General features: G+C 39.6%; 6 protein-coding genes and 1 long non-coding RNA gene across 13 annotated transcripts; 3 read left to right on the top strand and 4 right to left on the bottom strand.

Moving 5' to 3' along the window:
• Positions 1-19,304: 19,304 nt before the first annotated feature.
• lrrc4cb (leucine rich repeat containing 4C, genome duplicate b) lies at positions 19,305-21,386 on the top strand. Its single transcript, XM_047042462.1, has one exon. It carries the CDS (start codon positions 19,305-19,307, stop codon positions 21,201-21,203), a length of 1,899 nt encoding a protein of 632 aa, XP_046898418.1. The 3' UTR covers positions 21,204-21,386.
• A 21,125-nt stretch (positions 21,387-42,511) lies between these two features.
• On the bottom strand, positions 42,512-53,328 carry hsd17b12b (hydroxysteroid (17-beta) dehydrogenase 12b). The gene is made up of 11 exons (XM_047042561.1): positions 52,988-53,328; positions 47,630-47,676; positions 47,240-47,315; positions 46,521-46,628; positions 46,265-46,329; positions 46,097-46,141; positions 45,814-45,848; positions 45,210-45,291; positions 44,741-44,806; positions 44,469-44,618; positions 42,512-44,272 (listed from the first exon to the last, which is right to left on the bottom strand). The coding sequence occupies exons 1-11, from the start codon at positions 53,163-53,165 to the stop codon at positions 44,165-44,167; spliced, it is 960 nt and encodes a 319-aa protein (XP_046898517.1). The 5' UTR covers positions 53,166-53,328; the 3' UTR covers positions 42,512-44,164.
• A 14,760-nt stretch (positions 53,329-68,088) lies between these two features.
• On the bottom strand, positions 68,089-78,726 carry ttc17 (tetratricopeptide repeat domain 17). 2 transcript variants are annotated; one of them, XM_047042443.1, is made up of 25 exons: positions 78,526-78,726; positions 77,768-77,857; positions 77,353-77,522; positions 76,987-77,098; positions 76,652-76,783; positions 76,212-76,321; positions 75,826-75,973; positions 75,454-75,593; positions 75,060-75,220; positions 74,803-74,915; positions 74,497-74,643; positions 74,149-74,264; positions 73,851-74,007; positions 73,639-73,710; positions 73,153-73,377; positions 72,750-72,939; positions 71,917-72,069; positions 71,515-71,783; positions 71,040-71,190; positions 70,737-70,857; positions 70,039-70,198; positions 69,693-69,776; positions 69,247-69,366; positions 68,774-68,917; positions 68,089-68,538 (listed from the first exon to the last, which is right to left on the bottom strand). In XM_047042443.1, the coding sequence occupies exons 1-25, from the start codon at positions 78,691-78,693 to the stop codon at positions 68,407-68,409; spliced, it is 3,585 nt and encodes a 1,194-aa protein (XP_046898399.1). In that variant the 5' UTR covers positions 78,694-78,726; the 3' UTR covers positions 68,089-68,406. The 2 variants fall into 2 exon arrangements, with proteins under 2 accessions (XP_046898399.1, XP_046898398.1); XM_047042442.1 differs by having other exon boundaries at positions 70,737-70,860.
• Positions 78,727-79,309: 583 nt separating this feature from the next.
• Positions 79,310-84,602, top strand: traf6 (TNF receptor-associated factor 6). 3 transcript variants are annotated; one of them, XM_047041707.1, is made up of 8 exons: positions 79,310-79,358; positions 80,017-80,336; positions 80,653-80,803; positions 81,086-81,244; positions 81,537-81,608; positions 81,869-81,946; positions 82,173-82,475; positions 82,868-84,602. In XM_047041707.1, the coding sequence occupies exons 2-8, from the start codon at positions 80,017-80,019 to the stop codon at positions 83,462-83,464; spliced, it is 1,680 nt and encodes a 559-aa protein (XP_046897663.1). In that variant the 5' UTR covers positions 79,310-79,358; the 3' UTR covers positions 83,465-84,602. The 3 variants fall into 3 exon arrangements, with proteins under 3 accessions (XP_046897663.1, XP_046897662.1, XP_046897665.1); XM_047041706.1 differs by having other exon boundaries at positions 79,313-79,401; XM_047041709.1 differs by having other exon boundaries at positions 79,313-79,401; positions 82,173-82,466.
• Positions 84,603-84,749: 147 nt separating this feature from the next.
• On the bottom strand, positions 84,750-96,836 carry trpm5 (transient receptor potential cation channel, subfamily M, member 5). Of its 3 annotated transcripts, none has more exons than XM_047041702.1 (26): positions 96,623-96,836; positions 94,497-94,555; positions 93,373-93,526; positions 92,927-93,107; positions 92,620-92,786; positions 92,212-92,389; positions 91,985-92,049; positions 91,571-91,756; positions 91,312-91,411; positions 91,024-91,142; positions 90,507-90,854; positions 90,192-90,335; positions 89,751-89,874; positions 89,478-89,623; positions 88,887-88,999; positions 88,586-88,684; positions 88,123-88,387; positions 87,822-87,940; positions 87,402-87,534; positions 87,136-87,310; positions 86,689-86,857; positions 86,261-86,439; positions 85,820-85,952; positions 85,621-85,693; positions 85,336-85,426; positions 84,750-85,098 (listed from the first exon to the last, which is right to left on the bottom strand). In XM_047041702.1, the coding sequence occupies exons 1-26, from the start codon at positions 96,647-96,649 to the stop codon at positions 84,962-84,964; spliced, it is 3,684 nt and encodes a 1,227-aa protein (XP_046897658.1). In that variant the 5' UTR covers positions 96,650-96,836; the 3' UTR covers positions 84,750-84,961. The 3 variants fall into 3 exon arrangements, with proteins under 3 accessions (XP_046897658.1, XP_046897659.1, XP_046897657.1); XM_047041703.1 differs by having other exon boundaries at positions 84,750-85,095; positions 96,623-96,835; XM_047041701.1 differs by having other exon boundaries at positions 84,750-85,107; positions 96,623-96,832.
• Positions 96,837-97,577: 741 nt separating this feature from the next.
• LOC124481607 lies at positions 97,578-98,809 on the top strand. The gene is made up of 2 exons (XR_006957673.1): positions 97,578-98,207; positions 98,326-98,809. It is a non-coding gene; the product is annotated as an uncharacterized LOC124481607 (long non-coding RNA).
• A 2,477-nt stretch (positions 98,810-101,286) lies between these two features.
• On the bottom strand, positions 101,287-115,122 carry kcnq1.1 (potassium voltage-gated channel, KQT-like subfamily, member 1.1). 2 transcript variants are annotated; one of them, XM_047041704.1, is made up of 18 exons: positions 114,506-115,122; positions 111,680-111,770; positions 108,801-108,927; positions 108,600-108,678; positions 108,072-108,168; positions 107,531-107,671; positions 106,976-107,086; positions 106,658-106,753; positions 106,419-106,535; positions 105,726-105,864; positions 105,069-105,089; positions 104,640-104,696; positions 104,287-104,419; positions 103,438-103,513; positions 102,828-102,922; positions 102,636-102,682; positions 102,364-102,425; positions 101,287-102,081 (listed from the first exon to the last, which is right to left on the bottom strand). In XM_047041704.1, exons 1-18 carry the CDS (start codon positions 114,877-114,879, stop codon positions 101,821-101,823), a joined length of 2,124 nt encoding a protein of 707 aa, XP_046897660.1. In that variant the 5' UTR covers positions 114,880-115,122; the 3' UTR covers positions 101,287-101,820. The 2 variants fall into 2 exon arrangements, with proteins under 2 accessions (XP_046897660.1, XP_046897661.1); XM_047041705.1 differs by lacking the exon at positions 105,069-105,089.
• Between the last annotated feature and the right edge of the window lie 8,761 nt (positions 115,123-123,883).

The following is a 123,883-nucleotide window of genomic DNA, read 5'->3' on the forward strand; positions in this document are numbered from 1 at the left end:
GTAGTATTAAAGTGCCTAGACTCCCTGTAACCTATTTACTATATAAAATGAAGAAAATTTAATGAACAGGTGCTCCTGCGCCACACCCACCCACTAGGGACCAACTGACTGCTTTTTTTTTGTTTTTACTCTACGGAGTTCAATGTCTGCACTATGCACTTCATATGCAAAATAACATTGTATCCATGTTGCTATTCAGCACTTTATTCCTATATGTTGTTCTTATTGTTTATGCTGTTTTTTGACCTGTTGATGTCTGTTTACACTATTATGTCAAATGTTAAAATGTTGTATTATGCACATTTGGAGTATGGGGAAACGCAATTTCGATTGTCTGCGCAAGTACTTGTTGCGTGATCTGATTGACAATAAAGTTCACTTTGACTACTATTAAGAGTCACATTAATTCATTGGCCTGACAAAACATGATTGATAACCATATGCCACTCTGAGACCTCATAGGCTTCTGGTTCATCTTCAAGCATTTGGCCTTTTTATGACTAAATACACTGCATCCTGGGGTTGCACTTGCATTCTGATTGTAAGGGATGGACAACAAGCACTGGATCAGACCAGTGTTATATTTGGCTCTTGTTTTATTAATTTGATGCTCATTGTTGTCATTCTTATCCATCAAGGAAAGCCCTGGCACACCTGTGAGTTTAGGTTGTACTGAAAGTGAATTTGGTAATGGATTATTTTTCAGTGCTAATCGATTCAGGAACATTTTCTATTACATTTGTGTTTTTTCTTGTACTTGGCAAATACTTAGCCGAATAACATATTGTCCATCATAATACAATTTGAAATGTATATAATTTTCATTTTCTATGCCAATATTATGTCAAAATAATGAAATGTTCCCATATCCACATATCTTCGTTACTGAATGTTTTATTCCGGATCACATTGTCGCCCTACTTTCCGCTGCAATAAACTGCCATGACAAACCACCCACTTCATGCTACCCCCCAGCGTCTAGCCACGTCTTGTGTCTAGCCCACAGCATCTTTCAGCATGCCTGCCAAGTACAAGTTACAAGCACGCCACAGGGACAGAACTATAGCTAGCAGGGCCTGACTGGTGAACAGCTCAAATGATCAGAAACACTGATCTCTGTCTTTGGACAGATAAGACAAGGCAGGACGACAGTGATAAATGTAAGAAATGCGTAATTTTACAACAACAGCCCGACATATTGAATGAAAACGTGTTTCAAAATTATACTTCAGCATGAATTCAGTGTTTCAGTGTAAACCACAAATGCAACTGTAGTTCATTGTCTGTGACATTTTTGTTTATTTATGCCTTATGATTATGGTGGGCAATGTCACCAATTCCACCCACCCAATTCCAACCATGTAGCCACTTTCATGTAATTAATTTCAAGACATCAAACATCTCATTGATCAACATCAAACCACAAAAGGCCTACAGAACCCAAGATTTATATCAAGCCTGTTGGCTTCAATACATTTTGGTGGCCAAGGTAATAATTCTGACCTACAGCCAGAAGACAGGTCTTACCAAGCTTGGAAAATCCATGACAGGTGTGCATTCATCATCTATCCAGTTCTTGAACCTGGCTCAGAATATTATTTTTTTGCTGATTTTTAAACCCATCCGAAATGGAGAAACTAACCCATGATTTCATGCTTACGTTCAAGACGGCATATACCTATCACAATGCCCGGAGCATGGCGAGCCACTGTACTACGCAAGACTTGACAAGCTAGATGTTCAACATGGTGCTGACTGTATCTTGGTTTTTCCAGCCGCGATAGACCACTGAACACTTTCCAAAGAAAAAAACGGGATGCCATCTTTAAAGAGCTTTGATGCTTGGTCTACTTAATAATAGGTCTACGGTGCCATTGAGTTCTAGAAATATTGGCCAATGACTCTAAAATGTATCATTGTGAAACCTACACAAATAATTCAACAGATCTAGAAATATTACGTTTTGACTTTGTACGCATATTTTCTTTTGTCTGCAAATAAGAGCAAAAAATGTACCATGTAGCATCATGAGTCACAGTGTACATTTATGCCTGGACATATCTAGATACAGATTGTAGCTTAGTTGTTTTTTTTGTGAGCGCTTCTGTTTTTTACTCTAGCCAAGTCTTTATTTGTGCTGATCCTCATATTGATTGACTAGCCTGTGAAGCAGCAGGCTTGTGGGCGTTTTATGATCTCTCCTCATCCTCTTTCCATCCAGCAAAGTGCTTAAAGACAATCAATCTTAACTCCTCTCTTAAGGAGATGGTGTCGGTCATGAGGATGATATTGATCTGTGTGGAGAGGTCTTTGAATGATCTTAAGTCAGTCCCCAAACCTCAAATTGTTGGCAGAGGAAAATGCTAATTTGAAAGCAGAAACCAACCACTGAAGGAAATCTAGTTGGAAGAATCTGTTGACAATGTATACAGTAGCCCATTTAGGTAATGTTTCACACAACATGTTTTAGATGCAGGGTGACAAATGAACAGACGGGTCATAAGACTGAGACCTTTTATAGTTACGGTTGTTATGGGAACTTCACAGGAAACACTAAGGTAAAACATGTTGTCTCATCTCTCTACTCTCATTGTTTTAGCTTAAGGCATTATTTCTCATAGCCAACATCTTCCTCAATTCTATGTGCGCAACATCAAAAGAAAATTCAAGACATGAGATATTCTACAAAATTACAAAAAGCACAAATAATTGTAGAATCCACTATGTTTTATCTACCGAGGCTCATTACCATGCTTTGCAGAAATCTGGGCCTGTACAGGGGGTCATATGACCACCACTCAGTACAGTTTTTGGAGGTCATTCAAATTCAATGAGGACCGAGAGTAATTAATCAAAATAATGTATTCAGGAGAAACAAGGCAGTCGGAGTTAAATATTGGTGAAAGGTATTTGACTCCAAGCCAATGTATCCATAATGGCATAGTAGGAGGGAACTGTATATCATTTGTATTTTATATTGTTTGGCTTCCTCTTCCAGTAATATGCTTTATCTGTACAATGTCCTGTTACCCAAAAGCAATACCACCAAATTATAGTCAGCCATTAGTTCTTCAAGAATGTTGTTTTTACAGTAAATGCATTTTATGCGGCGTAATACCATAGCATTCCAAATATGTTTCCCAAATAGTCTTTGGTAGTGTTAAATGAAGACTATTCTACTTGTTGGAGTGAAGAAGTAGGTTCATAATTGGTCTGACTTTACATATTTCATGGACATGTGTGATCATATAAAACATCATGTTAGACACTGAAGCACTTTTCATTTTCAGTTTTTTTCTCCCTCTCTTTGACTGTCATACAGACTTTTCTGGACTGTCCTAAAATCTGTCAAATTGATTACAGCAGTGCATTTGCACAGATGTAGATTTTAAACTCTTCAGAATCCTTTCAATGGTGTTATATAAATATAGAACAGGGATTTTTTCAAACAAAAAGGTTTTAGAACATCTCTTTCATGAAACCTTGATGTCTAGAAGGTCCATCACCTTGAACATGTTAAATAAGATCCCATCTCTCTCATCCTGTAAATAAATTTAGGCCATACGTGACTGACATACTCTTGCCTTAAAGTAACAGATACGAGTCACACTGAAAGTGTCAGACTGATACTCTGCTGGGGTTTGAGTGTGAGGAATAAAGCCAACTCACCCTTTACTCTCTGCATTGGCCTCTTCTTCTGCATATCCGTCTTTGGGGGCGACCATTTTAAATATTAAGCAAGCCAGAGAGAACAAGTGCTGTGGGACGTCAGCGATTTTAATAATTGAAGAACAGCCTTAGTAGCTTTGGAAAATCCTTCAGATTCTTTCCTCTCTAATACTCAACTTTTTGGGGGGGGGACTTGAACATGCCTGCAACATGCCAAGATAGTTGATCCAAAGTTTCCAATTGGCTGAAAAAATATGAGATGAAGAGCAAAAAAGCTGGGAATTAAAAAATGTGAAAATTAATTCAAGGCCAAGCATACATTTATTTTGATAATGCAAAGGCTGTGGGCATAACCGACAGAAAATTGCAAAAACATGCCATTTTCCCTTTGTGAGTTGTTGACACTTAAGTTGTCCTCCCAATGTGTAATTAGTTTGACAAGCATTTAATTCCCAGGGTGTTTAACATTATGATGGGACGTCTAAAACATTGTCTTTGACAATTGTTATGACATCATGTATTGTCATGCATACATTCTGCAGTAAAACTCAGAACTTACTAACATGTCCAACATCTCTAAGTAGCCTAGAGGTACATAATTGTTCAACACTGACCACTATCAAGAAGAAAACGTTCTATATGTTGGCGAATATTTTATCACAATGTATATTGTCAATCAGTGTAGATACTTTTTTGAATTCCACACAAGTTGTTGGGATGGGTTTGAGAAGAGAATAGAAAGCGAGAATACTTTTTTTCAACACTCCCGATGAAATTCGTACATAACAGGTGTCAGAAGACTACAATGGTCACTAATAGTATTTTAGACATTACTGTATTAGAAGCTTTTTTGACAGAACCATTAAAGTGGGTGTGTGTCAAACTGTACATGGATGTATTATGCTAGCTATTTATTATCTGAAGCTCTCAGTTGGAACGGAATGGCATACACCCCCCCTCCCCCCCTCCTTCCCTTTGTGCACCACACCGATATTTTTAGATGTATTTTCTGCTGGCAAACTCTGACATCTCTCAAAATTAAAATTCATATTTCATCAAAGCCTGCATAAAATGCTGATTATAGAAAACACATCAAAATGTATCCCCAGTGTCTGAAGATGAAAGTGTTCTAATCTTTCATAGTTATGTAACCATTACACCATTAATATTACTTTACTCATCATAAAGTACAGCAATGGAAAACAGCTGCTGTATTTTTACCTTTACATGGATGGGTATCCCAGGGGTCTACATGTAGTGATTGAACTTGTGGTGAATCAACAATTGCAAGATACACAACAATGTCAGGAGACACATGATGAATTAAGTATAAAACACCACCTGCCCAATACATTCAAAGACTGACTATTTTACAGATAAACATTTTGGTAGTGGTGTAGAGTGGTTACACACTTGGCTTGGTGTATTAACATCACGGACATGAATTATTTGGTACTTAATTTTGCTCTGCTAAATCTAAGGCTAACCTTCTAATAACTTAATTTATCATAACACAACCTTAGCCAAAGAAAAACCCAAGGACACACAAACTGGCCAATTGCTGAAGTATGACCAAATGTCAGTTAAGGAACAGCTTCCATTCTCTCTGCAATTCCAATGCTGCCATATGCATGCAATGTTTAGGGGAAAAGCAACCTAGATTCCTTTTCGAAGAGTGCAAATTGTGCCATAGAGATGATTCTGCACACAAACTGGACTACCTGCAGGTGGCAACCATGGTCTACCTCATCAAGAAGACAAACACGCACACACGCTACTCGTCCATCCATCCTTTCCGCCAAGCTTTATGTGTTTATGTTATATTGTTCACTGATAATTCACGAGTTCAGAGAGCTAAACATGCATTGATGTCCGGTACGATGGACAGGAAGGGGGCTTGAAAGTTAGAGTGCAATGCAGTCTGTGCCACAGAAGTATAGGCTTTCTAGATCAGTGCGCCACGGCCATGCAATTTAATGAATTCCATGTGCTTTCTATTCAAGTCATGGACTGCACCAAGTGTCTGCGCGACTGTGCCTCATTGACGTATTAGGAAGGAACAGATTATGAATGTGTTGCCTGTTGCCACTGCACGACGATCTCACACATTTTCCTGACAATGCAGAATTCATGATCATTATCATAGGTGCGCTTATGTTATAAACACACCGGACTGCGGCGCAAAGAAATGCACATTTTGGTGGCTTTTTGTGGATAGGTTCTTTCCTCGTGCGATTGGTTTCCTAAATGTTAGATGTTATCACTGTGAAACAAGTAGATGGAGATATGTTGAGATGCATGAAGGGACAACTGGATGAATCTAAAGCTAAATCTAGGAATTCTGGAAATGGTGAAGAGGATTCTGGTGACATGGATTCCATCCTTAATACATTTCCGTGGTTGTAAAGGGGTGGGCGTTATTTGGACACGAAACCCGACATCTATCATATTTGAATGGCTTACGTTTTCCCTGTGCGATCCTTACTTAAACAGCAAGTACCTTATCTGCAGTAGCGATCATAAACTAATATAGGCTATGCTTATATGGCGTTTGTCTTGTCGCCTGTTTCTTTGGTTGGTTATTGAAGAAGCCAAAGGACAATAATATGAACATATTTAAAGCTCCTTCACGCATTTCCTGGGTACATAGAGCCGTGTTACACTGGAAAACTGAAGACCTGTGTAGAACACTACGTTCTGTTTGAGAAGAAATGGCTTTATGAAAGGAAAAGCCCTTTGGCGAGATCTCCGAGAAACTCTGCAGGATTTTCCCCCTTTGGAATACCAAGTCATAAGCTACCGACACCCCATGTTTTTTAATACCCGATCCACGGAAATTGTGGACACATCGATATTCCACGCAACTCTTTTAATTCAATTTTAATTTTTTAACCGCGTTCAAAAGTCTTTTTTAAATTATATTTCAAGGGATATCCAACGCACTTGAACGTTCTCCGCGCTCTAAACCTTTGCATGGGTGAGATTTGGGGCTCTGCTATACAGCATGTCTCAACAACAGGCACCGGGCCCCTAGATATTTTTTCTCCTTTTATCTCAATCAACATCTTTCGAGAAAATGCGTAAGTATTTATTTATTTGTTTTCATTTCATATTAGGCTTTGGGATTTGGGAACAATTGGGCACTGTCATACATTCAGTAATCATCTTGATTCATGGTACAAAGTGGAATGATTCACAAGACTAGTTTGTTTCATTGCTTACATCCTGTTAGCGCTGCGTGTTTGTTAGACCATTAAGGCTACATTTTCATGAAAATTGTTTCGGCGCAGTCGTTTTCTTTGCGTGTGTGTGTGTGTGTGTGTGTGTGTGTGTGTGTGTGTGTGTGTGAGAGAGAGCGAGAGAGAGAGAGAGAGAGAGAGAGAGAGAGAGAGAGAGAGAGAGAGAGAGAGAGAGAGAGAGAGAGAGAGAGAGAAAGAGAGAGAGAGAGAAAGAAAGACAGACAGACAGACAGACACAGACAGACACAGAGCGAGAGAAATTTAGCGAAAGATGAGATAACGAGAAAGAGAGAGAGAGATGTAGGCTGGTGTGAAACGGGGAATAGTTTTTGCAGTGCTGCGACACACCGCGTTTGGGTATTTTTGTTTCTTCTAAGCTGTAGCCCCCTGAAGCGATTAGGTTTTAATGTCTGAATACGTCATGTGGTCATTCATTTATATTCAGCTCAGCTGTGATTCCTGATGCTGCTTAGTAATGATACGTTTGCAGTAAAGAGGCCAGCGTCTTGCTATTTCATTAACGTGGCAGGTTCGAATGTAGCCTACTTAAGCTATCTGAGAGTTGTGGCTACTGTAGGTGAGATTTCAAAACTATCCCATATCCTGTCTAACGGCATGCTATACATTCTACACAATTCCATGATGCTTAATTTAATTGCCCGAGGACCCATTTACATTTTAAACCTAACATTTCTCTGATCAAATATTATGGATGCAACTTGACCAAAGCCAAAATCAGCGAAATGGTATACAGGTTATATAATTTAGTGGTGATTCAGATTAGTGGGTGGTTGTTGCTGTTGCACCACCGCAACCCACCTTGCTTGGGTGGGTACAAATAAGTTAAACAGAAAATGTCCATCTGAAATTCTACTGTTCCTCTGAGTTATTGGGTGGGGTCTACCAACTATGGGTCGTCCAATATTGTAGTTCATGTGAACAAGTAACATCACCCCATGTAGCAGCCATACAGCTCAACCAAAACGTGTTGCTTAATGATCAGTCAAACAAAAAGAGGTGCCAAGCCCCTTGGCGGCTAGATGAAGCTCATGCAGTGACTGAGCATTCAAGTGCAGATCAAGAGGTCATAGGTTCAAATACACAACTATATGGAACTTTGGATAAAAGCGTCTGATAGACATTATAAATTAGTAAGTCGGCTTTCAGTACCTTCTTCGATGGACAGCTCCTTTCATTCAATTGACCAACTCTGCAATCTCAAAGATCATGTGGGCTACCTGTACAGTGTCCTTTCTTGAATATCACTGTACATTTTAAAGAATTCCATTTGTACCTAAATATTGACAATATTAGCCAAAGGTAGAACAATGTAGTACTATGTAGAATGATTTGATTTGGAAAAACCTTCTGAAGTCTTAGCAACCTGCTGTATTCACGTACAACTTTTAATGGATTTTATGGCACCTTCTAAAGGGGCAAATGTAAGGAGAGATTATGCTATACATTTCATTTTCTGGAGTTTACTGTGTTCAGTGAATTTTTGTTTATTTGTATAAGCCCTCAATACTGTCCATCTTCTAAGGTAATTAACTGTAAAAATCTCTCTTCCCAGGTTGACATGGTGATGAGTGTTCAAATACTATAGTTTACGTACTCTCTCAATGCAGGTTTGATAAACATCAATATTTTTAATCGTAAACTTGTTTTGGGTTTGCCATTATTGCTTTCCCTCTCACCTGCCCTTTCCTGGGTACAATCTTGGGGTCACTGACTTGTGAACAGAAATGACCACATCTAAAACAGTAAACATCACTTTAACTAGCAAGGGGATATTTATAATGAGTAGGACGTTTGTCCAATTTAACATGGTTAAACGTCACTTAACGGCAGTTAGCTAATCAGTTAAATCGATTGTGTTTATATAGAAAATGTATTTACTTTTAATATAACGTTTTTAATGTTAAGGAAAGAACTATGATTTAAAATGTATTCCTTTAAATATTGTGGTTGATGGTGCTGGTCATCATCAGTCCATTGGACTAATTATGTTTTTGTGTGTGCATCAGTGGCTGGCTTGTTGTGTGTTGATGTTTAATTTAGGAAAAAACATGTTTAATTCAGGAAAAAACTAATACCCATGGACTTTTTTTCTAGTTCAGGCAACAACTGTGTCTCTCCCGTAATTCATGGGTTTTATTTAGCAGTAGGGTATTTTTCCAGTTCATAGAAGCACACAAATGGATTAAGCCTAGTCCAAAAGTAAGAGAACAATTTGATGAAGATCCTTTGTTGTTGTCTAGGTTGACCCACATTTAGCCTTTAACTTTCAACACCTGACTCCCATTTTTGATTGCTGGGGTGTTGTAACTTCCTGCTCCTCAACACAACATGTTTGTGTCTGGATCTGGGGTTTACTGCTTGAATGTCACTGCTTCACATTGTACTTCCCATTTCCAACCTGACAGTAGCTGTTTTTTTATGCCTTTTAGAGGTTCTGCCTACAGTAAGTCAAACATCCTTTAACATTTATCTGTCTCAACTCTCTCCTCTTGTGATGGAGTCACCAAAGCTGATCTAATGACTGAGTCATGGCAGAGAATAACAATGCATTGTATCATGCACTAGATGTACATTATATACCACCCACCAATGAGTCCTGTTTGGCACCTAGCAGCTTCCCAAATCACACTCCTACACATGACAGAATTCAGCTCTGTTCCAGAAAAAACGGTATTCCAGAATAAGATTTAGGCTATCTTGCTTTAAAAACTGCAAATATAAACATATCAAACAGCTTAGACACAAACCCTACAGTATAGGTACATTTTCGTTATGAAACAGATTTGTCTCTAGAAATTAATTTTGAAATTCCAGGTTAAGATAGCTGGTCACGATGCTGGGAAGAATTTTTTCTCTTATCTCACCTCTCTTTCCATCTTACTTGTTAGGTGGCTCGATTAGGTTTAATCTCTTTAGCATAATCTCTATTACTGAACTGAGCCAGTTATCTTCTCTGTAATTTGGATTGAGCTGTTATGTGAGATTGATCTGAAATCCTTTAACATTCTGCTTCATGGTCAGTCTTTGCTAGATACCCTCTGTGTTTTTGTTAGAATTATTAATGAGTAAAGTGAAGCATTGACTGAAAAGGAAATCTAAGTAAAAATATGGTTCTCATCAAAAAATAAGGCTTTACACATCCACTGCTCTTGTGATGGTAATTCAACAACAAGGATCGCTTTGTGGAGGAATTAGTGTACGCCAAGCTATATATTGCAGTAATAGTAATGTTATCACCCTATATTTGTTGTTTTGTGGGTCTAGTCTCATTTACACAATATTCTTGTTTACTAGATTCACGTGAAGGTGCATGGACTTGTTTGAGGTGTTAGACAGCTTTAGGCACTGAATAGAGAGAGGCAAAGACACTGCTAAAATCTTCTTTTAACTCTTGAAAGACATTTACTGTACATTTTATTAATTTAGCAGACGCTCTACACAGAAGTATAAAACCTCAGTGTGAAGTATGTAATTCTTATGGCAATGACACAATATTTTGGTTCTGTATTGGCATATTGAATTTGAAATGAAAACAATGACTGCAAGGTTGAAGCTCAACTATCAACTTTAATTGGACGGTATTTACATCCATGAGCCAAATAGGAACCTTTTGCTTTACTGTACATAAACATACATTTACACCTGATGCATCTATGCAGGACTTTGATGGCCTTTAAATGGCTCCATCAAGTTTGATGGCACAAAGTGAAATGGCACATAAGATGATGTGTATAAAAAAAACATGTTAACAGCATCTGTGATCATACAAATACACAAGAGAAAAGCTTGCCTCATAACTGGAAAACCCTCAATTGTTGATTATGGGGAGTCCAAGTCTCTTCCATATCATATTCATGAGCCAAATGGTGCATGCTGTAATATTCATGAGAATATTAGAAGTTTGAAACACCAGAAAGACCCTATCCCAAACGTACCAGGATTCATAAACATCTCTTTGTTTCTGGTTTTCCTTCCCCAATGCCATAAGACAGAAATGCAAATGTGGTTCCTTGTATTATTGATCCTGTTCCTATGTCCCCAGCGGAGAAAGCCATAGTGTTTCTCAGCATAGACTGTTTATCAATAAGGAAAGTGAGGCAGAGTGGAGAGTGGCTTTGTGATGCCTTGGTAATCTGTTGGCTTTGACTCTAGGCTGAGGAACCGAAGTGTGCCCAATCAAACAGAGCCATGTTTTAAAAGGCCCGGTGGTCCTCTGGATGAGGCTGTGTTTATGAACCAAGATCAAGGAGACAGTTTCCACATGATAGAGCTTCTGTGCTCTGGCAGTGCATGATCAGGGCACATCACTGCGAATGGGCCCATGAGGTACTGTACTTGAGTACTTGTACTGAGTACAGTACAAGTACAAGTTGTGTGCAGGTCAAAAGAGAAAAACTGCACATGCTTTTTCGATGTTTTATGTGAGAGGCCTGCTGTGTCACCAGAATATGAGTGGGTGGAGCATTGTTTGTGTATATGTGACCGTAAGGGGTGTAGTTCTTCACATGGCCCCATTCTGAAGCCTGAGGACTGATTTGGGAGATTAAGTGCAAAATACATTTTCAAGGCTTGATAACAAAGTGCATCACAAACCCCTTGTATTGGCTATTGGCTACTCAATCTCAATTATTATAATGGTATTCCTCAACACCTTTTATTGTCACTACACAACTGTACAACAAAATGCAGTGCCTCTCAGTGGGACATACATACAACAAACAAAACCAAAACAAAATGTATTTGTTGTTGTTTATGATTATTTCAATTACCATTTTGGACACATAATCATTCTGACATTATGTTCAGAATCAGAATCAGAATTTGGTTTTATTCGCCATGTAGGTTTAGACAAACACGTAATTTACTGTGGCCGGAGGGTGCAAACAATAAACATATACGGATCTTTAATCAAAGTATAAAAGTACAGAAGTGTAACTTGTTTTATAATGGAATAAGATTATAAAGATCCTGTAACACCTTTGTACCTCCAGGAGCTCAAAACAAATTACTGTCTACATGACTGAACTCTTCAGCCAATATGGGATGCCACACTGGTTATATTGGGCCTACATTTCCGTAAAAATTCTAACAACAAGATTAACAATAGATCAAAGAGCGTATCAGTTATTCAAACATTTAAAGTGGGCTCCTGAAAATCAAATGGTATAAGAACCATGGAGAACCACATGGACCCTTGGCTGTGAGCTTGTTGTGCGTTTGGCAATTATTGTTGGAGCCGGACGCTGACCGTTCCAGCCACCAGCCTGTTAGTGTGTCTCAGCTCATTAGAGGAATGGTTGTGTAATGCCATCTGTATTCCAAGGATGAACACCAACATTTGCGCCTGAACGTATATTGAGGCTCTCTCTCTCTCTGTCTCTTTCTCCTATTTTCCACCCTTTTCTCTTCTTCTCCTTTTTTGCGAATATTAAACCACACACAGCACATTGATTGTTTTTTTGTTTTATGAAGAGACAGCAAATCAATCGATGATTCTCATAATTCTCCAATCAAATCATTGTTATCATTTTTCTGTCTATAAAGTTAGTGTTTTATTGACATTTTATCTGCCAGTGTTTACAGTCAGATCAATATGGACATATGTAACGTGTGCCATATTAATTAGAAATGTGAAAGCTTGTACACTCTACAAAACAGAACTTTTTTCAAAATCTTGTGTGAAAATCAGTTATTGCCTATAATAGCTCTTTCCGTTTTGGACTGAGCCCTGTTTTTAATTACTATACATGGTGAATTAGCTGATGAATAATGAATGGGGTTCCTCAATCTAAGTGCAGTGACTGCTAATGCACACCACCTCTCTGTCGTGCTCCTTTTCTTTCTCTCACCATGTGTCTCTTAATCTGTGCATTTTTACTTTCTCTATCAGCCTCCTATCAACCTTATTTTCTCTTTGATTAACCTAATTAGGTGAGAGTTGGAGAACAGGATACTTATGCGAGACACAGTACATGAGCCAAGAACCATTCTGGATGAAGTCCAGTCAATGTTGAGAGCCTCTGGTTCTTGTCAGAATAAAATTGAAATTTCACTGCTACAGTTGTTAGTGTCGCTACGGGTGACTTAAACAAGGCATTGTTTTCATGAATGAAAAAGCTATACTGTAGGTGTGGCAGCCACTTGACCAAACACTTACCTACAGTATGAGAATATACTCAATGGTTTTTGTAAACTGTTAGTAAACTTAGCATCTGCCAATCATAAAATTACATAACATTACACACAGTATATTATAACATGGGTAACAATGCAAAAACATATGTATAGGTTGAAGAGGGTCCAAGGTTTTGAGGTTTAAGATCAATGAATATCAAGTTATACTAAGGTTCTGCTTTCACAAAAAGCATTTGTGTTTCAATGCCGTAACGGGTGCTGTATGATGAGAGGTGTTTTTGATGGATAGTTAAAAATCTTGTCTATGTAATAGTTTGTAAAGACCAGTTGCATCAACTACTCAACTATGGTAATCTATAGAGATATTAAATAATCTAACACACACAATTCTCCTCTAATGAGTCTCATGCACACGTGAGAGTGAATATCTTTAATGAATATCCTTCATTGCTAAATATTAAATTTGTGAATTAAATATCTGTGCTGAAAAGCAAAGTGGCCTTTGCCTCAGATGATTGATACTAATACATAATATACATTGTAAATGTTATTAGAGACAGACAAACCAGATTCAAAACAACAAGACAACTCTTAAAACTTTATTGTCATCCCTAAATAACGGATTCTACTGGCATTCAATCCATCTGAATGAATATGGTCTTACAAGATCCAGTGTCCTGGTAAGCCTATGAGGCACAGCGGTAGCAACCTCAAGCCAAACAAGATTCTAAAATCCCACAATACATAACATCTGTTATCATTATCCAACATATCCCACAGCCATTTAACGCTCATTCATATCAACACAGAGAGATTTTCTCCCTTTTCCTCTTCCTTCCTCTGCACACAGAAATTGTGCTAATGCATAGCCACACAGCTGGGATAGAACAGAAGACAGCCTAGTGAATAATACTATTTAGAAAAGGTGCATTTGACAAGGACTTAGCTGCCAGCAGAGATACTGGAATTAATGAAGCACAGTTCTGTATAGCATTGTGCAGTAGCTTCTTTTAAACACTCTACACATTCTAGGAACATGCTACTCAGGCCCAGGGATGTGGGTTTCTTGTGGTGTGGTTGTTGTATAAAAACAGTTTGATGTTTGATGGCATAATTTGATTATTGTATTAGAATGTAACCATTTGCAATTTATTTGCATAAGTGACTATAACACTCCACAAAAGATAAGTGATGGAGAACATAATGTACTTCATTCAACTTGCCAACACATTTTGTTTTAAAATAAGAACACCGTTAATAGTATGTTCTTCAGAATATTCATCCACCTTTAAGTCATTTTGCTAAATCTTCATGTGGACTAAATATCCTCCCACCTTTGGCGCTAGGTAGATATAGGTGGATTTCTTTAGGGTCTGTTATTTCTTTGGAGTAGATCAGTATTACACAAGCTAGTGACCAGAATACTAACACTGCTCTTGAATTCAGCCCACTAGCAGTGACTCTGCCACCCATGGCGCGGTGTCTAATCCTTCCATAGAGACCAGACAGCCTTGGCAGAGCACATCTGAACACGGAGATCCCTGCAGATTATTTAGCCCTGCAATTATCATAATGGAGGCAGCATAAGGTAAAACGTGAACAGAAAATGTTATTATTGCCAGGAGAGTGTGAATTTGTTGCTCGAAAGGGATGCAAGCCGGAAAGGCCTTTCAGCATTGCATTGGCCCACAACAACTACAGACAACATTATGTACATGTGGATGCATTCAACTTAACACTACATGCTGCTGAGTGTACTGAGCTAAGCTTTAAATACAACTAAATGGAAACATACTCTTAATGAGCGCTGAATACTATGCTGACAGAATGTATTGTACTGATCAGTGCATTCATTCACGCCAACCATAATTCACAAAGTCAATCTCCTAAATAAAGCAGGCTGATGTCTGGAAACATTTGCACTGTATGACAGTTTGTGTAATTACCTTTTCCAAACCCAAAACTCTGACCAACGACTGTTAAAAGTAAAAATGGCTGAGGATAAAAATAAGATAAACACAAAGCAGCTGGCAAAGTGACCTTTTCAATACTTGTAGCATTCTATCTACGACTTATTAGGAAAAATGTGTTGTTGTATTTTGTCCTCACAATCCACTATTTGACCATAATTAGATGCCAGTTTAATTGCTCTCATTTTTTACTCAATATAATCTACTCAGTCTAGAGAAAATTAACATGGTCATCCAAAATATTGTAATAATTATAATTATAATGCGCAATGCCATCTGGAATGCCTGGTCCAGACAGAATGAATTGACTTCTTGTGACCTTCTTGTGAACTCTGAATGGTCAGAAGGAGAGATTTTTCTAACATTGCTGAGGGGACAAGCTTTGGACCTTTTTAGTACAATTTACAAAATAAATACAGAATAAATTCTAAATCTAGCAATAAAGTGACAAGGTAAAGTGTTACATTATTTTAATTGAAATAAGTTTAAAAAGAGTGTCAACATATGAGCTACAGTACGTACTGGAATGCCATGAAAAGTGTTTAAAACTCCCTAATGTGGTTTCACATTTCAACCTGATCATGGAGAGCAGCCAACCAAATAGTCGATTATGCAAGTTTGGCAAAATATGGAAATGTGTTTTCCATGTTCAGTAAGTATGTATATTGAGTGTGTAGATTAAGTTTAGACATGAAGTAGGAATATGATTTTGTTATTTTTGAGGACAAGGGAATAAAACAGGTAAAGGTCACTTTGCGAGTTGCAATCTGGGTAAGTAACTGTTGTAGCTGGCTCCAAGGCACATGGTCTGTAACCTCACATCCAGTTCCTCCTCACCCTTCAAACTTCCCCTTTACGGCTTACAGCATGTCACTTTTCTCTGCCAATTTAGCAATGATGTTTGGCACTATGTTCTCCCAACATGAAGTCCAGGGTCCTGGCCTCAGCAGACCTGCTCTAACCTAACACAGTATCCACTGGAACAAATTAGAGACAAAACTTTGCCATTAATTTCCAATCTTCTGGTACGCAATGATGTACACACAAAATACTTATATTTATTTAACGCTTTTTGATTGCCTAGCCTATCACAAGCCACCACTCGTGCTTAGGCTCTGAAGACCATAATTATGTGGAGTGATTTGGAATGACGTGCTTCAGTCCACCACTCTCCAATCCCCACCTACTTACTGTTCCAATTACATTCTACACATCCATTCCTAAGTCCACTCAAAATAACTCATTAATTCCATGATTGTGGAATGAACTGAATAACCCAATTGATTTGGAGCAAAACAGTTGTAGTAGACAAGGAGAGGGAAGTATGTAGAAGTATGTAGTAGTATGTAGTATGTAAGATAAGGGTTGTAACTTTTGTTGGTGAAAATCCTGTCCCATTCTGATCAAAAGAGTAATGCAAGGACATGAAAACCTTACGTAAACCAAAGCACAGTTCATATAGGTATGTGAGAGAGCAAACATTTAATGTTAGCCTGACCCAGCCCACCCCTCTTTCTAGGGATTGGGTCATATTGGCAGAGCTTTCATTTTTGCCTGACCTGCTGTCATCTCTCCTCTTCTCTCCTTCTTGTGACCTCAGAGAATCAGCTCCCCTCCCTGTGCACCTACCCCCTGTCGCCATCTCCCTTTTTCACTTTATATGACCCTTTGCACCAGGACACCCTTGGTTACAGCCCTGCCTTCTACCCCTAGTACTGCAACCGCAGCATAGACATGATTTCCTTGTTTGCAGTATTGTACTTTAGATGTTACCACATATACATATGGCCTGTATTATGACACTCAGGAAAGATCAATCTGGCATTATTCAATGATAAAGTCTTCATACTCTTAGAGCCATCACCTTGAACTCATACTGTATGTGAGCAGAATTAGCGGCAGTCTATAATTTGAACGACGTAATGCCTATCCTAAATCCTCAACAGAATGACTAGCTAATTATAAAAATGGAAGATAATCTGCATGGGTACTTTTGTCATCGGTCATGTTACTCTTATATCTGGCAAATGCAGAGTGGTTGTATTTGGTCATGACAAAAACGAGCTCCCTGCTAGGCAGTGGCCTGATTCCGTCTGACAACCCAGCAGAAACTTCTCTCCATGGGCTTCTCACACCATTACTGGAGTGGTGACCCGTCTGGTGCTAAAAACCACGTTGACTGGGGCCTATTTAGATTCATCTCCTCTGATTAAATCAGCCACCCGGCCCCACTGGAGAACTCATTTCCACATCGCTTCACAATTTTCACAGTTTAGAAAACACCTGTCATAACAGAGTTGCTTCATCGCCTCCGGGTCTGCTGAAAGAGACGATTACAGATATGACTTGTTAGAGAAGCAGAGGAGAGATGAAGAGAACACTTAGAAGCTCAGAAAGAGTGTTCACTTTTAGATTTTACGCTAGACTACAATGACTTGCCTCTTGCTGACTGTTAGCAAAGGTACTCTGACATGACACAGATTGAAATGAAACTTGCCCGCTTCAACCAATCCTGTCATTCCCTGTACTCACTATTAGTTTTTTTCACAATATGATCTTCTCAGTCAAGGACTTCCTAGCAAGATTCTATACTACAATAAATAAATTCTCACATTAAGAGAAGTATTTGCTATTGGATTGTTTGCTAAAAGCATGCCGTCTGTTAAATACATACGTTTAAGCATGCAAACAGTAAAAGTTAGGATTTGGCCAACCACCTTACCTTACATTTTATAGTACTTTTTACTTTATTTTTATTCACAATATCACTTCAAACATGACAATAATAATACAGTTGGGGTACAAGACCAATTGGGTAGAGTGAAAGGGTCCCCCAAAGAAGCTAGGAAAGGTTATAGGTGGGGGCCGATGATTCATGAAAGGGTAGTGGTACAGACTATAGGATACACAATACCACAGATGATGCACAAGTACATACATAACATTACATACATTCAATCATACACATACATCCCAGTAGTCCATGAAAAAATATTTTTTATATTAGGTATAGGTTAATAAGAAAATATTTTTTAGTTGTCTTTTGAAGTTGGAAATAGAGGTCAGCACCTTGAGGCCTTCATCAATCCCGTTCCAGATCTGCGGCCCCCTACAGACAACACTCATATTGGCACGCACATGTCGACGACAATTCCTGATATGAGTGGTTTGATTTTCGTTTTTTATGTATGCTGGGGGCTGGAAATGAAATGCTACAATACAATAGCATTTATATTACTACTGCCACATCAAGTGTTCATAGTCAGTTTACTAACAAGAATAAGGTCCATTTGTGAAACCTTAAGCATTAAAGTTGTTTCCATCATGAGGTCTCCCTGGACTGTTATTGTGTGTGTACAGTTATGAAACTGGTAAAGTTATGTCAACCTGATGGCATTTATTTGAATAGGTATCAAGCAAGTCATGTAAACTTCAGACATTTCATAATAAAAACTCTTAATTCCTTAATTACTGTTTTTTTCTGACTCTGCCTTTTTTTCGCATGTGAAAGATTGCTTAGTGTGTTAGACCTGATATTTTTGCATACTTTCCGTTTGCCCAAGGCAGCATATAGGTCATCCACTATGTCATCCACTATGCTTAAACTAGCCTCTCATCCATGACCTCTCAGGAGTTTATTGATGTTTCAATGCAATTCCATGTATAGCAGTCCAGGAGAAGCTGGACTGCCATTGACCTAGCATTTATTTTGAGAGGGCATACTGTTTATGTCAAGATGATTGATTTCACTGCACAACGTTTTATTTTAAACATCTGTATATGAGAATTACACTACCATTTTGTCATTCAAACTGTCATTTGGAATGCTTGAACTATATTGCACTGATAATATAATAATAAATGGTTAACAATGATCACTAGTTTTACTGTAACTGTCAAAGAGATGTGGCAAGACAGACATAAGGAAAAATATTGACTTTGTTGTTGTTTTTCCTCAGTCTTTGGTCCCTTTTGAAATCTAGGGCAGTGCTGGGTTAGGGAGCTCACTGAAGGCTTCCATATTTCCAAATAGGCAGGATTAAAAAATACATCTACAGAACTACAAACCACAAATGATACAGTTATTATTATATTTACATTTTTAGATATTTTAAATGTTAATGTATATTTGTTTTATATGTTGTATTTTCAGAATTGTTATACTGTATATGGACTTTCTCCTTCAGGAGCATAGTCTGATATCTGTCACCTTTCTAATATTATTCTCTATTCTCTTTTACAGCGAGGACCAGCAGCCATTGAACTATGAATGCCGAACACGATGATCTCTTCCCTCCAGCGCCTGACAATGAGAGGTCCTAGGCTTAAGGGGGCCCTGTCCAACCCCTTCTTTGTGCTACTGTTGACCCTCCAAATTCTGGTGGTAGCTGGGCTAGTCCGTGCCCAGACATGCCCTTCTGTCTGTTCTTGCAGCAATCAGTTCAGCAAGGTAATCTGCACACGCCGGAGCTTGCGTGATGTCCCTGATGGCATCTCCACCAACACACGTTACCTGAACCTTCAGGACAACCTCATTCAGGTAATTAAGGTGGACAGCTTCAAGCACCTGCGCCATCTAGAGATCCTCCAACTGAGCAAGAACCATATACGCAACATAGAGATTGGTGCCTTTAATGGGTTGGCCAGTCTCAACACTCTGGAACTCTTTGACAACCGGCTCACTACCATCCCCAACGGAGCATTTGAGTACTTGTCCAAGCTGAAGGAGCTTTGGTTACGGAATAATCCCATTGAAAGCATCCCGTCTTATGCCTTCAACCGCGTACCCTCATTGCGAAGGTTAGACCTGGGTGAGCTTAAGCGATTGTCCTACATCTCAGATGGAGCTTTCAAAGACCTGAGCAACTTGCGCTACTTAAACCTTGGCATGTGTAACCTTAAAGAGATCCCTAACATCTTACCTTTGGTGCGGCTTGAAGAGCTGGAAATGTCAGGAAACCAGCTCACAGTCATTCAGCCAAGCTCCTTTACCGGGTTAGCAAACCTTCAGAAGTTGTGGATGATGCATTCCCAGATCCAAATAATTGAGCGAAACTCTTTTGACGACCTCCAGTCTTTAGTAGAGCTCAACCTGGCACACAACAACCTCACCTTGCTTCCACATGACCTCTTCACCCCATTGCATCGTCTAGAGCGTGTCCATCTTCACCACAATCCTTGGAATTGCAACTGTGACATCTTGTGGCTCAGCTGGTGGCTAAAGGAGACAGTCCCTGCTAACACCAGTTGCTGTGCCCGATGCCATACCCCGACCAGCTACAAGGGCCGCTATATTGGGGAGCTGGAGCACAGCTACTTCCAGTGCGATGTCCCCGTAATCCTGGAGCCACCTGCTGACCTCAATGTTACAGAAGGTATGGGCGCAGAGCTCAAGTGTAGGACAAGCTCGTTGACATCCATCAGCTGGTTGACACCTAACGGTTCATTGGTGACACACGGAGCATATAAGGTGCGCTTGGCAGTCCTAAACGATGGGACACTGAACTTCACCAGTGTGACCATGCAGGACACTGGGACTTATACCTGCATGGTTAGCAACACAGCAGGCAACATATCTGCCTCTGCAGTGCTAAATGTGACTTCCGTAGAAAATAGTGGGGTCACTTATTTTACCACAGTCACAGTGGAAACTACTGAGTCATTTGCAGATGAGAGCCAGACACAGGCACTTCCACCTTATGGCTGGGTGTCATCTTCAACCACCAGGGGGCCCCTGGTTTCAACAAGGACCACAGAACTGACATACACTATCCCTGTTCTGGACCTGGATGGAGAGGGTGCCCTCAATGGCCTTGATGAAGTAATGAAGACTACAAAGATCATCATTGGTTGCTTTGTCGCTATTACACTCATGGCTGCCGTTTTACTGGTCATTTTCTACAAGATGAGGAAGCAACATCATCAGCAGGATCCTGATGGCCCTGCCTCCTCCATGGAGGTCATCACTGTGGAGGAAGAGTTGGCAGGGGTTGCCGCCATGGAAACTCACTTATCTCTGCCCCCATTGGATCACTACAACCACTATAACACTTACAAGAGTGCTTATCACCATCCCCCCATGATGAGCTCCTTGCACAGCTCGGCCACACAAGAACCTTTACTTATTCAAGCCAGCTCAAAAGACAATGTGCAAGAGACCCAAATTTGATTTAGCATCATTCTAGTCAAATTCTGTATTTCACATCTGATACAGGGAGTACGAGGGGCCAAATGAGGAGGAATAACTTGACATACTGTGACACATGTGAAATGTGTCATCAACTGAAAATGGAGGATGCGCTGTTTCAAAAAGTGTCTTTACAAAACAACGATTATTTATTAAAAGTATGTCTAGTGGCTAAAGGAAGAAAATGTAATATGTATTAGCATTTTAGCCCCTGTTCTTATTTTTTCTGTCTTATATGCTTTAAGAGAAAGAATGGTTTACTGCTAGCAAATATTTAAAATAAGATTGATCAACCATACCCAGCCAATCCTAAATGAATGCACTTGCCAAATGTAACAACCCATATTAGATTTGATGACATTATTTGATTACAGTTGAATATAGAATAGTGTCCCCCTGAAAGAAATACTTCATTTGCACATCCCATGTTGTTATACAATGAATGTTATTATTCTTGGTGTCCTACAGATACTGTAGACCTATACACATAATAGAAAAGATGCAGTGGATGGATTCTTTCATATAATATCATATTCCACCTGTCACTCAAAGAAGATGAGATACATTTGTTCTTTTTCTGGGCTGTTAATGAAATGAGCAATGAGGCCAACACGCCTGGGGAGCGAGGCAGCCAAATTACTGAACTTGCATTTCCCTAGTGGCTCTTAAACAACAACTATACATCTTTCACTTTAATTAAGATGAAGGTCTCACACACCCTGTCTCTTCCCTTTCTCCTCCCTTTCCATTGCTTACTTCTACTTAACAACCTTCTCTCTCCTTATCAACCCTCCTTCCATTTTGCTATCTATTCTTTCATCTATTCTCTCTTCTCTCCCTTTACCCGCTCCCCCCATATCCCTCCAAATCTTCCCAACCCTAGCTCACAAACACTCCTCTGTTTCTCCTAGGCACATTTTCGTTAACCATGCCATATCTCGTTTGTCTCGCTTTATCCTTCGGCATGTGTCAATCCACAGAATATGTGGAAAATAAAGGGGAGCATAAGGCTCCGCTCAGTGGCACCCCCATTAGCACTGCAATGATCTATGTCCAAGCAGTGTCGCGTTACGTTGGTATCACCCTGAGGTCATGCAAGCGCGGGTGCTGATAGTCCATCTGTTAACACAGATAAGGAAGCAAATGAACTAGCCAAGTAATTCTGTGTGACCCTGGTAGCTAACAAGAAGGCTAACACACTTACTCAACAGCTACCTACATTTACTCACTAAGCAGACGCTTTTATCCAAAGCGACCAAGAAAGAGCTTTACAAAAAGTGCATAGGTCAGTGATCATAAACAACGAGATGTCCCCAAAAACATTGCGGGTAGCCAAACATGACAATACATTGTGACTATAAATATCTAATTAATCAGTATCTGGAGTCCATTGCTAGGCTTTCAGGACATTGAAGAGGTGATGGCAAAACATAGACGTGTCAACATTACCTCTAATGGGAGGTAGTGGCCTTTAATCAAAAAGACCCCTAGTCTATTTGGCCAAACCATCTTTGATGTTAAATCATTTGTCATCCTTCCATCACAACACTCTCTCCTCATTTTCTGTTTACTCGTCTTTGCTTTTCAATATTTCAGTAGAAATAAAGATGTAAAGGTGATGATAAAGAAAAAAGTGCAGGAGGTAGAGCAAAGAAGATCTACAAATGGATATATTGTGGATATGAAGAAAGAACAGTGAAAAATAGATAAGGCCTAAGGAGGTAGAATAGCTGTCAGACAGTCACCATGGAAACACTGACCTTACGTAGAGCTCAGAAAGTAGATATCCCTTTCACTTTGGTCTGGATGCAGCAGTACACACACAATTTAACTGTTGTGCTATTTTACAAATCTAGCACTAGATTTTACTATAACTGTCTTTAAAAATAACTGACACATTTCAATTACATTAAGATGAATCAAGTATGAAATCCGTATGTTCTACTTAATAAAAATGAATACAAATGGACTTAGATTTGAACAATTAGCAAATGCTTGAGCACATGATTAAGTCAATTGATAGATCTTGACCACTGTGGGTAATGACTCATTACGCTTCACCTAATGACACAAGACTGCAATATCATGAGTGTTGTACATGCTTGTTTGGGTATTCATATTTGGCTGTACAATACTAATACAAACCATTGTTCTACAGTAATTCATGAACTCATGCCCATGGTAATCAGGTACTACTTGGAATACTGGAATGGAATATTCTAGCCACAGGTTTTACCAGGCTTCTACGTCTGGTACAATCTTGAAACGATTAAGAAGATAATGATTCTGTATATCAGCGATCAAATGTGAACCATTCTTTCACTTGTAGAGGACTTCTTTTTGAATACTCTTATTTCATTTATACTTTTGGTGGCTGAATGATTCAGTTTTCATGATTTGCGAAATGTAGGCTTTAATGTATGATTTATTTATTTATTTTACTTGGTTAGCTAAAGTAGAGTTACCTACCCAGTTGGTTTTATTTGGAGTCTCATAGAATGTATGTATGCCTCTATTTGAGCAGTAAACTATTTCAGTATAGTACAGCAAGCATACATGGTAGAAGAAGGTGAATGACTAAAATGTAAAAAGTAGTTCAAGGATTTTTATGTTTTACTATAATGAGTTTGATTTGAATCAGCAACCCAATTATGAAATTATTCAGTTTAGTTCGACTGTTGATGTGAGGGGGTGAAAATTGGTATGTGTTTCCTTCTCTTAATTTTGGAGAGAATTACAGTATCCTCAAATGTTACATTTATACAAGACGTATTTTCAAAAATAACATGCAAAAAACTTTATGATCGTAATTTTACATGGGCTTACATGTTGAAATGCAAAGAAGGCTCACAGGACAATATTCAGATTTCTCTATCAATGACCTTTCCCAAGGATGGTGTACATTTATTCATACCAGAGATTGTAGTTCATACAGAAATACAAATAAAACATTGCATTTTTTTCCAGGATGTGCTGTACAAACTTTGATGACATGTTTTCAGGGATATGTGGTTTCTTTCTCCCTCCTTCTTGCATGCACACAAAACACATTCATGTTTTAACTCCTATGGTAAATCTATAACTGTGTGTGGTGATACTAACATATACAAAATGTATGTTTTTAAGACATGAGGTACTCTTCAAAGGAATTTAGTTTATTTTATGGTCACATAAGGATGCAGATCTCATTAATAAAATGAGGAAGTGCTCTTTTAGCTGTGCTGCCAAATACAGACGATGAATGTCTTATTTGCTATTTTCCTATTGATTGGGTTGGTATTGACTGAAAAGGTAAGCACCGCTTAATTTTTTATATGATATACCATAGAACATGCCATTGCACCAGTTGGATTTAAGAGTGGAATGTATGCACATACATGGTACCAGACAAAAATAGATTTACTGTGTTCAGTACTTTTCTAAACGTACATACAGTCCTAGCTTTTTCCAATTCTAGGCCACATAGACAAAATGATTGTCTCTAGGATACTAGGTCAGTGTTTAATTAATTCATAGGAATCTGAGTGAATTGAATCATCTCTAAAAAAACATATTTGTCAACACTTTATTTAAGGTTACATTAACTTACATGTAACTACATAGCAATACCTGTAGAAAATAATTGTATTTTCATAGGAATTGCCATGTAAGTGTTAGTATTCTCTGACACCTAATGGTTGGATTAAATACAAAATACTAAGCAAAATGACATCAGCAGATATGTGGAACAGCAGACTTGATCCAATAATTAGTGAATCTCATGTCCTTCAGGCCCCACATATAGCAGATGATAGAGTATTGTAGAGTTGGGTGCAAAGTGTCTCATTGTAGGGTGTGGTCAGTAAATATGGATAGGTGCTGCTATGTGCTCACCATGGTTGTCTTAACTTTTAGTTGAGTTCACATCATGAACATAAATTACACACAGAGCTCCTTGCTTCAGTACTATTGCTTTAGTACTATGTACTATCGAAAAATCCAAACCAGTACAATGTGCCAAGCCTTTTCTGTGGTTATTTTTCAACAAAGTTGTATTGCATTCATTATTGTTTCAAAGTTATCAGGGCAAAATGGTCTCCCATACCTATTTGGACCTCATTCCTCTGATCCACATTGTTATGTATAAAATGTGGCAGTCTAAAGTGAACTTTGTCTTGATTTCCATATTGCTATTACCAAACCCTTCTTTTTAGACCCAAAGGAAGGGCTAAATAAGGACCCAATATGTGTCGAGTGAAGAGGAATTCATTTGGAATTGGGCCCATAAGAGAGGAAGGTTTGCAACTATGCGTTTCCTTTAGAACTTGTGTAAGCACTTTTCTTGTGTTAGGATCCTGGAAGGAAGCCAAACTTTAAGAAATAACCTCAATCACCTTTTGAAAGGATTACATACATTGACATTTTGACATTTGTAAACACAAATTAGATCTTACTTTTTGGATGTATGTGCCAGCTACCTGGCACACGACTGGCTTTAAAGGGTCCACTCAATGCAGTGTGTTAGCTGTGATTCACTTCTACAATTAGTTGCAAGGGGACAGTCCACAATCAAATAGCACAATGCATTTCTTCTTTACCAACACATAGCATTAAACATTTGATTACATCTTTATCAACAACCCACAATATGTCCTGTAAGGCTCTTTGAGTCTGATGGAAATTAAATTTCATTTAGGTGTATCTGTAGAATTTGAAACATTTTGGTCACCTTCAATAGCTATTGTGGATAACTTTTAATAGTTTATAATTTGGTGTTATGTTCCCTCATAATTTCAGCGTTAATTTAATGTTACATGGCTGTCACATTTTCACATTCAGGTATTCAAAAAAAGGTTTTGGGTTCGGCCTCCCTTGACTCTCTCCTTCAAAAATAAGAGAACATAATATGTTTAAACAAATAGATTGATAAATAATTTACTAAATAACACCTTAGCTAGACCATGCAATTAATGAATTTAGCATGAATTCTGGATTTCATGTGCTTTCTGGCAGCGGCAGTGGAGTTTGGCCTGTAGTATGAAATGTGAGAAAGAGGTCCTTCGTTTCCACATTGATCATGTAATTATAGTGAGGGCAAACGGCCATGTGACTGACCTCCAGATATTTTGATATCTTGCCACAGAGACAGAGTTGATTTTCAGCACATCATGATGAGTTATGAATGGGGAGAAGCTATTGCTCTAAGCTTCAGTCCATCGCCCCCTGTGGTCCCCGACACTGGTGCAGAGTAATTTATTGGACCCTTACAATATGTGTGTGTGGGTGTGTGTTTGTGTGTTCCTTAGTGATGGATAGACCTGGGACCATGACGAATCACTGGAAGTGCATCAGTTAATTAATTTGGCCTCTGCCGCTCAACCGTCATGAGAGGGCAAAGAACTCAGTGTGTGTAATCCCCTGGCTTAGAGGAAATATCTACACTGTAAAATGGTGGATAATTGTCACCCCTTATGGGGCTAAAAAAAGAAGAAGCCATATGGAAAAATAGATGGTTATAAACTCATTAGACACTGATGAGTCTCCAATTTATGTTGTTATTTTTGTTTTGTATTTGCTCTACAGTTTGTAGTTTCTTTTATTTGATAAAGGATGATCACAACATTATAGATTGTTTTAGTCAAACTTGTTCAGAAAAAAACTCATGTGGTTTTTATATCTTACAATATAGTACTGTGGTTAAGATCCCTTGATAATGAAAGTGTGTTTCTTTCATAATTTTTTGTTAGTTATTGCGCACAGTTATACAGTAATAATTATGTTTATGGCAAATGAAGAGTATCAAATGTGTAGTACCTCTAGTGGTGAAAATGTTTTTTTTTTAAATACCCTTCAAGACACCTACCTATGAATGATTTGGTAATAATCTAATATCAAAATTGTTAATCAATAATGGTATTTTGACTAATTAGAGGCACAAGTCTCAAGGCGTCTTTCAACCTGGAATGTGAATTTCAATTTCTTCACTTCCACTTCTACAGCTTGAGAAAAATCCTTAGATTCCTTCTCTCTTATCTAGAAGTCTCCTCGTCTCCATGTAAGAGTAATTAAGCACTAACATGAGATGTCTGTCTGCAGCTAAACTGTAATTACCATCCACATTACGCCAAAAGGGCGTTTGTAGTAATTAGCATTCCCCCACTGCAGTCTTGAAAATGAACACCAGAGAAGGAGCATTTAGTCTCCCTTTCAATGCAAGTAGGAGAACTGAGCATTGGTAAGTATGGATGCTTAATAGTATAAAACCTATCTCACTGTACACACTAGCAATACCTCTGTGGCTTTAGCATTTTAATCCCTCTAATGTAAATTGTGATGTTTTGTATTGACAGGGACACACATGCACAATGTGTAGATCACAGAATGATATACATTTGTCATGTAAAATATATGAAACTAGATTTTATCAAAAGGCCTTCAAGGACTTGCAGGATAAGGGTACTGTGCTGCAGCTTAGTCACAATGCACACCTACAGCACTAGGTAGACTTTTGGCAGCCTTTTATAGGATGCAGACTTGAAACCAATTAGATCATATCATGGGTAGGGAAGCTAGGCCAAAATACAGTACAGCAACAAAGTTGTTTTTAAACTGAAATCAGTTGCCAGACAATCTGTCCTGACTTGCTCAGAGACTGAAACCTAATCGGGCCAAAATCAAGTGTCAAAAGCTATAGTCTGACCTGCTCTGTTGATGCTGTGGGGTTCTGGACAGCACAGCACTGTCTCCTGCCCTTCTCCATTGAGTCTGACTATGCACTGAAGTGAGAACATGAAAAGGAGTGGCACTTGTCCAGAAATGAGCTGCTTCCTGTTACAAGATTAATTGGTAAAACAGAGAAAGGATTGTTCAACAAGATAGTAGGCTGGGATAGGATACATATAAATGGCGGGTTGTAGAGACACACTTCAAGTCAATGACAGGATATTGCCATGCAGTTAAATCATAAACTTACTGTAACTATTTAAATTTTCAATTAAACTGGTTTCATCTTGTGTGATCCCCATGTACAGTAAGTCTTTAAATGGCTGGGTAGTGCACCCTAGAGCCCCATGTTTCATTTTAGTGTTCAAACTAATGACACAAGCGTGGTTCCTACTGAATCAACTGCTCCCCTGGTAGCCTTGTAATCTCCAGTACAAAACAACACACTTCGTGTTTCGATTTCCTTCCCAGGGTTCAGATCCAGCTGTGTGACTTCATAGTAACACTTTGTTAGAACCACAGGCAAAGTTTGCACTGCCTTTTTAATACTATTATAGATGCATTCATGATTATGCCACAATAAAGATTTATAATGAAACAAATGATGAAGCCATAAGACACTTTAGATACAGTGATCTAAAGTGTACTGCCAGACCCCCTAGCAATATTTGCTTAATTTTAAAGCACTGTAACAATCTTCAATACACTGTAATATACTGACTTCCTATCACACAGCAGCATTATTGTTATTAAACAATGCAATAACATCTTATAAGATACTACCTAGTGCTACTACTATTAGTTAAGACACACGCAGGACAGTAATAGTAGGAATATTCTCATTGATAATAGGTGCCAAATGGGACAGATCTGGGCTATGTATTAATGTATTGCTTTTGTCAAATAAGAATGACACTGACTCCTTGTTGGATGTTGGTGCTCAATCCAACAATATGCTGCATGTTGCTTGAATCAATACTCAATTGCATTGAAAGTACATGCTCTCCCAATGCAGAAGGCTTATTTATTAATTTTAAACCCTGGGCAGTATTTTAATGGGTTCAAGTGAACAGGCAATGCTTGCATTGTAGATCAAAAAATAATCTAAAGATTCCTCCTCCAAAGATCTAAAGATCTTCCTCACTCCTTACTACAGTCATATAATATACAACTTCCTTGGTCCTCAGCATACTATACCAGTACCGTATGCAGAAAACCAAAGGATACTGACCCAATAATCCCAAGAAGGTTGCTCAATGGTGTTTCTATGTGGTCTCAAATGGTTTGTTAAATGTTGTAATAATGCTTGTGTAGAGGGAAGGGAGAATGTTCAGATTTGATGTCCATATGTTGATACTGGCTTGATAAAAGATTGCTGTTGTGGAAGGTTTATGCCTGTTCAAGAAGGATAATTGGAAAGTTAAAGGTTGATTCAAAAATATATTGTTATGTCATAGTCCAGTTCTTCAGATCGAAATAGATCTTTTTAATAGCCATTTATTTTGTATGTTACAACACCTATGTTGCTCCACCTCTTTGATAACCCTAGGTCTCAAATTTGGAATGGACTGCACTGATATCTAAGTGACATTCCCAAAAATGTAAATGGACAGCAAAGGAGATCTTACTTTGAGTAAAACATAATGATGGATCATTTTTCTCATAGCTATTAAGTATAAAACTGAAGGGAACAATACACAGCAAAACAATTTCAACCTTGTTTTTGAGATGGACTTGCCAAATGTAAACTACAAACTTTTAATCCAAGGTGATATCTGTTTGGATGAATTTCCAATATTTGGGATGGTTGTGCTGGACATATTTCAATGTCCAAAAATACCTAGGTCTGATTTGGGATTCAGTTATTTCGTTATTGCACAACTCAGTCTAACAGTTAGAAAAAAACGTGTATGATCAAATGCTGACTTTTAATTCATCATAAATTATGTATTTCACTATCAGTTCAGAGGTTTAAATATGTTGTGTAGTATGGAGTGTATAATATATTTGATTTAATTGTGGGGCTAACTCAATTATTCACAGTCCTCTTCTTCCCAAAATAGCTTTCCTGAGCTGACCTGTACATAAGGGTGGAATGTTGTGTATGGCTGAATTCTAGAAGGTACAAATATAGTAAGCTCCAAATTATGTGATTTTAGGGTTGAATGTTAAAATGAGAAGGAATGACTCAGTGTTGTTGCTTCTGAGATTTGATGCATCAACCAAACACACCACATGGCACACAAAAGAATGTTCTTATTTTCATTTCACTGAAGTGTGATATTATAAGGAAGTTTCTCATTGCCTTACACAGTCCTTTGCATTTTTGTTAAACCCTGCAAGGTATTTTGAGCTGCAAGTGTTGGGTAGTAGAGGAGGGCAGACAAGGCAGTGCTCCATAGTCTGGTGTGTTTCTTTGCATTCACAGCTGGTTGGGTCTTGAATCCCCATCTGACCAGATATCTTTGGATCGTCCTGTTCTCGTTCTGAGGCGATTGAGCGTTTTCCATTGAGCCCATGATGTTTCTGAGCCAGGGGGTAGGTTTTCAGTAGGGGTAATGTTAAAACATTCTTTCAAATCATGCTCTCGGGTTGTGCATGACATCTGTTGTGCAGCAATTACTTTGACAGCACCTCAGTGAAAAGTAACATTCTGAATCACTATATGCTACAGTACAGCCTCCAGGGTGAAGCACAGTTCACAAAGTGCTTTGGAAGATAAAGAAAACATTGCTGTGTTCTTGCTGATAATACACCACAGCTTTTAGGGAGCACAGGACCAGCAGGGTCAAATGATATCCTGTGCAGCATGCTCGGAGGAACTGCACTGTGAAGTGTACTGTATCTAAACAATTCTCAGACATACCACTAACCTCTAAATATTATTTTCCAGAATAAGCTTGATTATATAAGTCTATTAATACTACATCTGTTGGTGAGAACAGACTCACAGTTCTTCCCAGTCAGCAGTAAGAAGTAGGTCACATCTCGTTCAATACCTTTTTAATTCAGTATGTTGACAGTTGTTTAACAAACATATTCCACTATATGGAGACACCAAGCTAAATTGTACAATACTATATTAAAGTATATTTTAGAACAATCAAGTTTTTGGGGATTCTGGCATTTTCCGTTGGATTGCCATGGAATGGCTGTGGCAAAATATGACATAGCGACAATAAGTGGGTCAACAAAAAAAGTTACAGAAGGCAGTTTTTAAGAGCTTAAACAGAGTACAGAGGCAGCAGAGGAAGGCAAACAGATTACTTTTCACCCTCTCCCACATTGGATTAAAGGGAGATAGCAAGAATGGGAATGGAACAATTTATTTAAGGCAGCTCACACCCTCAAGAGTCAAAGATGGGGACGTTGAAAACACTGATGGTATTCTGTGAATACTCTTCAGTCTTTTCAGCATGGAGAAAGATTTCTTTCTGGAGGGAGAGTCCACAGATATGTATGATAAATATGTATAGTTTGGAGAGTTAAAAAAAGAGAATTGCAATACACATCACTGTGGAGCGATATTTGGTTTTATCATAATTTTTTTGCTGATGTGGATCTGCATTGCATACTTGTCATCATTACTTTGTTGGCGTCTTGTATAATAGTTTCTTTTTTTGGCAGAAATATAAGAAAGGCTTATGAACATAAAAGCTCACATTCATGGAGCTCTTTCATGGCTATAATCAAGTACTCCTAACATAAAGGCCTACAAATATAGCAAACTATTTCCTCCAGGATTGTAGTCACTACCATAAGCCTTGTCTAAAACTATAACCCAATCTTGGTGCATTTGGAGATAAAATAATATTTTGACAGGATCATACAGAACACAATGTTCATCACAACAAGCATCACACAAAGAAAACTGGTTTTAAAGATGTATGGTGATTCATGGTGCATGCAGGAGACTCCAAGCGCTGTCAGTCAGCATCTCGTCATATCACTCTGCACCACTTTAGCAGGCGGTCAGCGCTTTACTTCTGTACCCTCCAGGTTGTGGGAAATCCACATCCATACACACATTTCTTTTTTTGGGGGGGGGGTCTATTACCAGTAATGCTCACAGTTACAGGATGAGGCTCATTCATGGGAAAACATGTTCAAATTCACATGCACAGTTTTGTTAGAATTGTAAGATGACAAAAAATGTGTTAATTATTTCAATATACAAAATTAAAAGTGCTTATCGTTACACACTTTCCAACTCAGCCTCTGTGTGTGTAATATGAATATCTACCTGCATTATTTCTTTCCAATTATTAGGGCTATGGATAGGTCATTGTGCAAGTAAATTACCTGCTTTGCATTAAATAATCACATCCCCTTGGTTTGAGAGTATAAACTGCATTTAATGAACAATGAGATGGAGGGACAACTCACTCAGATTTTTGTATTCCTTGCTGGGATCTTTTTAGGTGAAGTTAGGTAAGGCTGTACACTATTACGCAAATCAGTTGTCTTTCAACCAAAATTTAAGTTATCTTTCAGGTAACTTATCTCCCCACCCTCACACCCACAGCACATGTTCTAGCAATGCCCTACCCAGAGCACTACTCAGATGGCTGGGCTTTCTTCAATAGTCAGGTTAATTACTAAAGAGTTTCCTCGATATATATTGGAATCAACATATTTGGATATGGGTAGATACCGTTTTAAAGCTGCAGTTCACTGCATAAAAACATAGGTGTCTGTGAGGTCTATCACAATATCACTCTCTGATTGAAGGAATCTGAGCATTGCTGAAGAGCCCAGTATCATATTTTAAGTATTTGATGCAGTGAATACTTTTTTAATCTGTTGCATAAGCAAAGAGGTTGGGGATGTAGAATGGAGTAACTCTGGTCTTCTAGTCAATCAACCCTAACTTTAACAAGTTGAAATATTAAATGCTGAATATTAGTATATTTGAAGTTGATCCAGTGTTTCTGTTCTTTCATTGTATGTATTACAGCTCTGGGAAAAATTACGAAACCACTGCACCGTTTTGCAGTGGCCTCTTAAATGTTACCCTTCTGTTCCTCACTCAAAATTATCCTCAACTTTTTTTTTTAAGGAAATAAAAAGGTGCTTAATTTTTTCCAGAGCTGTATATTGTAAGCACTGCCCAGTGTTGCATTGACTTGTTAACCAAATTGTAAAGTACATTTTCTTGTTTAACCCTGAATTAATCATTGCTATCTGCAGAGACAAATACGTTATATAATTATAAAATTTAATTCTAAAAGTATTTCTAGACAATAACAGTATATTCAGTTAATAGTCTATAACAAAATCAAATTCCTTAACTTCACACTGTAGATGTCTTGTTAACCAACAATGTAACTAAACATTTTCATGCCACCATTGTCTGGATCCATCAACCAAATCTGTAGGGTTCATGTTTTAGTTAGTTAAAGATACAATTACAATCACTCTCATTACATTCATCCCTATGGGGTGCATACATTCCCATTTGGGAAATGGCGTCCATCTCGTGTCCATGCTTAATAAATGGATTTAAGATCCATTAGCTGATGAGATTGGAAATGACATTGTGTCCTTCAATGTGAACTAAATTGCATCAATTTTCTAAGATATTATGTGTGAGTAACACCCCTTGTACATGTCAATCAATCCTCTTATCTGCTTCTCCTGGGAAGTTTGTCATCAGTCTGTTATTGTGGCTCAATGGGTGAATGGAAACTCAGCATCTGAAAAAGGCTAAATATGTTAGTTTGTAAATAACTATATCTACTCAAGAATGATAATTACTATAGTTTAACCGAAATTCACTTTGGCTGATTAAGGACAATGAAAATATGTTTGTTTTACAAGGCAAAGATACTGTATGTTGAGGTAAGGAAGATTTATGAAAGGATTAAATAGAAAATTACAAATTAAATGTGGTTCAATTCTGGTGTGGTTCAAATTCTTCTACAATTGGTAGCAGTGTTATTGTGCCAATTTAAATGTCTTTTTTATCAATAAAACCGCAGCTTGTACTCCCCAGTTGGTGCTAAAATGCTTTCTTTTGCTAAGTTGATACAACTCCTGTGCAATTGTAGCTATAGTAGTGTCATTGTGATCAGTCAAACAACAAGTATATCAGAACAAGGCTTCTTTTTGGCCTTATATCATATTCAAGACAATTGGGGAAACATTATATACTGCTGATTCCAAATGCAATCTATTTTAGTTTGACAGTCCTTTCTCAATGATGAAGGTATAATGTTCCAAAGAAGTCAAAACTTCGATTGAAGAAATTATTAGGTTTCACGCTTGGTGTTTCAGCTTGAAGGGTTGTTCAAGTAATAATTCATATTACTACAGTATTATGAGTATTAAAAAGTACAGTATTATTATATTAAAAATATGTAGATTACTTGGATTTTACTAACAGAGGACACCATCCACAGAAGTCAGCAAAGACTTACATAACAATATGAATTATATTATGAGAAGTGTGTCAGGGAAGTGACAAACATAGTCGTATATAGCCGCCACAGTCACAAACACAGTTGCCATTGTCACAAACATAGTCACCACAAAGGAAGTATTTATTGCAATATCTCGGCAGGACAAGATTAGTTGCATGGTCACATACTATGTATCTTGATTTGACCAATAAACCAAAGCTTTGTTCAAGTTATCTATCTTTGCCCAAAGCTCTGACAGCAGAACTGGAAATATCTTCAGTATAAGAGGCAGAATAGCATGCAGTCCTCATCCACCTCTATTCACCCCGAAATCTGTGTGCTATACCCATTTAATATCTCTCTGCCTTTCTTTGTTATCACTGCTCCTTTTATTATGTCTGCTCCAAGGCCAATTAGGAGGGGACAAAAAGACAGTGTGAACAAGACCAACTGATGAAAATCAAATGAGGCTGGGAAAAGAGAAAAAAGAACAAAGCATACTCCTAATGAATGCACTTAGGACCCTGTAACTAAACTACTTTATAACACTGAATATGTGAAAAGCCGAGAGCTGAAGACTTTTCAGATATAGGTTTACTCTTACAACAATGAAAATAAGTTCAAAAAGTGTGTAGGTAAGGAAGTACAAACGGTGCGTATGTAAGACAAATATGAGAAATCAGATAGATTTACTGGATGTATTTAACTTGTATGCATACACACACAGCTTCAGTCAGCTAGACTTGATATTGTATACTTTCTGTCAAATGAAGCTGCCAAGAACATTCCAATTCCCTCTTTCCAATTCTGCACTTCAAAGTGCAGATCCAGCTTCCTTCCTTTTGAAATTACTTTTGTGACTTCAGCCCTTGAAGTTCAATGCATTATCTCAACAAAAGAGAAGCCGTATGGTATATTATAGGGTTTCTCACCCCAAAAATGCAGTTTTTCTGCAGTTGCCTTGAGCTCATGCATGCAGGGCTTTCACCCTCAGTGACAAGTGACCTTGCAAAAAATGTGTCCTTGGCTATCTCATCTCAATAGATGACAGAATATCTCAGATATCAGACAATTTCCTTGGCTACTGTACATGTTTGTGCTGAAACAATCCTATTTTCTTGTGGCTATTTTAAAGTGGGAAGGATTTTCCTGAACTAGGAAGTGACATAAATCAAAGGCCCATTCAGGATTCTAGTACACAGATTTGTTCTACAGTCAAATCTAGGCAGATGTGTTTAAGTACTGTAAGCAGTGAAAGTAATTCAAACAGGTCATGATTTCCACTGCTTATTTGCGATTACATTTTCATGTAGGTGAACACACAATCTCTTTTCTCATTCATATTTCCCAGATGTGATAAAAACCTAATCAAGCCAAAAACCTGGCAAGTCCATTTTGAAATCTCTGCACAGTTGGCGCCTACTCGATAATTAAGGGGGAAGAGCAGGAGCTTTGAGTGAGTGTCCCCCTGTGTCCAGGCCATATCTTGACAGACAAGAGAAAATGGTTGTGCACAATGTTGATTTGAGAGGGAACATTTTTCACATTTCCATTTCCTACAGAAGTGGTGGACAATCAAAAGGGGGGATTATGATAGACAAGAGACAGAGAGAAGGGAGGGATGGTACTCACCAATGGGAGGGTTTCCTGCCCTTCATCAAATGTTTCCCCTCTTCATACTGGGAGAGTGATAAGAAAAGAGGATTTGAATTGATTTTGAGTTTATTGGTTTATTGTAATCAAGTTCTTCCATTCACTACTGAAAGACAAAGGTACTGTAGTATGTATTAAGTGAGCAGATATCATTCTGTGCCTATACAGATAGTCATCATACTGTGCCTATACCGAGAGTCATCATTCTGTGCCTATACAGAGAGTAATTTCCTGCCAAGTGTAGGGCTAGGAAATGCAAAATGATTCAGAACCTTTTAGCCACTGATCTTTTACACCCCTAAGCAACACAATCCATATAGTCACAAACACATAAACTAACACACTTGTTAGTTATTGCACTGTAAGACAATGATACAATTCAGAACATTCTAATGATTCAATCAATACAATAACATTTACCTTAATCAGTCCCACTGAAGGTATTGCAGCCTATTTGATTCCAAATATTAATTCAATACATATTATTTACTGTGTGTTGCAATTCCATGTATCCGAAGGTGTTTTACACTAACCTTCCATTAGTTCAAGTAGATTTTTTTTGCATTCCTCTACCCAACAAACAGTTCAGATACAGAGATATACTGCATGAGGATATTGTCGATTAGGAACAAACTCCAAAGTGAGCTTGCCACACTCGAGTAGGCGACTCAACGTTTTAGCAAGGGCTGAGAAGGAGAGGTACCTAGGGATCTCTGTTTGTATTAGGAATTGCCTGTCTCTCTTCTCATTCAACTAAAAAGAATGGCTGATTGCTTGGAGGCAGATGAATTCCCAGAGAGTAGCTCAATTATTGACTTTGTTAAGTCAACCTTTAATGTACAAATCACCATACAGCTTGTCTTTGCGATAGCCTTGGCTGATGACAGCACATTCAGCTCACAGTCCAACAGACATTAATTTCTTGCAATCTTCACACTCAATTTGGTCTTGAATGTTGGCAACATGGCTGAACCGAGTTAGGTAGGGTAAATTACACAAATAACCCATTTGTAGTGCACCATACTTACATTTAGTGACTCCAGGAAGAGAACATTTGAATTGAAAGGCATAGCATGTACAGCCCAAATTTACAAGACCCGGTAGCTAGCATGTTTTACACTGCTAGCCAAGACGAGTGAGTTTATAGGCACTGTAGATAATATAACACAATGCTAAATGTATTGCTGTGTTCAGTTGTCAGTGACCACTATTGGGATGAAAATAGTTATAGTTTAGTTATACCCAGACCTAAAGCTGCTATTAGGGTCTTGGTGTTTAGAGTCCTGGGAATTCTTTTTACACAAGAATATAAGAATTGTGAAAGAAATTACCAACCCCCTTACAGTCCATGAGCTCATGTTTTGTTTGCTCTGGTATATGGGTCTGGCACACCCTCCTATTCAAACAGATTTCCCTTCAACCAAAATCTGGTCGGGCCAATCACAACCGTTTATCTGATATGGAGTGGGCTTAATACAATGACTGTACAGAGGAGTGCTGTTGAGGTATTTCTGTAAACATCCAAGATGACATTCCGTTCTGACCTTTCTACCATTTCTTTCACAAAAAAATATTTTTTAACAGTCATTGTGACCAACCAAGACCTGAATATGTGACAATAAATGCCAAGGTATCTCCATGTGTGTTTGTGGGTCAAAGACCGGCCACTTCATGAAGTTGAAATGCGGCAAGTGTATGCTCAGGGTCCTCCAATCCTGGTCCTTGAGGGCCAGGGGTCGTTATCAACAGAAGCCTGATAACGTCGACCCATTTATTTGAATCAGGTGTGATGGAGCAGGGAAATATCTAAAACATGCATGCTAGGAGGACATAAGGACCAGGATTGAGAACCACTAACTACTGCATCCAAAACGAACTTCACATGAAACAAACTGGCAGATCCCACATTGTCACTGAACATTTTAACAACCTGGTATTTAAGGAAATGAAAGTAAAACTTAAAAAGAAAGAAAAAAGAACATTTGTAAAAAAATATAGATTTTTTTTATTATTATTATAAACATTTCTGTATTCTGATGGGCCGATATCAACCTGTCCTCTGACTTAGCCGACATCAGAGGAAAGTCTTACATTGTAGCCTACTGTCCAAAGTAATCCTTGAGGATGAATTATGTAAAAGAGAATTCTCTTTTTTTATTTGCTAAAATTAACATATAACTGACAAGGCAATCTGGGTTACAAAGCATGTTATAAAAGCACAAATTACATACACTGGACATGCAGTTAAAAACTTGCCAACAGTGCCACCATATGGAGATCCCTAGTTCCAACCATTGACATTTCCAGTGTCTAGAACAACTCATGGCACTGCATCAGATGCCATAAAATAGTGTAATAGAGTACATGGTCAAAGAAACTACCCTTCCCAGCAATTTAAAGAAGACAGTCAATAATCAACAGAAGACCACTACCCTGACCTGTCATAATCGGTGTCACCTTAAAATAAGGAAACTAGTAAGTACGTCTATAGTTTATAAACTCGAAAAGTGAGATTAAATATGGTTTTGTCAGTGTGAATAAATTATGAAGGTAATCTATCACAGAATCAATTACTTTCATAACATGAGTTTACACTTCAAACCCAAATGACATTAATTAGTAAGTGTAGTGTGTGTACTACCAATTGTTGTTGACTGATCTAACTTTGAGCAAGTGGTTGAAAAAAATGAAAGCAAATATTCTTAATTCTTAATATCTCTTAACAAATGTCAAAAATAACAGTAACAATAATGGTATCAAAAGTCCATGATGCACTTACAGTAAAGCCTGTTTTACTGTTCACAAGCATAACCTCAATGCATACAATTCATCTTCATACTTGTTGAGATGTGCATCTATTCTTCAAATCAAACTTTGAATCCATTCTGAGGAGAATTCAATAATTAAACTAACTCTTGCAGGAAGAGCTCAGGGCCTGTTTACGTTTTCCTCTCAGCTCTTCAGCCTTTGTTATTGAGTTCACAAGAAGTCCTTGTCAAAAATGTTATGCGGACTTCCCATGTCCGGAGTCCAGTCTATGAGTGGAGCCTCTGCAGGCGTCACAGAGCCGTCCCTGAGTGCTCCTCCTCAAACCCTCCAGGGTCTGCAGGTAGGAGCGCTGGGCCAGATCTTCTTCCAGGGAGGATCCTCCTTCTTCCTCTTCTTCTGTGATGTTAGAGAAGAGACATGGCTGCATCCGTAGGAAGTGGGGCTCTCGGTAGATTCCTCGGCAGACCCGCTGTGGCGCCAGAAAATGGGGGTACTCCTCCATTGCCAAAGGCAGCAAATGTGCTGGCAGTGTGTCCAGACAAGTGGCCATAACTCTCCAGATCTGTGTTCAGGGGTAGGTGGAAAGTTTGTCTCAGAGGTTAACCTGAATTTTACCAATCAAACTAATTGACAGTGTTACGGTATAAGACTTTCTCAAATTTCTCTGATAAATGTTGATTTGAAAGTCCTTGGCCCAGTTCTTACATGCTTCGTCTCTGCGACTGGCTTCGGTAGCGGTGGGATGAGGTTGTGGGTTCCACTTGCACTTACTCGGTTTCCACTCACTTAATGCTCTTCAAATTCTGTGGCATGCCTTTGTGAGATACTGATACTCCAAGCAGCAAGTGCTTATATAGATCTCACCACCCACACCCTCTCTCTTCCTCTGGGTATCCCCCCCTCCCTTACACCATGACGAAACACTTCCGGCTTCCATACCGATCCAACGGAATCAGCCCCCAGGAATAGCTGGCAAGCAGATGATGGATACAGAATGAAGTGACAGCAGGCAAAACGGGTTGTGTGAGTGTGAAAATAAAGAATAAGAGACAGTGAGAGGGATTTTAGAGTGCACAACGATGCAGAATAACAATCGGCCAAGAAACATATCAAAGCAGAATAATAAAATAAATGAAAATAATCACCTCAATCTGAGCATGGCAAATGAACATATGTATGGGTGGGCTTTTGCTCTACTTGGTAAGGGCTTGGGGCCCATATAGTCATAGGTATTACCAGCATGTGTTTATGTTTTCCAACAGACAACGTCATAACTGGCATATGGACATGGGGAGTCTTACAGACAGCATCTATAATTATGCCATTACCCTTCTACAGCATATGTAGCTTCCTGTTATGTGCCTGTTACGGATATGACACATTGCAAATAGCATATTAGGATACTCATGAAGAGATATAGCCTATTACACCTCATGTGTGAATTGCAAAAGTGACACATGTAATAAACAGAAAATAACAAATTCTCAGGGACTTAGGGATGAGTATTGATAAGATGTTAACAATTCCGATTCCTTATCAATTCCTGCTTATCGATTTGATTCCTTATTGATTTTCTTATCGATTCTCCCCTCTACAGCCAACTAGGTCTCTGCGTCCTGCCCCCTCCACACTCTCAAACTGGCTTTGACTGGCTCTGAAATGAGTTAATACCTACCACCTCTAGGCCTCTCAAAAAAATCTAGTCGTAGCTAGAAACTTTCAGTTTCCGTGTGTTCAAGCTTTTATTCCTCAACATCAGTAGGACTTACAGGGGTCCTAACAACAGGGGAACTAACTTCAGAGTGTCACCTTTCAAAAGAAACCATTTATATGCATGTAGCCTACTCCAAATGGTTCAACACCAGCTTTCAATGTACTTTGGGTATGTTGTTCAGACGTTTTCAGGCACATTTAACAAGACTATTAAAAGGTTAAACAATTAAAATGCCAAGTTTAATAATGAATTAAAAGTCGATATGCTCAGTTTAATAATGGGACACGCGAACATTTGCTGATAACACACGCCCCCCGATAACATGACGTGAAGTGATCAATAAGATCATATACTAATGGGAGACGAATGCCGGTGTTGTATCACCCGATGCATGACTCTCTGGATTGGCACCCCCTCGCGGGAGCGCGCGCGATTCAAAGAGTGAAGGATTTCGTCTTGATATTGCATCCAAAAGAAGGGGAGAAAGAAGTCTCACATTATACCGTATTTGTTGTTGAATTCAAGAGAACGATGTCTGTTATTTGTGTAAATATCAGATGCTGTTTTCAACACAAAATCCTTAAAATTCGTCATTCAAACGGTATAGTAATGAACGCGAACCAACATTCTTGCTCCACGACATCGCATTCTGAGGAAATATACCCCAGTATGATCATGATTATTGCTACACAAAATGTATTTATGTAGGGGGGGTGCATCTCACGACAGGCTTGTTGTATTCCTTCTTGTCAAGAAATGCACCCCCGCTAACCCTGACTAGGAAAGTGTCACATGCCTGAAACTTACTGTGGTTACTCATAATAGTGCCCTTTTTTGTGTTATTTTCTTTGTTACTAATGTTAATTGAGGTACATCTTCACAAAATACTTATTTATGTCAAGGCAGTTCTGTATATCCCAGCATCAAATGATTCTTACTGTATACTGAGGGCACTCGTATGAGTAAGCACAGTAAGTTTCAGGCATGTGACACTTTCCTAGTCAGGGTTAGCAGGGGGTGCATTAAGCCTGTCGTGAGATGCACCCCCCCTCTATTGTCTGTTCTGTATATCCCAGCATCAAATGATGCTTACTGTACATTGAGGGCACTAGTATGAGTAAGCACAGTAAGTTTCAGGCATGTGACACTTTCCTAGTCAGGGTTAGCAGGGGGTGCATTTCGTGACAAGAAGGAATACAACAAGCCTGTCGTGAGATGCACCCCCCCTCTATTGTCGGTTCTGTATATCCCAGCATCAAATGATTCTTACTGTACACTGAGGGCACTAGTATGAGTAAGCACAGTAAGTTTCAGGCATGTGACACTTTCCTAGTCAGGGTTAGCGGGGGGTGCATTTTGTGACAAGTAGGAATACAACAAGCCTGTCGTGAGATGCACCCCCCCTCTATTGTCTGTTCTGTCTATCCCAGCATCAAATGATTCTTACCGTACACTGAGGGCACTAGTATAAGTAACCACAGTAAGTTTCAGGCATGTCACACTGTCCTAGTCAGAGTTAGCAGGGGGTGCATTGCACTTACATCTAATGGAAAACCTGCCATGAAATGCTCTCCCCCCGCATACGTTTCTATCCTTCTACGCCAGCATTATGTACATTTAATAGCATAAATTGTATACCAATACATGTGTAGGGTGGACAGGTCTGAAAACAGAATAGTCCATGGGAGGTGAGGGATTTTTATGTTTTATTTTTTCAAAAAATGTGTTTCTGGAAACCGACTTCAGAGCCTAGCTCCCAGACCTAGTACAGAGGCAAAATCCAAATTGAGCGGAAGTACGTAGGAGGGCAGAGCCAGGCTAGGGCTGGCTACCCGCCATTTGCTGTTGTCATGACAGGGAGCTACATGAGAGTATGGTTTGTAAATCAAGACCAAAGCAACACAGAGTAGCACCATGTGATACTGTAAGAGTATGACTAAACAGAAACATGGATCTCTTGATGTAAATACTTTTTCAGAAGGAACTTATCATTTGAACAGGAGTCAACTCCACAAGTGCTTCTAAAGAATGTATGCATCAACACTGAAAAGTTTAATTGACAAGTATGTTTATTGATGGAATGTGTATAGACAACAAATGTAACTAGGCCAGGGATTTAAACACACTGAACTAAATACTCCACTCAAAACACTCAAGAGCATCTTGTTTAAACTGAACAAAAGCGAAATCTAATTAAAAGCAGAATCTATTCATATGACGTAGAGAAATAATATATAGTTATGCCGCATGTCAAACAATAATACTTTAATTGACCTCAAAAGAAATCTCCACAGGTCAAATGTTTCATTCCAAAAAGCGATATCCATCCTAACAAAATGACACTTGATTGTTAATTGGAATCAGTCCTCACAAACACGACCAACTTTTTATAAAACATTTTGAATAACAATGTGCCATCTTAGACTGTTTGGTGAGGTTATGCCAATGTTCCAGAAGATGGAGGTTTTTCTCAACTCAGACCTACAAGACAGAAACCTTTTGATCTACAGATTTAGTCTCCATAGTGAGAAGTGATTGTTTGGTCATTCACATGTAGCAAAACAGCATCAGCATTAGTATGACTACAACACACTCACTTAGTAATGCATCAGCCAGTGTTGTCATTCAAGTAAAACAATAGCATATTGTAATTAGTTAGATTTTTGGGGCAATGTATGATCTAGAATTATTGATGGTTTTTCGGAGACAACCTCTGATGTGTGACAACAAAACTTTAAATGTTTGAAAATGCTGAACTTATTCAAGTGTGACATAGTTAGTACACTGCCTCCTTCGCCAGGATAAATAGTAAATTACAAAGCCAGGTGTACTTGTCTGTGCATTCAAGTTTACATCTCTCACACTTTAAATCACACTGATCTGCCAAGAATCACTTACCTTTATTGTGCAACTTCCTTCAAACCTAACTTACCACTGGAAACTGAGATCAACTTTTCATAGTCTTACTAGAAAGAGTAATTGTTTCTCCTATCAATCTAGGTCTCCTCTCGCACCAGAGATCACAACTGTTAAAAAACCATTTTGCACATTTTGTAAATATTGGACAATTAGAGTCAAGTCAGGTGTTGATTCCATAACGGGCTCTCTGCTTTGTTATAGCACCTGGCTAGTTAAGATCAACACCTGCTTTAGATAATAAAGACCTGGAAAACCATACACTATTTCTGTACATGGTTTTCTACAGAAAAAACTTAATTCAAAATACAACTGAATCCCTTCAAAACCAAACAAGCTTCTCAGAAATCTTAAGGAAAAATATAATTTGGGAATGAACTATCTTATAACAAAAGGATGTAAGAAAAAGTATGTCAATGCCTTGTATTTGGGGTATTATCTGAAGCAACTAAGAACAAGCAATTAAGAATATGCCTTTTAGAAGAGATTAGACAGATAATGAACTGTTTTTTTTTTTCATTTTGTGTCAAATAAGAGTTAGTGTTTTTGTTGAAGAGCTTGTTCAAAGTTTCAATTTTCAACTAGAGAACACACAGGTAAACTTTCACCAAGAACTATACCAAAGCTTCCCTAAAGCTAAGGTGTAATTTGCAACCTTTCATACTAGAGGACCACACACACACTTCCATGTTCTTAGTGGTCAATTCCACGATGTTATGAAGGAAAATCAAGCAGATGGTCCCATATTTTCATTGTTGGTCAAATTTAGCGAGAGCTCTTGACCGCCTTTAACCCTGCTTCTGTTTCTTCAAGTAGCGAGAGCGCTGAGACAAGCTCATTCCCATCACATAACTGTTCAGGAGCCTTGCGGGAAGCAGGGCTGTGGTCAACCACCCCTGAGGAAAAGGAGCACACATTACAGAGCAATATTCTTTGGCGCATGCATTTCAGGATTTAAGTTGTAACTTGTCTAAGTCCTGGTAAATACTGACAATTCTCCATGTTCTAATTGGGATTCAATACACAAGTTGCATTTCAACACACGCATCCAAGACCCAGACGCATGCGCCCACATAATTCACATGCCCTTACCAAGATAGAATGGGGAAGGTAGCCGTTGGTCTGACTCTCCAGTCCCACAGTATTGAGTTCTGCAGCCACGTAGCGCTGTGGGCTGGGCTTGTCAAGCGTGGCCCGGCGGATCTTGCTCAGCTTGGTGGCCACGTAAAATGGCAGGACACTCTGAAGAAACGATGGGGTTTGGTTACTGACAGGAGAAGTAAAACTGAAAAGAGTAAACACTAGAAAAACACTGACATTCTAAGAACTGATCATAACTGAAGATGTATGTACATCCGTTTTACCTGAATGATGATGCCTTTGCTCTTGTACTCAGCATCTAGCCCCCGGGAGAAGAAGTCCACAAATGCCTAGGGGAGCAGGGAACGAGGGGGTGGGTTACAGAACCAAAGCTTCCTAAAAAACCTACGGTACTTGGAAACATCTGTGCGTGCAAGTTTTTATAATGTTCTTACAATACATTATGCATTTGTATGTGTATAAGGAAGAGATATCATTGTTCATGTAAGTCGTAACGACTCTACAAAAGGCTAATGGTTGGTGCTAGTCACTTCCGGGAAAAAGACAGGGTACACACAGGACAATCGCATTTTCAGGCCTGAAATGTAAGATTTACACTGAGCATTGCGGACAATAAAGTCAACAAAATGAACAACATGGAGGGTGCTTACCATGGTCCAGACTCAGCTGGTAACCAATTTTCAAAAGCTTCCACATTAAGTATAATAAAATGGAAAAATATCAGGCTACTACCTTGGAGGCGGAGTAGATAGTGAGGAGGGGAACAGGATACATTCCACTGGCTGAGGAGATGTTAAGGATGGCACCCTTCTTTCTGAGAAATGAGAGGGAAATAAAAATGGTACCAATATGTAGTAATGTAATGCTATACAAATGGGCACAATGTGTGGAAAATAGAATCAATCTTGACCACTTGCCTCCTTGAGTGTCTGTTTCAGTGTACATTATGATTAGAGGAAACAGTTTGTAGTGTCCAACTATTGCCTATGCACACACTGTCAAGAAACCACAAAGCTAGCTTGATTAATCCCTAAAAAAATGTACTGCCGAGTTTGTTGATGGTCATTTTCTATAGAACAGAAACTGAGGACCTTTCAAAAGGAGAAAATTGATTCAAGCCCAATGCAAATTTTATTGAGCCATGGTTAACTGAGTTTTTTGCTGTTATGTTACTGTAGTTTGATAAGAGTTGCGCAAAGGAGACTGGCATTATTATTCACATCAAGTCTCTTAAATTTTATTGCATGGTGAAGTTCTTGTTAAGGTAAACAACTGTTAATATTGCAGTTGTAAGCAGCCGTAAAACCTCCCTCTCTCTCCCCCCCTTTTTCCTCACCTCTCCACCATCCGGGGTAGCACCAAACGTGTCATCTGCAGACAGAGCCATAGAGATGAGTAGAAAGCATGGAGAGGTGAGAAGAACATGAGGGAGAGATGGATAAAACAGAGACATATTGACTGTGGGCGTTAAGGGAAGCGGAAGGCGTGGGTATAGATTCACAGTTGCTTTGGGAACAGTCGTACAGGGATGAAAGGGGGCGGGACCATCCACCCTTGCATATAGAGTTGTATTTGTGTGTGGGTGTGCGAGTGTAGGACTGACTAAAGTGAGCACTGACCTGACAGACAGATGTGATGTTGATGTTGATCATAGTGTCTATGAACTGAAAGGGGAAAAAAAACGAACATATTACTAACGAGATAATAAAATGTTAGGTTTGTGTCTGTATTGCATGTAACTTAATATCTTGATAATAAAAAGCAAGAACAGGATCACTGGGACTCACACTGTCCAGATTGGGAACATTGAGGAAGAATTCTGGGTAAGAGTAGGAGATTCCAACATTATTCACTATAAAAGAGAACAGGAGGGAAAACAAATAATAGTGTGAGTGATGAAGACTCCAACTTTGGTTGAAATGAATTAAGAACTCAATATAATTTCAAACAAAAAATAGGGTGGAGAATTTAGACCTGGATTGCACAAAACTGCATTAGGGGCAACATTTAAATGATTGAAATATGTTTCGATCTCATCCTTACCTAATACACCAATCTCAAGTCCAGCAAGACCAGCTTCAATCTTATGATAAATGTCTAGAGCACTGAAGTCTGCTGCGATGGTTTTGGTCTCAACACCACATGTACTTTCTAAAGGGGAAAGAAGTGAGTTATTTAACATTTGAGAGAAAACTGTAGTGGCTACATCAACCAGCAGATGGCGTTGTCCCATAAGAAACTGGGGATTGGCTGGCTCATTGATGTCTTGAGTGGCACTGGTTTACATTATATGATGGGTTCTTCAGATTTATTTGGGGTTTGATACAGACACTACAGTGGTAACGGTTTCATCAACAGGAAGGCCAGACTAACCTAGTGATGTGCATGTATGATGGCCACAGTGATGACCACTACTCGGTTAACTGAAAATAATGTTTGAACATTTATGGTTTTGGGCACATCAATTTCAGCAGAGGTGATATAGGGGGCTATTTGGCTTAAATTTTGTGAGCAATGAGAAACAAGAACACAGTTTATGGGTAGGTGATTCCCCAAAGGTAACAATGAATAGTCAGCTTTCTGATCTCTGTCTTACAGGTGTCTGTTCTCAGATACAAAATAAGAGCACAGGGTTGAAAAAGTCAGAATAAAAGCCTACTTACATTAGGCCTACAGGGTACACACACTTATCCAGTGAGCCTGGATATTCAGTATCCTGGACACTATTTTACCCAGGACACACACTTTCTCTATATGCTCACCAATTGACTTGGAGACTTCATCCAGCTTCTCCTGAGTACGGCTGATGAGTACAATAGAAAAGCCCCGACGAGCGAGCTATATAGAAACATATCAACAATCAGGGCATGTGTTACTGTACTGTAGGTGAGGAGCCAGAGACAGTCTAAACTGTCGTCTCTTCAAATTTGCTCTGGGCATTAGCATCCCAAAATACTTATTTATAATAAATACACACCTTAGAGAGCTGAATTTTAGATACAGCTCTTATACAGTGTACGCATGTGCATGTGAGGAATCCCCTTTCACCACCCCACCTCTATTCTCTGATCTCCTGGTGCAAACCTCTCTCCTGATGACTCATTGTGATTGCTGTCGAGGGCCTGACATGTGTGAAACACAGGGAATCTTACCTCCTCCGCGTAGGCTTTCCCGATTCCATCCGTAGCTCCCGTCACAACTGGAGTGCAGAAGAAAACAAGGCAAAATCGCATTAGGAAAAAGAGACGCATGCAAAATACTTTTTATAAAAAAACGACACCCAATGAGGATTTGATAGTCCACAATGAATTCCACAATTAAATATTGTGAACATGAAGGATATTTTACCAAATATGATATTAGAACAATATTGTACTACATAAGACATTATTAGAAAACATTTGATACAAACTAGGGATAAGCTTTTGTTAAAGCCATCTCTAGCCATTTTCCCCCACATCCATTGCCTTTCCCAACCATCCGTCACTACACCCAAGCCCCTTCCCTCTGCAACCTTGATGAGGACGAGATGCAAAGCATCCACTGGGGCTGCCCAAGAGCAGAGAGGAGAGGAGGAAAAGGACAGAGGGAGGGCAGATGACAAACATGAAGATAGAGAAGGACGGGGGGTGAGGAAGGATTCTGGGGCCAGCTAAAAATAGAACAAGCAGATTGAACAGAAGAGAGGAGAACAGGGGAGAGAAGAGAGAGGGGGAGTGTGTATGGGCAACAACATGGGAAACATTTGGCAAGGTTATTTTTAGCCATTTTAAGAATGAGTTACTCTGCATGAGGGGAAACAATTGGGTTTACTACTCAAGTTGTTCCCTTCACTCAAAAAAACAAGGGCTATATTAATAATCAAATAATATGAATAAAAACCATCATTACACATGTAGCATGGGTGGAAAGATGTCCACGTACCCACATAGGGCAGAAGCTAGCCTTGTTGTAGTACATATGGTGAGTTATTTATTTATGACATTTAAGTAGTCAGACTATTAACAGACTGGACATTGACTGTAGCTGGTTGGAGCTTAACTTAAAACCACTACAGAGTCCACTAATGTAGGCTATTTTAAACAATGCAAAAAACTTGACATTTTTCAAAATCCAACTAGTAATTCCAAGACCTATTTCAATTACTTTACCTATAGTGCACGTGATTGATCAACCCAATCTGCTACACTGCCAATTTTAGCCACACAGATCTAATCATGCAAGTGGAAATCTTATAGGCCATTATTTCTTAATGCAGTTTCTCCTTTAGATAATGAGTGTGCTGGATAACTGTTACATAACACTGAGAAGTATAAGGATCATTCTTTTGGTGAGAAGAGGCACACATTGGCACTCTGGTGATGAATCCACACCAATTATTTCCAAAACACACAAAAGATAAACTTGACAAAAGAACTAATCACTAAAGGCATGAGGAAAATGATGGTGGTTGTAAAAAAAACCAACATGCATAATTGTGAAAATCAAGCTAATTTTAGAATCAAACTGAATTTCAAACTGAATTTCTCTGCAGACCTGGACTGGTTATAGCTGTATGTATACACACACTTGAATATTCCAGAGCTAAAAAAAGATCTAGAGATTTAAAATAGCACTGCAGCCTTGTCTTCCATCATCACTGCACAGAATACCAACGAGCGCATGCTCCCAGCAGTCCCCTATACCCTCAGTTACACACAACCGGACACATGCCGATCCCAAAAAAACGCACTCACAAACACTTCTGTTGACACAGGCAACACCCCCCCCCCCACACACACACACACCCCCCTCACCCCACCCCCAAAAAACACACAAGTCAAAACAGCAGTATTCAATATGCTACTACTATAATGGCAAATTGAATGTGCTTGGAAGGCACGCACTGTACTGTGTTCTTTTACTGCAAACCCATTCATGGTTGAGTGCCAGCTTTGAACATAAATTCTGGCCTTGGATGCACCAGTGTTACACAATCTTCCCCAGTCTTTCTCTCTACCCTGTGAGGACATCGTCTCTGTGATTTGTTGAAATATGATGGAACCACCCGCTCCACTAGGAGGCACGCCTCCTTAGACAGCATGGGCTTCAATGGGACTTTACAGATAGGAAGATCATTTTGAAATATTGCGGTCATAAGCCCTGTATAGATTTGTCTATACCTCCTTGAGATAACATCTGATCTAACATGATGTTATAGGTGAAAGTGTGTTTCTCTAAAAATGTGTTTGTGTTGGCCTAGTTATTTATCAATGGAGGAAGAAAGGTTTTATGTGGAAAAACACAAGCAGAAAAAATGGTTCAGTTTAGTATTTTTCAATTGAATAACAGTTCTTGTGTAGTTGTAGTGGGTGTGTCTGAAATTAGGCTATTCCTGAATCAAATCATTTTCAGTTTTTTTATATATCTAAACTGCAGTCTGAGGACCCTGTTGTGTGTGCCTATCCAAACTAGGTCCCAACTCAAGTTTGTTCTCCATATTTCCTAACATGACTTTTATTTACCAGTGGGTCAATGGACAAGCTTCTACTGGGCCTCGAACAAGTGCTTTCTGATTTCCAATCACGTTTATTTTTATTGATGTGCAAAAAAAGTTTAATCGCAGTGCTGCAGCATGACCTTTTTAGCAGTTTACAGTTGCACAAGAAGTTGCACCTGGCCATTCCGATCAAGGGTCTCTTTCAATGTAGGCTGCCTCCAACACCTTGATAACATGGTTATATTTTGATCAATAACCCTGTTATGAAAGCCATATGAAAATATAGGATTTGGGGTATATAGAGCTAATTTAATTACCTGAACTAAAGTTTACAGCATATAGACGACAAAGTAAACATTCAGACTTGGTTAGCATACTATGACCAGCAGATGAGAAACGATTCCATACAAGCATTTCATTTTCAACAAAAGGATTTCAGTCATCCATGACAGCATGTAAAGAACAGTCACAGTAAAGTATTCTATATTATCCTAACAAAACAAGAGGCGTTTTGGTGGGGAGCACACAATGAAATGATGGGGGAGAGGCGGAGTAGAGGTTGAGAATACATGCTTACTGGAAAGACAAAAGTGTTCATGAACAGAAGAATAGTCAAGGTATTTAAAGCAGCGTCAAGTGGGAGAGTGTACACATTTTATTAGTTTATTTGAAACTAAACTAGTTTAGTTTATTACACACACACACACACAGAGGAGACACACTTTTAATAAGCAGAGAGAAAATGAATCAAATCCCCTGAGTACTCGGTCTCATTTATGAATGGCTCTAGTCTCTTTTTATAAATCAGGACAGTTTCTTAATCAAGTCAGATATATATATATATATACACACACACAACTTTCATTCACTCTACACTAACTCAGAAGTAATTTTTATGCTAATTTTCTATCAAATGAACACATTGGATATAGCCTCGGACTGTTATGGGGTGGGTAATAACCAAAAGGTTACTCCCTACAGTAGTGGTGAATTGATAAGCTGGGTAACTCAGAAAAAAATAGTTTTAAAGGTCACGTTACATTGCCAAGTTTACCTTTAGAAAGGAAGACTAGAACCAGGAAAAAATGACAAAACAGCTGTGCAATTTGTTATGGGTCAGGTCCGAGCAGAACTCAATGTCTGCCACTTTGCTGTCCTTGATAGCTGTGTCCAACAACAAGCTACACATTTACGTTTTGCTACAATGGTAGATATCAGTTGAATCCTTTTGTCTAAAACCAGGTAGCACACAATTCATACAATATTACGCAACATGTAGTTATTGTGGATAATATAGTTCTGTCTGTCTCATTTAGTAGCCTAGGCTACTCCACTGTCTGCTGAAATGTGGAGCATTTGTTTCAGCAAAGACATGGCACTTGACATTCAGAGGTTCACCTAATCTGAAAAATGTCCTTGTTCATTTCACACAAATCGCAATTTGCATGACATATCGAAGTTTCAAAGTTTAGGAGTAGCTATTGAACTATTGTCGCCACGGTTTATACCCCCTTCAGATTTTCAGTGGGTTGTGGTTCAGAATATAATGTGACGCAATAGCTGGCTTGCATAGAAAATCATAGGTACTAAGTAACATAGTACAAGTTTACCTTTGCCTGAAATACTATAGCCTACAGAAGCAGACAGAATGACACTTGGTACTAAGGGATATCTCCTGATTGGTTAATCCTTCAAACAGTTAAAGCCAGGGACACACTAGAGGATTGTTGTAAAGATCCCATGACATGCTGTTTTTGGATGCTTTTATATAGGCCTTAGTGGTCCTCTAATACTGTATCTGAAGTCTATTTCCCGAAATTCAGCCTTGTTGCTGAATTACAGGTACTACGAGCAGTCCCACAATGAGCTTTACTCAGGACGCGCTGTTTCTGTGTCTGTAGCTTTAAATGCTGTGAGGAAGAAAGAGGCGAGGCTAACTGCCATGTTTCGGTAGTATGCAAGCCATGATGTCTCGAGGAAAAACCAATGTCGCGCTCGCACGGTCGTAGCTCGCTTTTTCATTGGTGGGCCAAATTATCTGTGTGGCAAAGCAGAGAAAGCGGAGGTAACATTCCCTATTGTGAGGTCACAATGGTGGATTTTCTAAACTGAGCGTTTGAGCTCTCATTTTCTCAATGGCGGAGAAGAATACGCAGGGCTTGGTTTACACCTATTGAAATGTCTAGCCACTGGGGGACCGCTAGGGGAACTCATATTAATGTTAAATTACCTCCTAAAGTGAAGTTTTCATGTCATGGGACCTTTAATCTTAACGCATTCATATCCCATAGTGTCCACCTATTAAAATACAATGCATATTCATAGTTGCACAATTTGCACACATACTTGGATAAGAATTTGTATGACAAACATTGATCTAAATAAGATTATACTATCAGCAAAGTCCCGAATGTATTCACATCCATTATGTTTAAGGGGGAGAAAACCCAGTCCATCACATTTTTCAATGTAGTGAGGCACAGAGACAGCGCCATTGTACTACAATAGTGTTACATTGTGTTTAAACAACGAGATCTCAGTACCATAAGTCAGCAACAGAGTTAGGTCTAGGGCGCTCGATTCGAGAAAGGCTAGCCAATCTTTAAAAGTTGGGAAGAAATTTGAAATAAAAAACGGACTTTATTACACATGGATATTTTATTGTTTGAATATGTAGCCTAGTTAGTTAGGCACAATGTTAGGCAATAGATAAAAACCGAGTAATAGGAAAAAGTTATTTCTACAGTAGCCTAGATAGTCTTGAGACGTTCATTCAATCTATCAAATAGCAACCTAAAACACATTTGCACTTTCTTTTATAAGCAACGTATACCACTTCTAAATGGTTTTTCATCATGAACACGCATTCCTATTTGCAGGGCAGTCGGTTTAGACTCTAGGAACATACGTTTACAGATCACAGATGCAGCAGATAACCTTTTGCCTATAAGCCTAATAGCCTCAAGTCTATGTCATCATGACATCGGATTACTCCCGTGATATAGCTCGACTTGTTACTTATGACACTCACCTGCCCATTTTCCGAGGTTAGTTGGTGATACCAACCGGCCGTTCCCCAGTACCCATACCCTAATCCCGGAGAGCAATCGATAAATGGAGCACACTGACACCCAGGCCGTAGTCAATGCACCAATCCAAAAAAGTGGCGTTTCCACCGCGCGCAGAATAAGCTCTCCGTTCGACGACATAATAATACAATGCTCTCAACTCAATATGCACGTATCTAAAATGTGTTTGTGTAAACTGGTCTAGTTGTTGACCACGGGCTGTTGACCAAAGGTTGTCACTATCCTGCTCATCGAAATCACTATTTTATCCGCAAACTCGTGCTTCCGCGTCTGACACTTCCGGGTCACCACACATTTGCACCAATGATTGGTGTAGATATGAGTGCATCAAAATGTATGCCATGTGATTGGTTTATTGTGATTGTCAATTATTCTCGTATAGTTTTACGACAGATGGAAGGTAGCATTCTCTGATTGGTTAGAAACATTGTTCGATGTCCAGAGATCTGGAACGCACGACCAATAGATCAATACGAGAAAGACAAACGCTGTTAGCCCTTTTGATTTGCTGTCCATATTAACAAAAAACTAAATAGTTAAATATTGTATTACTTCAGCACAACACCAATGTCGACAGCTCCTTGCCATTCTGTCTTTCCCTCAATGAGGTTGGGAAGTTGGTCTGCTGAAATATATGTATTGTTTCATTCAAAACCCACAATCCTTGAAAGGATAAGGATACAATAATTGCAGAATAAAAAAAAATAAAACACAACCAGCATTTTACCTTATGGACTTTGCCAAAAGTAACTTTTATTTCTTTTTTTGTTTTTACCTTTTTTGTATACCTTTTTTTTAAACGTTTTGTATACCTTCTTTAGATTGTGTCAATTTCACAACAAAAAACAGATATTATGTGCACTTACAGGGCATACAGTGTCCAAAAGTGAGCAAAAATACAAACATTCACAAAACCTCACACAGTACATCCTTGAAAATGAAGCATTTAGATGAGTTATTGACTTGATATAATGTCTCTGTCATTCTCACAGTCCAAAACTATTATTTTGTCATTGTGTACTGTATGCCTATAGTGCATGGACCCTTTTCGATGGATTTCATTCATGGGACACCTTAAAATCTATGAAACATACATTCTGTTTCTTATTGATGTTCTACTTTCACTTAATTGACTGATACAGCTCAGACACATTTTTTTTCCCCTGGTTGCATATATGTGTTGTATGTTGTTTAAACTCAGTGGAGCAGACTTGCAGTGGTCTATAACATGAGACTGTTATGTAATAGGGTAAAAAAAAAAAAAGCTTTGATAGCATTAGAATAGAGAAGTGAATGAACAATATTGTTGTTGTCCATGAGATTCAACAATAACCAATATTTTCTGTGATTTTTTGAAGCAAGGCCTGTTGATGAAAAATAAAGTGTACATAGAGATGTTATTCTTATGTGCCACACATGTTAACCACTGTGTAGTTATGATGCAGGTCTAAACACAACTGTTGTTTTACATGAACTGTCTCAATCGTTAGATATGAATGTGTTAAAAATGTGTTTGTTTAAAATGTTACTGACAATGCTGTTCATCTCACTATGCATCTCACACAGATCCTCAACACTACCAAGACTTTGAGGTAAATCATATTGTAAACCATGTTTTACTGAAATAGATTCAATTGAAATGTTCATACTCCTTTATTGCTGTTCCATCTCAAATGCAATTAAGATAAATAACAGTAGAAATTGTTCTATCAAATAAAGTGTGTGGTAGAAGTTATGAGTATCAATCGTTGTCCATGGTTAAATGTCTTTCAATTATGAATTTATTAAACAACACAACGTGCATGGATTCTAATGCTTCCAAAATGATGATGATATTTTTGGGAGATACTGTAGAATGACAGTACGGTACAAAGAGAGGTTCAACGATCTCTCTAAAGTGCTCTAGGATGGGTCTAAGGTGGGCTCCCTCCTGCACCACGAAAGGTGACGTTTTGACTTCTGACCCCTTGTTGGCATGGTTCATCCCCATACAACGCATATTCACATGCATGCTTATTCATGTTGTTACTCACCACAGTTGATCTGCAAACAGATTTTGAGTGTATTGTAGAGCTGTTATTGGTTATGCATCTAACTCATCAAAATGTTCCTTGCCAAAAAATAATATATAATCAATCTTTAACTCATTTCATCAAACACTTTGAGGTAGTATACATTTTTTGTCTAATTGTAGTTGTTGTCATAGCTAGCAGGTGAAAAGCTTACATTTACATGTATTCATTTAGCAGATGCTTTTATCCAAAATGACTTCCAAGAGAGAGCTTTGCAAAAGTGCATAGGTCACTGATCATGACAACGAGCCCCAAAACATCGCGGGTAGCCAAAACATGAAGCATACATTGTGAAAAGCAAATAAGTACCAATGGGAAAAACCATAAGAGCATGAAGTTAAACAAGTTACACAAGTAAACAACATGAACCTCAAAAGGTGCAAGAGTGTACCTGTAGAAAAAGCAAGCAACAATAATATAATTCACAGCGAGTACAAGAAGTTAAATCAGTTACAACTAACCATCAAGAGCAACATGTCCCTCAAAAGCTTGTTTTTTTGCCCAGAAAAATTCCATATGAAGATTTTATTCTCCATGTTTGTTTAAACAAAATACAAAAATTATCCATGTTTTCTCATTCATTTATTGGCAATTTATTTTAACAATATTTACATTGTAGATGACTAATGTACAACAATGCACATGATGAACTAATGTCTAACAAAAATCTACAATTTACAAAACTATAATTTTCCTATGGTAAAATGTTGTGGCTAGTGAACATTAAAGAAATGACACATTACAGAAACATATTACATACTTTTTCCCTGTTTAAAACATACATAATATGTGTGGCATATTATACCCATACTGTAAACAGCATATTAAACCGCATCACTGAGAGAAACATATAGCAAGAGATCTTTTGTGTGAGAGTGGTTGACCATGTTTATGGTTCATTAAAACAATGTACAATGAATTGACTTGTCTGGAACAAAAAAGTGATGTAATCTATGTTTTGTGTTAACATTTAGAGTGCATGCAAAAAATAAACTACTCAATATGAAAAAAAAGGAATGGCGACTGCAGGAGGATGTCTGCATTTGATGCCAGACATGACAGTTATTATATTTTTATTTCATCAGCTGTTACTCATATATTAAATAACAATGTAAAATTTAAGTAGATATTATTCCAGCTGATTTTTTGTGTGAGTGGTTGACCATTTTTATGGTTCATTAAAACAATGTACAATGAATTGACTTGTCTGGAACAAAAAAGTGATGTAATCTGTTTTGTTTTCAAATTTAGAGTGCATCCAATAACTAAACCAAACTACTCAATATGAAAAAAAAAGCAATGGCGACTGCGGGAATATGTCTGCATTTGATGCCAGACATGACAGACAATCTTTATTATCTCATCAGCTGTTGCTCATGTATTAAATAGCAATGTAAAATTTAAGTAGATATCATTCTAGCAATTTAATTGTCTAGACAGATTTCAAAGCACAGTTTGAAGAACATTGTTTTTACCTAGTTCAGGTTGGTTCAGGCAACCTCAATCTGGCTTGCGATATCTGATCATACCTCTATAAACCTGGGATTTACAGTAAAATATGTTTATGGAGGCAGGCAAAACATTTAAGTTTATAGCATCATTTCATTTTGTTTGGTTTTGAATCTCATTTTGAAACTGTCACATAGGATTCTTTGAACGTGGTCTGATTCCAAGACCAGACTATCTTTTATGTTTGAAAAGATGGAAATATCTATTTTTATAAAGGCCTACAACAGGATATGATTACACAAACTATCAACTTTGGATTCGTTGATATTAAGTTATGTTGAACATTACAATGGGAAAACATGTCAGCATAGGTACAGTGCAAGAAACCATACAGTAATCTGTAAATATATACGTTGTTGTTGGGACATGAGAAAAGTGAGGGGAAAAAAACACATAACCACAAGATATTTAAACATGCCAATTCCCATTAAGTAAAAGGATAGTTCATGCACAATAAAAGGGAAAATCTAACTGTGTGTGCGTTTGTGTGTGTGAGTGTGTGTGAGCGTATGGACAGGCGTGTGTGTGTGTATGAGTGTGTGTGTGTGCGTGCGTGCATTCATATGATGCAAAGCCACAACACACACAACCCCAAACACCTTTCTACAGTATCCTGAAGGGGTTTTTTAATTATGAAATTAAAATACCAATTTTGAATGCTACAGACAATGCAATAAACCTAATACTGCAGATAATTTGGCAGTATCCAATCTAGACACAAGTGCATCAGGAAATTCAAAAGGTCTTAAAAGTCTGAGTGTGAATTTAACTTAAAAACACGTCCATTAGCATTCTTACGCACCTCTCACCAGTCCCTCATGCCTCTGCATTTGTCTGAAAGTCAGTGTCATCCTAGACGCTTATCATCAGACAAGGAGCACCAGTGCATTGAAACAAACACAGCAACTAACACCCAATGGTATAGTCATTGAATCACAATAACCTTTGTTGATTAATGTCAAACAGTGTTTCAAGAAGTGTCAGAGCAGTGTAAAGTAAATAAGATTGAATGTTTTCCAAAACTTTTAAACTGCAACACTGTAATGATGAATCAATCCATAAGAAATACACTATAAAACATTGCTTCGGAAATTGCAATTATTAAGAAAAACAATGTGCAACGTATTTTTTCACTTGGTTCTTATTTCAGCTAGCTCTTAATTCGCAAAAAAAGCAATCAAACTAATAAATATCCAAGTCATTTTTGACAACTTTTTACTTTTAAAATGATTATACTTCACTTGTACACATGCACACACGTACACCCACACACAAACTGAATGAGGAGACAATGTTATTTCTATCCTGCCTGTTTATACGACTGAAAACATCAATATGTTAACAATAACCAGCAGAAAGAAGCATCAAGAGAAAAACACGTTACTTTAAATTTATAGATTAAAATGTGTATTGTACTTGAATATACAGTATAGACTCTGTACTATGGGACATCAGGAGCACTCAAGGTAAAAGCACCAAAAAAACAATGACAATTTCTTCAGTTTAAACATGCATGTGTTTTTGCATTCATTCCTTCCTGTTGAATGATCAGAGCTCAATTTAAAACCATGAAAACAGCAACATTGCACTCTCTTCAATCAGATCCACATGAAGACTGTGATAACTATTTAATATGAACTACATCCAAACAGGATGCCATGCTGTAAAACTTCTCCCTACCTCAGTCCTTCTGTCCTGGAGTACATGGTATAGACACCTTGGTCAGTAATACCTTGGTCAAAATGAATTACCATACATGACAGTTTCAGAACATTCCATGTCTAGCCTTTACCAAACTAAAACAAGGAAAGCTATGTGTTTTGGGTTTAACGACGTCCAACAAATTATCACTTAAACTACACTGACTAAGATTAACTTTATTTTACCGTATTATGCATATGGGTCAGATTGGCCTTCATTAAGGCCTTCAAAATAAAGAGCTGCCCAAGCATCATGTGGTTATACTGTCTACCTTGACTGGGGTTATATGCCTTGACAGTGCTCAGTCAGCTTGTTCTTTACTCACCTATGAATTAATATAAAATGCTTTTGTCTTTTTTTCTCCCAAATATTTGTTAGATTGTCATTTAACCACGTTGTGTTGTTTTACAAAAGCTCAGGGTAGAATGACACTATGAAACGCAAGCATCGCTAGGTGCTGACATCTCTACACACTCCAGTATTCAGTAGTTAAGAATTGTTAATAGTGTAATATTGTATTACTACTGCAGTGTACACCAAAATACGTGATAGTTTAAAGGCTTTATTTAATTGTTTTAGACTGGTATACCAAAAACAATGTGAACTTACAATTCAAACTGTCACTTGCAAGAACTGTATTTTAAACAAATGCAACCCCCCTGAGTTGTATGTTTTACAAAGTGACAGAGTTATTTGAAGTTTATTGACCAAAATAATGAGACATCTGAGGATTTTGTGCAAATTCCTGTGAAACTGCGTAGCACAACACATGACCAGTGAAATACATACATGTGCAACTATTGAATCTGTCTGGATTTTAGATCATTGATAACACTGTAAAGTTTAGCTTAATGGATCATTGTTAAATCTGTGTGTAAGTTTTGAGTGCATGTCTGAGTGTGTGAGAGACGGAGAGGGAATGTGTGTGTGTGTCCAGTAGAGGGATTAACAGGTGTAGCCTATACTTGCAATTTTTTGCAGACATTCATTTGCCTACATAAGACTTTATATGCACATATTATCTTTGGATGTGATCAAACAAAACTGCAAATATGCTTATATCGCGTGATAATTTATTAAATCTTCTTTTCAAATTAGTTTGATTCGGCGTTTGAGTCCACCGCAAATGCTTTTTGGGGTAAGGGCTTCCCAGACTGATATCTTGCACAGCAAGCCCAGACCGCAAAAAGATTCGTGACGGACAATAACATTTCGGTCCAAAATCCACTTCACTCCACGAACCACTGCTGTTGTTGAAATCCTTCTTATCCACGCTCTGTACAAGGATCCAGATCGTTAAACCAACACTCAAGATCTATCTTTACGCGCAAGGTTTGCATAGTCTTTTGGGAATGGTACAGTATCCGACATTGCATCCTTATTCTTCTGAATCGGACCACAAAAATAGATCCATTGACATGACAAGGCACACTTCTTTTAGTTCGTCCAGTATATTTGGAATCGGTGTACATCTCCATTACACATCAGACAACGTGGGATGTTGCCAAATGGAGATGCAATCTCCCGCTGTCGATAAAAGGAGCTACATCGTTTCAACGCACAGTAAATAGGGAACAGCGACGAATTTCATTGGTGAGGACACAATTCGTCATCTACCAATCGCTGCCTATCTCATACAGGGACCCCCTCACAGAAAAAAAAGAAAACCAACCAGTTCTGTTGTGCAAAAGTAGCAGGAAAAAAGAAGCAACAGCCAAATGTTACTTTCCAAGTTACTGTAATACCAATCGTTCCGAGTAGCAAATTAGATGATTAAAATACTGGCTTTGAACATTTAGTGAGATCATGGCTAATATTAGATTTAAACATTTATAAAGTAATTCTAGCTTTGCCAGGTTGTGGAAAGTTAGGAGACTTGCGCCCAGCCTACTACAGTATACATATTGTTATTATTTTATCTTGCATCTATTTATTGTTATGTGCTACTGCTCCTTCTTCAAGGCCTTATCGCACAAACGGACATGGGCCACGGGCAACATGCACTCCTAGTTTTCCATTGCACCCCTTCGAATTTCAAACGGGGCGTGCTGACTACATTTACAGCTTTGAATGAGTGACACGAGAAAGAATTGTCTAAGGAATCAGTACTAAACCCGAAGTTCCCATACTCGACGGCCTCACCCTCACGCGGCTCTGATTGGCTGATACTTTCATTTGTGGCGGTCTCCAGTCAGTCACGATTCCCTCCATCTGTCTGGAAAGCACGGAGCCAGCCGCCACTGACGCAGCACGCGCGTTTTACCTTCTTTGGCAGTCACGACACAAAATAGCAGAGCTCTTTCCCTGTAAAACCGTGCTTTAGAATTCATTTTAGCTTTTGAAGGCGGTTTGCCTGCAATTCCGCCCATCTTTGACCATTCAAATTGTTTGCGAAGGTGACACCATTAGCATTGACTTTCACAGAGCACACTCATTGTCGTTCATGAATAGGCCCATCAAGATGTTTATAATAATAATAAAAATAGAACGAAACTGTACGTAACACATGAATTGCACTGAGACTCATCTTGTAAAAATAAAACATCAAGCTTTTGTCTCACAAGAATGCAGGATCGTTTTTATCATAACTTTGAAGTCAAGTAGCCTTGGCTTTGTTTCTTCAACAGAAGTTAACGTCCTATGTAAAAAAAAAAAAATGCTCGCACACTTTAAGGCTGGATAAAACTAGGATCTCAAAAAAGAAGTGAGCAGAGCAGTTCTACCTCTTGAGATGTGCCGATTGCACTGTCCATGCGGGTGCCATAGGCAGAAATCCAAAGGCGATAAAATAATACACAATGCATGAATGCAATTTGATTTCCTCTTTCAAATTCAATCGAATGTCCACAAATGACAATGTGAACATCTACAGCGAAAGCTTTTACAAAGGATTTACACCCATTTCAGCACCACTTGTGGTGGACAGCTCCACTGAGTTCTTCAATCTGCAGCTTTCCTCCCGATTCGTGATCAACTCTGCTTCTTCAGTTGTGTCTCATTCTAAACGTATAGGCTATGGGAATAACATGAACAAATTCCACGTCTCAGGTCAGGAACAGGTTTCCATTCGTAAATCTTCACGGAGAGGCAAATATGACTAGCCTATAGGATATGTGAAAGAGCTCAACAGCGCCGACCTCAACGCCACAGTTATTGATTCACGGTTGAGGTGATTCCCCAAATGCACAGACTGGTATGACTTTTAGCATGCATCAAGCTTCACGATTTATTTCCCCAAATTAGTACAATGAGAACATCACTGCAATGTGCTGTATAGGCTAAGGCTGCCATAACGGCTTAAAGGGAAAATTCTAATCTTAGTCTTAATAAACAGACTCTCCTTTCCATTACTCACCTCTAGAGGACCTCTCGTGAAAAGGGAAAGCTAAACTACAATTTTTCGAGAATATAGTAACACACAATATCAAGCTTACTGCTCTGAATCCGTGCGCACACTCTACTCTTGAATGGCATGCCTTTTATACGAGTGATGCCCCCTATCTATTTCAGGATCACGATCCAACCCCGTTGCTATTTTTAGCTCGCGCAGTGATAAAAAAAGAAAACCTACAGAGGTTCCTCGCGGAATTTCGAGCCCAGGGAACATGCGCGTTCACTGTGCACGCATAAATGCGCGTCCATATATCCATGAAGTGGCACGGCAAGGTTTCAATGAAGTAATTGACGAACGGTACATTAAGCAACACCAAGCTGGCTTTCCTTTCATATTGTAGATTGTGAAAGTACTAGTGTCAGCCCTGTCTGTTCAAACGTTTTGTTTTCTCTCTCCCCTTTCCTTTCTCCCACTTTCTGTCTGTTCTTATGAAAATGAAGGGTCATGGTGCTAGACTATTCTTATTTTGTATTGTTTATCCTTGTAATGGCATAGAGTTGGTTTAGAGATCAACAATGAACTCTTGTATGCAAGAAAAACGACATTTTTAAAATGTAGGCTATTTATTTTCCTCCTGAGGACTGCGTCAGTTGCTAGGCATTGACGTCACGTTAAGATTCTCCAAATTTGAAGCCCATGGCTACTGTCATTGAATTCATTGAATTTTCTATTGCTCCACTTTCCCTTTTCCAACGGAAAGGGTAGCCCACGCCTACTATTACTAAAATTAAAAGATGTACCAAATTGTGTACGTAAAATTATGTCACACTAAAAAGCCAATCGTCTCCTACTCTCATCCTCTTTCGTTTACTTTTCATATGGAAACCACAGCCCACGCAATAGTTTGACACGCGTGTACAACCGCACGCACGCATGCATGTAAAACTAGCTATGTGTACATCCATGAGCGAAACACACACATATGTCAACAATAACAAAAGGTAAAGCAAATATAATTCACAATAACGGCTAAAGGGCGGTCTTAATATAGCCTGACGGATGTTTCCCTGCAACGGGCAGAATGCTGAAACGCGTGGTAACGGAGTAGCGCGTGGCAGACCAATGATACTATTTTTAGCTCCCATACTCAATATGCTTAGCGCTGCGGGTTTCTCTTTCCAATGTACAGTAACAACATAAATAGGGATTTGTTTCCTGTCGACCATATGCTACTGATATAGTCAACGGTTTCAGAATCGCAGTTTACACGTTAATTGCGGTGTTGCATACTGTCGTTTAGCCCAACCCCACGATTTGAATTGAATTGGACCAGACTATGATCAACTGAGTTGCTTGATAAATAGTTAATACCGTGTTTGGACTGAAAGCGCACAGGGCATTACCCTTTATTGTTTAATTTTCTAATATAACAGCACTGGATTGGTTTCCACACATGTATGCAAACAAAGGATGAGTAAACTCAGGGGTTCCAAACCATAGCCAGACCTAACAGTACTTGTAAACATTTTCAGACAGTACTTAATGAACGTTAACTTTTAATGAAAACCCCTTTGTAATAGTACAACCCCCTTCTGATATTATAGATGAGATATAAACGTTCTGCTGCACATAGGAACCCTAAATAGATGTTTCTGACAAAACAGTACCTAAATGTCATCTTACTATCTGAAAGGGCAGACACATCTTCTTTGTTACATTTTCATGTAGAGTATTATTTTTTTTTTTTTGTGTATGCCTGGTCAATGTCGCCTGTCACATCAGATGCTCTCAAGACAGATAAAAGCTTGGAAAACCTTTTTCAACCACAATCTAAGTTTCTTAAAAACAGTCTAAACTACAAAGACCATAATGATTACTTTATTTGCTTGAGCCTACCAGATTTGTCTCAATGATGAGCTCTGTAGGAACGGTGCCAGGAAGGCTACGTCCCTCAACAGATACGAGCGTCTCCTCTCATGCTGCATAAGCATGAATTGCATGCCACTCTGGCACAGCACCAACGACGGCTATGAGCGTTCTCAGATGTTTCAGTGCCATGGACAGCGGTAAATCAGAAGTTCAAGTAGACAACCTGCTTGATCTCATTGAAACACTATTTGTCCACTTCTAACTGCAATCATTGCACATGAATGTCATGGTAAATGTTTACTTACAAAGTTTGAAAGCAATGACTGGTGTAGGCTATGGGCAAATATCTAATCAAATTTCTGTCTGCTGCTTGATCACTTAAAATTCTTTAAAATCTCAAACACATTTTCATGCAAAATTTGTCCTTGTCTGCTGGTTTTAAAATGGCCTTATCAGCGCTCACTGAAATCTTTTGAATCTAAATGCTGATACAACAAAGGAACAGTTGCCTGGATGTTGTGGTTTGAATGGGTTCAAAGACATAACCATAACATAGGCTATATGTTAATGTTGTTAGTCTTTAATAAAGCAAGTGTTTCAGTCAACATGCTTAGACATGTATTTAAAGGAGGATGCTATTGAAATGGAATACAAATCGCCGCTCCTTCATGTCCTTCACCAGGCAACCAGTTGCTCCATACTCTATTGTATGCCACATCAGCAGAGATGGCTAGACTACCCAGTGTGTGTGTTTGGTCACCTCCTGATCAGAAGTAGATTTTTCTCAGAGAAGTTTTCCAAGTACCTTTTTTGTATGTGTGTGTGTGTGTAAAGCAGGTTCTGTGTGAGTCTGTGTGTGAATGAAAGAGAGGCGGCAGAGAGAATTATTGGACCAGCTACCCTAAGAAAGTGATAGAATTTCATGTGAAACTGTTACACGCCATGTGAAAACTTAGATGTTTTACATGTAGTTCAATTTGTTGTACGTTTAACCATTGAAACAACATCATTTTCTTTTCTCTTTTTTGTTTTACAGAAAACTTGACTTCAGCCTACCAGTGTGCCATTGACCCACATTGACGTCATGGCATCATTAGGTATCCCTTAGAAACACAGACGTTCAAAAATAGTATCAAATGAATTCACATTGTGCAAAAAAAAGAGTTATGGAGCAGTAGAGTGGGAGATAATATAGTATAAGGACCGCAATATGGTGTGCAAATGCAGCTCTTTAACATAACATACCCGTGATATAATAAATACCCAATGCATTGGATTAAGATCCAGGATTTGGCAAATGGGATTTTGACCTGGATATTTACCTGTTTCTGTTGCACTGTAGCATGCCTAATTTCATTGAAGCAAAACCTCAAAACAGTATATTCCACAATAATCTATAGCAGTACTTTCTAGATGACAAATGCAGAGCTTTGCATACTACTCTTGCTGCCACTGTTCTAAGAGGAACAGCTTTCAAGAATTAAGCATTGCTCAGAATGGTGCATACAGTATACATACTGTACAGTGGCTGTGGATAACATCATGAAACTATTTGTCCAATGTTTCTTTGCTTTTCTTTGAGGCACAGGTACTCTTAAAACATTCAATGGGTGCAGAATATTGCTTGGCCCCATTCAGTGCAGTCTCTGTGGCGTGCTCACTCACATGCCTATTACATAACACAACTCCCACTCCCAGTTCAAGCGCTCCTAACAAATCCATGCACACTTTGCTGCACACGGTCTATTTATATACTGTACCCAAGACATGACTGGTTCAAAAATACCATCACAGTCAATTATTCATTGAGAAACATTGCAAAACTGAGAGGGTTCAGGGGACAGAAATAGACTCATGCAGGGGTAACAATGATCACAACCACTCGAAATCCAATGAGATGTTCGCTCTCCAAGGTACTGAACCCAAAGAAAGGGGGGAAAAAACGCTCAAATGTGCATTTTGCCTTCTCATGTGTTGTGATGGTATTTCTATCAGTGAGTGCATGTGTGATGGGCCTCTCTACAACTGACATGTTTCGGTACAGGTTTCTAAAAATATCAGGCTACACTATGCTTGTGTCTAAAGTGTTGGCAGATAAAAAATTGCATTGTCTATGCAGATCTGCACATATTGCATATGGAAACAATGGAACACTGCTCTTCCACAAATAATTTGATATCTTTAGAAAATCTGCAATGAAACCTATGAAGTCATTTATTTGAGGTTTTATCTCAAAATGACAGTTCCGTCCCATCAATAAACAAGATCCAATAATTAAAATCAGACTCACATCATAAGCAACGTGCTTGATGAACAATGTAATGAAAACTATCTTCTATAATTAGGTCTTCCTTAAGTTAAGTAGCATGTGTAAAATAGCTGCGGTTACACTTGATTTTGTGATTGATTGATTTGGTTGTTTGTGAAGTAAGATCCCAGATCAAGATGTTTATGAGGTCTTGGATGACTCAATATCAAGATTGCAAAAGAAGACCTCTGCTAGTACAACCTTACTATTTTGTCATTTATTTTATTCACTCATTAGGAACAGAAGCTCTTATAGTACCAGCACCAGTCAGGCTACTGAATATTTCATTTCAAGGAACCTCAGGAACATACTGCCTCTTGCTGTTAGATAGACATCCACCCTGATGTAGCCTCAAGAGGCAGGCCAAGGCCTGGTTAACGAATAGACTAAGATCAATTCTTTATAATTATTTTTGGTAGAAACCAAATCATATCTATTTGTTTTTTGTTTCTATGTTTTCAATGTTTGCCTTTTTGATGTCAAATGTTTTCAGCTTCTCCTTTGAAAAAAGACTGATTAAGTTCCATCCACAAGTGGCAACATACAAAAACATGTTTTTGAAGCATTGCCCCGACCCCAGAACTCCAACAACAAAACCTTGTTGAGGTATGGAAGAACCTGATCATTGAGTAAACCAAGAAGTAGAGGCTAAACTCATTATATGACTGTTCCAGAGAAGCTCTTTCTCCAAAGGGCCTTAAACGACTGACCAGTAAAGTTCAGGCCTTCCTAAAGGGCTTTTCATATGGGGGCCAGGCTGCAACACTCGTTTATACAAACTAGATTTTTTATATATTTATATACGTTTATATATTTCTGGTTGTGGCTCGTACTGTAGATGTCTAATATGAAAGGTCCTTGCTGTCATGGCATCTATTTTAGTAGTCATAGAAATAGTAAGTGTATTCACAATTTAATGTCAGGGTGTAGAATGATTCCTGAATTGGGATTACGTCAAATAATTCTGTGTCTGAAACCATGGAAACCACATTTGCTTCCTTGGAAGTTTCAAGAATGAAACACTGCCATCCTCAGGCAGAGATTTTTTTGTTTCTCTCTGAGAGATTTTTTTTGTTGAACAACACCATCAATTGCACTTGTGCAACAATGGTTGAGTTGAAGTGAATACAGTTGTCCAGTTGGAGAATTGTTTGTAACCACGTTCAATTTAATCTTCATAGCAATGAAATGTCTCAATTTTTTTAATTTAATTATAATAGAACATTGATTTTGGTTGAGTGAAAATACAAATTAACTTGACAAAAATGCCATATCAAGTTCTGTTCATTGTAAGCCTCAAGTCAACAGATCAGCTCACTTTTATAAATAAAATAAAAAAGAGGTTGGGACTTTTACAAAGACAATGAATGGATACATCAAAATGAGAAGATGAGAGCATTTCATCCACTGTTTTAAACACTATACACTGAACACTTAAAATCTCGGTTCAGTTTCAAAGATGGTCATAAATTAACCAATTCTAGTTTTTTGATGTTCATAAATAAAGGAGCAAAATTAATAACATATTTCATTTGTATTTTTCTTGTTTTTGCAATCCATCCACTTTGCTTACAGCAAAATGCTAGGTCCCATATAAATAGGAATGATTAAGAAAGACACTTAAAAGTGCAAAACAAGATGAAAAAAGTGTTGAAACAGGTCATTCTACAGCTTCAGTACACTTGCTCCAGAAAAGAACAGCAGCAATTTCCATTTTCTAAGCACATAACGTTCTTATTCATAAAAAATATATAGTTGGATGACAACTCTCAATTAAAACCACAAATGTATTTTAATTAAAACATGGCACCACCTATGGACCATGTTGCTTTTAGTATTATTCTAGAGTGCATTGGAGCAACACAAGATATTCCCTTTGGTGTGGTTTTTACCTCCCTGTAGCAGTATTTAAACTCTCAACCGTTCTAAAGAAAGAAATCATCTGAGATTTAATATTATTAAAATGGGTCATCTTATTTTCTATTTTCATATCTGTCATTGACTTCCAGAAACATGGCTTCCTGTCTGTGGTTCACTGCAAATCTGATTGCCTTAGAGCAGGGGTGTCGAACTCCGGTCCTCGAGGGCCGCTGTCCTGCATGTTTTAGATGTTTCCCTGCTCCAACACACCTGATTCAATTAAAAGGGTTGTTATAACGACCATTCATTCGAATTAGGTGAGCTGGATCAGGGAAACATCTAAAACATGCAGGACAGCGGCCCTCGAGGACCGGAGCTCGACACCCCTGCCTTAGAGAGAAGAACCATAAATAATTATAAATAACATGGGGATTGGTTCATAGATCATGCTTTACCCCACACAGCTCAGAACGTCTGACATGTTTCAAAGTTCTTTTTCCAACTGTCTGAAGCTAATTTTATATTTGTTTACTATGCAGTTTACAGAAATGAATCCCAACAAAAAGGAATCCCAAAATTCTGTTTAAGATTGGTAATAGACAACCAACTTCAAACACTACGTTTTGACAAATGTCCTGCTAGTTGTGTGTAACTTGTTGGTTCTGTTGAGTGTGTGCCGCTATTACTCCTTGGCGTGGGTCAGTTATCTTAGGGCTGGCGACGCTCTTTCTTGGTAAGCAGGTAGCACTGAATGGTTCTTAGACGGTCTTTGGCTGGAGCAAACTCTGGCTGCAGCTTGAGAGTGGACTCATACCAGTGCATGGCCTTCTCAAACTCCTCCTGAAAATGGGAATCCACAAACAATGTTAGCTTTCATACAACATAAATATGATCAATAATAGATCATATAATTTAGCTTTAATAACAAATGAAAAATCTTTACAATGTAACCTATTGCTCCTGTCAAAATCCTGCGAAACCATTTTAAACAATCTATATTGACTATCAAAAAATACAACAGAGCCCTTCCACCAGAATAATCGGTATGATGTTCTAAATGTTATTGGCATCTCACCATGGCAATGTAGACATTGGCAAGAGTGAAATGGTTCACGACAAAGTGCGGGGCGATCTCAACTGCCATGCGGGCCACGGTCAGGGCATCCTCCCACAGCCTTGCATTTTGGAAAATGTTGGCCAGACTGATCAGAGGCACGTCCTAGAAGAGGGAGGGAAAGAAAAAGAGACAGAGGGAAAGTTAGGTACGTAGAGAAATGGGGTGTTACAGTAAGAGAAACAAAAGATGGGTTTGGCTATTGTTGATTAAGAACTGCAAGTACATGTAAAGAAGAGACTGGATACAGTACCCTTGTTAGACTCCCGATGAAACTTAACAATTCACCATCATTTTTTTTAAACAATATTGACATATTGTGTACATATATGTACCGTTTATATCAATTATATTTAAGTTTAACCATGGCTGTGATCTATGATGCTTTCATGCAATATGGCATGTTTTGATAATTCAAATGAAGTGCATGTTACCTTCATATGGTGGGGGGCATAGTTAAGGGCCTGGCGCAGACAGTCGATGGCCCTTTTCCCCTGACCCTTCACCCTCCAGTAAAGAGCTGCCATGCTGGATAGCACCCAAGAGGTCTGGTTCTGTGTGAGAACGAGTTGTAGAGAGACAGATATAAAGACAGGGGAAGTGATTGAGAAGAGTGTGTGCATGTGAACATGGGTGATATACTGCATGGTTAGATAACACAACCACATGTTGTGGCTTCCTGTTGCCTTTACTTTGTAAATGAACTTTTAACAAACACAATCGAGGCTGTACAGTCAAATGTCCTGTAGATTTGAACTGCAACCTGAATCAGTAAAAAAGCGACAGAATCCAACATGTTACAAATTGAGGTTGATCATCTTTCTATGGAGCAACATTATATTTGACCCTCATAACTGTGTGAGCATCAATGGTACTGTACCTTCTCCAAGACCTTGGCGATGCGCGTGCCCACCTGCTCAAAGGACTGGGGGGGAAACTTGTCTTTTCCCAGATTCTGCAGCACCTAAAGCACCGGGGGGTAGAAGATGAGGAAGAAGGGGTGCCGATAAGGTGGGTGCAATTTGCAGATGGACACGGCAAAACAAACATTTGTGGCTGGGAGGTCATTTGGAATATCCATGTATTTTCATCCCTTTTCTGAACACTGGACTGGGTAGCTGCGAGTTGTTCACTTCACTGCTGCATTACTGGGTAGGTTATTTCTGGTGACACTAAAAGCTCAGTTAAACTAACATAGCCTTAGAGTGAATCACTGCTGCAGCAACCTCTTTGAGCTGGCTCTCGCCGGTGTAGTGGATGGCAGCACGGTTAGCCACTCCGGCCAGGTGGTCTAGGGTGTGCATGCTGGTGGCCAGGTTGGCATTACACAGAGGCTCTGCTGCTGGCTCCTGGAGAGGGGTGGCAAAGTCGATGTGCTCCGTGATGCTGTGGGGGAGTGGGTGTAAGGAGATGGAAAAGGGGTCATGTCATTTGAGGTACTTTCAAGTGTGGAATAAATGACAGATAGTGTTTCCCACAGATTGATATAGTTGATATAGCTGTCTGTCTTACTAGAACGACATATGTATACATCGTTGCTAACGTGTGTTGACGTTGTGACTGTGTGTGTGTATGTGAAAAAGACGCGTGAAAGACAGAGAGACGGAGGGAGAGCAGGGAAAAGAAATGCAGCTGAACGAATATGCTGCGTGTTTTAACTTAAATAGTGTTAACACATTTTCTTTACAAAATGTGGCGGCCGGTGTTGATTCTGTGGCACACCGCCACAAATTAGTCTATGTGTGGGAAACACTGGATATCCACAGTGTTGTTATTCTAAACGGTCATTTTCCTTTCTCAGCGAGATCTTAGTCGGTTTGCAAATAAATGACTGCAATGGTGTTTCCGGTGTTACAAAATGCCATATGGTAACCCATTCCATAACAGCCAGAGCACCACAGAGAAGACAGAGGTAGGTACTGACTCAATGTTCTTGGCAGACACAGCCAGCCAGGTGCTGGCTACGGTGGTGAGGTCCACCCTGCGTGTCCGCTGGCATTCCTCAGGCCCGGGCCAGCCCAGACTGGTGTAGTCCCTCCAGCGCCCTGCTGGCCACACACACACACACACAGAAACACACACACATATGAGTATGAGTTAGTCAGTGACAGTAGCACCACCTCCTGGGGGCTTCTCTGTCCTGTATGGATGTTATTCTTAAATGAAGTGAAGAAAATACATCAAATGTGAGCAGATGCGTCTAATGTGTTTGTTTGTGCGTTTGTACCTGAAGGGCCAGGAGAGGGGATAGTGGGCCCGCTGATCTCCAGGACAGAGTGCCCAGGCAGCAGCTCCCCCTTCTGGCCATTGTCAGTGCTGCTCCAGACCTCAAGGCTCTCAGCCTTAGGCTTCCTCACTCGCTTCACTTGAAATGTTATCTGAACAGGGAAGACATTTGTGAGGACCTTGATTGTTTATGTTGCCATAGTAGTTATAATCAGCTCAGCACTACAGATTTTCACCACTTCACTAGTTTTAGTGAGACTATTAGAACAAATCTGACAAAGGCTTTGGTTCACGTTTAGTCATTTAACACACATACTTACATACAAAATCATTTCATTCATGTTTTTATATTACTTCAGATTAAGTTAGAAAAACAACCAGTACCCTAAATCAACGTTTAAAATGGAAAATCGGCAAACAGGGTTTGACTGCAATATTTGGATGATTAAACACAAAACAAATAAATAAACACCTACCCACTCGGCCCCCTCGTCATCCTCACAGTTCCCAAGGCAGGGCCCTCCAGGGCGGGCACCCATGACACGGTCGTTTTTCAGCACCCGGATCCCCCGGAGATCCCCCCTCTTGCCCCCCACGTCCAGAGCCCCCATCAGTTCCTCCTTCAGCCGCCACTCCTCCTCCTCACCCCCCTCTCTTCCTCCTGCTTTCCCCGCTCCGCTGGCCGAGGGGGAAGCCCGCTGCTGTCCTGCTGCCTCGCCTGACCCGTTACTGTCCAGGACCACCTCTGACGGACACGGAGAGAAGGAGGGAGGAATAGTGGAAAGAAACATGGAATTATCCTTCTACCCAATCTAATGCCTCTTGTATTTTGTAGGTTTTGCGTACAAATTGTAGACCCAGCTTTGGTTGCCCCTTACTCTCAAAGAGAAGAGCCTCCTCCAGAGCAGCCCCAGGCAGAGACCCAGGCAGAGACCCAGACTGGGCTGTGGGGTCCTGCTTCTCCATGCTATCAGGCTCCCACTTATCCAACTGCATTCCTAGGTCCTCCTCCCCAACACACAAGGCACCTTCTGCATGGACAAATACACACATACGAAATTAACATGCCGTACACGCACACACAAAATTTGCAATCTTATGGACTTATGGAGTAATGGGAGCCAAACTTGGGCTCTGTGAAGAAAATATACAGCATTCTAAATTAGGTAGCTGTTATTTTTGGCCAGCTTGAATTATTGAGTGGCAGATTTCTCCACTTCAAAGCCCTTTCCCCTTCACTCACCATACCAGAGGAAAACAGTGGTAGAGCAAGTGAGAGGGGGAGAAGTATGAGCAGAGGAGGGTGAGAGAGCATGAAATGCGAAACCGAAAACATACAGGAGAGACAGGGAGGAACAGAGGGAGAAGACCCCATGGAGGGAGGAGACCCGATGGAGGGAGGAGACCCCATGGAGGGAGGAAACCAGGACAAATATGGCAAAAGGAGATATACAGCAAGGACAAAAAAGCTCAAATATTCAGACAAATGTGCTGTTGATTACTATCTTGATAGATCTGATTTTACAGGTGGCTATTGCTGTGAGTGTGTATGTGCACCAAATACCCTGGAGTAGATTGTAGACCAGGGAATGGTACTGTATGGCCTGTTGTGTACATTATTTGTGCAGTGCATTTGTGTTTCAGTCTACACACTTGTGTGGCCTTGCAAGAGTGTGTTTGAGTGGATGTATGTTTGGGTGTGTGGACTCACGCTGGCATGGTAGCCTCTGCGGCAGGTTGTAGAGGAAGGGGTAGAACTGCAGGCAGCGCAGCAGGGGCAGGCTTGCCCGGCACTGAGGGCAGATGGATGAGAGGGCCAGGGCGTGGCGGAACAGGCCCAGGGCGCCCGTCACGTTGCCCTGGGCCAGGCGCACGCTTGCTAGGCTGAGCAGGGTGTGAGGCTACCAGGGACAACCACAGCGGGAGGGTGAGAGGTCGAGAGGAAAAATAAGTGAGATTCCCGAAATATACATTGTAGAAAAGGACCAGAGCAAAAAAAACAATATACTGAGTGTATACCGTGTGCATTTCTGGGTTCACATGCTCCGGGACCCAAGCAGGGGGCTGCTAGTTCATGCACCTAAACTCGTACAGTCTGAGTGCGTGTTAAGTACCTCGGAGGCGTTGAGCGCCAGCGCCTCCACCAGCAGTGGGCACGCGTGGGCGGTGAGGCTGTGGTGGAGGAGGAGGTTAGCAGCGTTGGTGAGGGGAAGGTGGCGGTACGGAGGCGGGGCAGACACTAAAGCGTGGCGTAAGCACTGCAGGGCTCTAGTGCCATTGCCTTTAGCTCTCCAGAATAACGCAGCCTCGTTCTGGAGCAGCCAGTGGGGGGCGCTAGACTAAAAGAAAGAGAAGAAGAAAAAAAAAGTGAAAAGGGGTGTTGATATGGCAACATGGTTTGTCTTTGGTATGGCAAAGCTCAACTAGATTTGTCAAGAGTGAAGTCCTAATAGTTACAGTATGTGAGATTTGAGGCCCAGAAAAGGGCAAAAATATATATTTTACTTAAAAAATGTGCCTCTAGTGATGTTCTGGGGCTTGTATTTCCAAGATCCTTGGTTGCACTGGCTGTTTGGAGAATTCATCGGGAAGTGCTTCACCTGTTTCATTGCTTGCACTATACTTGCACCAATCTGGTCCAAACTCCAGCCTCCACTACGAGAGAGCAGCACCTGAACCATACACACACACACAATTCAGCCAGGGAGAACACTTGTCTATGGATATCCCAAAGCATGCAGCAAGACACAGGCGTGTGCACGCACTCGTGCTCTCACACACACACATGAGGACTCCTAGTACCGATAGCTACCTGAAATGAATAGGGGTCTGGTAGCTCCTTGCCCTCCATTGGCCAGCCCACCGAGACAGGCAGGTCAGCTGGGGCAGGCTGGGGGCCGGGGCCGCAGTCTGGCACGGCCACCGTCTTAGGAGGGTCACCACTCTCATAGAGCAGAGTCTGAACTGGGCTGTATGAGCGAACACACACACACACAATGCTGTTATCTATAGCCAGCACAACCAGAGGTCTCAACTCCAAGGTTGCAATACTTAGCACAGGTTAAGATCTTCTAGGCTCTGAGTTACTCACACAGCCCGGACACACTCACCTAAGGCCCTGCGTCTCGGGAGGGAGGTAGAAAGTGGGAAGTAAATGTGCCAAAGGAACTGCAGGGAACTCGCGGGCGCAGTCGGCTCTCTGTGGCCAGAGCATCCTTTGGACATCCTGCAGAAAAAATACATGGACCCACTTAGCTTTCTAGGTCAGCCCATACATTACACACACTGCTTGTACAGTTAATTGTACTACTTCGGCTTGTGGTACTGGCACATTATGCAAACATTTAGGATATACAGTACAGCATCGCAACAGTAATCAATTAATTGGTGACACTCTGGGTCGACTCATTAATCAATGATGGTCTAGCCAACACTCACACAAGCTTACAAGCACCCACCTCAGTAGGGTAGGCGTCCTGGCTCCACAGGGCTGCGGGATGCTGCTCTCCAGATACGGAGGGCTGGAGCTGGGGGTTGGCCGTCTCGTTAGCGCCGTGCTCGGAGACCAGAGCCACGCTGCCCGCCACAGACATCTCCTCTCCGAACTAAGGAGACGAGGAGAGGGAGGGGACATGAGGAAACGCTCATAAAATGGTCGTTTTGGTACTTGCACTTACGTCACACAAAATAAGCACAATTATCTTATTTCATTGTTGAAAGTGACTTGTTTTGAAAGTTGAACATGTCTGGTGGTTGCAGTATACCTGGATGTAGTGGACATATTCATACAGGTCTCCGCGGTGATAACGTACAGGTAGGTCGAAGGGGCAAAAGAGACTGCGTTGTTGTGGGCCCAGACGACACATCTGGTGGTTCCCTGTACACACACACACACACGTATTACTGACAGACAATGTATTGCGGTTAAGTATTGAGTGTAAAAGCAGCCACATGTATTAGCAGCATTAGTCTAGCACCCCCATTGTCATCGATGGAACTGCCATTCTATCTATATCCTCACCCAGCTGTGCCTCCTTCGCCATCTGAGTCTCGTGAATAATGTTGCGTAATATCTGCTCCTCCTGCAGCAGCTTGTGCTTGTCTAGCGCCTCCTGCTGGCGGAGGTAGTGGTCATGCTGCCTCTGGTACTCCTTCAGCTCATTCAGGGTGCGCTGCAGAGACCTGGGGAGCGGGGAAGAGGGGAAGGAAGTGATGGGTCCGCGAATCACCGCCACGTCTAGGACCTCGGATCCCTCTTTCCAAGAATGCGCATGGGTAAACGTGCATAACGTGACAGCAGCAACTGTCTGGCAAATTTGACTAAATTGGTTGCACTTAGGAGCCTTGCTATGCTTTGTGCTCGTGGTTGGAAGTGCTGGCGTGTGTGTAGACACTGTGAGGGGTCCTGTCCTTACCTGTGCTGAGCCTCCAGACGCTGCTCCAGCTTCTGCTGACAGAGCACAGCATGCTTCCTCCTCAGGGCCTGCTCAAAGCCAGGCTGGGCCTGCAGGGCCTGCTCATAGCACAGCACCGAGTGGTTGTACTCCCCTAGCATCTAAGGACAGAGAATCAGATGTCAGGGAAAATGTTATCTTGTCTGTTTTAGAGAAAGGAAGAGGGTGAAGAATAGAGAAGTCCAAGACAATGACATGTGGGGTATAAATGTCTATTAATGTAAAAACACTTGCATTTTGAATTACATTAACTGTCATCTTTTTGTCATTCCTACACAGGAAATATAATTTACATTATGCAGATTGGTTGGCATGGCCTTAGGAATCACTTACAGCATAGATGTTGCCCAGGGTGTAGTGGCTGGTGAGGAGGTCAGAGGTCAGGTCAAGGGCTGCATGTGCCAAGATGGCAGCGTCGGCAGAGAAGTGGGCCCGGTGTAGGATGTTCGCCATGTTAACCAGGGCAATGTCCTTGTGTTGCCTGCATGTGTGCGGGGAACCAAACACATCTAGGTTGACACAACAAATGTTGAAGTATCTAAAGTATGCCTGTTTTGCCAAAGCAAAAAGCCATTTTGCTTTGATTGATCAACAACAACCACAACAACAAAATATACAAATCAAAAAGAAGCTTTGCTTTTGGAAAGCTGAGAGATGTTATCATTGTTAATCCCATTGCTAATCCCTTTAATAAACCAGCAGTGTTGAACAGGGCATACCTTGGAGAGAAGTGCAGGGCTCGAACCACACAGTCCACTGCCCTTTTTGGCTCGTTCTTCATGCGCCAGTAGAACGATGCTAGGTTGTACAAAACCCACGATGAAGAGTTCTGAAACAAACATTAACACACATGGTATGTCAGGGTGGAAATGGGAAAGGGGGGGGCTACAAATTCATGGTTTACATTTACATTTAGTCGTTTAGAGGACGCTCTTATCGTATATAGATCTCACAATTTAATAACGGCTTTGTCATCCTTTGAAGTTATGCTTAATTAAATTGCATTCATTCAAAAGCATAATTAAAGAAAAAAATTAATTTGATGTAAACAAATTCACCCAGAGTTTGATTAATATTCATATCAGTGCATCCCTCATTGTTTTAGTAATTTACAAGAAAATTCACTGATATGGATGTCTCAAGTGGGGAAAAGGCTCACCCTTAGAAGCCCTTGGTGGATTCTGTGTCCCACCTCATCCATGCTGTGGCCCAGCTTGTGAGAAACAGAGCCAAAGATAGGGTCTTCCTTGGAGAGGAGAGGGGAGGTCAGGTTCACCCTCTCTTGCACGCCCTTTAGGACAGAAAGAAAATACGTAAACAAAATGTACAAAATGCTGTGGCAAGAGTGAGACGTGTGTCAATATACACTCCATTTGTGACACCCCGTGAGAATATTTCAATAAAAACCATCAATAGACTATAAAAAAAACATTCACATAGATACTTGTCCATATATCTTATTGAATTGAAGTGTCCTATATGTGCAAGTCTCACCCTTAGGTGCTGGAAGGCATGGATACTATACGGCAGGTCAAAGACTTTGGCACAGTCTGGTATTTCCAGGTCTGGGGGCAGAGGGGACCTGGAATCCACAAAATCTTCAGGGCTGCAAAGGAAGAACACATGATTAGTTCACATTTCTAATGTGACCAAAAGAATAACTCAATTTGAAGTTCCCGATCTTCACGGCTATTCCAAGGACTGATGATTTTTTTTTGCTAGAGCATGACACAGTGGACTCACAATTCAATGTCATGCTGCTGCTATTGGCAGTTTGTTGTAACTAATTGCTTATTGACGCTCACATACCTTTTCTATTAAAACTAGCATAATAAAGACGTTTTAACCATTTGAGCTTACCAGATATCTTTGCTCTCCAATGAGATGTAGGTCCCATCGTACAGGTCCAGATCTCCCAGGGGCACTTTAGCCGTGACACAGTCTGCATCCTCTTTGTAGTGCCTCTGCTCCAGCCCTGTGTCCCTGTCCTCGTTCTCCTCTATATGAATCTTCTGAGCAACTAGCTGCTTCTGCGTGACAAGAGGGTTTTTAAATTATTTTTAATGACCACCTTTTTTGCTAATGCAAATGTAATCATCATGAAGTAAATAGTGTAAGAGCAGTTTTGAAATTATATCAAAACTCAGGTATACTTTAAAAGCATGCATGAACCGGTCTCTAGGCCCAATAGACCTACCACCATAATTGTCCTAGTGTAAGTGATTTCCCATTAAGTGATTCCATGTTTATTAATGCCATAAAAGGGTGACAGCACCTCTAATTTTTTGAGGTAGTTGACGCGGGTCTCCTGTCGCATGAAGATGACAAGGTCATGTGGGTGTTTGAGATTTAAAGGTGAGTCGACCTGTAACAAATAAAGTGTCTGCTTCAAAACAGGCTGATGGCATTACACATCCAAAGCAGCTCCTTCAGTTTGCATGGAACACAGTATACATGCAACAGGGGCTCAATTATATTTATCTAAGCATGGTTGTGTTGTTAAAAAAATTATATGTCATCCCTGGACATATCAGTTTGTAAAATAGTTTCGTTTGCCATAGCCTATAAGCCACTGTCTTGTCTTTGGTCCTAATGTCGCATGATGAAATGGCTTGGCTGGTCAAGCAATTCTTGCAACATCATTCAGTTGACATGCACTGTGCAACGCAGCTGGCAACTGATATGTTTGGTATAATGCGCTAACGTTGTTGAGTATTCCTGAAAAGACGGCAGTAAACGGCCAATATGACATGCGGTTAACCATAATTGCAGTAGCTAGAAGAGCTTTACAATGTCTCGCTGTAAATGTGTAGACTGCATGTTAACTGTTGCACTATCAACCCAACGTTAAAAAAACACTTTCTTGTACCACTCAAACTCCCAAGGGTTTATTAGTCTGTGTTAAAAGTACCTAGCTGGCCAGCTCATGACAGCTAATGCTAGCTCGACTGTAATGCAACGCTCCGCTTTAGGTAGCTAGCTAAATGTAATGTAGCTAGCATTGGTCTTGAATAAACACGGCCGATTTCGTACTTGTTGTTGAATTTTTCCATCTTCTGTGACGACCCAGTGGGTAGTAGCGCCCCCGGACTCGACCAAAAGTATACACAGAAAGATGAAAATCTTAACTTGTGCAAAGGATTTTCGTGAGACGTTGACATCGGGCAGATACCCAGGACTGATTTTCCAGAAGTCCGCCATTTTTCTGTCTCCTTTCCACTCTTGTGGCAGAAAACGCTCCCAACGTAAAAGCAGCTGACGATGGAATTCCCAAACTTCCTGTCCATCAACATAAAGTACTGTAGCTATGTTGTCTGTATATTCTAATGTGTATTTGTAATAAATACATGTAATATATACACATACATATAAACTCCCTAACACACATGGATTAATTTAAATATATATCGTTCCCAATTTGTTGTAATAAACTATTGGAATACATGCCTGACCTTATAGTTGACATGCCGGTACCTAGATGCGTTTGGAAATTCCCAAAACGGAAAGGTACGGGCACCTAGGTTCAATAAGCAATTTAATGCAGATATAATCATATGTATACTGTCATATATTGAACCTAGCTCATACAATTGAATTGGTTGAACAGTGTACTGTAGAACTTGTAAACATCGGAAACAGTTTTTGGTACTGAATTTGACACAACGCTTCCTTTGACAATTTTTTGAATCGTATACAGTAATCCCATCAACAACCATTCCAAATCTGGACAGAATAAAAACATGCACACACGTGTGGTTGGTAATATGACCAAAAGATGGCGCTCTATTTAATATAGCTTAATTTGACTTTGGAGCAAGAAGAAGAACCTTGTGTTGTGACGTTTGGAAAATGCAGGAAGAAAACTAGTGAGTCAACTAAAAAAACTTCGAGGCATTATTAAACGTAAAGGTAATATTTGAAATGGTATAACATTTAAAGGAGTATACAATGAAAAGTAAAACGTTATCTATAGACTGCAATTTGCTAACATTCTATATATTTATATTGACGTGTAGTTTGACGTGTTTGCTGAAATTTTGGGGAAGTGTACCACTGCAACAGAGGTGCTTTTCCGTATCGCACAAATCGACGTGATTCATTTTTTGGATTGCAAATTAGCTCACTGATACGGGATTCATAAAATAGCTGCTATTTTCTTTTCTTCTCATTTTACTTGAAAACGTTTACGGGGAGAAGCTTGTCATAACTTGTTTTAGCTATGCTAGGCTACTAGGGGATTTAAGGAATTGACAGCCCCGCCCAGTTCAAACGTTGGATTCAAGCAGATAGTATTCAGACTACATGTTTTGAGAGATCATTATTGATTTGACTTGCGATCGTTGCCTCAATGATAAGTTGCCATCTACTAATTCTTGACAAGCAAAGAGCTCTGTTACTTTAGGCCTCTCTGGCCAATTACACCAGCAGCGTCTAACTTTTTTTGAGATTCTATCAATTGGTCTAACTAGGTTCAGCCTTTTTATGTCTCTCATACACACTCTTTCGCTCTTTCCATCTCTTTAGATGTCCTGCTTAGAGGGTGAGAAGAGCAGCTTGGAGGACGATGGGTGTTGTGGGGCAAGTGACTTTCCAGCGGAGCTCTCAAACTGTGCCTTAGCTATGATGGAAAAAGAGGGTGACTTCAGTCCATCAGAAAGCCCCGGCTTGTTTAGTGGAGGAACAGACATTCTGAGGGACACTCCTGCACAGGGGTATGACGTGGAGTTCGACCCTCCTCTGGAGAGCAAGTACGAGTGCCCGATTTGCCTCATGGCTCTACGAGCAGCAGTGCAAACTCCATGTGGACATCGTTTCTGTCGGAGTTGTATTGAGAAGTCCATCCGGTAAGCTAACCAACCACCCACGCACCCCCTCTCACTCTAAGGCTGTTTTTGCTTTCCCTTTCAATTAGGTATTCCCTACCTTTCACTTCCACTTTCACTTTCCGTTCATACCTAGTTCTACCAATTGAGGATGCTACTGGAAGTGTCTAGCTGTTGTTTTCCATATTCTTATCCTTATCATTACAAACTTGTCAGTTTTTTTGGTTTGTTACAGGTGCTGTTATCCCTTGAGTGGTGCAGTGCTTTTTACTGCGCAAAATGATGTGCAGCACTTTGTTATTGTGATTAAGGACCATGACTATCCCTTTCTCCCCAGTGATACAGGGCAGAGGTGTCCAGTGGACAATGAGATACTGCTGGAGAACCAGCTTTTTCCAGATAATTTTGCTAAACGAGAGATTCTGTCCCTCACTGTGCGCTGTCCCAACAAAGACTGCATAGAGAAAATGGAGCTTCGCCATCTAGAAGTAAGCAACCAAGCATGTCAGCTGGTTAGACCCTATAGGTTAAATGTTCAATGTAGTGCGTGCACTGTATGGGAGGAACCATGGATATTGGGAGGTTTTGATTTGTCTCGGAGGCAAGAGCATTTCATTAAGAGCTATCAACTGTGTGATATTCTTGCTTTGCTAATGAAAATTGATTTTCAAAGGCTTTCTTTGACTAAAAGGCCCAATCACTTGAAATCCTATTAAGACATCTCACCCACATAATCTGTTGTTAACTGATTTTCAACTTTTCTTTGCCAGAGTCATGTGAACCAGTGCCAGTATGCCACTGTGCCATGCCCACTGTGCCAGGAATCTGTGTGGAAGAGCCAGCTAGAGGAACACACAAGCCTACAATGCCAGCGAAGACCAGTTTCTTGCCCTGACTGTGTGGCGAGTTTTGTCTATGAAGACAGTGAAGTATGGCTCACTTATATGGTCCTGATATTACATGAATAAATCCCCTGTTTTTCAATATTTGTATTTGAATGGGCTGATTTGAAGAATAACACTGCAGGATTCAATTGTAAAGCTATTTCACTACAAGTCAGTTCCTATGTGTAACATTGACCTCACAAAAATGATGCCTAGCCGCTCATCCATTCTCAAGCTCTAGTTAGAATCCCTTGGGTGGCATGGGTATTCAAGTTATTTAAAATGTATTTATTTGTAATTTAATCAAATAATGCATTTGTTCCGGTTTCATATGCAGCTCCATAAGCAAAGGTGTCCCTTTGCCAATGTGTCATGTCAATACTGTGAAATGGAGCTCATTAGAGACCAGGTGAGTCAATATTATTTTCTTGTGTCAGTTTATAAAATAGCTGTGTACTGAGCTGTTTGTCACATCAAGTTGGGCTATTTCTTAAAGAGCATACTCAGAATCGCAACAGATTGTCGTATTCAACAATTCACATATTCCAGTTGATGTGTGCCCCTCAGAACTATGTGTTTCTTGATTTGGAATTGAACATTTTACAAAGCAGAAACAGTTACTTCTCAATCATTATCAGGCCAGGAAAAATATGCATATTTTTCTTTCAGTTGGAATCTCACTGTGATATGGATTGTCAGAAAGCGCCTATAGCCTGCCCATTTAGCAAGTTTGGATGTCGAGAACGGGTAAGCTACAAATGTAGTTTTTCATTTTACACCCACTTCAAATCCTTTCAAGTGAAAGTTATTTTTTCATGTCATGGGCCACCGTCAAAGTACCATTTTCATTTTAGCAACACCTGACCAATGTCACATTTATTTAGCTTGACCTTGTTGAAGGTCAAGGTTGTCAAGGTTCAACCCTGGTCGCCACCTAGTTGTCCTACAACCTTTTGAGATGCATATATTCCAGATGCTGCGGCACGACCTGGCTCAGCACATGCAGGAGTTCACACAGATGCACATGCACTACATGGCAGAGTTCCTCAGCGGCCTCAGCATCAACGGAATCAAGCCACCGCCGTTAGGGGCCGCTTCGCCTGACACCCGTGGCGAGGCCAGGGGAGCAGGACCTAGCTGCAGTGCTGCCCCCTGCCAGTGCAGCAGGGAACGACAGGCACTTAAGGAGACCACACAGCACCTGGATGGGCGGCTGGTGCGGCAGGACCACCAGCTCCGCGAGCTTAGCATTCACAAGGACAACCAGGTACAGCAAGTGTGTGATACCCATCATTCTTGCTATTGGTGTACTATGATGAGTTGTAAATGAAAATGGTATCATACATTTCGTTGATTCTTTCAAAACAAAAGGTTTTGGACACTGATGGATATTTTTTATTTGATTGAAATGTTGAGGCTTGGGGGGCAAATTTGGTTTGATCGTTGCAGTTTGTCAACTTTATTTAAAGTAATCGTACTTTACACTGTGTGACAATTTGTCCGACTGTGACCATTTGTCCGACAAAAAAATTTGCAACCTCATTGACAAACCCTGCATTATGTGTGAACTGTAAAATAAACTGCATTCAGCATTTTGTGAACTAACTTTTAACAAGCATGTCATACAGTAACTACTTGAAAACCATTTTATGTCTGCCATGGTTGCAGTCTACTCAGTTGATGGAGCTGAGACGCAAGGTGGCATCTCTGGAGGAGAAGGTGAGCGAGCTGGAAGCCCAGCAGTGCCAGGGCATCTTCGTGTGGCGCCTGGATGGCTTCTCTGCTCACCTGCGTACCCAGGAGGGGGGGCATTCCGTAGTGGTGCACAGCCCTGGCTTCTACACCGGCCGCCCAGGCTACAAGCTATGCTTGCGCCTCCACCTTCAGACGCCCACCGCTCCGCGCTGTTCCAACTACATATCGCTCTTTGTGCACACAATGCAAGGTTACTTCGACAGCCAGTTGTCATGGCCCTTGCAGGGCAGCATCCGCCTGGCAGTGCTGGACCAGAATCCCGAAGGGAATCATCACGTGGAGGTGATGGAGACAAAGCCAGATCTTCAGGCCTTTCAGAAGCCCACCCTCCATCGCAACCCCAAGGGCTTCGGCTACGTCACATTCCTGCACCTGCAGCAGCTGCAGCAGAAGGGCTTCATAAAGGACGACACCCTACTAGTGCGCTGCGAGGTAACACCCCGCTTTGACTGCGCCCTCAGGAGGGAGGGGGCGGGGGTCCAACCAAGAGGCCCCGAGGCCTCACTTTGAGGACTTAAAGATTCAGAGAGAAAAGGAGAGACAAAAATGGCAAGTGTTGTTCATACTTAGCTGACGTGTGGCTGTTTGCAAGCCAGGACTGAATGTACATCCCCTTGTCACAGAATTATTTGTGAAAATCCACAAGGCTTGCAACAACAGATAACAGGGAGCTAAGAACCCCTTGCTAAGACTTCATTATTTCCTGTTCAGGTGTGGACACTATCAGTGGCATACAAATGTGCTTTATACATCTATGAAAGTGCCTTTGCCAGTCAAAATAATACATGCTTTTTTACATTGTAGGTTGAATGGATCATTTATAATATCTATAAATTAATGTAATTAAAGCATAAAATAAGTATTCCATATTACATTCCAATTAGGCTGGTGGCATGGTCAGGGTGAATCTGGTAAGAGACACAAATCATTTCTGAAACTCTTACATTAAGTTAGAAACATTTTACATTCCTGTCACCCTAGTGAGTTGTTGTGGGGGAAAGCTGATATTTGAATCTCTTTTTATGGACTGAGCTTCCCAAAAACGGATATTTGTGACTTCCTTAAAGTTTTTGTGCTGTCACAATTACTGTTGTAAAGACGCAAAGAATCACAGACTGCTGTATCCACCCACAGTGATTAGGGTGATTAAGGGTGTGCATCTTGTATTTATTTTACCTGAATGTTTTTCCTGAATATTCTGTATACAATATGCTTAAGTGGTTGTAGTAGGAATTGTCAAGTGTCTCTTTCAGTGCTTTAATGTACACGTTTAATGAAAGTGACATTTCTACAGTAACAGAACTTCTATAATCTAATATCCTACAATATGCTGCCAAGCTTAATGGACCTCAACATGGGGTGACACTGGATTGTGTGAAGACTGAATGAAATAACAATAATAACTTTTACATTTGCTATGGTAACAAAATCAACTATTAAATACTACTATATTTATGGTCAGTACATTTAGAAGCCCCTTTGCTGATACATTCAGCTGTTTGACAGCTCAGTTCTCATTTAAGATAAATTGTACCATATTATCATCCAGTTGTGTCTTGATGTCTGTTGCGTGCAGTAGAAGGATTGAAAGAATGCATGGTACTCCAAAGCAAATACGAATAAAATAATTGTTTGCCTTTTCATAAAATCTGACATCTTTCATATCAGGGACATGATGTTTACTTAAGATGACCAAATACCTTATCTACATACTGTAACATGTACAGAATTATCAAGACAGTACATTATGATACCAGTAACTTCATTAGTACAGACATTTGCATTTTGACACATTTATATCTGTTGAAAATCTCTTGACCGTCTCTTGGCTGTTAGGCCCAAAAGCATAATGAAGTGAAGAAATCCCACACTGTACTATATTGTACATATTTTATTGTGCTTGTATTGTGCTATTCATGACAGTTTTCATAATAGTTCTTTATAGTAACCAATTAGTAATGTCACTTTCATATATCTCAGAAAACTACACTGTAGATGCTGTTTGTTTTACTCATCAATATAAGGGAACCTTTTGGTGGCTCCATATCCTGGGGTGCCAGGTTTGGTTTCTCTCCTCTCTGATTTGGCTTCCTTGTCTGATGTGCTTTGAGGGCACTCGGAAAGGGTGCTGGCTTGGACACCTGCTAAAAAGGCTAACATTGGACATGATTGTAATAAATAAAATAGTATTGTTATTATGAAACAAATACCGTATCATATACTGCTACCATCATCATAATACCATATCTGAGAAACACACACATTCATTGAGGCCTTGAATCATTTAAAAACATAGTATATTATACAATACTACATTTTACAACTATAATTTGAATCATTTGATCTTTGCACCAACTTTTATAGGAATTACTTTTACTTACATGGAGCTCTGGGAGCCTCTCGCTCACACTTGAGTGTACTCAGAGTAAAACATTCAGCCATCCAGGACAGCACCTCCCCACAGTACTTCACCTAAGGTAGGAAAGGTAAGAGGAATACAGTAGACCTTGTGCTAATAGTCATTGTTGTGTCCATTTCACAGAGATATGTTTACAGCGTGCGATCATATTATGAGTAAGATGTAGACTAGTTGGAGCAATTGCAGTACATCAACCTGCCGAATAAAGGTGAGAGTGAATTAAAAATATTTTTAACTGTTAAATTACCTGAGCCTCCATGGATGACAATCTTTTCTCCTGTTCCTTGAACCCCCCAATGTTTCTCAACAAGCTCTGAACCCTTTACATCACAAAACATTGTCAATTTTTGAATATCCAAGTACATACACTGAGCTGTTGAATTAAAATGACAGTAAATTGATGAGAATATAATGAACGGGATTGTTTAAATTAAAATGCTTGTTACTTTAAAGAGGTGCTCCTGAGTCTTTCTTCACTGCTCTCCAAGTGCTGCCACTCCAGTTTAGCCAGATAGTTTTCCTTCTGCACAGTTTCCCATGTCATCAGTCTCTGGTCCAACCCTACAGGAAGCTCCCTCTCTGGCACATACAGACACATGCAACATGCAGGCAAAGAGCATAAACAGGTAGACAAAATATAGTCAGATGTATTTGAAACAAAGAGCTAGTATTTGAAGGTGTAAATATTTGCTAATATTGAGTTTGTAAGTACGGTCATACATTGGATAAGAACCATTTATGGCTGTACACTTCTGTGATTGCTTTGTATGGCTGTGCTATATGTCCAGTAATTTATGTATTGTATGTCTAACTTGTATTAAGCACTGTGGCATCACAAACATGTATATTAATGGACAAAACATTATTGTATCATAAAGCTGTTATACCCAGGTGCTCTATCTTGGATTCAGGCCTTTTGACAAGACTGAGGAGAAGCTGGGAACAGTGGCTTATGATGATGAAGGGTGGTGCCAGGGCTGGTCGGCTGTGGTACTCCACTATGAGATTGTACCTCTGGAACTTCCAGAAGATGTCTGTGTTACCCTGAACCACTTGGAAGGTGTAGCTACAGGAAAAGGAGGATGAGATTTCAGTTAGATTTTGGACCAGAATTTAGTAAGTATACCATGCTTATTAATTTCTCAAATTAATTAATAAGAAACTACAAATTATGATAACATTATTGTTTATGTTATTGTATAACGTGTTGTGAAACAAACATAATTGTATTTAGACAAAGCAAGCCATTTATGTTTTTTTAAGGTGTTTCATAGTGAAACCATCCTTGCCCTGACATGACCAGAAAATGACTGACCTGAACATGGCAATAAGGAGGTTGAGCAGGAGAACATTGGTGACCAGGAGGAAGATCACCAGCAGTAGAATGACCAACCAGTTGGCATAGATGTTGGGACAAGGTGGCAAGGTGCCCATGATGATCTCCTCGATCACTGTGGTGCAGTTGGTCTCGGGCATTCTCGCAACTGAGAACCAAAAATAATAAAGAGTGAGGGGTTCAAGGAGAAGGAGTTGTACTTAACAAAAAAACTATGTGATGATTTGTCCCCACTGAAAAGTAGTTTGTGTCTGGTGTGTAGTAAAAATAGTAACAAAATGTTCAAATTATTTACTAAGCCCACACAACCCCTGTAAATATTACAGCTACTGATAAGAAAATAATATGCAGTATACTTGTTTAATCATAATCAAATATATATCACATGCATCAATTCATGTATTTGTCAATACAAGAGTTTCTTACCATCTATCTCCTCCAATGGGATCTGGCCAAAGATATGCAAGTAGGGACGGTACAGAACTCTGCGGAACACCCAATCCAGACGTGGGTCGTTGGGGTGGAGCAAGGCTTGGGTGGCCACACCATATGCTATGAGCCAAACACTCAGGAAGAAGAGGAAAAAGAACACATCCTTTATCTGTGGATGGAGAAAACAAAATATTCGTTTATTACTTTTTTTCAGCGCAATGAAGTACAGTGTAAGACCAAAGAATGTAAGTGAGGTTCACCATTCGCTCCACAATGATAATCTTTGGTCCTAGTTGCTTATGGATGGCAAAAATGTGGATCAGCCTGAGTGTGAACACCATGAAGTCCAGGGCCAGAACTGTTCTTCCAGCCTCATATGTGCTATCGGCCATCCTGAGAGAATATTGGTAAAAACAATTTTACCACACTTCATTTAACAATGACATTCAGTCAAAGTCAGTGCTAATTCAGAAATGTAAAATTGATTTTATTGTAATTATTTCATGTACCAATCTAGTTTTATGTAATATTGTTTATATTAGTATATTGCAGTAAATGTATCTAAGCTTTTCATAATCAACCTGTACTATAAGTGTTAAGTGCTAAGACAATCACAGGATACAAATGGTAATTAGTTAGAACAGGTGAAATTTGAAGGAAATAGGAATCGTGTAGGTGACCTGCAGGATACTCCGATGACAAAAAGCAAGATGGCCACCATGTCACACTTGTTCCAGTTGTCCTCCACGTATAGTTTGAACTTCTTCAAGATATTTGTGTCCTCATCCGTAAAGAAGCTCTGCATCAGTAAAAGGTCAACTTAAAACACGTCATGTAAAAGTGCAAATTTCTGATATTTTAGGTAACTAGATATTTAAACAAGATATGTCTGGTAACATAAGGCTGGGAAGGAAGGTCTTCCGACTTTCCTCCAAGGCATCGAGAAATAAAAGTTTTTCCCTGTAAAGAATCACTTTGTACCTGTCTCAACTCTTCCAGCACCAGTGTGAAGACCCAGAAATAGAGCATGATCTCCGGGGCTCCAGGGCCTTTGGGGGGGGGCGGACGAAAGTCCAAAAGAAGAACATAGGTAAAGAGGAAAAGAAAGGCGAAATACATGATGACGTTGCCCAGAAATACAGTGACGGGGGCACTCCAAAAACGTCTCCAGCGGCGCAGTAGAAAACGCCACCATGTTGCGGCATTGCTCTGGGTTGCTGTAGCACCTGGGGGTGCCCTAGAGTCCCTGTATGAAAACATTACAACTATTTGTTACATCAAATAAATGTAATGAAACACTATATGCCTTGATTTAGGAAATATAGGAATAGCAACAAAAAAATCTGACGGTTCTTCAAAAAAAAAAAGAATATCCACCAACACAATGTTCATTTTAATATTCAAACCATTAAAAATTGAGTCAGAAACTAGTGATTGGACTCACAAAGGGTCTTCATCTGTTAGTTGTAGAGCCTTCTCTGTGTCTAAACTATCCAGTTCTACAAACTGTTTTCCCCCACTGGGACTGTCCATGTCCTCATCACTAGAACACAGGAAAAGAAAAAGCATGACCCCATGCATAAACACACACAACTCACAACATTAACATATAGTAATGATATAGGATAGGATATGGTACATGATAATATTACATGATATAGTAATGTCCAAGTGCATAACTCAAAACTGAATGAGACACTCAGCAGAACATTGCTGTCCCAGCTAGCGTATACGTTTTTACTCACCTGAATTTGATAAGGTTTGTCCAAATGAGAGGAGGGCAAAAGAAGGAAACTACCAGTTTAGATATGGCTGTGTCTGTTGTCATTGCTCCCCACCACATCTTAGTGAGCATTGCCTAAAGTAACAACAGTGTCAGTTTCTGTTCAACATTTTATTAGCACAAAAATGATGTCAGGATCCAATAGAGAAGTCCACACAGACATGCGGCCATTTCTGTTGTCGGGCTTTGACTATTCATTGAGATAAGTCCAAATCTACTTTGCTCAACATAATTAGGTTGAATTTTCTATGTATCTTCTAAAATAGGCATTTGCAGTCAAGTTCCTGTGCCACATACAGTACCAATCAAAAGTTTGGGTGTCCAAACTTTCGATTGATACTGTAATTGAAACTACACCACAAGAAAATGGTCCACGTTTGTCAAAAAAAATCTAATTGGTATCAGCCAGTTTGCCCACCAAAAAAAGCAATAACCTGTTGGCTTTTTGTGTGCATTGATACAGGGCTTGTTATGATGGGTGTGTATCTTCAAAATATGTCATGTACATGTCCTTTGTAACAGTCTATCAGGTTATGTTTGTCATATATCTCACCTGTACCCCATCATGTGCAAAGAAGCTTTTGGCATCCGCTTCGGTTGCCAGGTCGAGAACTGTGGTTTTGCTCCAGCAGCGAGTTCTCCTAACTAGCAGTGCATAGGCACGGTCCTCACTGTTAGAGTAACACTCTCCAAACAGATCTGCAACAGCACAGCACCAAGATTTCAGACCAAACACTTTAGGTTTCACCCTGCAAATCCTGATCATATTTGAATAATGTTTAGACTGTCTGGGCTTGGTGCAGACTTGTACTTGTGTTATTCTCACCAAGGGCAAACTGCTCATACTTGGCCTCCTTCATGCTGCGAGCAGATTCGGCTTCTGACTCCAGGCGAGCCAGCTCCTTCAGGATCTTACAGCCTGCCAGTGCAGCAGCCACAGCTTCAGGGCCCTGCCTCACAAAGAGAACAAGATTATATTTATGTGTGTGTGAAAGTGTATTTGAGTGAAATGGTAAACGTGTGCATGTTAATGTGTTTGTTCATGTTTCGCTTTTTTATTTTAGAACTATTACACTATCTTTGTGTAGTGACAACATATATATGTATACATGCTCCCCCTCATACTTATCTCCCTGTGTGTTTGCTTATAAACTGCCACTAACACCCACTTCATAAAGTAGACAGTACCTACTTGACCTAAATTTGAATAATATACTTTGTGGTCAGATTGTTTGCTCTGTGAACGTATATGAAAAGAATGACAGACCATAGCCCAGAAGTAATTGGCCATCTGTTGTCGATTCTGGAGAACAGCCCAAAGAAAAAGGTCTCTCCAAGGGTGCTCACATCGTTCTTCCAACTCTGCAGGATTCTTCTGGGTGTGAAAGAGTCTGCCCTTGCTGGCTCTCTCCTAGATGGTTCACACAAACACACTCACAATCAGCTTGTCCCCAATAGAGTTCAATTTTCCATTTCTACGGCAGTGAAAGTCTTAAGCATTTCATTTAGTGTTTTGGTATTTTAAAAAACTTTTATATTTCCTTGATTTGTTTCTATAGCCTCAGGCATACATTTCACTCACCGTAGGCAACTTCTGGTAGAAACCTTTGGAGGAGTCATGCAGGAAGTCCTTCAACACTTTGGACACCTCTTGCAGGGTGAAGCGTGCACGTCGGTCCCCCTGCTCTGCTTGGTGATGCCCAGAGAGCCCAGGGGGCCTGTTCGAGCCCACCAGAAGCTGCTTCTCCTGGTTCTTCTTGAGAAGTAGGTCATGAAGGAGACTCTTCTCTGACACAGAGCAGTAGAGCTCTTGCAGACGCCCATAAGTCAGGAATTCCACCAGGTTCACCCCGTTATCCACGAAGAGGCGCACAAAGTCTGGTTTGTCATTGATCAGTGCATCCATCATCACTTCCTCCAGGTCACATGCCTACAGAGATCATTCATCAACATTATTCTGGTGTTAAGTGGAACTGGCTCTTCAATGACTCCTGGATTAATGTATTCTTGCTATAATATAATTAGGTTGGTGGCTATGTTCCAAAAAAAGAATGATCCACATTTATACCAGAAGCCTTTATTTTTTATTTTTCTCTCACCCTCCACTCAACGTCACCATTGAAGATTTCACTCTTGGCAATGTCTGCCCTGTTCCAGGCTACCGCCAACTTTAGCTCATCCAAGAAATCTTGGGCTTCTTGACTTTGACTTTTACAGGCTGGAGTACAGAAATCCCAAAGTATTTTATCATTACGATTAATGCTATTTCAGATCTCTAAATTAACAACTCCCAAACTGCAGAATGAGAAATGTAATTACCTATTAAACTCGTATAGATACTCATGGACCCAATAGACATTAACGAAAAGTAGATATAGTGCTCATACCTTTGACCAGAGCTTTGAGGATGACCGTATCCAGCTCAGCACTCTCCTGTTCAGGGTCATGGACGGTAAGAAGATGGCCATTGTCCATTATCTTCTGAATCTAGAGTAAAAACCGATACCAAACATCTTGAATTAGCTTATATATTCAGGTATTAGGACCATTTACTATCAGCACTGACCTGTACTTCAACAAGATAAACATACAAAAAAATACAAAAACTTTCATTTCAAGCTGGTAAACAGTCTCTCAGTTCCTCACCAGTTTGGCCCAATTGGGGATATCAGTGCTGTGGTGTACATGGGGAAAAGTGTCCAGTAGTAGTTCCTGGACAGTGTCAGTATCCCAACTGCCCCTGTTCATCAAAGTGACCAAGATATCTGCGACACCCCCTGACCCGGCCAGTATCAGCCAGGGTGTGGCATTTCCAATTCCTTTATACATCCTCTGTGGAAAAAGACTTGGTTTAACAGATATTAGCACATTACTACTGTATTTGTCTTTGTGGCTAAATTAGCCAGCAGAGACATTTTGATTAGACAAATACTGTTGCCTCCCCAAAAAATGTCATTTTTTACTAAACTATTCCTTTGAATGTCAGAATTAGTAATGATCAAAAACTGAAATCACACACTTTGCGTGAACCTAAAGAGTGCATGCTGGTAAGTTCGGTACCTGCAAGATCTTAGGTTCTCCATGCACTAGCAAACATAGCACTGGGATCTCAAAACTTCCCGCGCCTGTGAGAATCAATACATTAAACATCAATATTCTACTCACAAAGATTACAATATATATTACAAGGATTCTGTCAATCTCACTTTTACATGAAAATAATAACAATTTTAGAATACCAATGTAGGAATTTACTATGAAATGAATGTTGACCATTAACAGCTTACCGCCATAGCCAGTGCGTTGCAGGGAGATGTGTTTGAGGAGTTTGACCCTCATCTCACTGGTGGACCCTGGTCTATTGGGGTCTTCCTCTACCAGGACAAAATGTGAATGGTTACAGTCCAGTGAATAGACCGTCCCGTGAGGCAAATCCTGTGGCACGTATACGGCAGGTTCATCCCGCTAATTACACACACACATATACAGGTATGAGTTACTTTGAGGGCAAACACACACATTTTTGGCCTTGATTCTAATGATATTAAAAGAAAAACGTATTATATGTTAGACCACGTATGCTTTCTGAACAACAGTACTCAAATGTATACAAATATTTGTCCTTACAACTGAATTTTTAAACAAATGGACTAAATAAGTCATATTCATCTACTGCACTGTATCCCTGTTGTGACCTTGGAGGTGAGTAGTGCTTCCCGATTATGGATCATGTTCCAGGGGGCAATGCCAATGGCCACCACTCTGACTTTGGAAGAGGTGCTGGCCAGAGAGTGGTCCCGGACTGCCTGGCCAAGCTGCTTGGTGATACCAAATCGAAGGCCATTGGTCAGGATCCATGCTCCTGTAAAATAAGTAATCCAGTGAATGATGCTGAATGTCCTTTCCTTGATGCTGTTTGTTGAGAAACTGTCCTAAAAACGGAATGACTGTGTGTCTGTGGGTTCTTGTGTGTGTGATAATTAATGAATGCGTGTGGCACACCTGTGCTCTGTGCAGCCTTCACCAACCCTTTCCTCACAGTGTCCCTGAGCCAGGGTTTCATCTGAGCCAATTCATCTCCTCCCACTAGCGCCACCACCAGGTGTGGAGGTGACAGGCCCCACTGCTCCGTTAGCATTTGATAAATTAGCACAGGGTCTGTGGAGCTGTGAACCCTCACAAACTGGAGGATAAAAGAACATAAATACAAAACATCGATATGTTGTTTGTATTATTTGAGTGTATTTTTCTCCAACTAGTCTGTCGTTCATGGGCAAATACTAACATACTGTACCAGGACATAAAGGGTCTGGTTGTCTTTTGATGCCATAGTACATTTTTGGTTAACTTTTTGCGTAAGAGGAAAACAACTCAACAAAGAATTTCTCAAAGGCAGTGGTACATTGCCCTGCAGGTGTGACATATAATCCCATCTGGGTTTGTTTTACCTTCGCTCTTGTCCTGCTTGGACCAGTGAAGTCTATGTCCCCCACTCGGCCAGCTGCCCAGTGGGCCTTCTTTTCAGCCTGGACACCCAGGCCTCGGCCCCCACTCCCTAGAACCTCGTCCAGTGGAGAACAGCAACGGCAGCCTAATAGAACACTGTAAGTACAGTACACAGAGTCAATATTTATACCTATATCATGACATCAATGTTACATACAGGCTATGTGGTCATTTACATTGGGGCCCTAGGTCATGTTTAGGTTAGTTTTGACTTCCTCAAACTGTTTTACCGATGAGAATAATTCCCCTCTGAATCCCGTACATGGAGGAGTTAGCGAATTATTCAAAATTGGATTTATATTGGCCCATAAAACAATAAGGATTTGCTTCATTTAATTTTTCAAACCATGGTTCACACTACACGTGGAACAATACTACAATGTCTAAAAAACATGTTTGCGTTTTTCAGGAGCACCTCCCAATTTCATGAAGCATCTGCACGTGATAACTCTGAATGCAAACCTTGACCTTTTTATCTTTTGTATTACCTTCAATGAAATATGCACATGTTTAAGACAACAATAGACTCTAAAATGAAAAGCCAACTTCTAGGAAAATAGCTTCTCTCAGGTTTGCCTCCACAAAAGACTTGGGTAGTGTGCACATCAATAACCACATGATGGGCATCAGTAAACACCATCCTTTGTCATATCAGGAGGTAATACTTGTCAGACTACATTAGTCACTAAATCAACAATGTGGTAATGTACGGATATTTAGGCATTAAGCCTAATGGTTGCATTGCAACCATTCATAATATGTGGAGTTGACTCTTAACTGCTGGTCAAATTCATATATAAAACATTTAGTAAACACCTGAAATCTGGTTTTGACAAGGGAACCAATATACAATGTACAGCACCTCAGTCTAGTCCGATGTATTGTCTGTGTGCGTGTTTAGCATTAGAAGATTTTCAGTTTTGATGTGTGGAAGGCTGGCAAATACTAAATACAAGTGATTCTGTTTGTGAGACAGATTTGGAAACATTATGGGAAACTACTGTTCACCCACACACATACAGTAACCACACACAAACAAACACAAACACACACACACTGTAATCACCTATGTTCCATTTCCAGAATATCTCCACATCGTGGGCATCTCCTCGGCTGATGCACCCCCTGTTGGCAAAACACATCGTATTCAGTTACTGTTACAGCAATCATCACTGGCTTCACCTACAAGTGTGAGGCCTGTAGGGGTTTGGTCTATGTAAAGCATTTTCATGTTTTGCTTCAAATGCAAAAAGTCTCCACTCTGACCCTTGGCTCACATTGAACCACAGCACATTCTAAAGATAAAAACCACGAATAAAAGTGTACTGTTGTCTAACAATCCCTTGTAGATCGCATTATGGGTTGTCGTGAGCATGACGCAATGTATAATTAAATGGTCATATGAATGCCAATGAAATCTCAATTGTTACTGTTTAGGGTCATCATCATGAAAAGGAAAGTGACAATATAGGTGTATTATGATTCACCCATCACACACTATTGGTAGTGAAGACAATTAACAACTGCCAAATAATGGACTGGTCGCTGACATTGGGTCCTGATGTGTCATCAACCAGGTTCTAGGAAGAAAAAGGAACTTTTCTCTAAAAGGTAGCTACAGTTTGAAAGGCCACACACCTCAACCCTATTGATATTTCAGCACATAACATCCTTGTTGTCATGGTAAAATTGTAACTCAATATATACTCAGGAGGGCAAGTATTTCACATTAATAAAAAGTTTAGTATGACAGGTGAAAGGTATGGGCCTCTTCTTTTCTTTCTTTACAGGAAAGCTGACAAAATGAGGGCTTCCGAATAAAATACACTTTAAAGCATAGAGTGAAGTATCCATTCAACCTTCTATGGTTTCTGGTAAATGTGTCTGAATGTGCCAACTCTCTGGAGTATCATGACTGCTCAATAGCTCAAATGTAATCACTCAAAATATTGTTTTCATTATTGACAGCAGTTGACAATTTGCATGAGCCAACCTTAGATTTGCTCAGCAGTGGTCATTTGCCTGTGTGGGGACACACCCTTTAAAATATGATAGGACAGGATCATAATTTGATAAAGACAACACGGCTTATTACTTCACAGTGCAGAATATTTGTTGTATGGTAGACAATATTCACAGGTTAAAGTTGTATACATTTATTTTGAAATGATGTTGCTGTGTGACTCATTATGAAATATTGATGTAAAAGTGTCCTATGAATTAGGGAGTGCTTCATTTGACTACAGGGCATGTGTGCAAAAGGCCTTGCAAATATAAGCATTTAAATACAGGATTACACAGAGATGTGGTTTGTCAGTAAGGCTGGTGTGTGTGTGTGTGTGTGTGTGTGTGTGTGTGTGTGTGTGTGTGTGTGTGTGTGTGTGTGTGTGTGTGTGTGTGTGCCTTGGCATGTGGATTTCTATGCACTTGTGTTGTTAGATATGACAGCAGTGTTTTGAATGTCATAAACGTGTAAGCCGGGGTGTGACCAGGAGTGTCTTGTGTGCACCAAAAGAATTAGGAATGACAAGTAGAGGGAGAATGGGGGGGGGGAAGGGGGGGGTATCTTCATGTTTTGTGTCTGGGTTTCTATTCTTCATACGGGCATGCAGGCTCTTGTCTATCTATTTACATGTCCGATGGATCAAGTGGGTCCTCACGTGATGACAAACCAAGAGTAAATATTTCAACACTAAATACATTTGTTTTGTTTTGGTCTTACCACCTGGTAGGCTGTGGCATCAGTTGACACTTAAGATGACAAACTTTGTAAAGGAACAAAGCTCCTAACACAAATGAATGAAGATGTATGACTATACAAGTGCCTTTGGTAATGTCTGCATTATTCTGGCCAAGCATCTTACTGTATGTATGTTGCTTAAGTGTCAAAGCATTTTTAGGATGGTCATTCTGTTTAATTATTTATAAACCATAATAGTCCTATGCATTTCCCAAACCACTATTGTCTATTATTTTGACATACAACTTTAAGTCTAATCACTTTTTGACACAAATACACATTTTGATTATAGTAACAAACACAAACTACATGCGCACCATGGTGGGATGTTGGAAGCTTTAAGTACATAGGCTATTCTATGATAAATCTGTTAATTGCATTAATTTGATCCAGACGCAACCATGTTCTGTGAGGCACATCCATTAATTATTGTAACAAATTATTTTTCTTACCAGTGAGGTTTCTTGTCGTTCTGGCATGGCTTTTCTGTTTCAGGCAGCTCTGCTTTCATCTCTGTCCATGCCTTGGGGCTAAGTGCTTTCAGGTAAATCCATCAGGAGGTGGCCAGCAGGTGAGCCACACCCAAACGTTCTCCCTTTTCCTGACATAAACTAAAGTGAGTTGAGTTTCCTTCTCTTTGCATATTTATCAGCCCATACACAGGTGTATGCTCATCAGAGTCGGGTCCTGTACAGTAGGTACTTTGTTATCTCTGAAATGGGGGATAAGTAAGGCATAGAGAGCTGTGTTGAATCAGATCATGGGAATGAAAGGAAGGGTATTGGTAAGACATTATTAATCGTAATTTGTAGAGATTCCAAAACAACGACAACATTTCTAGCTAGGTCGGGGACTGTAAATTGTTATATGCTAAAATGTGAACTTACTCCTCATGTCCAAAATTACGTAAAGACATACAGACACATTTCACAGTACTGTAAAATGCACAAACCTTTGGTCTCAGAACGCTGATCATGTCTGTTTTTGCCAGCAGGGGGGGGTATATCATAGCAAAAGAATCAATGAATATGAGTGAACGTTACCAAACTGTCGGTTGGAAGGGGTAGAATTTTGTCCACATAAAGTTCCATGCACTCCTACTGTCTATCAGTGACCTATGCACTTTTGTAAAGCTCTCTCCTGGAAGTCGCTTTGGATAAAAGCGTCTGCTAAATGAATACATGTAAATGTAAATTTAGGCATAGGCCCACATGCAAACAACCATAATTGTGTTCTCAAATGTGTTACATTTATCTCATAAATCTTTTTAGTATGTGTAATAGCTTTAGCAAATTTAGTAGGCCTTTAGGTTTGGGGTCCCAGCACACACACACACGTACACACACACATACAATATTGGCGCCATTCCAAATAATCTAACCCCCACGAACCTGCACGAACCACGAAGCTGAAGGGGCGAGCCAAAAGACAGACAGCCAATAAGGACGACAGGCTATTGTTTGCATTCCCCTTAAATGTGACTTGGTTCGCCCATGATTGCACTTACTCGCATTTAATTACTCTGGTGGTGCTCTCAAGTAAGGATTGCATTTGAGATTTTCTGAGATTTAGTGTCAGTCATGGAAAGTGTTCAAAGAAAACATGTTTTGGAGAGCTCGGTGGTGCACGGGGTAATTCCAGTCCATCAATCTGGCGTTTGTCGGAATTTATTTGGACCAATCGATAATGACCAGTTGAGCCGCGAATTGAAAGCAAAATTGAAAGACATTCACGAACAGGACAAATGTAGGTGGAATTTCAATTTCGAGACTAATATGCCCCTGGTTGGAAGATATCAGTGGGAAGAACTGAACTCATCCTCTGGACTATATCAGGAGTTGACACATGTCGAAGAAAAGGATGTTGGAGGGAACGTCGATTATAGGGACACTTGTGTTATTGAAGAAACTGTAGGCCTACCTTTTTTAATTGAGGTAAACCAAGAGAATTGCTTTAATATCTCTAATACAGCGGAACATAGTCCTGTCACCCGACAGACAAAGAAACCCCACCCCAACAACAATACACAAATAACAGGTAGGCCTATGTGCATTTTACTCACTTTTCCACATATTCTGACAATGTTTGTTGTCACTTCTGATAAAAACGGCCACACGAGCGAATAATAACTTACAACCTGTTTCTCTTTTTTCAGATTTCTTTGTAAAGAGGAAAAGAACTTCGGAGACGAAGGGCACCATTTTTCTCTCGCATTTGCCACTGAGGAAACTCCACGCCAAAGAATACGATAGAGAAGGAAATAACGTCATCCGATTCAGATAAACTACGTCCAAATTAATACAACACATTGATTTGCACAATTTCCAATTAAGATTAGGCTACCCTATAACCCCAGGAGTCAGCAAAACGTAGCCATATGAGGCCTATCGGACTTAAATGCACTATTGTCACCGGGTTCAAAATGTTTGTGTACATCTTTTGTATCAACCCATTTTTTGTAGGTATTTATAATTTATTTCGTTGTATGTTTATTTTATTTATATATCATATTTAATTTCTTTTTGTAGCTGTAGGCCTACACCTTTTGTTTCTGTGTGTCTGAGACGGTAATTTATTTGTGTCCAATTGTATCACGTGAAAAAACGCATTAAAAACATCTTCTATACCTTTTCATATTATATCATTCTTATTTTTTTGTTTTAAGGTCAGTTAAATAATTTAGAAAACATGAAGGCCAAGATACCCTAACGGGTAAATGGTTAATTGGTCATGCTCCACGATCTATGCGTGCGCCACTGCGGCCGTCAAACCACTATATAGCCTATATTTAGTTGAACATGTCATAAATTACAAAAGCCAAAACTTCGTATGGCAGTTGAACTCATTGATACTTTTCGACTCCGTGAACCATGGGTTATGCGAAGGCATAATAATTTTACACACATGAATGCAGTTAAGATTACCATGCCTCTGAAATACGTTTACATTCGGCAGTTAAACGCAATGGATCATCACAGCTGTTGGTGTGCTTCAGAAAAACAAACAACTACACATAAATACATCCTCTTTCCACCAATTCACCAGGTGACAAACTGAAAATATCGCTTTCAAGTCCAGAAACAAATAGAAAGGTTTTTATTTACATAGCCTATTAGATAGCTGCATGAAAGAAATCATTACACGTGGTAAAATGTATATGAAATAGCTTATAGACAATGCTGTCAATTAGCCTGCTGAGACACAAATATAAAAAACACAGGGCATATTTTATTAATGAAGTAAGTATAATGTTTCCTTCAACAGCGTGAGGTTTACCATACTTTAACGCATGTATTTCCATGATTTATGAAAGTAAAGCAACACACGTGATCCAAACACAACTCCAAACAAAAGTGGCCATCTGGCATCAGCCATGCGACAGGCAACAATGGTGAAAAGGGAAGAGTGTGCCATCTATTTCACCTGCAAATTAGGCTTTGTGGCTAATTTAAGTCTCTTTCTCCTCCCCCTCCACCCCTTCCTCCCCATCATCCCCCCCCCCTCCCCTTCCTCCCCCTCCTCAACCCATTTCTGTTTATTCCTTGCACACTTTTCATAGTCAAATTAGCAACATGGTCCTGAGAAGTATATCTTTAAAATATATTCATACTATTGTCTGTATTCTTCAGACTGTATTATTTTGCCGACATTTTAAGAAAAGCAATGTGAGTATATATTCTTGTAATTCTTCTACCTAGTCTATTTTATCTCGATACAAAACCAGATGGTCAATATTGGGTACCTGGGTGGGGGTATCCATTTTACATGTATTAATCTGTTGTGAATCTGTCCCAGGGGTCCACTGTTACCACTCACCACTGCTGTTCCATGTCCCTTAATGATATTAGAGAGTGGGAAATTGACATACAGACAGCTGTTCAGTTTATCATGAAGTGGATTTAATTGAATGGGCTGTTGCATTGGTCCAGTCAATCTTAAAGCATGACAAATTTAGGATTCATCATCACCAACAGTTCCGTTAAGGGTTAAGCAATTTTAAAAAGGAGGTTGAGGGGATTAGCGTTGGGTTTAGGCAACATCTTATGTTAAAAGTTAAGGTTACATGACTAAAGTATGGACAGTGGGACTAACACTTTATTTTCACTCTTAACTAAGTGAACCTCAAAAGAGATACTTTTTATCTCTTGTATATATAGAACTCAATCCCACACGGCTCCTTTAACTTGCTTCCTGTACATGATTTCAAAATAAGATTCAAACTGTTCAATATTAGTCAGAGTTCTCTCCTCAAGATCACCTTTATAGCCCAAAAAGTCAGCCAAAATCTTTTTAAAGGGGATAATCTAAGCCTCAGGCCTCAGCTGCATCTCAATAGCACTTTCTCCCCTCACCCACCTCCAAATATCAACAAAGGGGCCACCACACTTATACACTTTTGGGGGAGGTAGGGGGGGGGGTGTATTGTTAATGGGGGTTATTGTTACCAACACAGAGGCAGGAGGCAAGGTCCAGATGGTCATTTGGTCTTTTATATGTGTGGCTACTACAACTAAAGGAATGTGAGGACCCCCCCCCCCCCCATCAGGCTAGCCAAGGATGAGGTCACCATCTGGTGCAGAGGTCACCTGTCCAGAGACCATGTATTGGCTACACCACCAACGCTGCTACCATCCCCAGAAACCAATTTGGTTTGACTAAGTCCAATTAACTATCCCAACCCCATGGTTAAAATGGAAGTTTCTCCTAAAGGCAATGGTGGTGACAGTCCAGAACACTGTTGGTTTGTTCTTTGACAGTTTCAGAGATGAGACATTGTAACTTTAAAATTTGGAATGTCTTGTGTGCATTCTAAGGTTTCACTGATGTGACAGAACTTTTTATAAGCAAGAAAGATGTGAAGTTTGCCACATTGATTTATTTCTAGGATCCTGCATATGTATTCAAGTCTGAACCAAACCTAAATTACTGTACATTTGTCATTGGTTTTGATTCCATTGACAATTTATCATACAATTGATATAGAATTCTTCTTAAATTATACATAACATTGTTACCATGTGCATATCTTTTACTAATGGAATCAACATTAGAAGCTGATTATTTAACACTAACCGATTACAAAATAATCAAATTGAATATTCAAATACAGCTACAGTACATGGTCGTTAGATTTACAATTTGACTCAATGACTCAATGCTTCAAAATCTCATGTTGTAACTAAATGTTTTTTAATATAAGGTAACACATTTTTATTGTGATATGACAAAAGGATCTGTTTTGGATTGGTATATAAGATTCACTACATGCACAACTCATGATAATAAAATACAATATTTTAAATGATAGACTACTATAAAACTTTTCACATTCTCAAGAAGGTCTCAGTATCCCCATTTAGATGGGAGCTGATCAAGGACATTTGTTTTCATTGTGTTGTAAGGATTATGTGGAAGGGGTGTAAAGAGGAAGCGGATGCTAAAAGAGGGGCGGCCCTATAGTCTGAATAATTACAAACATGGTCTTTTGCCTGTTAATGCCTGTAATGCAGTGACTAAAACTATATGACAAATAATAATGTTGAATGTAACTGGCCCCTCTAACATCAAAGTCTTAATCAGACATGTTAAGCAATTTCCAAGGCGGCATGGGAAGGGGTAAGGTAACAGAGGTTTATGGTATGAATACAGTTTAGCAACTCTCGTCCAAGCTGTGAGTGGAGTCGAGGGGCACGTTGAGGGTCGAGGCAGAGCAAGTGGAGAGCTGGTCGTAGCTCGGCAGGCTGTCCTGGCTGGGTAAGTTGGCTCCTTGTGCTCCCCCATCAACATCCTGGGACCTTCTTCTTCTACCCCCTCCCACTGGTCCTTCCCCTACCACCCCTAGATCCACCTGGCCAAACAGGCGGTTAAGGGACTCAGCTATGCGGTTGAGCGTCTTGTCCATGTGTGTGATCTGGTGAGGTACAGTAGGAGAACATCAAATGCAATTTCTAGTTTTTAAGCCAATAGAAATGCTGTGACTGCCTTATATTTTCTGTCTGTATGAATAAGTGTCCTGACATTATTAAACAGTACTGTATACATACTGACTGTACTGTATATCTTGCGAGCTAGCATTTATTTGCATGTATCTTCACAAAGAAATGGCCTCAAGAAGTTCAATTCAATTTAGGTTATAATAGCACTATTGTCAGACTCTGTTCAATGTGGGTTATTGTGTGAATTGTTGTAATACCTTGTCCTCCATCCTGTTCAGTCTGAAGCCGATTGTATTGGTGCCTTTATCTTTGGCTCGCTCTTTTTATGATAAAAAAAACAAAGACAAAAATAAATACTAAACAAATGTCCACTAATACAAGCACTTACAGTTATGCACTAATGTTTTAGAAAGTAAAAAAACATGACATTTTCCTGTGTTTAACTATTTTCCCTTTTGAGACCACAGACTTACAAGCCAGATAATCTATTGAATGACAGATTCTATTTCAAATTTGGACAGTCCTCTACCTGAACTGGTCTGGAACAGGCTCAGCTTCCCAAGAGACTGGTCCAATCTAAGAGAAAGTCAAATAATTCTAGGATTTGAATGATACATTTTGAAACATGTATGCTTATCCGTAGGCTGTACAGCCACCCAATCATCCATCCCTTTATCCATAAAGAAAACTCCCATAGTCACAATAGGACAGTGGAGGTCACCTTCTCTGCAGTTCCTTGATGCGCACCATGAGGTTGAGGTGTCCTTGGGAGTACTGTTCAATCACGTCTCGCACGTCATAAGGTTTACGTGCTTGCTAAAAGAAAATGCAGTAGCAAATAAATGCTCTTTGTGCTATTTCACAATCATAAATTTCAAGGGTAAGAGGTGTTACACATTCACACACACATTTATCCTTTATATGCACCTCATTGAACATACACAGATGTTAAATATTATATTCTTACTAATTGTATTCTGTATGAGAACACTAATGTTCACAATAATGACACATCTGCAGTATACGGTCTTACTGTGCAAACACTACACACACAAACACAGTACATATGGCCACACACATGCAATGCACAGGACATGATGTCCCTTTTTTCCTGCAACAAAAACATAGACATGCACATGCAAGGAGATTTGATTTTAGGGGAGGGTAACATCATCATGATGAAATCAGCATTAGTCTACAAAGTTTACTAATTGTATCTTTTGTTCATAGTGTTTGGCATTGACAAAGAGGGGAGACTGTTTAACCTCCACCACCCAATTTACAATATATTACAATATTGCAATTAACTTAACTTTAATGATTTCACTTACCTGGAATCTCTTCTTAGCGACAAAGTAGCGCATTCTCTGGATCACACGAATAGCCCTCCTATGAGTGTCCTTCAACCTGCATTAAAAAGTTACATTAGTTAAAACATGTTGCATAACACAACCAGTGTTTCTATTTGAACTTTTTTGTAAGCAATTTTAAACCAAGAATAGAGTCTGTTTAAATAGTTGTAATGGCATAGTGTGACAGAAACACCCTGAAAGAGGATGCACCCGAAAACAGAGCAATGGATGAGATTGTTACTGCATTTCCCACAAGCTTAAATTCTTCTATTCAATACTCAACAGAACAAAGTGTAACACACTTACAGGAATATATTTGAAATGTTTTTGTGAAAGAAGAAACGAAGTTCGGAGCTGTACAGACTGTGGTATAATAAATATTAGTGAGAATCTGTGGCCTGTCAGGCCTCATCACTCAGATGGAGTGAGCCAAAAGAGAGAGGCTGGACCTGGGGGAAGAGGTGAGGATGGGAGACTCGGGACTGGGTGAAATCCCCCCTACTAAAGAAAGGCAGCCATAAGGAACATGTGACAATATATATGTATATATATATAGACAGAGAGAGAGAGAGAGAATTAGTAAAACTAGAAGGATGACATGGAAGGAAATGTGAGCTTTTGGTTAAAGTCAGACTTTGGGAAGATATTAAGAGAGAGATTTCCAAAAAGAGAAACTCAGGGAAGAAAGTAATTGTGTGAGAGATAGTTTGGTCAATGCATGTTCTGTTCTGAAATTAAACTTGCATACTTCATAATAAAAAAACGAAACCTAACATGTAGTCGGATACTTGTCAAGTGGCATCCAGGCTGGGAGTATGGAAGACGTACTGTGATACATGTGTGACTGGGATTAGGTCACTCTCTCTCTCCCCCTCCAGCTCAAGGTCTTCTGCAAAGCTACTGTTCCTCTGTAGGGGAGGTGGAGACTGCACTTCCAGAAAACCAGGGCGGCTCTTTTTCACTGAAACACATTTACAGTATACAGTACGTAAGAGTGGATTTTATAATTTTGATTCTATACTCTTCCACTTACAGTTTACCAGGATAATTGTGACAATGGGTTTACTGGATATACTGTATATTGTTTATAAACTAAGAAGAAAACAACAATTATTTATTTGTTTACTATCCTTTTGGGGATTGTAAACGCGACTCACCGACTGACTTGTAAGGCGAGTTACCTGGTAATGGTGAGCTGAACTGAATCGAGGACAGGGAGGGCCAGGACTGCTGGTGATCTGGGAGACACAGTAGAATGAGGCTTACAAATACTGAATCATGATGCAATTTTTCTTACATGGTAGGTTATGAGGCACAGATATACAAAGCATGCTGAATGACTGGTGACACCATGACTAATAAGAGTATTACAAGATTCCCGTAATTTTAATGGTGAATGACTCTTGCTGAAAACTATGTTCAGTGGAACCCAAATACTGTACGTCTAAAGTAAGTAAAGTCTATGGTCAAGTGTCACCTTGGCTAGTGAGATGGTAACAGTGACAGTGATTGAACAAGAGAGACAGTGGCAGGCATAGATTGGATGAGGGGGACAGTGCGAGTGATTGGATTAGAAGACGTGCAGGAAGTGGACACTAACAGCAGCTCACCACATCCTCCCAGATTATGGGCTCCAGCCAATCACAGGACAGACACAATACACAGTGGACGAGATAAAAAAATCAATTCAAAAGTATTTAATCATAGCAGATCATAAAGAAAAGGAATTATGCAAACATTGAACACATCGAAGATGTTTGCAAAGTTGTGTACCTACTGGATTCTGGTATTTCAAAAGTCTTACTGGTGTGTTAAGGAGTCAGTGGTGGTCTGCAAACGAGTAATATTAACTATCTAGTAGTCTCCTGTCAAATTGTTTTAATCAAGTCTCCCACCCACATGAATCACACATGAGTACTGCTATTGTATAATATTAGATCATGGGGGAGATTTGATGGCAACAAGATGAAGGTGTTCAATATTTCCAGAAATATATTTCCAGAAATATTCTGGAAAAACCTAAATCTAGAGTAAGATGTTTTTGGTCTCATGACATCCTGAATAGAATATTGATAATGTGTGCTCATAAGTATGTGCTTATCAACCACCAATTAAATCATCTTACATATGCACATATAGGCCTGGTATTGGGATCAAAGGTAATGGCAGTTTGCAATTGCATTACTACTCTGTCTGTGCACACACTGCTTAGACGTCACAAACACACACACACCGACACACACTCTGCACACTGAACATCACTCTACCCGTGCACACAGTGCTGTAGACATCAGAGCTCAGGTCCTTGTGGCTGTCGAACACAGAGTCAAATGTGATTCTAGGGATCGTGGGTGAACCAGGGCCGTAGTCCTTCTCACTGCTCCTCAGCTTCCTCCTCATTTTCCCCTGGTCATAGTACAGGAGCACTCAAATCAAAGGATTACACCCATTTTGGTCCAAGCTGAATTTGATACATGGCTCATAAATGTATGAATCCCAAAAATTACTGGCTGTAACATTGTAACACTAGAAGAGGGTAAAATATCTGTAACTATGATGTATTTAGAGAGTCAGATGGCTGAGCGGTGAGGGAGTCGGGCTAGTAATCAGAAGGTTACTGGATCGATTCCCCGCCGGGTCAAATGATGTTGTGTCCTTGGGCAAGGCACTTCACCCTACTTGCCTCGGGGAGAATGTCCCTGTACTTACTGTAAGTCGCTCTGGATAAGAGTGTCTGCTAAATGACTAAATGTAAATTTATGTTGTTTATCCTTACATCAGTAAACACTATCTGTCAGGAGGTATCATGAAACTGTATACTATGTGATAAGTATATGACTTCCAAAGCAAAATATTAATACAAATTAATATGTATTTTAGAACATGTTTTTCTCTGATCTGACCGTTTATGTTCCAAAAAGGAACTCAGTAGTAAGTACATAAAATGTGTAAGTACTGACGGTTTTCTTGGGCTTGGGGCTGGACACTGAGGAGCTTTGAAGTGTGAATCTCCTCTTCACAAACATCTTAAAAGTGGCTGAGTCAGGGTTCTCTACAGCGAAGCATCTCCAGCATGACTGGGACCAGCAGAGTCAATGTTGTGGAATGGTCAGAGAGTGTTTGGGTTAAGGTGAGGGTTCAACAAAAATGCCTTTTTGTTTTATTGGGTGATGGGGTTCTTCTATGGTGTAAGCGTTACCTGAATAAGACAGGCAGCAGCAGGGATCTGTCTATTGAAGTGCTTCTGTCTTTGTTTTTGCTGCACCTTCAGGGCAAAGCCAGAACCTAGTATCCCCTGTAAAACACAAATGTTTTTTTGATATGCAAATACATATACACATTTTAATGAATATGTAAATTATAGTATTGGTTCTCAAACTAAGTATCATCTTTGATTGAACAAACCCTCAAAGCACCACCTACAAGTTGCCATTTCACAAAAGCACAGAAAATCATAATTACCAAAGACCACTAGTTTGACTGTTTAAAGAATTCCACTAAAAATGATAGTACATACAGCAGGTAAGGCAAAAAAGGATATGGCAAACACAGAGAAGCAGGATGCTATGGTCTTGCCAATCCAGGTTTGAGGCACTTTGTCTCCATAGCCTATTGTGGTGACCGTCACCTAGATGGACAGCACACAATACAGTACGTAAGGTACATCTTAAAACACACATAGTTTACACATAAACCCATGGCAGAGACATAAAACCATTGGCATTGTAGTAGTGATCATTGAAAACACAGCAACAAGACTCAGAAACTAGCTGAATTGATTTCACAAGAACTGGTACAACAGTCTGGTACTGGACTCCACTCCAGTCTGGAATCGAATAGCTAACTATTAGTCTGGCTTTCAGCAACATTAGCTTACTAGCTGCCCACATGACTGACGGGTTGTATAGCCAGCTAACTGGAATTGTGGCTAACTGACAAGGTTATTCAGCTTATTGTTATTAATTAGAAAAAAGGAAATGCACAAGAGAAAGCACATTCTGTCTTTACCACGGGCACAGCACAAGTACATTTAAACACAAACACATGCATGCACACACGTAGAGCTACTTACCACCCCCCACCATAGAGCATCAGCGTAGCTCCCAAACTCTGTGACACCATTGCTGTCAACAGCATCCTTTTCTGCCAGGTATACAAAGTAAGAAGAGAAGATCAGGCCCAAGAAGCCTATATACAAGGTGGTGATCAGCTCCTGAAAATACACACACACACCCAGACAAAAATGACAAAACAACAATTGTTCACATTTCTCAACAAACTATAGAGCAACAGGTTCTGTTTGGGAATGACCAGATTGACCATGCGATTATAATTCTGTTTATTTTATGTTTTTAAAAGGTTTAAGATAGATGAGCACTGGACATACTGTGATCATAACTCTTTTTTGATGCCTTACATATGTATAATGATAAGAAAAACCTTAAGAATGTTTGATTAGAATGGTGTGACGTAGGTTAAACTGTGTAAACTGTTGTTAATAGTGAGAAAGAACAGTAATTGAGGATATAGGAACTCAGAAACACATCCTGCCATGGCCGAAAGGCAAGGCCCTTCAGGTGAATGCTGTTGTACAGTGGGAGTGGGTGTTCTACCTGACGATGAATGAAGACCACTGAGCCCAGCAAACGCCACGTTCCCCCCTGGCGGTCCACGTGGAGCATCCGTAAGATCTGCAGGAACCGGATGCCCCTGGACAAACACACTCCCTCAGTATGACACATGCACAACCACACATTTCTACTCATGTAGTAACAGTATGAAGTCATGTGCATACTGTCAATTTACCAAGCTTGTATCATCCTAGGAATCCCTCAATATACCCTAGGCATACAGGATATCCCTGTGGACATACTGTGTATGCCTGTTCAACGTGTAGACTACACCATTAAACACAGAGACAATGCTAAACTGTGGACAGGCATATTAATGTACACACACAGACACACACACACACACACACATACACACATCCACACACTAAGAATAGCTATTGATTATCTATCAGTCAACTAAATTGTTACTTCTTTTCAGGGATAAGTAACAGACATGTTCTGGAGAAGCAGACACGCTCTGGATAACAGTGTCTGCTAAATGACTAAATGTAAATGTAAGAGCCTCACCTAACTGCAGATGTTGCAAAAACCTGACCCTTGGAACCCACTGCCAGCACAATTATAGAGGCAGCAACTACAATGAGGTCTATATAGAGACAAAGAGTGGGGCAGTTGTGAGAACAGCAACAAAAAAGAGTACTTATCAAAACATTTGTGAAATACAAGTAATGCTTCTATAAATGTGTGTGTGCAGGTGTGTGTGCTCACCAATGATGGAAATAGGTTTCCTGGCAAAGCGCAGCCTGCCCAAGATCCCCACATATTTACTGCGGCATCCTGCTGACCAGAGGCGTATTACATACTCTGTACCAAAAAACACTACCAGCACAATCTCCTGTGACAGGGAAAAGGGATAGAAAAGGGCAAGAAAGAGAGAGGATTCGAGTATGTGTGTTGGAGAGAAAGGGGGACACAGAGAGCATGTGTGTGAGTAAGAGGAAGAGTGAAAGAGAGAGAGAGATGAGATTTAAATCACAGGCTATCAAACAGGGTATAAGAAGAGTACCGAACTCCTAAAAATAAATGAAAGTAAAGCCAGAAAGTCTGTTAGTACGGTATTTAATAAAATCTTCTAGGTTAAAATTGTACACAAAACGGTCCCCATAACAATAAAATACATTTTTAGGATCCTTAACTTTTTCTAAACTCATTGTAAATTGCTCAATAAATCGTAATTCATTAGAAACTAATGAAATTACAAACCAACTCACTGACCCATTTTGATGCATGATGGATTTCTACAGAACATATGCATTACTTTATATATAATAAGACATACAAATATATGTAATATCAAAAGCACAAAGTTGTGTTATAAATTTCAGTACCACATGATTTCCTTGTCTACCGTAATCTATTATTTCCCTTGAGCCCAATGAAGTGAAAGTACATTTCATGTACTTTCATTACACTCATGACTCTGATGCATGTACTGACTAATGAATGGCAGTAAGCTAGAGAACAAGTGCTCTAAAATTTGTTACTTATCCCTGAAAAGAAGTGACAATTTAGTTGACTGATAGATAATCAATAGCTATTTCAACAAGCTTTTAACGGTGACAGATTGATGAGATCTAATTAGCAGTGGTGCTTGTTAGGAGTGGCAATGTGTAGTGTCAGATCAATGATTCATGCAGCAGAAGGTTAATTCCAGTTCCTCAGAGTTAAGTCTGTTTATGGACTACATTTTAATCACCAAATGTAATCTCTGACAACCAAAACAAATGAAATAAATGACAAAGGGGAGGAAAAACATCTACTGCATAGAATATGCTAAACAACACACACAGGGGGATATCAAAAATAGTAGTTGAGTCAGTTAGAAGTAAAACTAATCATAACCCAAAAGGAGCAACACGTGTAAGGAACTGTACGTCCCAGCACCAAATGTGACAGCAAAACATCCTATCAAAGGCAAGTACAGGGTCCTCCTTGTCAGCCTAGAGTAGAAGAGAGCAGACTTCAATGATTAACCTTGCGTGCATTGTGATGCAAGCTAGACAAAGAGGTCCTCCTGTGGGGGAAGGTAGGTGGAGAGGATAGGAGGCTTAGAGGAAAAGATCAAAGTTTACAAAGAGGGCCTATTCAAATAAAACGTGCAGTTCTAAACAAAAACAAAACAGATTCCTCTTCTGTGTGGGGAAAATCTGGATAGAATCCTTTTTTTTTTAAAGAATTTTCAAGGGGAAAAACTGCAACTTTTAAAAAGAAACCCCCAAAAACCTCACTCACAGACACACTTATTTGCTCTGTGCTGTTCCTCTTGTTGAGACACAAAGGGGAACACCTGTCAGGGCACCACTTAATCCCGAACTTTTGGCATACAGAGAGGCCCTGATAGGCAGGGCCCCTGCAAATCCAATCCTTCTAGGCGCAGATTAATATGTGATTCCAAGAATCAACGAAAAAAGGCCTGCATGGTTTAATCCCATTATTCACTGGCCGAGTCACCCTTTGACCTCACATGTGCCCTTGTGCTACCACACTCCAGACCCACCCTCCAGCCAGCCTTAATCTTTCTTTCTACTTTTTTACTTCTACCTTTAAGGATAGAGTCCCTATATTCTCTTCTTTATCCCTGCTCCTTTGACTGCAAAAAAAGGCTGATCTGTGACCAAAGCATTGACATGGAGGATTTGCTTAACTCAACAGCTGGTGCCTGTGGGGTTAAATAGAGAATTTGGGGTTGGACATGTCAGTATTTATATATGGATTGAGGATGGGATATGCAGATAAAACGTAGAGGAGTTTGTGGTGTTCGTGTTAATTACATTACTACTAGCTAGGGTTGATTTTTATCTGAGCCTAAAATAATCTTCTTGCTCTTCTAAAACAAATGTGATACAATACGCATAAAGTGTGAATAAATTAGAAAAAAAATAGACACCAAAAAATTACGTGTACATGAAACACACACAAACTGCAGACCGTTACTTATTCATAAAAAATAACGCTTTACTCACAGCACTGAAAGTGCCATCAGACAAAGTGAGGGCTAAGTTCAACTGTACAAAGTCATGATTCTAGAGTTGTTTTTGGTTATGAATGGAATTAAATGGCTTAATATGGTTGTTGGTTTCCAACATATACTGTATATTAGTGACATAATTTGAGTTACGCATGACCATCCAAAAGTGCAGAGTGTAAAATGGTGAACTATCTCCCCCTGCTGGAGAATTTGTCCATAAAAAAAGCTCAGACACAATCAATAGTGGAAAATGCTCGAGGTTTGCTACCCGGTAACTGACCTTCTACCTATCTCAAAGGTACGTGTCATTGTGTGTCTTTTGGAGCTCTGCAATGTATTTGGTTTCCCTCTTAACTCAGTAAATATAATCTTTTTATGTTATGGGAGGGTATGCCTTCTATCATAATGATGTACAGTATGTATTGTAGGAGCAAACATTTTTTTACTTCAACGCCATCTTGTGGCATGCTCAAAGGACAACTGTTGTATCAACTTCAAGTTTTGACTTCCGTTGATAAAATATTTAGAGAATGTATATTAGCCCATGTTGGTAGAGACCAGGCATAAAGCATATGCTTTTCACAAGGATCAAACAATCCTCCATCTTAAATATACTCACCACAAAGAAGAGAGTTTCGTGGGCCAAGGCCTGGTACTGGTCTATGGTGGATAGAACACTTAGTATAAGACAGGCCAGGACTATGAGGAACCTGCAGAATGAGAAAACACCAACATCTACATTTTATTTCAATCTACAATTACTATAGTCACTGACAGAGACTATTATAGTCAGAACAGATGGGGAGAACTGATATAAATGTTCCACTAAAGATTATTTAAACTTTCAGTGATAATCAGTTGGGACATCAAAACAACTATTTATATTCAAAGATCATGCTTGACCACTGTTTGTGAACTGTATTTAAAATAGTTGCACAGTTTTGAATATGGATATACAGTGAACACACACAATTGCACATACCCAGTTCAAGAATGGGTCCACAAACTATACATACAGGACCCACACGCTAGCAAAAGTAACCAGCTGGTTTGACCGACCTCCACGCATAATCAAGAGTGTGTGTGTGTTGGGGGGGGGGGGGGTTGACATTGACAAAGAACAAATGTGTCAGTATCTTCATTCCCTTACAAGGTCAAAGGCAACATTTCCGACTGCACCAACAATAAGAGCGCTGTAGTCCCTCGAACAGCTTAAGATAAAGTCATTTTCTTTTACAGAGATAAGGTTGCACTCTACTGCAATGCTAACCAGACACAGCCTACCTATGACATAAACATTTATATCCGTCCTCCGCTTTACAGTTTGTCTGACTTACTTACTGTATGGAAACCCTTTCCGCTGGTTATTCACCAGATTAGTCAAAAGGCTACATACTGCGTTGAAGCACACAGGATGGAACCTTAAACGTTTTTTCTGTATTTTAGGGCCCAAGTGAGTTTAATATTCTTATATGTTTAATGTATGCACCTCCCTGCCAAAGTAAATTCCTTGTTAGTGCAAACACTCATGGCAAATAAAATCCCTTCTGATTCTGATTCTGATTCTATTGCAAACTGGTGCTTGGTGATAGGGCCCTTAACATATATAAAAAAGCAACAACTGTAGTATCTAATGCACACTGAAAAATGCTATATTAGATATGAAAACAACTGACAGCATAACTGCAAATCTGTTTACCATAGCAGTTACAGACCATTTTGTTTTTGTCATTATTTAGTATGGGAAACAACTGCTTTCCCTTGTGGGGCATATCCATATTATAGCTAGCTTTACAGGTAACTATGTGGTTGGCACACAATATGAGGGGGAAAAAGCTTTAGTTTTTAGTTACTTCATTGATTCTAATACATAGTGCCTATAGTAATAGTCATAATCTTTGTAGCTATTAATAGCATGTCATATATAAAAGTGCAGTATATCTGAAATAAAATAAAGAAAAGGGATGTCACTCTTCATGTAAGTTTTATACTAAATGTGAAGAACTTGTGCGTGGTGCCAATTTGTAGAGAGGGGCATTGAGAGGGCACATTTTCAGGATTTCCACTGTGGTCATACGCACGCACACACACACACTCACACACTGATAAGGGCCTTTGGTCTCTGAAGCTAACTCTAGGTCAATGATAAGGCTTGGCTCAGACTTGGTTCCCCACGCTGGTCTCTCTCCTGCACACACTAACACAAGGAATGCAACAACTCACTGGGCAGAAAATACATTACTAACCACATCTGACAACTTAGTATGGATGTTGGTAAGAGCTGGGACAAATTGCATACAAAAGATCACATCTTATTTTTAATATAAAGCTTAACTGATATCAAACACATTGCCTCCATATAACATATACTGTAATGTATGCATGTTTGCAATGCATGTTATTCTAAACCAGACTATGTAAGGTAACATGCCTTCACAGTGGTCACAATGATCACAAGCATTTGAACTCCAGACCCAACCCCAGGATCTTCTCCCACCCTCCCATGGCAATCCGGGGTCATAGGGTGGCAGAGCCAGACAAGGACTAGGCCTACTCCTCTGAAAGCAGCCTGTTAGCCAACTTTAGCTGGCCACTATCAGTTCCAGTGATAGCACACAGTACTACACATGGAAGAGGGTGGGATGAGAGAGGTCCTCATTCTGCACATTCCTGAATCACAGACAAGAAGGCCCTATCCTTTCACACTTGTACAGTTGATTTTGAGTAACAGTGATCATATACCAATATATGAAGATCAGTTTGGAGGCTAAAGTTTTATTAATAACCTCTATCAACAATCTAATAACCAATTTATCAACAATATCTTGTTCTTGATCTTGAGCTCTGCACTCCACAATAACTAGTTGGACAAGCCCTTTAAATCCTTGATTTTGACGATCTAATATCCTGTCAGGAACCAATAATTTGCCAGCGCAAAGCAAAACCTACTGTAAACTGTGGAAAAAGGTGGGCTGCACATCCATTTGATACAATATTTTGTCCAAGGTAAAGCAAACAAGCAACTGATACATAAATAAATTAAATCAGCTTTCTTTGTTACCCTATAGTCATAAAACTCCTTGAAACTACTGATTTGAGAACAAATAGAGTTTATGCTAAAACATTTGCATGTATTAAGCTTTGAATATAACTTCCTCCATATCAGTCTCGAACCATGATATGCACTACAAACAAATGGTATTCACCATTTTACTCCAAAGGTAATCGAAAACAGATTAATAAAAGTTTCCATATACACCTTTCATTGCTGTGGGGAATTGCTAAATACCACCTACAGTTTAAGAGATGGCTTAAATTACAAATATACTAGCCTATTTGGCCTTGGGTGGTGAGAAACAGATTCATGCTCATGCTCATCAAATTAAGCAATTAACAATTAACAGAAAAATAACACTAGTAGACTAAGGCTATCGAAAACACTCACACTGTAAAGTGATATACAAAGCATTTCCACCCCGACGGTCGTTCCAGAAAGTTGTATACACGTCCTTGAAGGTAAGTGCGGGTGATGACGGGACGGGTTGCGCTATACACAGACATCCGGTGGGTGAGATTCAACTCAGGAAAGTGAGATTGTTGAGGGTGAGAGTCCGTTGTGTGGACGGTGATGCCCTCCGTTTGTGTATTATCCTCGGACATTTGGTCTCTTGCTAAAAGATTTCTATTGCAAATGACCCGCCCAGGCTCAAAACAGATGCCGGTCGCAGCGTCCGTCATCTCTAACTCCGACTGTTTCTTTCCATGTAGTGCCGCGGAAGACCCCCGTGCGTTCCATTTGGTTTGTATCTTAGATTGCATTCCGTTGTCTTATCACTGTTTTCACTGTTTCCAATCAATGTAGGAGGCACGCAAGCGTATTCCAAACTGCTGCACTTGATGCAGACGTGAAGAATATGAGCTAAATCCCATTTACACTGTTCCTCTACTGAATGCCCTTAGTACAGATTCGGAAAGTAGTAGCATACTGTCAGAAATGAAATATTTTTAAAACGCTACAAAGTGAAAATCAGAATGGAGCAAGTATCTTCACCTGTTGCAGAACTTGTCTATTTAACTAGAACTTTAGAGGACAGGATAGAAACAGCTTGTTTGGGTATGTCAACCCCCCTTTTTTCTCTCTCTCTCTCTCTCTCTCTCTCTCTCTCTCTCTCTCTCTCTCTCTCTCTCTCTCTCTCTCCCTCCCTCTCTTTCTCTCACACATATCACACACATGTGCACAACATAGGCAGCAGCACAAACGCTGACCTTTTGTCCATTACGTAAAAGACATAGGCCTAGTCTAAAAACATTTACATTCGGAATCCTTTGAATCTCATACACGATTTGTGGCCAAATAAACATGGGGGAGGGGGATTACAGCAGGCTAATTAGAAGGCTGAGCGTTGCTGTGAATGTTTCATTGTGGAGCTCTGTAATGACCTTGACAAAAAGGGTTGTTAACTGGACCCATGACGTGCAGCTAGAAATTGAACAATGCTCAAGTGGTGACAGATTCTGTTGTCAGATGGCCATTAGCCTACCTGCAGGGCTATGCTCGCGGTTCAGCTATGTCAGTCACTTCACGTGAGTTCCTGTCAGTAGACTCAGAAGGCATAATATTGTTGAAGGTCTACCATTCTGACACAACAGGTGTCCCATTGCCTACTTGTGAAAATGTCCCACATCAAGTAGGCTAGCCTACTCTTAGGCATAGTCTTCAGCATTTAGGTCTTTGCAACGCTGACACACTATTTAATGTATTCTCTTCACAGTTGGTTTTATCATAGGCTAAATATTGTAGAAAATCACTGCTGGCTACCCCTAGTTCCTCATAGTGTATTGATTAGGGCAGATGGTGTTGAGTACCAACCCATTGAACCAAAATTGAAAATGGGTGGATCACCACCGAAATAAAGTACGTAGTCTATAACACCACTGATCATGCAGTGGGCTACAGGTTGTAGGCTTAACCAAACGTCTTGATGTTTGGGTTTCCATAACATGCCCATTTCAGCCCACAGGAGATATCAAGGCTGAGACTAGTTAATGTATTTTGGAAGCTGGCCGTATATGTGGAAATACACAAAATTCAGGTCACCAAAGTTTTCCGGTTTCGGGTGAGCCAGCGTATTCGGTAGCCTCTGTGTAGTCTCAGGGTAGTCTAAGCTGACCAGTCAGATTAGTGTATTTCTGGGGATCTGAGCGGTAGGAGAAGAGGAGTCACTTCTGTCCCAAAAGCAGTAGTGTTGGTTTGAAAGGCAGCATGTAAGTAAGCAGACAAATCCTTTCGATCCTCCAAGGTCTGCAGTACAGAGACCAGAAGCTGAGAATTGAGTTTTTTTTTTTTTTTACTGTATAGAATCTTTGCTTTCATAAAACCTCACATAAACTGATATAGCATAGTTGTACTCGAGTGTGAAGTAGGTGCTAATACACGTTTTAAACTCCAATAATTTTTTTTTGTGTCTGCTTCAAAGCTTATCTTTTTGTAATTTGAGATAGGCTCTCAAACTTAAAGGTTAATTCCATTAAATTCCCTTTATTGATCCTGAAGGAAGTTCATGTCAAAATCAAGTTGGATCAGTCTAATTGAGCCTAAATTGGGGACGATGCAGTAAATGTTATGACATTAACCTCTGTATTTAAATGTATTCAAGAAATTAATATCCAAAATGAAATAGTAAAATTATTCAGCTTTTGTAATAAACACAATACTTGGGAAATTAAAGGATCCTATTTACACCATTTTAACCCCAAAACTTTTTTCTCCAATTTTTTTTCTCCACATTCTTTTTTTTACAGTATGTAGGCTGCCATGCTTGATAATTAAATATTGTTGGTAATGAGAACTTCCAGATTTTTGAAAGTCAATAGTGTGCATTTCTAAAAACGACACCAGATGGCAGGCTTTCATTTGTTCAGAGGAGAGGTCTATTTTTGAAACGGTCCTACAATTGTTGACAACAAATTAAGATTTGGCATTGCTTCTGTAAAGGAGCTTTGCACATAATCTGTTTTTAATTATTTTCATCATATACATTTTGGACATCGTGTCATTCCTACAGTCCAAAATGTATATGATTAAGGTTAAATTACTTAGGTTAAGTAATTTAAGGCCAATAGCTTTGTTTGATGTGAATCCCCTTCACCCTTCAATCTTGGTATTTAGTTTGAGTAATCAGAAATCATGTAATATATAAATGATACAACAAGGTAAAAAAACAACTGGAATCAACAAAAACATGTTTACTGTTTTCTAAAACATTTAATGGTTTTCTATGCAATTAAAGTGTGTGTAATGTTGTTGAGAAGCAATTTTGTAACATTTGTTGAAATAAACTTAACATACTGATAGCAACCAATAAATCTAACGGTTTGATAGTAAAAACAGAATAAATCTGATATATGTTGGGGTCGCAGGACTGTGAACACAATCATTAATTAAGGTTGAACCGGCACTTATCTGTTGGGGTTGCAGGACTCTAAACACAACCATTCATTAAGGTCGAATCGGCACTTGCAATTGGACTGAATTCAATGTTTGGACAGGTTACCCATCTGTCTACTTACCTTTATACTGGCAGTAGTCAGGCATGTGTTTTGGATATTTGGGATATTTTGGTTTGAATCCTTTCGTACTCTTGCGAAAGGATAGCTAGGCTCGTAAAACGTACCTACCCAGCCTTGAAAACCTTGTCTTGGGTTATAATAACATTCAGACAAGCTTTCCTTTTAACCACCTACCTGTCTATATGTGCTGTATCAAACATACCACCTGAAGCCTTCTGTAACATTGCATGCAAAAAAAGGCTATTCAAATAAATTGTATTTGATCACTTAATCTGTAACAACCTTAGAATATTATAAAATCAAAAGAGAAATTCATTCTCTTCTCCGTTAGATGATTTTGTATTACCTCTAGATAGGCATAGACAGGTAAATCCAGAGGACAAGTCTTAGCACCAGCTGCAGTGATCTGGGTACTCTTATCGTCATAAGGACGATGCAAAGCAATCGTTATAAGCAAATGCTCTGACAGAACTACCAATAAGCTCCCAGGGAGATAAAAGAGGTTTTCTTCCATCAGATAGATATTCAGGGGTGTCTTTGATCTACCAGGTGGATGACTGACCTATTTTGGGGTTCTTTGGGGGCAAAGTGACATTTCATGCCTGCCTTGCGCAAGAAAAAGCCATTGAAGTTTCTCATGCATGGTGTTACAAAGGTATGTCGGCACACTACAAGATAGACACACATGAGGACAAGAGAGATACATTTAAGATAGGCATTTCAAAGTACACCCTTGAGTACGTTGTGTATCAGGAAATATTAGTCTACGTATTGAGTGTGTTAGATCATATTCAATAAAGTGGTTTGCCTTTCAGTCCCATTTATCCTCTTTGTCTAGTAGAAAGTTTAAATATATTTAAGGTTACACTATAGCGCTAGCACATTGTATCATATATTGTAGTACAGAGCTACTTTTAATGATTAAATAATGTCACAGTTATGTTGACTTTAAGATCGTAGCCTTCAGGCCCAGTCCAACATGAATACATCATTATTACAGGTTGTTTATGGCCACTGTTATCTGATGTATGGTTATTGGATAAGTAAATACTTGGACTCCCTTTCACAGCCAATACGTATTCATGTGATTATCTTAATTTCACAAAAGTAAATAATCTTTACATCAAAATTTAAAAATGTGACATTCCCTTGCCACACATAAGGTAAACTGCTCTACACAAATATTACTTACATTTGACCCCATTTGTCACAATCTCCATCATAGCAATCGAAGATAAAGTAGCCATAGGCTGATCCTCTTGTTGTCTTTGTGCATATCAGAGAAACTTGGTGTTGGTGAGTATCAGTCATGTTCTGCACTGAAGACGTGCTTTGCGTGGGTTTGTGTCGTGTGCTGTGGAGCAGAAGAGGTCTCTCACTGCCACGGCATCTCGCATCGTTGTTCCGTCTGGGGTAGTAAATGAGTAAGACGGATAGAGAGATACAGCATGACGGAGAAAACATGTGACAGTGCAAGAAAGAGAGGGGGGGGGGGTGAATGACAGACCAAGAAGGAGAAAGGGAAATCGAGTCATATTGGCGAGAATGGGATTCAGCACGACAGAGAAGCACAGGATGAAAGGAGGCTGCTACCGGATATTCAGGAAATGAAGCTGGAGATGGAGAGAGAGGGGGGGAGTGAGTGAAGAAGAGAGAAGGGTGACTCATTATTTTACCTCCGAGATGCTTTTATTCCACACTGCTTCACTAATGGGATCAGTCCCATGAACCACAGTGACTTGGCAGTTTAGCCCAACCTCTGACAAATCTCAGGTCCTTGTGCCCCCTCGCAAACTCACAGATGCTCTCCCAGGTTGCTGGAGCGCAATGTTAAATGCTGAAACATTGCCACATGGACACCAGGTCAATAAGTAGGTCAATAGAGGTGGTTGTTGCTAATACAGTTCAATCCTGCCAGTGACACAGTACTGCTGTTTTGATTAAAACGCTATGTTCACTGTTTGCCCTTCAGGACACTTCAAATAAATGCATAGAACATGAAGCACTTTGAGTTTACCTATGGCCATGGATGGCTTGCTCAGGCCAAGGGCCAGGAATCATGTAAATAGTAGCAAATGTGGTTATAGTTCAAGTTTAGGGCTTCATAGAGAAGACATAACAATTATGAATAAGATGCCCACAATTTGTGATTATTGCATTAAACAGCATGTCATTATTTTCACATGTAATAAGGGTTCATGTGTCACAACTCGGCATTTACACAAGACTTTATGGGGCATTATAATAATAATGAGCATGAACCCACGTTCTCTTCTCCAACTATGGGGATTCATTTAATTTGATAAACCAGCTCAGAATGAACAGTTCAGGGAGGTCATCTGCAATAGAAGATAGCTGGTATTCAAATAGGATCTTCCTTTTAGATGTTCATTCCTTCGCACACCTTCACATTTTAAGGAGACACTCTGCACAGCAAGACATTCTTGAGGGAACCAGTTTACTCCTCTGTGGGATAAATGCTGTTATGTTTTTGTCATGTTTTTGTCATGTTTTTGCATTTTAACAGCACAAAGGCACATGGGGCTCATGTACTGATTATAATCTATGATATAGTACACTGAATGCGACCTTTAAGGAATGCAACCAAAGGACTTGTTTTAAGGAATAGCACATTAACGTGTCTTGCATGATCAGATGTTTTTGTTTGGCTGACGTTTCCCAAAAATGAAATGCTGCTGGTATTTCTCTGGAATGTAATAAGATAGCTGACGTTTGGAGTCATGTCCTGTGCCATTTCTCAAAATATTTACACTGAAGCTCTGAAGCCGTCTCATACATATTATGAAGAATACAGCCGTTCTCCACTCATTATAAAGGAAAGAACCCAGCGTTGGGTCAAAGCGACATCCAACATAAACCATGGGGTCAGCTCCAGCTATAACACATGAATGCATAATTGGTTTAGACACCTTTCAACACATAAACAACTAAAGCCTACAGCTACAATTGTGTTTAGGCAATGCTTCACTATGTAGTAAAGTTGAACAATTAGTGGCTTTTTTTAACACTCAGTAAATGTTGTTATACGTTGTATATTATTGTTAAATTCATATTATAATTTATATTACTCTGACATGTAACAGACGGCAGCTGATGAACTGTGTTTGTGACATCTGTTACATATCTGCATGAGAAATGTGAAGAGATCTGGTCTGAATGTAGAGCTTTGTTTGTGATTGTGAATGAAACCACAAAGAAAAACATCAGCTCAATTCAATCAGCAAAAAAGTCTGACTTTTCAGCCAGTTATAGTGTTGTCAATGTATACTCAGCATGAAAATGTATCACACACTCAGGGATTGTACTCTCTTTTTTGAGTTGGTTGAACTTTTTTGAGTGGCAAGAATTCATATTGTTTTTGTACATTGGAGGACTGACTGTCTGGGTTGGGAATAAAAGGGGCTAAGCAAAAACAATTCCCTCTGCCTGTATCTGACAGTCATGCATTGTCTTAATGCGGCTTGAAATTTGAATTATATTTCCAGGAGTTGAAGCTTTCACTGCATATTCTTCTAACCATGAAATCAAGCCAAAATTGAGTGCAGTGAGACTGCAGGGTGAATGCATAGGTGTAGAATTTACTCCTGATATTCTATTTTATTCTATTATTTTCAAAATAATGTAATTATTATTTCATTTCTCCATGACAGCAACTTGCTGTGTAACATAATCTGTGCTGTGCCATGCAGAAGTAATAAGTACGGTACCTAACGCCCACTTAACACCTTTCCGCGTAATTTTACTGTCATTATTCACCACTAAGCCTTTCTCACTCCTACACCATTTTACAATTTCTGTACAGTATTTTCCCACAGGCTGACTCATTTATCTTAAACATTTAATTCAATTACTGTGTACACTGTACACCTGTGAAACAGGTTGGAGTTATATTTGACTAAAAAGTCAAAGTCACACATTTCCATAACAAATCTCCAAATGGATTTTCAATTTCGACATCTGTTTGTTTGGCTTATGACAAACAATTGACATAAAGTACTAAAGTGTGTTCAGTCTTTATTGTGCTGTGTGAAAAAAAACTTTTGTACTGTTGAAGTTCCGTCTTTCCTCTGGGTTAGTTCCAAGGGCACCATCTGGTGAAGGACACTAGGGCCCCAGCAGGCAGTGGCCCATTAAATGAGACATTCCCTATGTTTGTAACTTTGTCATCTGTAGGGGTATTACTAGTAACAGGTTACATAGAAATGATATATAACTATATTAACAAAACACTGAAGTATGTATGTATATATGTATTTTGTTACTAAGATTTTATACCTATATTTACCATTGTAACTTAAAAAAAATGTGGATCACAATTTTATAATGTAATAATGTGCATGTTTTGCTCTATGAGATTTTAAATTGTGAGTCTGGCTCTCAGGCTTTCCTCGAAATGTTAAGTAATATCTTTGTACAGCTGTCATCTTACGGTAATAATCCTGGATGTGTATCCCTGTAATTATCTAGAATACAATCAATGCATGCAGATTAAAGATGGATATTTGTTATTGTATTGATAATTATATCAATTAAGAATGGAATTAAATCAAAACTAAAATAAATACCAAATACACATTCGGTAAATACAATTCAAAATCAATATGCCACTGAATAATTCAGTATTTTAATTTGGGTTATATGATAATGGCCCAGAAATAATTCATAAAGAAAGTAAGTGCAATAAATCTAATTGCACTGCCTCAGCAGATTGTCCTTCAACATTTGTTACCCTCTCTCTTCCTTTCTTGCACATGATTGTTAGATATTTGTGCGATCATGTATGGTGGCCTCACAACTGTTTGTCTTTCTTTCCATAAGCTAAAAAGAAAAAAACTGGAAAGGTGATCGAAATCCATCATGACGGGCAGCACTGAATTTTATGCTAGAGATCTCCAAACAGTGATGACAATGTTTTCGGTTCACTATTACAAGTTCAAATCAGATTTGCATAGCCTTTTTTTACACACACGAAAACAAGAAAACACATGTTTTTGTGATACGAGCACTGGTAATGATCCCACTTATGGCCAATTACAACAAGAGTATGGCTGAAATATGACTGACTACATGACACAGCATGCATCATAATGGCTGGTAGGCCTATCAACTATTAACCATTAGCTGATATTGTGTAAAATCATCTTGTCAAATCAGTGGCCTAGACCTAATTATAGGGAATGGAGTTCTGCAGACAAAAAAATTGATTTATGCAGCTTGCAAATCATCTTGAGAGGAATGTAAGGAATGAGAGAATTAAATACAAAATGAAGTGCAGAAGTAGTTAAAGTACATTGGAACATTCTAAGAACTTCTACATTTGTGTCACAAACCGTGTCAGTAAATATGCCTACGTAATCAGCTTTTTATAGTACCCAACATATTATAAATATACTATACTATTCTAAAGCCCAACACTATACCATTTAGTTGAAACCCAACACCAACACTTTCTTCTACTAAATTGACGATTCTACCTGCTGCATCCGTTGCCTGGATACTAGTAGATAGCATTCACACAGTACAGCATTCACAGTGCATCCAGTCTACCCCAGCATCTGGGAACTGTCAACAGCAGGTATCACTGAGAGTAGGAATTACAGTGACAGTTTTGACAAAACAGGGATAACACGAGTACCAACATAAAGGTCTACAACAAAGTCTCCTTGTCATTGGGGATGATGAGAAGTTAAAATCATACTGGGATGCTGGACGGGCTAATGTGTATGTCTTGAGGGTGTGTGAGAGCAATTTAATTTAAAGTAATTTTGTTTCAACACGTCTATAAGCATGTCCGTGCACGCGTGTATGAATGATTAGTGAAGGAAAGCACAGCTTCAGTGACAGATGGTAGATCCACACATAGATGTTCATGTGGAGAGCTGAGTCTTTGAGCCTATTTTATCAACAACATGACACAGAGGGAGGGATTGAAAAAGTTACAATATATTTACTCACCAGAGCCACATTTTCTTTACCAAACTGTTAAATTGATTACATTGAGGGGCCTACTCTGTCTGAATCTTTAGCCCATCTTGCTGTTTTGCTATGATTGTCTTTGCAATTGAAGTGTGAAGTGATGTATTGTTTTTGTAATCCAGAGACAGGATAAGACAAGTCTCAAGGTGTTTTCAATACTCTGTTGGCCAGCCTCCATTCTTTTGTCATACCTCGAGTCTCTCACAAAAATAGAGGGATATTAACAGCATTGTTTACTCAGTCAACACAATGTTGG

This window comes from Hypomesus transpacificus, chromosome 19, assembly GCF_021917145.1.
Source record: "Hypomesus transpacificus isolate Combined female chromosome 19, fHypTra1, whole genome shotgun sequence".
In the NCBI taxonomy this organism is placed as follows: Eukaryota; Metazoa; Chordata; class Actinopteri; order Osmeriformes; family Osmeridae; genus Hypomesus; species Hypomesus transpacificus.

Bases quoted from the DNA above. Each gene is read 5' to 3' on its own strand.
- hsd17b12b (XM_047042561.1), bottom strand. From the start codon at position 53,165: ATGTCGTCGAACGGAGAGCTTATTCTGCGCGCGGTGGAAACGCCACTT. The intron at 46,629-47,239 runs GTGAGCATATAG...TTTCCCCTTTAG, and splicing joins TGAAGTCTCCAAGTCAATTG to AAAGTACATGTGGTGTTGAG. The intron at 44,619-44,740 runs GTAAAACGGATG...TCGTTTCTTCAG, and splicing joins GCAAAGGCATCATCATTCAG to AGTGTCCTGCCATTTTACGT.
- traf6 (XM_047041707.1), top strand. From the start codon at position 80,017: ATGTCCTGCTTAGAGGGTGAGAAGAGCAGCTTGGAGGACGATGGGTGT. The intron at 80,804-81,085 runs GTAAGCAACCAA...TTTCTTTGCCAG, and splicing joins TGGAGCTTCGCCATCTAGAA to AGTCATGTGAACCAGTGCCA. The intron at 81,947-82,172 runs GTAAGCTACAAA...CATATATTCCAG, and splicing joins AGTTTGGATGTCGAGAACGG to ATGCTGCGGCACGACCTGGC.
- lrrc4cb (XM_047042462.1), top strand. From the start codon at position 19,305: ATGCCGAACACGATGATCTCTTCCCTCCAGCGCCTGACAATGAGAGGT.
- ttc17 (XM_047042442.1), bottom strand. From the start codon at position 78,693: ATGGCGGACTTCTGGAAAATCAGTCCTGGGTATCTGCCCGATGTCAAC. The intron at 77,858-78,525 runs GTACGAAATCGG...TATTTGTTACAG, and splicing joins ATGGAAAAATTCAACAACAA to GTCGACTCACCTTTAAATCT. The intron at 72,070-72,749 runs GTGAGTCCACAC...TTGTCCATGCAG, and splicing joins GCAGAGGCTACCATGCCAGC to AAGGTGCCTTGTGTGTTGGG.
- kcnq1.1 (XM_047041704.1), bottom strand. From the start codon at position 114,879: ATGCAATCTAAGATACAAACCAAATGGAACGCACGGGGGTCTTCCGCG. The intron at 106,536-106,657 runs GTAACGCTTACA...TGCTGGTCCCAG, and splicing joins CTGCTGCCTGTCTTATTCAG to TCATGCTGGAGATGCTTCGC. The intron at 102,426-102,635 runs GTAGAGGACTGT...TATCATAAAAAG, and splicing joins CCTGTTCCAGACCAGTTCAG to AGCGAGCCAAAGATAAAGGC.
- trpm5 (XM_047041701.1), bottom strand. From the start codon at position 96,649: ATGCCAGAACGACAAGAAACCTCACTG. The intron at 90,336-90,506 runs GTGAGTGAAATG...TGAACCATCTAG, and splicing joins TCTACCAGAAGTTGCCTACG to GAGAGAGCCAGCAAGGGCAG. The intron at 87,941-88,122 runs GTACAAAGTGAT...TTACTGATGCAG, and splicing joins TGCTGGAAGAGTTGAGACAG to AGCTTCTTTACGGATGAGGA.